This window comes from Nothobranchius furzeri, chromosome 2 (genome assembly GCF_043380555.1).
Source record: "Nothobranchius furzeri strain GRZ-AD chromosome 2, NfurGRZ-RIMD1, whole genome shotgun sequence".
Classification (NCBI taxonomy): Eukaryota; Metazoa; Chordata; class Actinopteri; order Cyprinodontiformes; family Nothobranchiidae; genus Nothobranchius; species Nothobranchius furzeri.
This window is the reverse complement of record NC_091742.1, coordinates 91,567,226-91,708,090: the sequence shown is the minus strand read 5'-3', so window position 1 is coordinate 91,708,090 and position 140,865 is coordinate 91,567,226. Positions and strand designations below refer to the sequence as shown.

At 43.2% G+C, this 140,865-nt stretch overlaps 5 protein-coding genes, 1 long non-coding RNA gene, 1 other non-coding gene and 1 pseudogene across 11 annotated transcripts in view; 5 read left to right on the top strand and 3 right to left on the bottom strand.

Annotated features, from left to right (window-relative positions):
* LOC107373436 (zinc finger protein 585A) overlaps positions 1 to 2,894 on the top strand; it is a 17,520-nt gene extending 14,626 nt beyond the window's left edge. Inside the window, exon 9 of the transcript XR_011515675.1 lies at positions 1 to 2,894. This exon is cut by the window's left edge and continues 836 nt beyond it. This is a non-coding gene — a transcript (zinc finger protein 585A).
* A 17,243-nt stretch (positions 2,895 to 20,137) lies between these two features.
* LOC107397303 (zinc finger protein 260) lies at positions 20,138 to 87,247 on the top strand. Of its 5 annotated transcripts, XM_070548221.1 has the most exons (8): positions 20,219 to 20,723; positions 21,474 to 21,812; positions 56,235 to 56,594; positions 64,361 to 71,668; positions 74,669 to 75,169; positions 77,542 to 77,801; positions 85,528 to 85,801; positions 85,991 to 87,247. In XM_070548221.1, exons 1-4 carry the CDS (start codon positions 20,552 to 20,554, stop codon positions 65,371 to 65,373), a joined length of 1,884 nt encoding a protein of 627 aa, XP_070404322.1. In that variant the 5' UTR covers positions 20,219 to 20,551; the 3' UTR covers positions 65,374 to 71,668; positions 74,669 to 75,169; positions 77,542 to 77,801; positions 85,528 to 85,801; positions 85,991 to 87,247. The 5 variants fall into 5 exon arrangements, with proteins under 5 accessions (XP_070404325.1, XP_070404324.1, XP_070404323.1 ...); XM_070548224.1 differs by lacking the exon at positions 64,361 to 71,668 and having other exon boundaries at positions 20,138 to 20,723; positions 85,991 to 87,233; XM_070548226.1 differs by lacking the exons at positions 56,235 to 56,594; positions 64,361 to 71,668; positions 74,669 to 75,169; ... (1 more) ...; positions 85,528 to 85,801; positions 85,991 to 87,247 and adding exons at positions 42,930 to 43,300; positions 48,169 to 48,336 and having other exon boundaries at positions 20,151 to 20,723.
* Positions 82,663 to 84,586, bottom strand: LOC129154837 (trace amine-associated receptor 13c-like; annotated as a pseudogene).
* Positions 87,248 to 97,892: 10,645 nt separating the features above from the next.
* LOC129154836 (trace amine-associated receptor 1) lies at positions 97,893 to 101,423 on the top strand. Its single transcript, XM_070542392.1, has 4 exons — positions 97,893 to 98,464; positions 98,648 to 99,443; positions 100,622 to 100,752; positions 101,321 to 101,423. Exons 1-4 carry the CDS (start codon positions 98,295 to 98,297, stop codon positions 101,421 to 101,423), a joined length of 1,200 nt encoding a protein of 399 aa, XP_070398493.1. The 5' UTR covers positions 97,893 to 98,294.
* Positions 101,424 to 103,133: 1,710 nt separating this feature from the next.
* On the top strand, positions 103,134 to 106,220 carry LOC139066211 (uncharacterized). The gene is made up of 3 exons (XR_011519159.1): positions 103,134 to 103,622; positions 103,774 to 103,841; positions 104,012 to 106,220. It is a non-coding gene; the product is annotated as an uncharacterized lncRNA (long non-coding RNA).
* Positions 106,221 to 109,154: 2,934 nt separating this feature from the next.
* On the top strand, positions 109,155 to 117,099 carry LOC107397300 (trace amine-associated receptor 4-like). Its single transcript, XM_070548384.1, has 3 exons — positions 109,155 to 109,363; positions 109,546 to 109,603; positions 117,006 to 117,099. Exons 1-3 carry the CDS (start codon positions 109,194 to 109,196, stop codon positions 117,027 to 117,029), a joined length of 252 nt encoding a protein of 83 aa, XP_070404485.1. The 5' UTR covers positions 109,155 to 109,193; the 3' UTR covers positions 117,030 to 117,099.
* On the bottom strand, positions 114,776 to 116,700 carry LOC129154868 (trace amine-associated receptor 13c-like). The gene is made up of 2 exons (XM_054735189.2): positions 116,494 to 116,700; positions 114,776 to 116,386 (listed from the first exon to the last, which is right to left on the bottom strand). The coding sequence occupies exons 1-2, from the start codon at positions 116,664 to 116,666 to the stop codon at positions 115,570 to 115,572; spliced, it is 990 nt and encodes a 329-aa protein (XP_054591164.2). The 5' UTR covers positions 116,667 to 116,700; the 3' UTR covers positions 114,776 to 115,569.
* Positions 117,100 to 139,997: 22,898 nt separating the features above from the next.
* Positions 139,998 to 140,865, bottom strand: part of LOC129154869 (trace amine-associated receptor 13c-like) — a 2,716-nt gene continuing 1,848 nt past the window's right edge. Inside the window, exon 2 of the mRNA XM_054735190.2 lies at positions 139,998 to 140,865. This exon is cut by the window's right edge and continues 1,559 nt beyond it. The gene's annotated coding sequence lies outside the window, so the exon portion shown is untranslated.

The following is a 140,865-nucleotide window of genomic DNA, read 5'->3' as shown; positions in this document are numbered from 1 at the left end:
AGAACTCACACAGGTGAGAAACCATATCCATGTGAAACTTGTGGTAAATGTTTTTCTAAAAGTATTAACTTGATCACACACATGAGAACTCACACAGGTGAGAAACCATGTACATGTGAAGCTTGTGGTAAATGTTTTTCTTACAGTAGTAACTTGACAAAACACATGAGAACGCACACAGGTGAGAAACCACATCCATGTGAAATTTGTGGGAAACGTTTCACTCAGAGAAGTTACTTGATTACACACACGAGAAAGCACACAGGTTAAAAGTCATTTACTTATGAAGCCTGTGGTAAAACATTTTCTGACAGTGGTTCCTTGACTAGCCACATGAGAACTCACACAGGTGAGAAACCATATCCATGTGAAATTCGTGGTAAAGGTTTCTCCCAAAGTGGTAGCTTGACTAAACACATGAAAGCTCACCACAGGTGAGAAGTCTTTTCCATGTTTGATCTGTAGAGCGAGATTCAGACAAATATTTTCTTTAAAGTGACTGTGTAGTTTTTACCATTGTTCTCTGGAAAAATAATGTAGTTAAAAAATAATGAAATGATGCCCAGTTGTTGAAAAATATTGGTTTGTAACTTATAGACCCCTTGAAAAATAACGTTGCGGGCCCACTCCCCCACCCCCAGCCCCAGAATCCGACACCTCTCCATTGACCACTGTTGTGTTTATCTGTTAGTTGACAATAAACAGAGCTAAATAGTGATTAAATAAAATCCATCAACATGGTTAACACACACTCCTTTAAGGATTCTGAGTACTACAAACTGTCTGAATTACTAGAGTGTCTGTCAGCTATCACCCGCTGGCTAGAAGATAACTTCCTTCAGTTAAACTCTGAAAAGACTGATCATTGCCCCTGAGAGCATGGTTCCCCTGATTAGTCTAAAACTTGGTCATTTATCCTCTACCGTCAAGACAAACTTAAAGAATTTGGGTGTTATTTTTGACCAATCAATGGCTCTTGAAGGTCACTCAAAAACGTTGGTCCGAAACTGTTTTTATCATTTAAAAAATATTTCCAAACTGCGAAGGTTGGTATCAAAACATGAACTTGAAATGGTTCTCCATGCCTTTATCTCCTCCCGTCTAGATTACTGTAACACACTTTCCACATGTTTTAACAAAAAATCCCTTCACCGCCTTCAGTTGGTCCAGAACTCTGCAGCGAGGCTCCTAACTGGAGCAAACAGAACAGCACACATCACTCCTATGCTAATGTCTCTGCACTGGTTACCCGTTAGCTTTAGAGTTCATTTTCGAATCCTGACTATAACTTTCAATGCTCTACATGGTCAAGTTCCTCCCTATATTACTGAACTGTTAAAGCCTTATGCTCCAACCCGAGCCCTCAGGTCCACCCACCAGAACCTTCTAGAAGTTCCAAAGACCAGATATAAAAAGTAAAAGTTCACAAGTTAAAAGCTGCTTTTACCTAAACCTTTTATCTTCTTATTTTTAACTCAAATTTTTACTCTTTCATATGTTTATGAAATTTTATAATTTTATGACTTTACTTTTTCTGATGTTAATCTGATCTAATTTCCCTCTGGGATTAATAAAGTATCTTTGATTTGATTGATTCTGTTTTGAGATCATTATGATTTTATGACTTTGTTTTATTTTGTTTTGATTTATGTGAAGCACTTTGTGATTCTATGTCTGTGATAAGTGCTATATAAATAAAATTTACTTACGTAGAGCTGTAGGCTGCTCAAGTAAACAAACAAAAGACAGGAAACATTACATTTTACAGGTTTCCATCTGATAAAATATGCCAAAGGCAGTGGTTAACAGTAGGGGTTGCATGACTTAATTTTTTTTAAAGTCGACAGTCAAGTAATGAAAATCGAGTCGACTTCGACTAGTCGTTGATGACGTCATAGACCTGAAGCGGAAACGGGGGGGGGGGGGCAATGCAGAAAAACAATGTGATTTTGTTCTAAACACACCTCACGCAAGTCACGCAGGTGGCGTATGGGAACGACAAATACGGACTGTGAGAAGTGTTCTCAACGCAACATTGGCTCTCACTCCAGGTCGGCTTACTGACTCTTTACTCAGGACTTTTCTCTATGAAGCAGCTGCAATAGTAAACAGCCGCCCTTTAACTACGGACAATCTTAACGATCCAAACAGTCTGGAGCCACTAACTCCAAACCTTCTCATCACAATGAAAACTTCAAGTTATCTGCCTTCACCCGGAACATTCATAAAAGAGGACTTGTATGCACGAAAGCGATGGCGCCAAGTTCAGTACCTTCTTGAGCAGTTCTGGAGCAGATTGAGAAAAAGAGTACCTTCAGAACCTTATAGTGAGACAAAAATGGCACACACCTAAAAGAAACATGCAAATTGGAGACATAGTGATGGAGAAAGATGACATGCTACCACACTCTCAATGGAAACTTGGTCGAATCTTGGACACTGTGCAGGACACTGATGGACTTGTCAGAAAGGTCAAAATAGCCTCTGCAGACAAAAATCTAAACAAAAAGGGCCAACGTGTCAGCAAAATGTCTGTGGTAGAACGCCCTGTTCATAAGTTGGTCTTGTTGATAGAAGACTGTAATATTTGAATCTACAATGCTTTAAAGTGTTGGAAAATGTTTTATTTATTTATTTTTTTGTTTTGAAAATGATGCAAAGTGTCTGTTAAGCTACTGTTATTGTTATGGAAAAATTATTTGTGTTTATATGTTCAATAGCAAATAATTTGGTGGGAGTGTAAAGGTGAATGTAAACTATTTCTTTATGTTTAACAACAGTGGCGGCTGGCCAGTAGAGGGCGATAGAGCGCCGCCCTCCCAGTTTTCCCCAGTGTTTTTAATTTTTATTTAAAAAAAATTAAATTAAATTAACAATAATCACATATTCTAAGTTAATTGTGTGTTATGTAACAAAAATAAATCACATATATATATGTATATATTGGTCAGAAGCTCTCTGCCGAGCTGTGGAGGCGACAGAAAGGCTGTGGGCTGTGTTTCAATCGCCCAAACAGGACGGGACCAGCCGTTCAATTGCTGACAAGAAAATCAAAGGGTAGGAATGGGAATGTATCCAATCAGCGTTGACGTTGTTTCAGAAGCATGATGGGCGATAGAGCTACCGCCAAAAGCTTTTGTTGGTGTTCGGTAGAACTCGGCAGAGTAGTTTTTGGTCGTGACGCAGATGTAACATGGACGCCGCCAGTGACTACAACCAGCATGGATACCGGATCTCAGCAGCCACTGAATTCAGTTCGGTGTCTTCTCCAGTATCCGTTCGAGAGGAGAACTATGGTGGAAAAACTTAATGTCAAAGAGCTTGGACCAGATCAGCCCGACGTAAAGATAAGCCAGCAGGACAAGGAGAGAGGTAAACTGTAGACACGAGGCTTCTCCCGAAATTGGTACACCAGGAAGGCTTGGCTAGCTGGATGCAATCACGCTAATGCGTTATTTTGCTTTCCGTGTTTGTTATTCTAAACGGCTGGGACATATAAGGCATGGATTGAGTCAGGAGTTACAGACATGAAACATTTTTCTGAGAAGGTAAAGAAACACGAGTCATCCCGGGCACACATGCACAACACGGTGAAGCTAGCCATGCTAGGCAGAGCTAACACTGCCATGCAGCTCGACGAGGGAAACGGAAGAAACGGAGGACGTTTGGCCAGGGAGAACAACAGCAGCTGGGTGCAGAGGTAAGCTGTACATTACATTTCTGTGAACCAGACAATCAGAATCAGAAATCCTTGGTTGTCCCACAAACCAGGACATTTGTTTAATAACATGTTTAATGTGCAATAACTGTAAAAACAAATTTCAACACATATACTTATTATACATATTTAATCACGTAAATGTGTATTTCATGTAAATTTGTACATACATCAATCTGATTCCATTTTACTTGTTACACTTCTGCTGCAGCAAACAAATTTCCCAGCTTTTGGGACAATAAAACATTTCTGATTCTCAATTAGATGTTTTTACCTCAAATGTAAAAACATCTGATTGAGAGTCAGAAATGTTTTATTGTCCCAAAAACTGGGAAATATGACATTTGTAAGAGGATACTGATGACATTATTTCCTATGAAAGTGTTTCCTATGTACTTATCTGTTGTTTTTTTATTTATCTACTTTAAAGAGGATTAAGACTTTCCTGAGGAACACCATGACACAGGATGGGATGAATGCTCTTGCCATGCTCTCCATGGAAAAAAAGCTTGTCACAAACATTCCTGACTTCAATAAAAAGCTAATCGAGAGCTTTGCCACTAAGAAGGACAGAAGGGCAAAAGTTCTGTACAAATGAGGTATCACACACACACAAATGCATCCACTTGATCTTTGTATAAAGTTGACCGTAGCACAACACTCCAGAAATATTAAACAGTGTAAATTTCTGGCATTTTGTCTAAGTAGTGTTTACTACCATTACTGTAACAGTGACCTGCTCATAATTTTTGGTGTTCACTCAAATGTTGAAATTAAACAAAATGTTTTTGTTACTTGCCTCTTGCATTGCCTATTTACCATTTATGGTCATGTTATTTTATGTGCAATTTAATGCAGTATTTTTCAACCTTGGTCCGCAAGGCAGCGTGCCAATAGTCACACACACCTGGATTAATCAGTTTGTCCAATGATGTAAGACAGGAAATAAAAGAGCTGTGCTTAATTCAGGAAATAGTGAAGTTGTGCACAAAGCTCAGAAAGCACAAGTTTGTTTAAAAATAAAAAATAGCACAGCCCCACCAAAAATATTTTTCACCAGCCGCCACTGTTTAACAATGGCAAAGGTATACGGGCTTTTATTTTGACAGCGTCATAGCAACTGTGGCCAAGTAGGGAGGCGCAACACAGAAGAAGCAAACGTAAATCTATTAGAAGTAAAGACGGAGCAAAGGATAGGCTATTAACGGTTCATGGACAAGAAGACAAAGAAAGTTTGAAGAATACTTCTGTCTAGCTTCAGTTGATAAGGGGAACAAGGTTTGTAACTATAATTCAGAATATTGTTATGAAAACGGAACGTGTATGGGTACCTATATGATTGTATTAGTTGTGAAAAAGGCTTCCAATGTAATCAGTTATGCATTATGGTTCATTTTATGATTTATTTATTTTTTGTTTATGCCTAGCTCTTACGTTGGTTGGTTGATGATACGGACGGCTCAATAAATCATCATTCACCATCAGTTCCGGCCTTCTCAATATTGACTGAATGCTACAATTTCCAGAAACACAGATGGATCAGTTTCCTCTATGTTCCTAAAACAAACTGCAACTGTGATTCCAGTTAAATCTTCCCTGTTGATCATTTCTCTCAGATCTTCAACAGTTTTTTTCTCCACTGTTTTAGTTTCATTCTGTCACCTTTGGAACTGAAGCTGTGGTCCACACCTTCATCTCTTATTGTTGCTGTTCGTGCTGTTCCGACTCCAGTCCAGCAGGTGGCGGTGGTGTACTTTTACGCTGGTCACCAGCTGACACATTACCTGGAAGTTGCTAGCAGCATTAGCTTGTTGCCCGTTAGCAACGTTAGCTTGTTGTTTGCATCGACATATATACTGGACAATTAATTTCCATAGGCTCCAATATCACTTTTTTGAGGCCAAATGGGAGGTGGTCACCACCGCCATTTTGACCGTGTCACAGGTTCCGTCAAGCCCAGACAATTCCAAAAAAGGGAAGAGAGGAGGAACTGAGGGTGGGGCTGTAAGGCTGGGATCGACTGACGACACCCGGTCGAACTAGCTACAAGCTAACCTGAAGCTAACCCAAAGCTAATGCGGAGGTGGGAGCTAAGCTAATGGAGGTAGCAACCTAGCTACAACCGGAGTTAACTGTGCACAACACCAGAGCTTCTGAGTCAGAGATACGCTGGGCTGATCGCTGGGTAAAACCGGGTGGAACACAGAGGTCTCCGAGACCAGGTCTCGGAGACCTCCACAAGCCGGCAGCCGCACAGCACACAGAAGCCGCGATCAGACAGATACGCCAAGCTGCTGAGAGAACCAGCCGTCAGCCCGCCGCAGCACACAGAAGCCGCGATCAGACAGCGATGCACCGAGCTGCTGGGAGAACCAGCCGTAAGCCCGCGAAGCACACAGAAGCCGCAATCAGACAGATGTGCTGAGCTGCTGGGAGAACCAGCCGTCAGCCCGCCGCAGCACACAGAAGCCGCGATCAGACAGCGATGCGCCGAGCTGCTGGGAGAATCAGCCATCAGCCCGCACAGCTATCAGGAGCCGCGATCAGACAAAGATGTACCGGGCTGCGGGGAGAAACAGCCGGCATTCCGGGTGGAAAACATCGGTCTCCTGAGAGCTCCACAAGCCGATAGTCGGAACCCAGCTCCACCAACATGTTAAATTTCAACCCATTTTCTAAAGTACAGCATTATGTTAAATGTACTGGGTTTTACCCTATTACATTTAAATTTCATGGTTAAACAGTACACGTTAACTGCCGAGCTGAGCTTAGATTTTATCTAAAATACATAAATATAATTTTACTTACCAAAAAAAATGAAGTGGAGACTCCTTGGATGCTCTATTAGTGCAATCAATACCACAGCAAGTCATTTTGTCCAACAATTGCACAAATAATATCCAAAAAAGAAAACACAAACACAGAGACTCAAAATCCCAGAGCAGTTTCCAGGCCAGACCGAGGCTCAGACTGAGGCCTTTCCACGGAGCTAGCTCTGTTGTCACGTGGGTCTGAGGCGGCGGTCACGTGGGTCTGATGCTCATTAATTATACAGAATTTTAGGCTTTTAATACACTTAAACAGAAGAGTGAGAAAAAAATTCACCCCCCTGAGAGTTGTCATGAGTGTAAACTAGATAATTTAAACAAAAAACATCTTCTGGTACCAGGCTGTAAACATGATTATTTCTGCTGTGAAATCGGCATTTTTAACATGGGAGTCAATGAGGATTTGCTCGCTTCTGACACCCGCCCCCAGCGGATGAGAGTGGAACTGCAATTTTTGGTAATTCCGGGTTTGACTCAATTTTAGAGCCGCATTGTCAATAATACCTAGCTGCAGACCCTCTCCAAACACGCCCCCGGCCAAACACGCCCCCTGTTGAGCTACCCCCGAGCTCAATACCGGCGGCCCTCCCAGCGAACAACACAATTGAAAGAATACGTTTATACAGAAATAGTAATAATGTAATTAACCAGACAGGACTCCAGGTTCAAATATGAATGTATGGATTTTTTTTTCTTGCATACACACTTTATGGCCATCCCCAGTGAGATTATAAAACACAGATACCACCAACAAATAATCAGTTGCCGGACAATAGGCACAACATACCTATGCTAGCAGGTGAGTAATGTATGTGCAAGTGTTTACTTTAAATGCAATAAAATTAAATATCAGAAAAAGTAATTAGTGGTAATCGTTTTAATTAACCCCTTAATCCCACTAGCCTCCATTTTTGGGAGCACGCCTCCTACAGCAACATTTAACTTTCAACCATTTATTACAGGCACTAACAGTAGGTCTAAGTTCATACGAGTGAGTAGTTAATATTTATGTTACTATTTATGATTTTTTATTGCTTCTTTACAGTGAAAAGCTGCTGATGTGTAATTTTTAGGCATATTTACATGTGTATATATGCATTTCATATTCTGTTAACAGGAATTGTTGGATAAAAATAGTGTTATTCTGTCAAACAGAGTTCATTAACCTTATCCACATTTATAATAGTAAATAATTGGATGCATAACATCTGGTGTTGTTTTGCTCCTGCTGGAGGGAAAAATCGACCTTGTAAGTCTGCTTATTCTGTTATCACAAAAAGCTCCCCAGTGAAGTCCAGACGGAGTGTTTCTCTGAACCTGGGAAAGTTTGCTGTCTGTGAAGGGATGGGTGTGGTCATCTTTAATGTGTACGTTTCATGTCATCTGATGAATAAAACCTTTTGACACGCTCCGTGTTGTCGAGAGACTAAACTAACCTCCCTGTTGTGTTTTCTTTGGTCTCTCCGGTTTTGCAAAATCTGATTATTGATTATTTGTGTTTATTGGTAAATGGTATTAATAACCATATTATCTCTAACCCCCCTTGTGTGTTTTGGACTTTCTTTGAGGTGCGCCTGGATTAAATAAATAAAAATACCCAACAGGAATAATTGCTGGCCCTTTGACACAAAATGTATTGATTTAGAAATTACTAAAATATTTTGCATTAAGTATACAATTCACAAGACTGGTAAACTGATATTGACCATACACTAATCTGTAAAGAACATAGGTGTCATTTTAACCGGGGACACTGGGGACATGTCCCCGGCAAAATTCGTGATTGGCAGCTGTGTCCCCCCCACTTTCAAAAAAGCCTGCTGATGAGGATTTTTGTTTTACCAGCTCAGATCTTTTACCAGGGGTCGGCAACCTGTTGCCATCAAAGAGCCATTATTACCCGTTTCCCACAGTAAAGAAAACACCGCAGCAGTCGCATCGTTGTGGGCGGGGCCTACCCTCAGACAGCAGAGCGCTGCTCACAACAGGTGACAGCAGCCGGTACCATGGGCGTCGCACCCGTGGGGGATTCAACACCCACACTTTTCCAGCTGTTTTGCTCACCTCCACACCAGTCTGGTTTCTTTACGTCACACTCACTCTGTTTGCCTCATCTCCTTCTTCACCTCCCACTTCTGACAACCGATGTCGGGTTTCCAGGAGAGCAGAAGAGGGAGGGACGGAAGAGCTGGACTGAATTCATAATTTTACATCTTGACATTAGCTGTACAAAGTCTGAGTTTGATAAAGTGAAGAACAACCATTTGCAGAGGTTTATAACAGGCGCGGCGCCAGGTTTTCATTTTTGGGTGGGCCACGGTAATTCTGGACGGACCTTAATAAGCAGTGACTTAGTGACGCAGGCAGGTCGCGCTAGAAAATTTAGTTTAAAAAGACGTCATAAATGTGTTCCCCCGTCATTTTTATTTCTAAAATATGAAGTAAAACTCCCAGTTTAATTTTCATTCATTTGTCATTAATATGTAGTCTACACCCGTGCGTTAAGTGGACCATCTTCCAGTAAAAGCAAAGCATCCTGCCCACCTCTCCAAATGCGTAAAATGTGCATCAGCCGCTAGTTAGGCGTGCCGCGCGCACCGTCAGCTACGTCAGCCCAGACAAGAGCAGAGCAACTAGAGAAAGAATAGAGGATAATTGTGTCTGGATGTGGATGGAGATTACATTTTACAGCACCCTGATCATCATTTAAATATGTAAACCATCACCTGTCTTCTAGTCCACGCTATCAGCATTATTTTAATTGGTGTGTGTGTGTGTGTGTGTGTGTGTGTGTTCCACTTCAAACACTGGTCTAACCAACCAGACCAGCGTGTCCAGTAACACATTAATGTTACAATTAAACAGTTTCACTTCATGTAGGCTAGGAACGTTTCACCTGCCGTGGCCCGACCGCTTCTGCTCCACATAAACTTTGTGTGTGATCAAATGTCTCTACAGGTGCTTTCTGAGCTGAAGAGGCTATTCTGCCTCAGACTGGATGCGTCATGCGTCTCCATATTGGAGACGGGAACAAGCGCTGTTCAGCCAAACTTTCATAATTTCATAAAAATAACATTTTTCCAAGTTTCACATCCCTCAGAGAGACCGGGTTTCCAGACCGCTTCAGTGGGAGGAAATCAACGAACATCCTTGAGTTTATCCGTCAAAATAAACAGTCAAATGGAAATATCTGTAACCTGTCATTTAACTGTTTTGCCCTCCTGTGAAGATTGTTGCAAACAGAAACAATTAAACTTGATTAACCCCAGAGCCATGCGCACTGCGCTGTACGTCGTGACTGTAAATGAGGGGAAACGATTTAATCAGATCCTTTTCTTTTCAACATGGTTTAATGTAAAGTTTCATTCAGCACAAACGTTAGTGGAGGCAGCAGACAGGTACCGGATAGCCAAGCGGGGGTGCAGCAGTGGCAGTTGCCGAGGCAAAATCTCGGGCGTGGGAGGAGTTTGGTGAGGCCATGGAGAAAGACTATCGATCGGCTCCAAAGAGGTTCTGGCAAACTGTCCGGCGCCTCAGGAGAGGAAGGCAGCAACTCGCTCACACTGTTTACAGTGGGGATGGGGAGCTGCTGGCGTCAACTGAGGCTATAGTCGGACGGTGGAAGGAATACTTTGAGGAGCTCCTCAATCCCACCAATGCGCATTCCGAGGAGGAACCAGAGCTGGGAGGCCTGGGGATGGACTGTCCGATCTCGGGGGCAGAAGTTGCTGAGGTAGTCAAACAACTACACAGCGGCGGAGCCCCGGGGGCGGATGAGGTTCGTCCTGGGTATCTCAAGGCTATGGATGTTGTAGGACTGTCATGGTTGACACGTCTCTACAACATTGCGTGGTCATCGGGGGCAGTTCCTAGGGAGTGGCAGACCGGGGTGGTGGTCCCCATCTTTAAGAAGGGTGACCTGAGGGTGTGTTCCAACTATAGGGGGATCACACTCCTCAGCCTCCCTGGAAAGGTCTACTCCAAGGTACTGGAGAAGAGGGTCCGATCGATAGTTGAATCTCAGATAGAGGAGGAGCAATGTGGTTTTCGTCCTGGCCGTGGAACTGTGGACCAGCTCTATACCCTTGCAAGGGTGATGGAGGGGGCATGGGAGTTTGCCCAACCAATCCACATGTGCTTTGTGGATTTGGAGAAGGCTTATGACCGTGTCCCCAGGGGCACCCTGTGGGGGACGCTCCAGGAGTATGGGGTGGGTGGCTTTCTGTTAAGGGCCATTCAGTCCCTTTACCAGAGGAGCGTGAGTTTGGTCCGCATAGCCGGTAGTAAGTCGGACCTGTTCCCAGTGAGGGTTGGACTCCGCCAGGGCTGCCCTTTGTCACCGTTTCTGTTCATCACTTTTATGGACAGAATTTCTAGACGCAGCCGTGGTGTGGAGTGTGTCGAGTTTGGTGGCAGGAGAATCTCATCTCTGCTTTTTGCGGATGATGTGGTCCTCCTAGCTTCATCCAGCTCTGACCTTCAGCTCTTGCTGGGTAGGTTCGCGGCCGAATGTGAAGCGGCTGGGATGAGGATCAGCACCTCCAAATCTGAGACCATGGTTCTCGACCGGAAAAGGGTGGCTTGCCACCTCCGGGTCGGGGGAGAGGTCCTACCTCAAGTGGAGGAGTTTAAGTATCTCGGGGTCTTGTTCACGAGTGAGGGTAGGAGGGATCGGGAGATCGACAGGCGGATTGGTTCGGCGTCTGCAGTGATGCGGACGCTGAGCCGATCTGTCGTGGGGAAGAGGGAGCTGAGCCAGAAAGCCAGGCTCTCGATTTACCGGTCGATCTACGTCCCAATCCTCACCTATGGTCATGAGCTTTGGGTAATGACCGAAAGAACGAGATCGCGGATACAAGCGGCCGAAATGAGTTTCCTCCGTAGGGTGGCCGGGCTCAGCCTTAGAGATAGGGTGAGGAGCTCGGACATTCGGGAGGGACTCGGAGTAGAACCGCTGCTCCTCCGGATCGAAAGGAGCCAGTTGAGGTGGTTTGGGCATCTGGTCAGGATGCCTCCTGGACGCCTCCCTGGGGAGGTGTTTCGGGCATGTCCTGCCGGCAGAAGGCCCCCGGGTCGACCCAGGACACGTTGGAGAAGTTACATCTCCAATCTGGTCCGGGAACGCCTTGGGGTCCTGCCGGAGGAGCTGGTGGACAAGGACGGGGAGAGGACGGCCTGGAGCTCCCTAGTTGGGATGCTGCCCCCGCGACCCGGACCCGGATAAGCGGAGGAAGACGAGACGAGACGAGAGACAAACGTTAGTTACACCAATCTAACGAGACAGAGCCTGGATTTGTATTCTGAACAGTTTAAACATGTTTAAAACGGAGACATGAGCGACGCGTCTAAAATTCGCACCTGCTCCGCTATTATGGAAATTAAACTAACAAGATGAATAACATGAACTTATTTTAGGCACAGACAACATCCCCCACACTTTTGAAAAGTTTGCAATGCGCCTGGTCGCTCGTGTACGTCAAAGTTACCTTTCGTAAGAAGATAACCAATAAAACGATTTATATAAAGTGGATCCAGAAGTTGTAGCCCCTCTCTGCCGACAATATTTTGATATTTTTCACCCTGTTGGTGGTTTTACTGAGCAGGTGCCACTTTTGTCACGCAATTCTTTTTAAAACATATTTAGACTGTTCAGAATACAAATCCGGGCTCTGTCACGTTTGATTGTTGTAATTAAACTATGTAGGTGGGGAAGGTCAGAAAGCAGCTCAGAAGCGCATATGATTACGCACAAGCATGACGCGTCGACCCGGTATCACAGTAAGACCGGGTTGGACCTGTTCAGGTTTACGCAGACAATCTTTACATTTAGAATTGGCATACAGATGTAAAATTAATGCAGTAAAATATAAAGCATTTTATTTAAATATCCATGCATTATTTTACAAGCACAGAGAGCCGCATCAGATGGATGGAGGAGCCGCATGCGGCTCCAGAGCCGCGGAGTGCCGACCCCTGTGCTAGCCTACTTTATTGTCCCCAGCAATTTTTAAACCCCACTCAAGTGTATGGTTATTGTCCCCAGCAATTCTGAAAACAAACTGACACCCTTGGTAAAGAATATACTGTAAACACAAAAGCAGAAAAGTTTGGCTTTAGAAAAAAAGTTCAGACAAATGAAACGCCCAGCAACAGCTTTTTATTGGCCTTAAAAAACCTTCCAAAAAAATGTCCACACAATGAGATGAGTCCAGAGCTTTTCTGAATTTCTCAGAGTATATGAGCAGTTCCATGGCATTAGGACATCAGCTGCCTCTCACTAATGAGACAAAGATAAATAGCAATTAGTAAAAATGACATTTACGCCTAGAGGCTGTCATAAACAATGTGAAAACAATACATAGAGGCATTAGCACTGTTCTTGTGTTTGTAGAATACCTCCGGGCTACCACATTGCCGTCGTGAGTTTGCTGCTTATTAGATGAGGAGTCATAAACGGTCAAATAAATAGCCTATTGTTACGTTTATTTTGGCCAAAAGGCTTGCATGTAGCCCATTAAAAATTATATTAAAAAATTTGCATCCATGACGTCTTCCCCCACTGCCAATAATGCTTAATTTTATATAAAACTGTTTCAGAAAAAAATTACGAATGCGCTATCTATCAAACTATGTCTTAAACTTTCAAATTTCTAGTACAAAATCTTCGCAAGTTGTAAAAATATAAATCTGTCTTTACCTGAACCGTCATTTCCATCTGTTGCAACCATAGACTGTACATATACTGGACAAACGGATTCCATTGGCTTCAATAACACGTTTGTTGTCTATAATGGGAGGTGGCCACCACCGCCATTTTGACCGTGTCACAGGTTCCGTCCAGCCCAGACAATTCCATAAAAGGGAAGAGAGGAGGCGCTGAGGGTGTGGCTGTAAGGCTGGGCTCGAGTGACGACACCCAGGCGAACTAGCTACGAGCTAACCTGAAGCTAACCCTGGCTAACCCAAAGCTAAAGCGGAGGTGGGAGCCGAGCTAACGGATGTAGCCACCTAGCTTCAACCCAACCGGAGCTAACTGGAACACCCATCGACCTGAACCTTACACGGAGTTTAGGTGGAGGTTTTCTGCGCCTGTTCGTGAGAAGTACCTGTATTAAAAAAGTTTTAAATCGGTAAGTTTATAATTTATTTCCGTAATGAAAACATTTTGCTTTGAGCAAGTTTTCAGTACAGTTTTTTTCGGCGCTATCACTCCTGAGTCGCACCAGCCATTAAATGTATCATGAATAAGAGAAAATATATTTAAGTCGTATTTTGGGGGGGACATTTTATTATCTTTCTTACAAAATCTGAGACCAAGCGTTTCACATTGCAACACAAGCACCGGTAACCATAACAGAATGAACAACAGCCAGCAGAGGAGAGGATGGCGGTGTTTCAAACCCTCCCGGCCGGCGAGGACAGCTCATTCCTGGGCTGGAGCCGGCCCTCAGCACCCCGCCACAGGCTCTAACAGATGCTGGCGGTGTTTGAAACCCTCCCAGCGGGACAGGGGGACTCATTCTTGTGTGGGTCGGAGTCGGCCCGCAGCAGCGCGGTGTAGCCTACATATTTTGTTATATAAGTCGCTCCGGAGTATAAGTAGCAGGACCAGCCAGAATATGTAAAAAAGTGCGAGTTATAGTCCGGAAAATATTGCAGTTATTAGTATTCGAGCTAAATTAGCAGCGTAAATACATTTCATATATTTCCAAAATGTTATACTTGTTTGTATCTTGTACAGCCAACTAGTCTTTATTCTGGACTCAGTACAATTTACCAAAAGTAAAGAGACATTCTACAGATGAAGTAAGCACAAGATAACTTACTGGAAGACACGGAATTATCATCAGAACCAGAACAAGAGAGCCTGATAACAGTCGTGAAAATAACAGTTAAAAAGTATGTATGTATAATAGAAATAAAAATATATTAGAATTAGTGTAACTCACTGTGATCCAAACAATAAATCAGCCATAGCTGATTAGTAAATATGACATGAGGTCTGGGAGTTTTTAATTTTAATTTTTTTTGTTAGATCTGTTTAAATGTCACCATGGCAGCCTGTGTGTCTCCAACATCAGCTACACAAAGCAGCAAGTGTTAAGTTCCACATACCTGTCTCACCACTTCATGTGTGGTTTTGTACTTTAAACAATTATGACAAACCTGTTATTTTTTCTCCATAGCCATTTGGATCATTGGAGACAGCTGAGTGAGGCGTGGTGCCCAGAGAGCTGCAGAGACAACCTTGGCCTCCCTGACGTCTGTGTCTCCTGGTTCGGTTGGGACGGACCATCGACATACATACATACATACATGTGCCGACACTTTGCGCCGTTTTATAAACTGTAGTGTTAAAAATAAATGTTTTTGCTCAATTACTGGAATTTCTTTGGTTAAGACAAAAGTGAGGAATAATCATTTACAAGTTATTTGTACAACAGGCCCATTTTAAATCCCAACAGTTTCTTAGCAGACAATAGAAATGTGTTCTTTACTAACTTTACTTGGTTTAAAAATCTTACTAAAATAGTGCCGTATTGCAAAACCCAATCATACTTGTTATGATACATTAGCTTTGAAGATATTTTTTACCGATATATATTTGTGTGCAACAAATCCAAACTTAAATAATTTGTCATTCTTTATTGAAAAACAACAAAATACAGTTATACAGAAGTGTGGGAAAATGATAATGTGAAAGTATTGCTATTTAAATGTAATCCTATTTATCTTTAAAAAGAAAAACTCTAAAAATGTCCTGTACAGCATCATGACAGAAGAATGGTGGTCTGTCTGTCAGAATGTGCTGAACAGATTTGCTCTTTGAGGAGGAGTGTCATGTTTGGAGGAAGGTACTTAACCCAAGACATGCAGAATACAACACTGACCAAAAACTGATGGAAAAAAATGATTTATTTATAAGGAGGAACTTAAGGTGCACAGATAAGTCTGTGGTTGGAACTGCAACAACAGCTCAGCGTCTGGAGGAGGGAGAACACAGGTGAGCTTAGGTTCTGGTTTCAAAATCCATTGTAGGCAGGCAGAGGTGTTCAGACTTACTGTGGTGGGTGTATGTGTTGGCTGGAGGAGAGAGAGGTAGAGAGCCGGGGGAAGCGCAGGAGAGGGAGCAGAGGTGGAGAGAAGCGGGGCGTCCTGGTGGATGGGGCACTGGGTGAGATGAGAGGTGGGTTATGGAGGCTGGTGATAAGGTCCGTGTGTTGAATATCCAAATCCTGGAGTAGAGGTCAGTATCCAATGAGGTCGACAGGAATCCTGAAGAATGGTAAATCCAATATAAGAGCAAAAACACTACGAAATAACATTAATCCTAGGAACACTAGAGGTAACACGAGTGGCTGGTTACTACCAAAACTGAGGCAATCTTCTGGCGTCAACTTGTGTCCTCCATCCACCTTAAATAGGAAAGCACCCCGCTGATCGCTGATCAGGAACGGCTGGGGTGGAGTCACCAGAACCATGAAGAACGTGTCTCCAGAGACAACTCGGGTCCTGGTACCGATCAGGAAAGCGGACCTTATCACCCAGAGCTGCCAGGTCATGCTCAAAGCCTTCATGTTCACGCTGCAGAGCCTGAACGCTGGCCAGGTGGTGGCCGTAGTTGTCTGTGTTCAGGGCCTGGTTCTTCTCCTCGATCCACTCTTTGGTCTCATCAGCGTCTCTGAGAAGACATCAGAACTCCGTCTGAGTGTGGGTCCAAACTCTACTGACCCGTAAGCGGCGCATAAGTGTGCGGGGTACCTGTGGAAGCGCTACACCTCATGGGCGCTGCCCAGCATGTTGCTCCGGTCTTCAGCCAGCTGTTGCAGCGAGCGCCAGCAGTTGTTCAGCTCCTGGAGAGAAACCAAACCCAGTGAGATGAAGGTGGACGCCAGCGGGCTGGACGCCGGACGAGGAAACCTGGAGACGGATCGCTCAGACAGGAAGGGAAGAGCTTCCTCTTACCTTGATGGAATTAAAGTTAGCCGTCGTCTGAACGCCCAACCGTACGGTCTGAGGTCAAAGGTCACAGGAAACACACACCAGTCAGCAGTCATACAGATGCATAAAGATAACTGTAGCCATGGCAACCAGCTGACATGTCCCCACTTTCACCAGCACCTGGTGCCTGCCGGGTCACCTGAATTCCTGTGTGATTTCAGCACGGTCGGCCGTGACTGCGGCCATCAGAGGTGACCTCTGATCAGCTGAATGAACTCACCTTCTAGGGTGACGCCGTGTTACCCCGGGTTTCCACGGGAGCCGTCAGCAGCACGTTACTGCAGCAGCACGTCTTGCTCGCGTAAGCTGCTGCTTGGCCCTTCCCACGAGACGCGAAGCAGCAGGGGAGCAGCTGTCACTGACCGAGCACGAAGTCACTCGAGTGACTTCGTCAGTAAACACAACAACAAGCAGGAGAAAATTACAACATGGTTTGTGTTTTATGTTCTGTCCGTTTTATAATCGCCAATACGGACCTGAAAAACAAAGGAGACCGCTAGCTAGGTGATAACTTCTCACGGGGACGCACAGTTAGTAACCTTTTTTAAAAGTAAAGCAACCGGAAGGCAGTACGTTCTTTATTCTGAAAATCTCGGTAGCTTCTCTCAATTTCCGCGTCCGATTTCCTGTCTTTCCTTCCCCAAAAATGTCGAACTTGACCCGTTTCAGAGGCGTCGCGCGTAGAAAATAGAACCGGCGCGTAAAGGCCGCGACATGCTGCTCCTGAGACGTGGCCGACTCGCGCTGCTGACGGCTCCAGTGGAAAAGGTTCTGTTGACCACAGCGGTTCCTATCAGCAGCTATGACGTGCTGCTGCAGTAACGTGCTGCTGACGACTCCTGTGGAAAGCCGGGGTTAGAGTCGGCTTCATCCTGTAAACAAACAAATGAGTGGTAACCAAAACACCACGTCTGGTTCTGGTGGAGGCGGAGGACAACACGCACCTTTCCAGGAGCAGAACCCAGATGTTCTTGTTGCTACAAACAGAGACGAGCAGAGTTAACAAACCAGGAAGTGAGAGGGACCAGCTGCTGCAGACAGGTGACGCTCACCTGAGCCTGAACCATAGGAGCCTCCTCAGCCATCAGACCTTCTGACTCCAGTTCACATGCCACCTTGTTGATGTCCCTCAGGCGGGACTCGTTGGCCTTCAGGTCCTGCAGGACAAAAGCACCTGCTGATTATCACCTGAGCTGATCTGACAGCTGCTGCTGGAAGACGGAGAGGAGGAAAAGTCCGACCTTCTGGAAGTCGTCAAACTTCTTCTGCAAGACCTCGACCTGCTCCAGGTCCGACCCGTCTCTCCATCCTCATTCAGCTAAAGACGCGAGTTCAAGTAAAACAACCTAAAGTCACACAAACACAAAGCAGGTGTGGAGATGTTCGCTCTGAGCTGGAGGTCGTTCCTCGGCTGTGAAGGGCACACGAACCTTGTTGGTGCTGTTGAGCAGCGTGAGGATGTCGCCCTTCTTCATGGTGACCTCTCCAGGACTCTTCTCCTGGTAGTCGTACAGAGCCAGAACCAGCTCCTTCCCGGTCTCATCGTCAGTTGGAGCCACTTGTTGCTGTTGGGTTAACAGGTCTGGTGTTAGAACGTGGTGGATAAGAATGTTCTGACGGGCCGAGGGTTCTGAACCAGCGAAGTGACCTGGACCCAAACAAAGTGAGCCAGAACCTGCAGACACCTCAGAAACATGTCAGGACCAGACCTGCTCTACCTTCCTCCATTATGGTCTCTCCTTTCTGGGTGACAGCCTTGATGCGAGGTTCATGACCTGTGATCTCAGCCTGCAGAGCCTCGTGCTTCTTCAGCAGGTTCTGGACACCAATCAGGTCCTTCCCTGAGGACACATGTTAGAGTTCAGCATTATGCAGTAGACAGACCAGTTTAACCTAGGGGTTTCTTTCTTCTACAATCTGCTCTTTAACTGTATTATTTCCTGCTATTTCAGCTGTTAACTTTATTTTTTCTGTAAGTGTTTTTCTCCCCAGAAGAAGCTACAATGATGTTCTGCTGAGCTGTGGTGGCCTCATGGAGGGGGCCCATCGTCTAGCACACTGCTGCTAACCACTTAATCATTCTCCCTCTCCTGATAATAACATTTTACTTTCTTTGATGTTGGATGTACTACTGCTAGTTTACCCGTTTAATTATAGATTCACTAGGATAAATACAATAAAGTTTATCTCTCGCCAAATAGAATATTTACTAAGAAATCACAATGTAACGTGTGTGTGTGTGTGTGTAAAAGCCATGTGTAGTGTTTATTTATAAAGCATATGTTGTTGGATTTTATCCAGAATCAAGACTTTGAAAATATATAGTTTAATTACAGTTTGATTTATTTGACATCTGTATAATGTTTATTATTTTGTTTTTTCCCCCTAAATACCTAACGTTTTAGTTAACATGAATATTAGTCATTCATCACAATACATGAAGTTACACATTTTAAATTTTAATAGGGGAAGACTGCAGGAGGGAGCAGTAAAATACAGGGGGTCCCCTGCAAAAACTAACTTTACGAGTCTGATGAAAGTTGCTGGTATTCCCGCTGCTTCTTCGGTAAACAGCGCCAACAAAAACAAAGAAACTTGGGATCTTGTCGGCGTGGCAGTGGGATTTAAGGGAAACGCTGTATGCCCTATAGACTTCTCAACGAGCTGCAGTATTTCTCCGGTCAGATCTGTCTCCGAGTTCCACGAGCGGTCAGCCCGCAGCAGCGAGGCGCCGCATCGATCAGCCTGCCCGGCCTGACCGCTGGGGATTACCGGATGAAAGAATAGAGCACAGAAGTGTCCCCCCAAGCGGCGCGCCCCGTCATATTTCAACCCATTTTTATCTTAAATGCACTGGGTTTTACCCTATTACCCATTTAAATATGCCCTATTAATTATTTTACCGTATTTTACATTTAAATTTCATGGTTAAACAGTACATGCTACATGTTAAACTGATAGTTAGCTAGCTACTTCGGTAAACTCAGCTAGTTTAAAGGCAGCAGTGACATAAAATACAAATATAGATTTTAACTTACCGAAAAAAATGAAGTGGAGACTCCTTGGACGCTCTATTAGTGCAATTAATACCACAGCAAGTCATTTTGTCCAACAATTGCACCAATATTATCCAAAACAGAATTCACAAGCACAGAGACTCAAAATCCCGACACAGTTTCCAGGAGAGACCGAGGCTGTACTGAGGCCTTTCCACGGAGCTAGCTCTGTGGTCACGTGGGTCTGAGGCGGCGGTCACGTGTGTCGGATGCTCATTAATTATACAGAATTTTAGGCTTTCAATACACTTAAACAGAAGAGTGAGAAAAAAATTCACCCCCCTCAGAGTTGTCATGAGTATAAACTAGATAATTTAGACAAAAAACCATTTTTTGAACCAGGCTGTAAACATGTTTATTTCTGCTGTGAAAATGGCATTTTTAACATGGGAGTCAATGAGGATTTGCTCGCTTCTGGTACCAGCCCCCAGCGGATGAGGGTGGAACTGCAATTTTTCTTACTTCCGGGTTGGGACCATTTTCTGAGCGGCATTGTGGGGGCTTGGTTGCAACACGCATGCGTGTTCTCGTCTTCGTACGTGCACGCGTGTTTTGTCCATAGGGGCGTGTTTGGCCGGGGCTGCGTCTGCAGCTAGACCTTCTTACTCCGCATTGTGGGGGGCTTGGTTGTTTGTTAGCAGCGTTAGCTTGTTGTTGCTTGTTAGCAGCTTTAGCTTGTTGTTTGTTAGCAGCGTTAGCTTGTTGTTGCTTGTTAGCAGCTTTAGCTTGTTGTTTGTTAGCAGCGTTAGCTTGTTGTTGCTTGTTAGCAGCTTTAGCTTGTTGTTTGTTAGCAGCGTTAGCTTGTTGTTGCTTGTTAGCAGCATTAGCTTGTTGTTTGTTAGCAGCGTTAGCTTGTTGCTGGTTAGCAGCGTTAGCTTGTTGTTTGTTAGCAGCGTTAGCTTGTTGTGTGGGTGTGTGAGGTGAACCTCTGAGGCTCTGCAGCAACAATGTCTTCAGCTCAGTCTCTGAGAGAGTTTATCAGAGAGCGGCTAACTGATGCTGCAGCAGAAATATTCTCCGAGTTTGAACAAACCATCGTCCGCTACGAGGAAGAGATCGATCGTCAGCGCAGACTGCTGGAGATCAGCTGGAAACCACAGATCAACTTACACAGAATAGGTATGAAACAGCAGCGGGACTCATGAGGTTTTACTGAGGACACAATCTCAGGACAGTCTGCTTGGGTCCGTTTGCTGTTCTGAAGCTTTTTGACACAACTGAGCTGAAATCAGTCGGTAAACTTTGTTCCACTTTAGAGAAATAAATCAATAACATTTCAGGGGTTTTAGGAAGTTTTTTCATTTTCAGTAACTCCACTAAATCCGTTTAAAAGAGACAAACTTTAAAGACTTGGTGAACGTTTCCAGCTGATGTTCTACAATCAGAGACTTGTTTAGAAGTTTCTGTTAGTCTGATCTGTTTGTGGACATTACCAAGTAAAGCTGTCAGCAGCTTCAAAGTGGAGATGATTCCATGAAAACACCTCAGTCCCGTTTTCATCAGAGACTGATGCATCTGAGGAACATCTGGATGTTTATGTCTCTATAAACTCACCTGTAGTACCTGTGTGTCCATCCCAGAAGTCAGTAAGAATCTAAATCAATGAATCTGATAGATACTGAGTCCAGTTCTGCTGTGGGTCAGTCACACACACACACACACACACACACACACACACACACACACACACACACACACACACACACACACCTGCTGTTCTCATGTCTGACTGTAGAACTGTGTGTGGTTGTTTGTCAGGTTAAGAGTTCATTATGTTCTAAAACATCTTCAGATGCATCAGATGATTAAAGTGAAGTGTGCTCTCTTATTGTCACATGATTCATCTTTTTGTTTGGTCTGTCTGTCCAGAACTCCCGCTGCATGATGTCAGCAAAGATGAGGAGGTTCTGACTGACCAGCAGCTCTGGAACCAGGAGAGGACCTCCAGTTTGGACCAGGAACAACCAGAACCTCCACAGATGAAAGTGGAGCAGGATGAGTCAGAACCTTTGCAGGTTCTAGAACAAGAGGAGCTCTGCATGAGTCAGGATGAAGAGCAGCTTGTACTGAAGCAGGAGACGGTTACCTCCCTTGTGACTCCTGCTGATGAGGACAGAGACCACCATGGACCAGAACCAGACAGACACCAGCTCCTTTTGTCACTGCTTCCTGAGGCCGAGACCAGAGCTGCTCCTCCAGGGTCCACAGGTGAGGAAGGGGGGTCCTATGTTATGTTAAAAAGGGACTTTTTGAAACAGCTTGTTTTAGTTACATAACTCCTGAAACGCAACACTGACAGAAAATGAATGAACAGTTTTTATTCATGTTTAAAATGTTTGTAGACCGATAAAGTAATTTGTGGGGATCACCATCTTGCTGCAGATTCTCGTCAATGATTCATTCATTATGCTGTCATTGTAAACTTACTGTCTGTGACAGCATGACGAATACATAGACTGATTATGTTACACAGTGGCCTCCAGTAACTGATGAAGGTATATGAAATTAATGCCAACATTAATTTATGAATTAGTCATGTGTTTGAGCGTTAAACGGGTAATATTAACAGGAAGATAACAGACTGTACGGTTTAACACTGCACATGTGTGCAGAAGTTAGCAAGCTAACATTTCATTCAATCCAAGTTTATTTATAAAGCGCCAAATAACAACAAGAGTCGTTTCAAGGCACTTCACATAATAAATATTCCAATACAGGTCAGTTCATTAAGCCAATCAGTAAAAAGTTTCCTATATAAGGAACCCAGCAGGCTGCATCAAGTCACTGACTAGTGTCAGAGTCTTTACAGCAATCCTCATACTAAGCAAGCATGCAGCGACAGTGGAGAGGAAAACTCCCTTTTAACAGGAAGAAACCTACAGAGGATCCTGGCTCAGTATAAGCAGCCATCCTCCACGACTCACTGGGGATCGAGAAGACAGAACACACACACACACACACACACACACACACACACACTTAAATGAGTGTCCATGCACACTTGAACTGTTTCTGTAACCATAAGTTTAATTGGATCACTTTTGGTCTCATTTTGATTGATTTTACTTCTTGATGATGCTGAATAAAGTTTGGAGTTGTGACAAACATGTCTAGAATCAGCAGCATAGGCGTCATTTTAACTGGGGACACTGGGGACATGTCCCCGGCAAAATTTGTGATTGGCAGCTGTGTCCCCCCCCACTTTCAAAAAATCCTGCTGATGAGGATTTTTGTTTTACCAGCTCAGATCTTTTACCAGGGGTCGGCAGCCTGTTCCCATCAAAGAGCCATTATTACCCATTTCCCACAGTAAAGAAAACACCGCAGCAGCCGCGGCGTTGTGGGCGGGGCCTACCCTCAGACAGCAGAGCGCTGCTCACAACAGGTGACAGCAGCCGGTACCGGTCGCTCGCATGGGCGTCGCACCCGTGGGGGATTCAACACCCACACTTTTCCTTCTGTTTTGCTCACCTCCACACCAGTCTGGTTTCTTTACGTCACACTCACTCTGTTTGCCTCCTCTCCTCTCCTGTGTCCCTAAACAAGCATTTAGCGACAGTGGAGAGGAAGACTCCCTTTTAACAGGAAGAAACCTCCAGAGAATCCTGGCTCAGTATAAGCAGCCATCCATCACGCGCGTGCACACACACACACACACACACACACACACACACACACACACACACACACACACACACACACACACACACACACACACACACTCACACCATTTATACCAAGTAGTATTTCTATGGTTACATTGTGATTTCTTAATAAATATTCTATTTTGTGAGAGATCAACTTCAGTGAATCTATAATTAAATGGGTAAACTAGTAGTAGCACATTCAATGTCAAGAGAGTAAAATATTATCAGGAGAGGGAGAATGTTTAAGTGATTAGCGGCAGTGTGCTAGACGATGGCCCCCTCCATGAGGCCACCACAGCTGAGCAGAACATCATTGTAGCTTCTTCTGGGGAGAAAAACACTTAGAGAAAAAATAAAGTTAACAGCTGAAATTGCAGGAAATAATGCAGTTGAAGAGCAAATTGTAGAAGAAAGTAGTTGAGTGTGGAAAGTGGTCAGTGTATCCTCCAGCAGTCTAAGCCTATAGCAGCATAACTACAGAGATAACTCTGGATAAGCTAGCCTTTTTAGATGGAGGCATGTTGGAGGCAGGGCAAGGGAGAGCCGTCTTTACCGACTGTACACTCCACCTCCCTCTACTCCCCCTCTTGTCCAGATCTGGGATGGGATGACCGATGACTGGTACAGAAAAATAGACCAAAGGAACATTGTTGGAGCAGTGATGTTAGACTTCTCTGCGGCTTTTGACATAATCAGTCAAAATTTACTTTTAGATAAACTAAAACGGTATGACTTTGAAGTGTCAGCAATACAGTGGTTGCGGAGTTATCTAACCAACAGAACTCAGTCAGTCTTTTTTAACGGGAGTTACTCGGTACCCAGTTCTGTGACATGTGGGGTGCCCCAGGGCAGTTGTCTTGGCCCTTTATTGTACAGCATTTTTACAAATGATCTGCCTTTTGTGCTGGATAAAGCAACAACAGTAATTTACGCAGATTATTCACATGTATTCACATGCTAAATCTGTTGAAGAACTAAATTCAGTGTTGATTAAAGAAAATATGTGTTAGACTGGGTAAAGCAAAATCAATAGGTATTGAATGTTGCTAAGACTAATTCCATTGTGATTGCTTCTAAACATTTATTAAGATGCAACCCGGTGTTAAAATTAACTATAGGAAATGAGTCAATTAAACAAGTACAGGAAATTAAACTTTTGGGTATTACTATAGACAATCAACTGTCTTGGAAACAGCATCTAAATAATGTTGCAAAGAAAATGGGTGGTGTAATTGCTTCCACCAAAAGATTTGCACCATTTTTGAATTAATCTGCTCTGAAACATCTTACACAAGCGTTGCTATTATCAAATTTGGACTATTGTTCTATAGTTTGGTCAAATGCAAATTCAGGAACAATTGAAAAACTACAGAAAATCCACAACAGAGCTGCACGATTAGTATTAAAAAAGGATTATAAAATAAATATAAGAGATATGCACACAGAACTAAACTGGCTATTTGTGTATGACCGACTTATATTCACTGCTTATTTTTATTTGGAAGCTTAGGGAGACAAAGATGCCATCTGTTTACTTATACTTTACTTCTATCTACTTTACTAATACTTTTCAAACAGAGAAGAAGGGATGATGATATGTATTTTTTTCTGTATGTGGTATTTTAAAAAAATTATGTATGTTTTCTTTGTTTGAAATAAACTAAACTAAACTATTTTATATACATCTCTTGAATTTAGTAAAGATAAGCACTTGTATGATACAAGACATGCCTTAGAAGATAAATTTACATTACGAAAAGTACGATCTGATGCTTTAAAACATACAGCAATGTATAGAGGGATGTACGAGTGGAATCGTCTCCCAATAGAAATCTCACATATTAGGGCTAATAACGTATTGAAAATTAGATTAAAAGAACATTTATGTTGTATTTAGAAAGAGAACTTATTATTTTGATATTATTTTATGTTATTATTATTTTGAAAGGGTTAAATATGTTATGATATAGTATGAAAAATAAGTATATAATATAATGGAAGCCTTGGGATGGTAAAATTATATCTGTTATGGTCATCAGTGTTGAGTTGGTTGGATGGAATTGTTTCTGTATTTTTAGTGTTTTTATATTTTATTTTTTTATTTTTTGTATTTTTATCTATTTGATGTAAAGAAAAAAAAGATAATCCGCACACTTTAATCTGCGATGTAGGAGTTTATGTGGCAACATCTGATTGGTGAGAGCAAGGGGGTTAACCCTAACCCTAACCCTAGCTCTGTTATTTCTTGTGTGAAGTACTTTTTTAAGTGACTAATCAAATTTAGCCAAATGTAGTGGAGTAAAAGTAGCGTTCCTTCTTCAAAATGTAAAGTAGTAGTAAAATTAAAAAGTATGATGCAGAAATAATACTTCTGGAGTAGATTATTTTTCAAAAACTTACTCAAGTAAATGTAACGGTGTAAATATAACTTGTTACTACTATAGAGAGGTAAATGTTGTTGCTTTTAAGCCTATTTTATTACCTTAACTTATGAGCCGGAAGATGTAATATTCTTTATAAATATAGAATATCAGCCCGCTTGGTCTTTGAATGTTTAATCAGAAGATTCTAGGATTCTTTGCTTTTTCGGGGATCAACACTTCGTTTTACTTCAACAAGAGAGTCAAGTTTATAAAAAGTAAGGAATTTATTTTCTAAACAATTAAAAACATGACAACTAGGAAACACTTATGTGAAGAATGAATCTAAAGAGGATGGAATGTGAGGTGTGATGATGTATGAATGTGATGTTACCAGAACCTTCGTATCTGGAGAAGCGAGTTCTGAGTGGGAGTGAATTTGGTTGGCTCTAAACTAATTGATGGTTTCTCAAACCACATCAGACACAATCTTGTGAGCCCACGTACCCGTTCTGGAGACCCCCGATTGGATCCGAGATGTCAGGGAGTCTGGTGACCCCTAGTGCCTCGAGGTTAGTAGGATAATCGCGAGGCGACCAAGTCAGGCCTGAGATGTCTCCGGGTCGCAGTTGTTTGGGTCTTAGGAATAACTCTTAAGGAGTTGAAGTTTTCTCACCTTGGTTCTGAAGGAACCGGTTGCGGTGTCAGCTGTAGATGCAATGGTTAGTTTCCCTCCGATGGCCAGTCGAAGATATGCTCATAACTTGAATGCTGAATTGGAAAGCTGGAGTGCTGAATTATTCAGCAAGTGATTCTGTTTTTAATATTCTCATATCATGATTCGTGTGGCCAATCGGAGCTTGACATGTTAAGAGGTGTTAACCACCAAACCTCAGACATCACGCCTTCTCAGATACGGGATGCTCTGATTTGTGGGTAAGAAAATCTCTGTCTGCAATTACATTAACCTAGCGTCATGAGGAGATATGCAGTGTAGATAATGATTCACTTGTTAAATCCAACATTCCTGATCGTCATATATAAATCTTTCAATGTAATAATATATTCATTTCACAGATTAATTAAAACATTTCATTTAGTATTCATATAACGTGTTCATCAACCAAATTATTATTTAATGATTATTTAACTTAAGAGTTGTAAAAGTTCTTCTGTCTTGTGCTGTGAATAAAAACCAGTCTTGGATAAGAGTGAGCCTGGAAGGACCTTGAAGCAACAGTCTCTTCTGTAGATTAAAGCTCCAGTTGGAGACTTATGTCTCCAAATGACCGATACTGATGAGGTGACCTGTAGATTGAAAAACAGACCATTTGCGGAGGCTACACTATCAACCTCTGCATTAGACTACCACTAGGTGTGTAGGGTGACCATATCCCATTTTGCCAAATGTGGGACAATGTGAAGTCCCCATGTAATGAGAAAAAAACAAACAAAACATATATTCTGCCTTTTACCCTAACATCACTGTTACATATACATAAGATGATTATTCTTATTATCATCATATATTTCTTGTCTTCGTCATCGTCTTCCTCTGCTTATCTGGGTCCGGGTCGCGGGGCAGCATCCCAACTAGGGAGCTCCAGACCGTCCTCTCCCCGGCCACCTCCACCAGCTCCTCCGGCAGGACCCCAAGGCATTCCAGACCAGATTGGAGATGTAACCTCTCCAACGTGTCCTGGGTCGACCCGGGGGCCTCCTGCCGGCAGGACATGCCCGAAACACGTCCCCAGGGAGGCGTCCAGGAGGCATCCTGACCAGATGCCCAAACCACCTCAACTGACTCCTCTCCTTTGATCAGGATTCGGGGAGCAGAGGAGGTTCTGGGGGGGGGGTTTCTCATATTTGTAAAATCAAATATTAACTGGGATCAGATTCATGAGGTTTGTCTGTCGTGCCACAAAGAGTCCCAAATCTGACCATAGCAGAAGGATTTCCTTTGAGATCAGTGCGCTCACGGAGAACGCGCTCCTTCCAGAGAGCTTATTTTGGTAAATCTTCCAATAACACAGATCAGCCATGGTATAATGTCAGATTCCCGTCGGTCACAGGTGTCTTTTATTGGTTTTAGCACCAATTATGCAAAAAAAGCCGTTTTTTCACCGACATAATTACATAGTGGATAAACGAATTTGTGGATGAGAAACACATTTGGATGACTGGGACCTTCGGTATTGCGCTTCCCCGTTGTGCCACTAAATGCTGTGCGTACGCACGGTCTGAGATCTTCTTACATTTTGTAACGTTTCTACGCACAAGTACACAGATCTGTGTGTATGTTTGAAAGATGAGGCCCCAGGTCTCGTCATACATGGCTGGAATCGTTTTATCAGTGGAATGTCTAAAAGATCGTGTCATGAATCAACAAAGGGAAACGCTCTAACATGCATGACTGATAATGGAGACAAAGGCAGTCAATAGGGATGGGTACCTTTGACATTTGAATCGATCCGGTACTAATTCCCGGTACCTACGAATCGATACCGGTACTTAACGGTACCAATTTTCGATACTTTTGAGTGTTTTTTATTTTAATTCTCTTTTATAATTAAATATATATTTTTCTCAATTTATAACAATATTTGATAAATATCACGATAAATAACATACAACTGTTTGTATTTTAACATTGTCCTTGTAGTTTTATAAGCTGATAATTAAACTGAAGCAAACATCTTTGCTGTGAACTAAATTTACTGTGTATCTTCATTCCTTTTGCCGTCCTTTTTTCATTTGATTTTTCCTACTGGGAAGTTAGAATTTCCGAGGAGAAAGCTAATGCACCATTAGCTGATAACAACGGTGGCAATGGAAGCTAACATACCAAGCTAACGTTATCTTAAACAGTTTATTCAGCTGCTGGAGCAGATTAAAACAATGATGCCTCACACTTAGATCGTTGTCACTGGTTTCGTCTTCACCCGTCACATTTAGTAAAGTGAAGCCAAACTTTAGAGTGCGTTCATGTTCTTCTAGTCGGGAATTCAGAGTTCCGAGGAGAAAGCTAACGCACCATTAGCGAAACGGAAGCTAACATATCAAGCTAATTATATTTACCTACCGGAGCAGATTAAGATGAGGATGTCTCACTTAGATCGTTGTCGCTGGTTTCATCATCACCCAGTTACCCATCACATTTAGTGAAGTGGGCCCAAGCTTTAGCCTGCGTTCTTTCTACCATGCTGCTCTGTTTACAACTGGTTCGCAGTGAGCGACGACAAAACGCTCTTGCGCATGCACAGCTGTCTTGGCAAGTTCTCGTTATGATGGACGGGTACCGACACGAGAAACCGTTTGAAATGACGTGAATCGGTGCTCTGTCAGTACTATGAAATTCGGTCGGTACCATAAAAAGTACCGAATTCAGTACCCATCCCTAGCAGTCAATGGGCTGAAAGTGGGGTTTTGGACTTGATTAGAATATGGAGTGACAATTTGGTTCAAGTGAAACTTGAGGGATCATACCATAATCAGGCCATGTTTGAGCCTATTGCCAAAGAAATGGCCGAACGAGGCCACAAACGAACCTGGCTACAGTGTCAGAGGAGAGCATCATATCCAAATTTAAGGACGCCAAAGGTCTAAACCAACGGCAGCGGTTGTGGTCGAGTCACTTGCCCAATTTAAGAGGAGCTTGACTGTGTTTTGGGGGACAAACCCAGCTGTCAGCTAATAGAGCTAATTGATAGCTCTATTGAAACAGCTGAAGAGGAGCCTTGAAGTCCCGGCGCCAAAGCTATTCCAGCTAGCAGCAGCATCAGTGAAAAGGTAAGCTAACTTGTGCTGTATCAATTATGGATAGTACTGTTGTGGTCCCAGTATCGTCCAACTGTTTATAAAGTTATTTTTATGCCTTGTCTGAGCTGATAATAAAACCAAAGTTCTGAGAACATTCTGCTCGTGTCAGGAAGTTAACTGTAAATGCAAATGAAGGCTGAGCCCAAGCAGCTGTAAACATGTACGTGATAAACTTTCGATGGGCTATTTTTTTATGTGTCACCACACCAGATGATGTGACACATGAGTGTGAATCTGCTTCTCAGTAAAGTACTTTTATCTGCAGCAAATGCAGATACCTCTGTGGAGAAAAATACTTCCACCAGAACTACTGGAAGTAAGCGACCCATATTTTTCATTTTTTAGCTGTTTTAAATAGGCTGTTGGTGATCTCTTCAGTATTCCTCATTAAAAAAAAATTCTACACCTTTATGTTAAAACTTAAAAATGCAGAGTGATGCATCCACGAGTTTAATGTTACCTAGGGCTGGTACGATAATCAATAAATCGTACGATAGATGAAAATTAATTCAGTGAATTAATTTTTGTAGCGTCAATATATCGAGTTTAAAAAATATACAACTCTATTATTATTATTTATTATCATTATTGATATTTTGGTTGTTGACATTGGATAGGCCAATTTATTGTTTTGAAGAGACCAGGTCTATTTTTTTGTTTTTGGTGCAATATTTTTTAACGGTGTGTAGCGTCCAGAAATGGTCAGTTTTTCATGTACACTTTGACCTCTTCAGTTTCTTGTCATATGGAGACAGGAGTCTACATTGCCTTTAATCTGCCAGATCCTGCCATTCCATTAGCTGGAGTCCGGGCCTCTGCAGCTCAGAACACATGATAACATATTGACAACAAACTGTTCCTGTTTCAAGGCCTTAAGCTTCCCTTATCGCTTCTACAGGATTCCTCCTGCCTCGGAATAAAAGTGAACATTTTCAGCTCATATGAGTTAATAAATCATGAAATGAAATGAACAATATGGTTAAATGAAATGTTTTGATTAATCTGTGCCTAAGTTAATAAGGTTGAAATGAATTTTAATATTACAATGAAACATTTTGATGTTATGTTCAGTAATGTTTGGTTTAACATGTGAATCAATATCTACACTCATACACAATGTTCATAAGATAAAGTTTAAGTAATTTCATGCACATAGAGATGTTCTTACCCATAAATCAGAGAACCTTCTGTCTGAAAGAAGGCGTGATGTTATGAGGTTTGTTTGCTAACACCTCTTAACATGACACGTCCCGATTGGCCAAGTAAATCATAATATGAGAATATTAAAACAGGATCACTTGCGAAGTGATTCAGCATTCTGTTAGTTTGAGCAGAACTCCTAACTAGCGACCGGGGGAAAACGCTCTAACCATTGCATCACTTGACAAGCTTTCGACAAGCTAAAAGCTGCCTGCAGTGACACAGCAACTTGTTCCTTCAGCTATTCAAAAACAGCTGTTCTAGATGCAAACTAGTTCCAACATGTTGTACCTGGTGACATCTCTGGACTGGAGCATTGGTGCTGCAGTTAATCTACTGAACCTCGGTGCCCAGAGGTCATCCGGCCTTCCTGACCTCCGGATCCGCGAAGAGGGTCTCCAAAAAGGGTGAGGAAGCCACAGCATGAATTGCGTCTTATGCCGTTTTGATAAGAACCAACTTCATAGTTTAATGCAGACCAAATTCTTTTCACAACCAGAACTCAGTTTCTTCTAAATACAAGGTTCTGATAAACACACACTATTCAACCACCATACATCAAACAAAGTACAAAGTCCTCCAACCCACAAAGCTGGAAAAGCACTTGACCTCATTTTCACCAGAAACTGTGCGATAGACACAGTCTGTCACACCGCTGCATCTTTCCGATCATTACTTCATCCATTTCAGCACGACTGTACAAGGGAGGTCCACTGCTTCCTCCCCAGTGGTCTCATTCCACCGCAACCTCCGCAATCTGGCACCCAACCACTTCTCCTCTCTTGTTGCCTCCACTCTTCCATCTCCCAGCACATTCTCTGCTTATGAAGTGAATGATGCCACAGAGTCACTCTGCTCCACACTCTGCTCTTGTCTTAACAACTTGTGCCCTTTAGCCACTAGACCTGCTAGATCCTCTCATTCGCACTCTTGGCTAAATGATACCCTCTGGTCTCTACGCACCAATCTTAGAACTGCAGAACGGAAATGGTGCAAAACAAAAGATCCTGGTGATCAATTGAAATTTCATGAATTACTGTCCTCATTCTCTGCCAGCATCACTGATGCAAAGAAAGCTTTCTACACTGACAAAATTCTCAGCTCTACTGACTCTCAGAAACTATTTTCGACATTCAAAACTCTGCTCAACCCTCCTTCTCCACCTCCTACCGACAATCTATCAGCTGACACCTTTGCCTCATTCTTCACTGACAAAGTGGCAGCTATAAGCAAACAGTTTACTCAACTGGCCACTCCTGAACATTCACTACCACAAACTCCTTCTAGCCCAACCATCTCAAGCCCTACTGCTTCATTTTCCTCTTTTTCTCCTCTCACTGAGAACTGTGTGTCCAAGCTTCTCACGTGCAGCCGCCCTACTACATGCCCACTTGACCCCATTCCGACTAAGCTGCTCCAAGCTATTGCTCCTACAGTAGCCGCAGCAGTCACACGTGATCAACGCTTCACTGACATCCGGTTCATTTCCCACCTCTCTCAAGCATGCTCAGGTTAAACCCAGTGGCGGCTGGCCACTAGAGGGCGATAGGGCGCCGCCCCCTAGTTTTCCCCAGTGTTTTTAATTTTTATTTAAAAAAATAAATTAATAAAATTAACAATAATCACATATTCTAAGTTAATTGTGTGTTTTGTAACAAAAACAAATCATATATATATATCTATATCATTGGTGAGAAGCTCTCTGCCGAGCGGTGGAGGCGACAGAAAGATCGCCCAAACAGCAGTGAAGCAGCCAGCCAATTGCTGACAAGAAAATCAAACGCATAGGAATGGGAATGCATCCAATCAGCGTCGTCGATTCGGAAGCCCGAAGGGTGCTAGAGCCAAGGCTGTTCGATGGTGTTCGGGTTGAGCGCGACTCTTTTTTTTTTAGCCATGCTAGGCAGAGCTAACATTGCCATGCAGCTCGACGAGGGAAACGGAAGAAACGGAGGACGTTTGGCCAGGGAGAACAACAGCAGCTGGGTGCAGAGGTAAGCTGTACATTACATTTCTGTGAACAAGACAATCAGAATCAGAAATCCTTGGTTGTCCCACAAACCGGGACATTTGTTTAATAACATGTACATTGTTTAATGTGCAATAACTGTAAAAACTCATTTCAACACACATACTTATTATACATATTTAATCATGTAAATGTGTATTTCATGTAAATTTGTACATACATCAATCTGATTCCATTTTACTTGTTACACTTCTGCTGCAGCAAACAAATTTCCTAGGTTTTGGGACAATAAAACATTTCTGATTCTCAATTAGATGTTTTTACTTCAAATGTAAAAACATCTGATTGAGAATCAGAAATGTTTTATTGTCCCAAAAACTGGGAAATATGACATTTGTAAGAGGATACTGATGACATTATTTCCTATGAAAGTGTTTCCTATGTGCTTATCTATTTTTTTTTATTTATCTACTTTAAAGAGGATTAAGACTTTCCTGAGGAACACCATGACACAGGATGGGCTGAATGCTCTTGCCATGCTCTCCATGGAAAAAAAGCTTGTCACAAACATTCCTGACTTCAATAAAAAGCTAATCGAGAGCTTTGCCACTCTGAAGGACAGAAGGGCAAAATTTCTGTACAAATGAGGTATCACACACACACACACATGCATCCACTTGATCTTTGTATAAAGTTGACCTTAGCACAACACTCCATAAATATTTAACAGTGTAAATTTCTGGCATTTTGTCTAAGTAGTGTTTACTACTGTAGCTCTCTTCACGACATCACAGACGCAGGTCGGTTCTTTGAAACAGGCGTTTATTACTTGGGCTCCTTGGCTTCACCGTTACACCAATACGCCGTGAGAACTGATCACGAGTGAACAATACAGACCAATTAGCAACTTTACAGTACACATATTAAGTCCAAACACGAATAAAACATTTCTCAAATGACAAATACCTCGTTGGCTGCTTGTCCTGAAAAGAGGTCCTTGAGTCCTTGTGTTGCCCTTTCCTTTAGTAAACCTTTGGCTTAAATCGCTTCATGAGAGACATCTGCTCCCTCACAGTCCATGAAAAGGTCTCGTGCACGTTCGTTAAGGGTATTCTCACGAGACACTAGCTCTTACACTTTACACATGTACATTTAAAATAAAAACATTTCAACACAAATATATATTCATGAAATTATGTAGCTTATTAAAATCAGTCACCTACATCATTAAATCTACACAGAACATTTTAACAGCATTTACAACTACCATTACTGTAACAGTGACGTGCTCATAATTTTTTGTGTTCACTCAAATGTTGAAATAAAAAAAAATGTTTTTGTTATTTGCCTCTTGCATTGCCTATTTACCATTTATGGTCTTGTTATTTTATGTGCAATTTAATGCAGTATTTTTCAACCTTGGTCCGCAAGGCAGCGTGCCAATAGTCAGACACCTGGATCAGTTTGTCCAATGATGTAAGAATGGAAATAAAAGAGCTGTGCTTAATTCAGGAAATAGTGGAGTTGTGCACAAAGCTCAGAAAGCACAAGTTTGTTTAAAAAAAATAGCACAGCCCCACCAAAAATATTTTTCACCAGCCGCCACTGGTTAAACCGCTGCTAAAGAAAACATCTCTTCCTCCAAAGCATGTGGAGAACTAATGACCTATCTCTCCTCCCTTTTCTGTCCAAAATCATTGAAAGGGTGGCTTTCAAGCAGACCACAGAATACCTCTCACAAAACTGTCTGCTTGACCCTTACCAGTCTGGGTTCAAAAAGGGCCACTCCACTGAAACTGCTCTGTTAGCAGTGACTGAATCCTTAAAAGAAGCTAGAGCGACTGCCAAATCTTCAGAGCGTATCCTGCTCGACTTATCGGCAGCATTTGACACTATCAACAATGGCTTCCTTTTGTCCACACCCTCTAGCATGGGCATCACGGAGAAAGCACATGCCTGGTTTGAATCGTACCTCACGGGATGATCATTGAGTGTATCTTGGCTTGGACTGTCCTCTACCATGCACCATCTCTCCATAGGAGTCCCCCAGGGCTCTGTACTAGGACCTCTTCTCTTTGCCATATACACCACCTCACTGGGTGAGATCATTCAATCACATGGCTTCTCCTACCACTGCTATGCAGAGGACTCCCAGCTCTATCTGTCATTTCCACCGGATGACCACACTGTCTCTGCACGAATATCAAACTGTCTCTCTGACATATCAAAATGGATGAAATCCCACCATCTCCAATTCAACCTCTCTAAAACTGAACTACTTGTCATCCCAGCTAAACCATCCATACAGCACAATATCTCAATCCAAAATGACTTCCTATCTCTGGCTCCTTCATGGACAGTTCGAAATCTGGGTGTTGTGATTGATGAACATCTAACCTTTAAAGATCATGTTGCCTCTGTTGCTTGTTCATGCCGCTTTGCGCTGTATAACATACGAAAGATCAGACCATACCTAACACAACATGCCACCCAGCTCCTGGTGCAATCTACTGTCATCTCCCGCCTCAATTACTGCAACGCCCTTCTCACTGGTCTTCCAGCCTGTACTGTGAGACGTCTTCAAATGGTCCAGAGAGCAGCAGCGGTCTTCAATCAGCCAAAAAGAGCACACGTCACCCCTCTGTTCATTGAGCTCCACTGGCTACCGCTAGCAGCATGCATCAAATTCAAATTGCTAACACTAGCATACAAAGTCAGAGATGGTACTGCTCCCATCTACCTGAATCCTCTTGCAAAGGCTTACATCTCGGCCCGGCCACTCCGGTCATCAGCGTCAGCCTGAAGAAGCCGGCAGCCGTCGGCGAAACTGTAGCTACAAAACAGGTAAACAAAACTGTTTCTGGGTTTAAAAAGAGCGAAAGCATGAATAATCCTAGAATCTTCTGATTAAACATTCAAAGACTAATAAGGTTGATATCCTATATTTATATAGAATATCACAGCTTATTGGTCATAAGTAGAGGTAATATATTAAGCTTGAAAGCAACTATATTAACTCCCAATTTCTTAAAGGGTTGAAAGTTCTTTTTTATTTATTTGTTTTTGTTTGTTTTATTTATGTAGATGTTCTGGTTCTGGACATTCTAATGTTAAATAAAGGTTTAATAGTTGCATTTTAAAGGGTGTACTTGCGTTATGATATATTAACATTGCATAAGTGGTTATTTTGGTCTCTGTAATGTCGACAATATTGTAATATACCAAAAGGTCAATTTTCAGCTACAAATTGACCAGGAGACATTCGCAGGCACAAACGCACCTTCTGTATGGCCTCCGAAATCTATAACAAGACTCTGCACCATTTCTTGCTCCTGCAAGAAGCCATACCATCTTGGTATCTGAAGGGAGGTGTGGCTTCTGAACAATGTTTGGTAGAGCCCTCAAACATGTCAAATTCTGATTTGCCAAATTTGCCAGGATTTATAAACGATGAGTTTAATAAAACAGGAATTACGTCCCGAGTAATTCAGTTTCCAGCTGACTCCCGATTTGGCCAAATCAGGGAAGAAACCTTTTTGAAACCATCTCCGTCAAAAGCCCCTCTACAGCGCTGCAAGTGATTACAGACGCCACATCTCTTGTCAGAGCTACGGCACACCTCAGACATCTACCTGCAGTCCCCGGGTTGCATCTCGTGGCTGGTGAAGCTGAACAGAGGAAGCTACTAATCTCTTATTTATTTAGTTATTTTCATTTTAGTGGTATTAGACATTTATGTTTTAGATCCGCGGCTGTGTTCCCAACATTTTTCTCCTGATGCGTTTGAGGCTAATAGTCAACCACAACTACTTGAATAGCTCACAGGAGCAGCTGGGTTTAAGAGAAGGCAGAAACTAAATGCTTTACCAACCATTTTCCCACGCAAGGAGCCTAAACCAGGAAAGCAGCAGGACCAGACGGCATCCCAGGTCGTATCCTCAGAGACTGCGCATACCAGCTAGCTCCTGTGTTCACTGAGATATTCAACATCTCTTTATCTCAGTCGGTGATCCCCACATGCTTCAAGGAGTCCCATCATTGTTCCTGTCCCGAAGAAACCCCACCCTGCTTCTCTCAATGACTATCACCCCGTAGCCCTCACCTCAGTAGTGATGAAGTGCTTCAAACGCCTGGTCAGAGACTTCATCATTTCTTCACTACCAGACACACTGGACCCACTACAGTTGGCTTACCGTCCAAATCGTTCTACAGACGATGCCATCTGTCATCTCCTCCACACATCACTCACTCACTTGGACACTAGAAGGGGGAATTATGTTAAAATGCTCTTCATCGACTACAGCTCTGCGTTAATACCATAATTCCCTCCACACTCACCACCAAACTGGAGCACCTAGGACTGAGCTCATCTGTGTGCCAGTGGATCTCCAACTTCTTAACTGGCAGACCACAGGCAGTAAGGATGGGCGGACATGTCTCAGCCCCCACCACTCTCAGCACTGGAGCCCCCCAGGGGTGTGTTCTAAGCCCCCTGCTGTACTCTTTGTACACATACGACTGTGTGGCCAGTACCAGCTCCACCACCATCATTAAGTTTGCTGACGATACCGTCGTGGTGGGCCTGATCTCTGACAACAACGAGGCGGCCTACTTAAAGGTGGTCAGGAATCTGGAGACCTGGTGCAAGAGGAACAACCTCCTTCTAAACGTCAGTAAAACGAAGGAGTTGATAGTGGACTTCAGTACAAAGCAGGAGAGGAACTACCAGATCCCCGTCATCAACGAGTGCCCAGTGGAGAGAGTGAGCAGCTTCAAATACCTCGGTGTTCACATCACGCAGGACCTGTCATGGTCCTGTCACATCAACACCGTGGTGAAAAAGGCCCGGCAGCATCTCTACTACCTCAGACGCTTGAGAGACTTCCGACTGCCCCCCAGGGTGCTCAGGAACTTCTACTCATGCACCATAGAGAGCATCCTGACGGGGAACATCATAACCTGGTTCGGGAACAGCACCATGCAGGACAGACAAGCTCTACAGAGGGTTATTCGATCAGCTGAGCGCACCATCCACTCCGAGCTCCCTGACCTGCACTCGACCTACAGCAGGCGGTGCTGGACCAAGGCCAGGAAGATCGTGAAGGACCTCAGCCATCCAAATAACAGACTGTTCTCTCTGTTGAGGTCAGGGAAGCAATTCTGCTCCCTGAAGGCCAACACAGAGAGGCTGAGGAGGAGTTTCTTCCCGCAGGCGATACGATCTTTAAACCACACCACCACACAGGGACGAAATTTTGATTTCAGAAGTGGGGGGGACACAGCAGGCTTGTGCGGATTTGGGGTGGGGGGTGTTATGTAAAGACCCCTTGACACGTCACGTGCCCATCTCAATAATTTTTCCATCCTCTATATCTATATCTATATATATATATACATATCAAAGTTAAAAAATGTACAACTCTATTATTATTTTTATTTATTATCATTATTGAAGTGCAGTTTTGGCTGTTGACAATGGATAGGCCATTGTATTTATTGTTTTGGGTCTTTTTTATTGTTTTTGGTGCAACATTTTCTAACAGGGAGTGAGATTCCTGTTTGTTATTTTTATTCATTTAGAAGTTCTGGTTCTGGACATTTCAATGTTAAATGAAGGTTTATTTGTTGCATTTTAAAGGGTGTACTTGCATTATTATGATATATTAACATTATATTAGTGGTTATTTTGGTCTAGATAATGTTGACAATATCATTTATCATCAACAATTTGTTGGACAAAATATCGTCCAGCAAAATTTGTTACATTCCCAGGCCTAGTCAAAAGTATAAAAATTATTTATACATAAATGGTCCCTCCTGAGATCTGGCCGTTTGTTCATTTGCTGTGTTAGAGGACATGCTGAACTAATGTTTTACACATGATCATCACCCCAACATTTGAGTGTATAAAAACATATTAAATATGTTTTTTCCCTTAAAAGTGTTTAAACAGTTGTTGCATTTCAACACACAAAAAATAAATGGAAAAAATAAGATAAATCTAATGAAAAGTGTACATCTTTGACATTAAGCTTAAAAAAATCTGTTGACGATGATGATACTGTTCATTTTTCAGAGCTTTTTAATGTGAACATATACATTGCAATAGATAAGTTTACAATAAAGTTAAATGATAAAGGTTTTGAAGTTACACTTCTACTACTACTAGTAATAATAATCATGATAATAGTAATAATAATAATAAATAATAATAATTATAATAATACGAATAAATTGTGTCTGAGGAGTCAGTTATGTGGAGGAGATGAGTTTGTAAAAGTTAGTTTTGAGTATGTGTGTGAAGGAGGAGGTGAGTCTGAGCTTAATGCAGGGGTGTCACATGTCCAACTTACGTTTTGACTTTGAAAGAAGTCTCTTATATCCACTTTTCGTTTTCTTGACATGCTGCCTCCTGGCTGTGCCTAACTACCAAAGACTCACAAATGAACACTTATTCAAATGTTATGTAATGGAAGCTGAGCTGAGCTCTGATATTACACAGCGTCTAGTTGACGATGTGACTCAGTACCGGTGTTCCCTAGCGGCTCCAAACTAGCAAAACAACGTGAGCACGTTCTGACTGTTTCCAACTTGAGTGACAGCAGCAACAGCCAATAATACGTTAGCAAGTATCAGCAGAGCCAATAGATTAGCTTTTGGGCGGGTCTAATAGGAAACCGGTTTCCGTTTCGGTCCTAGTGCACAACCAAATCCATTTAATGGAGCGTAACATTGTTTTTGGACGGAAAAAAGTGCAGGGGACCAAAACTGCCTTTTGAAAAAGTGGGGGGGGCATGTCCCACCCGTCCCCCCCCAAAATTACGTCCCAGCCACCACATAGTAAGTGCACACACATATGGTTCTCACACACACCGAACAGTCTGGACTTTGCTTAAGCACAGTTGCACTACAAAGTCACTAAAATGTGGTTTGCACAACTCTGGACATTATATATAAATATTTTTTTTTTCATTTCCATTTATTACTTGTTCAGCCACTGATTTGTATAGATATTTTTATTTCTTCATACATTCTTATACATTTACATACTGTGTATTTTGTTGTACAGTTACTTTATTCTCAACTTCAACTTATATATTTTTTATCTTATTCCTTCCCAGCTAAATTTACGTTTTATTCTAATTTGTATTGTTGAGGGTCTACCCTCATGAGGAAATTGCTACGCAGCATTTTATCAAAAGACTGTGCCATCTGCGTTCTGAAAAAGCAGATAATAAGTTCCAGCGCCAAGAGAGACTTCATTTCCCATGGGTCTTTGCGCCCGGAAGCAATGTGATGACGTCACGGCGGAACCCAGAACACGTCCTGCGCATGCGCCGAACCACACGGAGACAGCTGCTGAAGCTATGAAAGGAGGCGAAAAGAAACTTATCTTGTCTTTTGTCCAGAGTTCCACTGGCCGTAAAGACGCACTCGTTCTGCTATTGCTCCGGACAGCATGTGCACAGGGCTAACGGCTGAAGTCACGAGGCCTGGGTGGAAAGCAGCGGAAAAGCCATCAAATCAGCGCGGATGACAAGGGGACGCCTTTGCTTCGCTCAGCTGGTTTGCTCCTGCAAGTTTTATTATTCTCTTTATCTCCCGACTTCTCTTAGTCTGAACAAGCAATAAACCGCGCATTGCTTCAAAGTGATATCGTGTTTTCCTCTTATCTCCGGACCAAAAACGCCATCCGGATCACCGTGAAGTAAAGACGTTTCTTTTATTAATATCTAAGTTTTTAAGCTGTGGCCACAGCATAAAACAGATCATTAGATATTGCCTGGGAGTGACCTTTTGTGTGTCTCTTGATTTATTGTTTTTCTGAGTTTTGTGAAGGAAGTTGGTATTTTTAAGTCACTATGCATGAAACGTGCCACATTACTGAAATGCTAAGATCACTGTGAGAGCTAGATCTTTGTGTCTACAGAGAGAAAGTCTCCACACACACACACACACACACACACACACACACACACACACACACACACACACACACACACACACACACACACACACACACACACACTCCCCCGCATTCCACAAGTGGTTAGACAAAAGGGAGTCAGACATTTTGGACATCATCTCAACACACACACACACACACACACACACACACACACACACACACACACACACACACACACACACACACACACACACACACACCTTGAACACCATTTTTATTACCCATATCAGATTGTTACATCACATTATTATTATTCATTATTGTAGTTGTTTGTTTGATAAAATAGGTTGGTTAATAAATGTTGTAAAATTTCAGTTTTGTGTCAAGCGACTTTTTGTATTGGCTGAAAATCTTTGCTCCTAAATGGATTGTACGAACTTCAGACAGACTAACCAGAGGTTTTGGATTCATTAATATTTCCCTATTAAAGGGATGGTGCCCCATAGATATCTTTGATATCCAAATTAATTAATAAATCAATAAATATTTCCATATTTACGAATTTATTGAAGAATCCAAAAAGTAAGTAAAAGCTTACAAATTATTCGTTGACCTAATAACCCCAACAGTATTGTATTGTGTAATTTGTTGTAAAGCTATTCTATCATTCAACTTTAATTCAGATATATTTTACCTTACTCTTTCCCAGTTAAATTTACCCTTTATTTTAATTCGTGGTGTACAGTTTTTTTTTTATTTTCAACTCTTAGGTCACGAGCAGTTGTGTAAGGCATTTCACTGCATTTCGTACTGTGTATGAATGTGTATGTGATAAATAAAAATTGAATTTGAATTTTGATTTACACGTCCTCGGAGAGACGAGACACTGGACGCTCTCCTGAGCCTACAATCCACTCCCGCATCTGCCGCTTCTGTCACGTTCAGCGAACCATCGGACACACCACTCGTCACGGATGAAGCTGAACATTCACCTCTCCCGTTAGTAAAACAAGCAGTAACTGTAGCAATACAGTGTTCTCCAGATATATAATATCTGCAAAAATGACTTAAGCCGTTTCACTGAATATCCTAATCATCTATAAAGCACACAACAGCTCTGGATGCTAAAATTCTCCTAAATCATTCATCATTGAATAAGTTTGATCACACAATAGCTTACCGTTAATTTCTGCTGACAAAAATGTGAGCTCTTGACAACAAAAACTCTCCCTCTCAGTTACCAAGGAGACGTATTTGCCGCACACACACCACCAGTTTTCTCCTGCGCTAGCTTCATCCCGCCCTTGCTCTTTATTTTGATGCTCGTTTTGTGAAACGTTGTCAGTGATGTCCTCATTAATGTTTCACTCTGGTTCAAATTGAAAAGGCTGAACAGATAACATGTTGATGTTGCTGAACAGTCACTACAGGGTCCCAAAGCCGGCTGGTGCAACTGAGGTACAACCCTATGACGTCACTACCCAGGGTGCATTGCGACGCTAACAACAATGGCGACCTACGAGTTAAACTATTTTTACAAATTTTATAAAAATGAAGACATTACGAAGGTTTTTACACCACTTTAATATAACTGATACTAACATTTATCTTTAATAAACCACAAAGTTTTGTAACCTGGGTTCCTTTTAAGCCAGTCGACAGTATAGAATTGGCAATGCTCTGGGATTTTAATGACATTTTATTGGCAATTGATTGGGGCACTTTGTTATTTTAGTATTTTGGATCTATCGACTGTATTCCATACTGTGGATCATTCTCTCCTGATTTCAAGGATGGAACACTTTGTGGGTGTTAGAAGGGTCGCGCTGGATTGGTTTGTGTTGTACCTGGCTGACAGACCCTTCAGTGTCTCATTGGGGGATTTCTCTTCCTCTAATGCCTCATTCTCCTGGGGGGATCCTCAGGATTCCGTGTTGGGCCCATTGTTGTTTTCTCTGTATCTGCTACCTCTTGGTTTGTTTTTTTACGAAACATGGGTGTCATTTTCACTCCTATCCATATGGTTCCCAGGTATACGTGCCTTTTGAGAGGGGCCACAATCATGCTTTGCAGTCTCTTTTAGACTGTCTCGTTGAGGTTAGGCAATGGATGTTTTCTAACTTCCTTCTTATTGGGTTGATGTCATAGCAGTGGCGCTAGAATTTTAGGCGTGGAGCAGTGCCTATGTAGGGGAAAACTAAGTCTATTTCTACCTTTGATGAACAGTTATGTATCTTTGTCAAGAACATAACCATATCTCAGAGTAAAATGGTGTTCTCTTGGCCTGGAACTAATAAGTATACATTTTAAAATATTTGTTTATCTCAAGAAAAACTCATTTCAAAATGTATTTCATGTTTTCTGAGTCTAAATATATAGTGATAAGGTAATTAACTTCATGTGATTCTGTTTTTCCTACAGATGTTGAACAAGTGGTGCTGGTTACAGAGGCTTCTAAAGAACAAGATGATAGTGTGGACCAGCAGGACCCGGAACACCTTGACATAGAGGAGGAACAGGAGGAAATCTGGACCAGATTTGAGAGAGAGCATCTCCATTTGAAGGAGACTGATGCTGCCAGGTTTCCATTCACTGCTGTTTCTATAAAGAGTGAGGATGATGAAGAGAAACATCTGTTCTTGCAGCTTCATCAGCAGCAAATAGAAGACCGAGATGTTCCAACCAGCAGCTCAGCTGACCAGATGACAGCAGATACTGGTGGTGGAGCAGAAACTAGCAAGAACCCAGATTTGAACCCTCATGAAAAGACATCTGGTTCTTCAGAGACTAAAGTTAGTGAAGATGATAAAGAGGCTGATGATGTGAATAAATGCTGTGAGCTGTCAGACTGTGTTTTTGAAATTGGAGACATAGACAATGACTGGAATGAAAGCAGATCTTCTGAGTCAGATGTTAAGAATGTCAACAAGACCTTTAGCTGCCCTGGGTGTGGTGAACAGTTTTTCCACAAGCAGTCTCTCCAGAAACATGTGCAAGGGACAATTCATTCAGCAAACAGGTCTTCAGGCTGTTTGGTTAATAAAAAATGTTTTAGACTTGAGAAATATGTAGACTCACAAAGAAAAGTCCAGAAAGACCAAAAATTTAGTTGTGATCACTGTGGAAAATGTTATAGCAGAATATCACATTTAAAGGTTCACTTGAGTGTCCACACAGGACAGAAGCCTCTTTCCTGTGAGGTCTGTGGACAAAGAGTTAAGCACAAGAGAAATCTTGCCAGACACATGAGAGTCCACACAGGACAGAAGCCTTTTGCCTGTGAACTCTGTGGACAAAGATTTAGCCAAAAGACACATTTAAACTGTCACATGAGAGTCCACACAGGACATAAACCTTTTGCCTGTGAGCTCTGTGTACAAAGATTTAGCCAAAAATCAACTTTAAACACTCACATGAGGGTCCACACAGGACAGAAACCTTTTGCCTGTGAGCTCTGTGAACAAAGATTTAGCCATAAGTCCAATTTAAATAGTCACATGAGAGTCCACACAGGACAGCAATCTTTTGCCTGTGCGTTCTGTGGAAAAAAATTTACCAACAAAAAAAATCTAAACAAACATACAAGAGTCCACAAAGGACAGACAGCATTCCAAATGAATCCCTTGTAGCTTTACACCCCAAATTTCAGTTTTGCCCCCCTGGTTGCAGTTGTTTACTCTAAATCAGGGATGCATCTGGCCCATTAGACATAATTTCTAATCTGTGAGCCATATTTTGTTGTAGCATTTTGTAAGGTTACCAAAGATCCTCAGATGTCATCTCATTTCCAAGAAACTTAGGTTATTTAACTTATTGTGAATTAAAAATGTTAAACATTCTTTTGTTAATATATCAATATTCATGTGTGAATATACTGGTAATAAATCATGATTAAATTCATCAGGTAGACTCATTTGTTGTACTTAAGATCTGAAATAAGAATAAACAATTATGTTGATTTAATCATTACTTTAAAGCAGTCAAGACATTATTGAAGTCACCTTAGATAAACATTCATGGTAGATAAAACGGAATATAATTGTAAATGCCTTGTAAAGTTAGGAAATAATTTCTGAGACCAAATACCGTAAATCCTCTAATATTAGCCTGTATTTAATTAACTGTCGGGTATCATATTTTGGCCGGTGTCGGAGTCGGCGGAGGTGAATAATGGCCGGATTTTTATTGTGGCTGGGTGGAATGTGGTAACAAGCAAGTACGGGGGGCGGTTGTGTCATCCGTCTCACTTTTGATTTGCCAGTGATAGACCGCGAGGGTAACTTTAACCGTGCGGAGACGAAGAGGAGGTAAAAATTTGATAACAAGTTCAAAGAGAACGTGCTGATTATGCTGCAGAACACTCTGGGGAGCAGTAGCAGGGGTTGTAAGAACTAGTCACTAGTCGACTTCACCGCTCTATAGTGACTTTTTGTGCCTGTCATCGACTAGTCACTGTCACGTGATAATGACCAGCAAGATGCAGTCCACGGAAAAGACAGCAGCCTGCTGTCAGCAGGTGACAAGCTTCTGCACGTCGAGAGGCAACGCGCTGTGCCAGAGCATCGGTACTGACACCCGCCGTAAAATGGACATTTAACCAAATTGTGACCTTTACCCTCTTGCAATTTAACCTTCCCCTCACCCCCATCCTAACCTTAACCAGCTTGCGCATGCAAAGCTCTGATTGTTGACGCGCTCCAGACATCTGCGTCCTGAGCACGGCCACAGTAACATTATCAAATCAGGTGTCGCCACCTCAAAAACTAATTTAACACGCGATCGTTCATGTCGGCTCATTTCCTTTTATGTTTTCTGTCTTTTATTTTATTTGTGCCTGATGCGTTTCGCTGCTGTGGATCAGGGCGCATCACCTGTTTTGTTCTCGATGAAGCACCTAACTGATGTGGCCGATAAGCAGCGTGCACTCCGCTGTTTCTGCGGTCGGTAGATCTTTTAGAACTGCAGTTCAAAGGTAACTCATAAGGTGAATATATATGAAGGCAGGTAGCAGTTTTTCTTTAGGATTGAGAGGAGATGCAGGAAGATAATAAACAGGTAGGACAGAAAAATAGTCAAATAAAAACAAGTTAGTTTTTTTTACCTGGTGGTTGCAACAAGGTAATCAGAAGTGAGGAACAGAAAATGAAATAATTATTTTAATGTTTAGAGCAGCAGGAACACTGAGAGGCTGCAGGCGCATTAGTGAGTTTGCGGCCGCTGCGCAGGGGGAGGGAGAGAGGGCTGAAGCAGAAACTACCGTTGTTAAAAGAAATGTGATTAACTTTGAAAATGTGGGCGCAATTTTAATTGTCAAAAACTCCAACGAACCATTAGTTCATTTTGCTCAAATAGAAATTGAGGCCTGCCTCTAATTCTGGTCCTCCTTCCAATAAAGGCCTGGAGCTTGATGAGCTTGAGTCAAATACAGACCCGGGCCTGTATTAGAGGATTAACGGTATGAATAATTTTATCAAAGTTAGGAGTTGAAGAGTTTGGTATTGTGAGGAGACCTTGGGTTTGCAGCTACGTGTCAACATGAGAGGTTGTTCTGACATGTATCCAGATGGTGTGCTAAGAAGGTTATAAACAGGAGAATGTTTTGGTTTGGACAAGTACACCACAACCCAGGCAGATGGAACCTTTGTTAAACACTTCCATGTCTGGTGACACATGACCTTAAGGCCTGTCCTACGCTACATAACCCCTCCTTCCAAGTAATTGGGGTCACGGGCAAAAGGCCACAAGTCTTTGGCAAAAGTAGATCGGCCATGATGGCGTAGAAGATGGTGTTATATCCAAGGGAAACAAGAGATGCAGATGAAAGAGTGAGGTTATCCAAACACTTCACAATGAAATACGTTCCTTTCAGCCTATTGTAATCCAAACATAGCTATATTCACAGGCAAGAACACTGGACGAGAAGCATGCTGGAACCATCGCAAAGCAGGAAGGCAGGACACCAGAAAAGCACAACAGGAGAAAAGTAGATGGCAGTGAGGTCATCTGGGGGAGTTTATGACATCGTTGGAAACACTCACACAGGACAATAGACCCACACAATTGATGTCAGATGGTGTAAAAAAAATTAAATTAAAGGAACAATGTGTATGTGGATTAACTGAATGACATAGTTTATTGTGTAGCAAGTGATTGATTTAACTACACTTATTAAATGATCAATAAGATGTTATTTTCCATATAAATATGAATTATCAATCTGATTGGTCTTTGAATATTTGCGTAACGCTTCCTTTTACAGTCCCCTAAATACAAAGTACTTACTTGGTAATTGCATAATAAGTTAAAGTGTATTATTTCTGAGTTCTTAAACCGTTATTACCATGTAACTCAGGTTCAATTCTAGTTTTTATTTTAATAATCATTCCCAGTAAATACTGCTTTACACAATAATTACAGTTTATTACAAATGTGCACTTTAATTACCCAATAATACATGTTAACTTACTATGTAATTAATATGTAAGTACTTAGTAGTTAGGGGACTGTAAAAGGAAGCCTTACCACTTTTTGATTTAATAAAACTCCCGATGGGTTACCGGGGTCCCACCCTGGAGCCAGGCCTGGGGTTGGGGCCCATGAGCAAGCACCCGGTGGCCGAGCTTTCGCCCTTGGGGCCTGGCGGGGCCCAACCCGAACCGGATACATGGGCCCCACCACCTGCAGGAGGAACACAAAGGGTCCGGTGCAATGTGGATGGGGTCGCAGACCAAGGCGGGAGCTTTAGCGGTCGGATCCTCAGACACAAAAACTGTCTATTGGGACATGTAACATTACCTCTCTGGCAGGGAAGGAGCTAGAGCTTGTGGAAGAGGTTTAGAAATAGTCAGGCTCACCTCGACACATAGCATTGGCTCTGGAACCCAAGTCATTGAGAGAGGTATGCTGGAGTTGCTCAGGGTGAAAGGCGGAGGGCTGGGGTGGGGTTTCTCTTAGCTCCAAGACTCTCTGCCTGTTGGGGTTTTCTCTGGGAGACGAAAGCATAGCTTCCCTGTGCCTTCAGGTCAGGAAATGGGTCCTTACTGCTGTCTGTGTTTATGCACCAAACTACAGTTCAGACTACCCAACCTTTTTGGAGTCCCTGGAGGGTGTGCTGGAGAGTGCTTCATCTGGTGACTCCCTCATTCTTTTTGGGGACTTGAACGCTCACATGGGCAACAACAGTGAGACCTGGAAAGATGTGTTTAGGAGGAATTCCCCCCCAATCTGAATCCAAGCGGTATTTTCTTATTGGACTTCTGTGCCAGTCATGGATTGTCCATAATGAGCACCATGTTCAAGCACAAAAGTGTCCTGTTCAAGCTGTGTTTTGCGTGACCTTCATCAATATCCTATTCTTATTCAGTTCTTTCTACGAATACCACCTTTTCTGGGATTCATGATATTTTTTCATATTTAAAAAAATGATTTACTATTATTTCTGTTGTAAAGAACTTTGTGATTTTTATCTTGAGAGGCAAATTATAAAAGATTGTTTTCTTTCTTTCTTTTGTTTATATTCGTAAGTCTTTTTCTACCACCGCACATTTTCAGTAATCGTTGATTCCAAGAAAAGCTCATTTCAAAAGGTATTTCTTGTTTTATGAGTCTAAATATAAAGAGATTAGGTAATTCACTTCACATTTTTCTGTGTTTCCTACAGATGCTCAACAGGTGGTTCTGATTAAAGAAGAAACTCATGAAGAACAGGGTGCTGGTGTGGACCAGCAGGACCCAGAACATCTCCACATAAAGGAGGAACAAGAAGAACTCTGGACCAGTCTGGAGGAGACTGATGGTGACAGGTTTCCATTCACCGCTGTTTCTATAAAGAGTGAGGATGATACAGAGAAACCTCTGTTCACTCAGCTTCATCATCAGCAAATAGAAGACAGAAATGTCCCAACCAGTAGCTCAGCTGACCAGATGCCATCAGACTGTGGTGGAGGAGCAGAAACTAGCAGGAACCCAGATCTGAACCCTCATCAAAAGACATCCGATTCTTCAGAGACTGAAGTTAGTGGAGATGATGATGTGAATCTAGACTCTGAGCTGTCAGAATCTGGGTCTGAAACTGGAGATGGAGACAATGACTGGAATGAGAGCAGGTCTTCTGAGTCTCCTATCAACAAATCCTTTAGCTGCCCTGAATGTGGTGAAAATTTTTTCCACAAGCAGTCTCTCCAAAAACATGTGCAAGTGACAAGTCATTCAGCAACAAAATCTTCAAGCTGTTTGGTTAATAAGAAATGTGTTGAAGTGAAGAAAAATTTAGACTCATACAAGAAAGTCCAGAAAGAACAAAAATTTAATTGTGATGACTGTGGAAAACAGTTTAGCAGAATATCAAATTTAAACATTCACTTGAGAGTCCACACGGGACAGAAGCCGTTTTTCTGTGAGCTTTGTGAACAAAGATTTAGCAGCAAGACAAATCTTAACAGACACATGAGAGTCCACACAGGACAGAAGCCTTTGGCTTGTGTGCTCTGTGAACAAAGATTTAGGGATAAGTGTGCTTTAAAAAGTCACATGAATGTCCACACAGGACAGAAACCTTTTTTCTGTGAGCTTTGTGGACAAAGATTTAGCCGGAAAACAAATTTAAACAGTCATATTAAAGTCCACACAGGACAGAAACCTTTTGCTTGTGAGCTATGTGGGCGAAGATTTAGCCGAAAGACAAATTTAAACAATCACATGAATGTCCACACAGGACAGAAACCTTTTGCATGTGAGTTCTGTGGACAAAGATTTAGGGATAAGTGTGCTTTAAAAAGTCACATGAATGTCCATACAGGACAGACACCTTTTTTCTGTGAGCTTTGTGGACAAAGATTTAGCCGGAAAAGAAATTTAAACAGTCATATTAAAGTCCACACAGGACAGAAGCCTTTTGCTTGTGAGCTATGTGGGCAAAGATTTAGCCGAAAGACAAATTTAAACCATCACATGAATGTCCACACAGGATAGAAACCTTTTGCATGTGAGCTCTGTGGACAAAGATTTAGGGATAAGTGTGCTTTAAAAACTCACATGAAAGTCCACACAGGACAGAAACCTTTTGCATGTGAACTATGTGAACAAAGATTTAGCCAAAAATCAACTTTAAACACTCACATGAGGGTCCACACAGGACAGAAACCTTTTGCCTGTGAGCTCTGCGAACAAAGATTTAGCCAGAAGTCCAATTTAAATAGTCACATGAGAGTCCACACAGGACAGAAGCCTTTTGCCTGTGCGTTCTGTGGAAAACAATTTACTAACAAAAAAAATCTAAACATACATACAAGAGTCCACAAAGGACAGACAGCATTCCAAACGGATCCCTTGTAGCTTTACACCCCAAATTTCAGTTTTGTCCCCCTGGTTGCAGTTGTTTACATCAGGGATGCATCTGGCCCATTAGACACAATTTCTAATCTGTGAGCCATATTTTGTTGTAGCATTTTGTAAGTGGTTACTTTTAATAAATTGTTGATAAAACACGAAGGTATTCAGTAAGATTTTATATTCCATATCAATATGAATTATCAATATCATTGAACCTTTAATATTCAATCGATGATGGATAATAGATCTTTTGGGTATGCCAGGGAAACAGCACTTTATAATTATTTGACATGGAGATTAAATAAAGTTATGAAAATGAATTTAATACTATATTTCTGATGATACAGGGCAAATGATTATAAATGACAGTGTTTCCCCTAAGAATTTTTCCAGCTGTGGCGGTGGGGCCAGCCGGGGGGATGCTTGGGGAGAAATTATGACACGTCTCTAAATAAAGTAAAATTTTCTAGTGCAGAGTGGAAACAACCCACAGAAGCACTAATTTGATCTCATTTCAGAGAAAAATAGAACAGGTCAGATGCACCTAATAAATAAAATTACTAACAAAGTCAGGAATCTGCTTCACTTTTCTGGTGCTGAAAATATCACTTATGAGGATCAAAGGAGATACACAGATGAATGCACCTCTTATTTATTATTTGGAGACTACATTTACTGCAGCTGGAAGAGGCAGATATTTTTTCTATTGATACATGGAATTTACAGAATCATTTTAAATTTTAATAGGGGAAGACTGCAGGAGGAAGCGGTAAAATACAGGGGGTCCCCAGCAAAAACAAGAACCTTTACGAGTCTGATGAAACCCGCTGGTATTCCATCAGTCACGGGGCAGCTCCAACGACCCAGTGGCTGTGCTGGGTCAGTTATCGAGCTCAGTCCGGCTTGGCCGTGAATGAGCTGAGGCGACGTCGTGCTCTGCTTAAGAAGAAGTGTTATTTTCCCGCTTCAGAAGAAGCTTCCAACGTGTTTTTACGCTTTCTCCGAGACCTGTCACGTCGCTAAGTTGTTAGCGCTGCGCGCTAACACGTCAATAGTGCAGCATAGCCTGCTGGAGGTTTTAAGGGTTCAGATGAAAACACCCGACCTCTCAGGCTGCTCACACATCGATCTTAAGTTGTCGCTGTTGCGCTCACGCTGTAATACAGTATTAGATGCGGTTAAAGTCAGACATGAAAAAATAAATAAATTTTACATGAATAAGTGATGCTTAGCCTGGCGGGGGGAGGAAAACCTGTCAAGATCGTCAACACTCATTTATCTTAATGCTATTGTAAACCAAAAAGCATTATATCCACTCCTACCTTTCTAATTTTAAACTCAGTAACTTATGCTGTAACTTCACCTTGCTCTGCCTACTCCTCCTTGCTGCCTGCCGGCTGTGATCACAAGCGACAACATAGTAGTTCCCGCTGCTTCTTCGGGAAACAGCGCAAGAAAAAAAGAACAACTTGGGATCTTGTTGGTGTGGCGGTGGGATTTCAGCCGTGGCGGCCCGCCACGGCTATGTCTATGTAAGGGAAACCCTGAATGAAGATCATTTGACAATGAGTGAACTCCTGAAATATGAGCTTAGATGTTATGTTAAAAAGCCTAATTAAGTGTGTAAGAAAATGCGAAATCTAGGTATAGAAACTATTGTCGATGAATTGGATTTAGTTATTAATTATTAATATAAACCATCCAGCACCAGTGTGTAGAATCTAAGAACCGATGTGGTGAGAGTTTTCAGGAGATCCAGCTGGCACGAAGTCCTCTCGACAAGTATGGCCAGGGATTTGGACTCCCATAGTGTCCAAAGGCCGTAGGTTTTTTTGAACATGGGCTGGGCAGCTCAAAAAGATACTATCTGGGTGACTGCTTGAAGCTGGCGGAGATGTTTTGCATCTGATGGCAAGTTTAACAAAGAAAAATTGATCTTGGAAAAGGATGGTTCAAATGCCGCTACAATTACTCTACTGAAAGATTTGGATTTAATCCCCAAAGGATGGCAATTTAGCAAAAGCTGGAGCTTTAGCTGGAACTGAATTTTAGAGGAAATTAACAGAACTTTTAAAGATAATTTGATTATAAATATTAGACAAATCAGAATCCAGAAAATGCAATTTAATTGTGATGACTGTGGAAAACAGTTTAGCAGAATATCAAATTTAAACATTCACTTGAGAGTCCACACGGGACAGAAGCCTTTTTTCTGTGAGCTTTGTGGACAAAGATTTAGCCAAAAGACACATTTAAACAGTCACACTAGTATCCACACAGGACAGCAGCCATTTGCCTGTGAGCTCTGTGGACAAAGATTTAGCAACAAGACAAATCTTAACAAACACATGAGTCCACACAGGACAGAAGCCTTTTGCTTGTGGTCTCTGTGAACAAAGATTTAGCCAAAAGACACATTTAAACAGTCACTTGAGAGTACACACAGGACAGAAACATCTTGCCTGTGAGCAATGTGAACAAAGATTTAGCCAGAAATCAACTTTAAGCTGTCACATGAGAGTTCATACAGGTCAGAAGCCTTTTGTCTGTGACTTCTGTGGACATAGATTTAGTGATAAGAGAAATCTAAACAGACACACACGAGTCCACACAGGACAGAAACCTTTTGCCTGTAAATGATGTGAACAAAAATTTAGCCATAAATTAACTTTTAAGAGTCACACGAGAGTCCACACAGAACAGAAAGAACCACAAGAATTCCAGAAGAGTCAATTGTAGTTTTTACACCTCACACCAGTCTTGTCCCCCTGGTGACAGTTGTTTACACTACATCAGGGCTGCATCTGGCCCATGAGACACCATTTCTGGCCTGCAAGCCACATGTTGTTGCTCCCCAAGCTGCAAATGTTTCACTAAATTTTTTTCAATCGAGAGGTGGTGCTCATCATTATACAACCATGAGCTGCAGCCTGAGCTACTGTCCTAGTTTTCCTTTTCAACTGACAATTACGTAGTCCTTCTTTGCCATGGAAATTAACTTACTCCCAAACAAAACTTTCCACTGCATTTTATTTCTGTCATTAAAGGACCTGCTGAGATCAATTCAGCAATTGGACTTGTGATCACACGTGATTAAGCATAGCATTCTGGGATGTGCGCGGACACATTGGAAGCTTGTCGAGTATAAACAGTCCATGAATCAAACAGTACTGTCGCAGAGAAAAAGCGGATTTGAGTGAAAGAAAGTGTTAAATAACATTATAAAGTCCCAAAAAGGATGCGGAATATACAGGGATACGTTAAATAAAGACGTCGGGTACCGGTATGTGGACAAAATCTGAGTTATAAATGTTTTTTATCCACATGAAAGACCCCAAACCGGAGCACCGATGACATATTGTTGCCGCTGCAATTCTGCATAATGGACATTTTCGGCTTTCTTGTTTGTGGTGTGAGCGGATGTAAACATTCGGATAAGAGATAAATGTTTTGTTGGTTTTTCAAGTAAAACAATCACATTTGTCATCCCACAGAAGAAGTGTTGCAAGAGAAGTTGTGTGTCAGTGCACCCGCATGTGTCTGTGTGTGTGCGCATGCTTGTGGTTTGTGAGATCTATTTGTCAGGTTACACACTAGCATTATGAAACCAATAGGTTTATGAGACCATTTTTGGCAGTCTCATAATTCGTGACTTTTAAAGTGTTGTAATATTTGAAAAACATAAAAAGTAACCGTTAATAGATTAATACAAACTTTGTAACAGCCGTTATCATTTTATTTAGTTATTTCAGCAACTTAACCTTCCTTTTGTGTTTTATAGCCAATTTAAAAACTGATAAACTAGCCTTTTAGATGGAGGCATGTTGGAGGCAGGGCAAGGGAGAGCCGTCTTTACAGACTGTATTCTCCACTGTACACAACAAGCATCGCATGGAACCATTGCCAAATTGACACCTTCCCAAATTTTTATTTAACTAGTCATTTATTTGTTTTTAACTTCTCTACTGCTTCGATGAAAAACAGATTGAGGTCAAAAAGTCAAGAGAAAAAAAACCTTGGTCAGATTTAAATAAAGGAACATCATAATGAAATGCGCTTTTTTTTAACTTGTTTGTCACGGCTTATGAAGCAAATATAAAAATAACAAAAATTTAACAGAAACATCAACTGTCTTTGATTAAAATATTTGTCTGGGGAAATTATTACAACGTATGTGTGGTTTATTAGTCAAATGCAGAACACACGTCTGTAGAAATTACTCTAGTCCAGCAGGTGGCGCAAGTGCACCTTTACGCTGGTCACCGACCACCGGAAAAAGCAGAAACCGGAAGCTGCTAGCAAAGCTAGCTTGTTGTTCTGGTGTGTGAGGAGAATATTTGAGGCTCTGCAGTAAAAATGTCTTCACTTCAGTCTCTGGGAGAGTTGATCAGCTAAAGCGACTAATTGCTGCTGCTGCAGAAATTGTAAAGAAAACCTGCTACCACTTCAGGATCATCCATCAGCTGGGACTGATTCATCGTGTGTTCTTCACCATCTGGACCTGGACAGCATGGACACAGGTACTGGTGGATGAATGAATATATCATCACTGCATGGTGGGACATTAGAGTACCTCTCCCATGAGGTGTTATCATTAAAAAATGTTCGTGTTGTGTTTTAGTCTGCTGCAGCAGCTCGGTCCGAACCTCTCTGGTTCTTTCTTCACAGAGGAGAGAAGCTCCAGAGCTTTTGAACTATTGAACTAACTTTAATTTTAACACAGCAGGACTTCAAGACGAGGAGGCAGTGATTGAAATTTATCTTTGTTTACTAAAATGATTAAACAAATGGTAAAAGACAACTCAGTTGAAACTAGACTTAAAAACAGAAATATTAAAAATAAAATAGTAAGAAATGCAAAACAATAAAAAAACAACCTTGGTCAGTATGTCGTCCGGTTCTTGGTCAGTTTTTCCAGACAGGAGGAGGTTTAGAGAGAAGCTTATTTAAGACTAAATTAAAGTTATTAAAGCCCGTATTGTTTCATTCTGTCTGTTGATCAACTTTACGGAATGGACGATTAAAGCAGTATCGTTGCTTACTCTTGAAACTTTATTAACAAAAGTGCTTTTTCCAGGTACAAACACATAAGCCCAGACTGTTTTCGACTTTTGTGTTGCCTCTAAACAGTTCCCCCAAGAAACACATAAGAAGTATATAACATTCCACTGGTTACACGAATGAGCTCTGGGATGATGGGAGACATCAGTCCGATTCACCAGTGTTTTCTTCACAAATCTTCTGGGGAGATATTTATTCTTACTTAACAGAATGCCCTGGACCCTTCACTCATTGTAATTTTAAATGTCTGCAGGCCTACGATTATTTTGTTTCAAGGGATTTGAGGCCCTCTCCATTGCAAAATGACTTTATCATCGGGGTCATTTAGATTTACAACTTAGGCACAATTTAGATGCGCCTCCTTCCACAATGAAAGAGGCCTTCTGCAGACACATATCCTTTTTCTGGATGCAAAGTCGTCTATGTAGCGGTACACGTCAAAGCTAAACGCAGTACATGGATGCGCACGATGCGAGGTCTGGTGTACAATAGCTCCTCAGATTATAAACATAAAAAAATTACAACATTAACTATATAAATAAAATCATTATTTATATAACTGTGTAACTTGCATAAAGCACCAAGGATCTGTGTAGGACAACCTGCCAAGTACTTGTGTTGTCAGTTATGAACGTTATGGTGATTTACGTCTTAGGGGGCAGAAACTAACTGACAGTACTAACGGTAAAATCCTAGATGATTAACGTGAAGTGGGCTTTCTTATTCAGTGCTTTTACAAGTGCATCAGAAAACCAAAGTATTGTCCTGAAAGTCTCACATCATTTTTTTTAAATGCATGTAAACACTTTAGTCTGGCTGAAGGTGAATTGGTTCTAATTGAGCTGAAGCACCCAGATAATGAGGTAGCAATCCAAATACATTCTGCATGGAAACAGGTCAGCCAAACTTAACCAGCTGGACACGCGCGTTCTGGTCTTCTGAATATCACGCGTAACACCATCAAACAGGACCATGCATACCTGTTGAACTCTGCTGCGGCGTTGTTGTCCATACCTTCAGCCATTGTGCATATCCTGTTTCAATTCTGTCTGCTTGTCTCCCGCCAGCGGGTGTTTACTGCTTGTGTTGCCTATTGTATCGTAGCAGCTGGAAAAATGCACACAAGAAAGGGCGCACATTGCCACCTACTGTTCTGGAGTGGAACAAACTTTATTTGAAAGGCTGGTTTTCTAACGTGTTTGTAAACTAGGATAAGGACTGCCAGCTTATTACCATAAGATGGACCTGTATCGACTTAGATGTCGGTCAGAGCGCTTTTAACCGCAGTGACCGACACATGAATCAGCTTTTTGTTTGGTTTGTTTGTCTGTCCAGAACTCCCACTGCATGATGTCAGCAAAGATGTGGAGGTTCTGACTGACCAGCAGCTCTGGAACCAGGAGAGGACCTCCAGTTTGGACCAGGAACAACCAGAACTGTTACAGGAGGGACCAGAACCTCCACAGATAAAAGTGGAGCAGGATGAGTCAGAACCTTTGCAGGTTCTAGAACAAGAGGAGCTCTGCATCAGTCAGGATGAAGAGCAGCTTGTACTGAAGCAGGAGACGGTTACCTCCCTTGTGACTCCTGCTGATGAGGACAGAGACCACCATGGACCAGAACCAGACAGACACCAGCTCCTTTTGTCACTGCTTCCTGAGGCTGAGACCAGAGCTGCTGCTCCAGGGTCAACAGGTGAGGGCGGCTTTTGTAAAGTGTGGGTGTCGAGATTTCTCTCTCTCTCTCTCTCTCTCTCTCTCTCTCTCTCTCTCTCTCTCTCTCTCTCTCTCTCTCTCTATATATATATATATATATATATATATATATATATATATATATATATATATATGAAATCTTCGGTTCATCACGCAGGATCTTAGTGCGGCGTCGAGTAGGTGAAAGGATGGTTCCACAGTGTGTGGCATCAACTGTCAAACATGGAGGAGGAAGTGTCATGGTCTGGGGCTGTATTGGTGGCTCCAGGGTTGGTGACTTGTACAGAGTGAGAGGCACCCTGAACTAAAACTGCTACTACAGCATTCTCCAGCAGTACCTCCTGGTACGTCCCTAGTTGGTCAGGGGCAATGCCAGAACTACCTCAGGAAAAAAGAACAAGATGGTAAGCTTGAAAACATGAATTGGCCGGCACCGTCTCCAGACTTAAACCCCATCGAGCTGGTTTAGGATTAACTAGACAGAAGAGTGAAAGCAAAGCAACCTACCTAAGTGCCACACATTCATGGGAACTTCTGCAACAGATATGGGACGAACATTCTGACGAATATTTGATTGTAGAAAGAATGCCACGAGTGTGTTCAGCTGTTATAATAATAATAATAATAATAACAAACTTTATTTATATTGCACAATTCATACAGGAAATGCAACTCAAAGTGATTTACAAATTGGTATTCCCTCCCATTCCCAGGAATGTAAAATTATTTAAACAACAATTCCCCCTCATTACACCCATGTTCTGACACACAAACACACGACATAAGAAAGAAAATAAAACACCCTGGGCTGAGTTCAGATGAGCCAGAAAAGCTAAGTTAAGGAAACACCATTAGGGGATCCATCTGCCCCGACAGTGGCAGATCCACAGCAGCAGCCGAGGTACCGACACATGGCACCCAGGGGAGGTAGGGTGGATGCCCCCACCTCTACAGTCACAGTTGCCCTGGACTCAGTCGCTCCCCTTAAACTTAAACGAAAGAAAACCACCTCTGATCCTTGGCTGAACGAGGAAACACGCAGCCTCAGGCGGCGTTGTAGGGCGCTGGAAAGAAGGTGGAAAAAGGACAAGCTACTAATCTCACATCAGCTTCTGATGGATGCCCTTGACCTGTATCAGAGAAGTGTTAGATCTGCCAGGAACAAATACTTTGCATGCATAATCTCTCAGCATCAGGGTGATCAGCATAAACTGTATAGCACTGTCAACTCCATCTTGTCAATAACTGAACCTGGTAGTGTGGATCCCTCTGTGTCGTTGTGTGCTGAGCTCCAGACCTTCTTTCTAAACAAAGTCCGGGACATTAGGGATAGTCTTGTGCAACCAGGATCCGGCTGTCCTGATGTACCACCAGCACCTCCCTCATTCTGTGATTTCACTTCCATATCTCTTAGTGAATTGTCAGATCTGATTGGAAATATGAAATCAGCAGGTTCTCCCGAGGACCCTCTCCCCCCGAAGATGGTGGGTGAGATCATCCCTATTTTGGGCCCCACAATTCGAGACATTTTTAACTCTAGCTTGGCTTCTGGGGTGTTTCCTACTTCTTTTAAAAAGGCGGTTGTGCAACCAATTAAAAAAAACCTGGTTTAGACAGCTCAAACCTTGCAAACTTTCGGCCAATCTCCAAATTACCGTTTTTGTCTAAGGTCCTTGAAAAGATTGTCTATTCACAGATTACAGCACACATGAATAGCTTTTCTCTGGATGACGTGTTCCAGTCTGGGTTTAGGCCACTTCACAGTACCGAATCAGCCCTTCTTCGCGTGACCAATGACATCCTGGTGGCTTCTGACTCTGGGTCGCCTGTTTTGCTCCTACTATTAGATCTTTCTGCAGCATTTGATTCCGTTGACCACGATATTTTGCTGGGTAGACTTGAGTCATGGGTGGGGCTAAGGGGTACCTCACTTCAGTGGTTCTGCTCATATCTGTCAAACAGAGTTTTCAAGGTCCAGTTGGGTAATTGTTCCTCTGCATTCCTCCGACTTCCATGGGGAGTCCCGCAGGGATCTGTGCTTGGGCCTCTCCTGTTTTCAATTTACATCCTTCCCCTGGGTTTCATCCTGAGGAAATATGGCCTGGGCTATCATATTTATGCAGATGATTGCCAGATCTACCTGGCTTTGAAAAAACCAGACTCCATCTCTCTTCTGGACCAATGTTTGGCTGAAGTGAGGGTTTGGCTTGCTAATAATTTCCTTAAGCTAAATTATTCTAAGTCTGAGGCACTCCTGATGACCCCTAACCAAACAACTCAAATATCTTCTGATTTGGCCACTCTCCCTTTTGACCTCAAGCAGTGTGTTACCAACCTTGGGGTGAAATTTGATACACAGTTTTCCATGGGCCCTCAGATTAATGCAGTGGTCAGATCGTGTTTTTATCAGCTGCGCAGACTAGTCCGCTTAAAACCGATCCTGAAACGAGCACACCTGGAATCCGTAATCCATGCTTTTATCATCTCTCGACTGGATTATGCAAATTCCATTTTAATTGGTTTACCTGCCTCCGCTCTTAACAGGCTTCAGGTTGTACAAAACGCGGCAGCCAGGTTTTTAACAAACACTCCTAGGAGAGAACATATCACACCTGTACTGGCGCGGCTCCACTGGCTACCCGTAAACTTTAGGGTCAAATTTAAAATCCTGATTTTTGTTTTTAAGGCCCTGAACGGTCTGGCACCGGATTACCTGTCGGATCTTGTCACTAGATATGTGCCAAACCGGGCACTGAGGTCTGCTGATTGCCTGCTGCTTCGTGTTCCACTAATGAAATACAAAACGCGGGGGCAGCGTGCTTTTGTCTATGCTGCTCCGACACTATGGAATGCACTTCCTCTTTCGGTGAGGCTGGCGCAATCCCTCCTCCGGTTCAAATCGCTGCTGAAGGCTCACTTTTACGACCAGGCATTTTTAAATCCCTGACTTTTATTATTTTATTATGTGTCTTTTTATTGACTGTAATTATCTGCCTTGTTGTGCATTTTATTGTTGACCGTGTATTGTTTTATATTGTGTTTTTACTTTTTATTCTGTACAGCACTTTGGTCGGCTGCCATGCCGTTTTTAAATGTGCTTTATAAATAAAGATGGTATGGTATGGTACAGTTGACCACCGCCCTCGGGGCAGAGGGCTCCCACAGAGGAAGCACTGGAAAAGGATAAAATAAAGGATGGTAAAACTCTGATAGTGTACAGATAAAATAAATAATAATATGAATAAATGAGTAATTAAAATAATCAGTTAAAAGCTAAGCTAATAGGGTAAGTTTCTAAAAGATAGTAAAATGCTGATAGAATAAAACATGTAAGGATAAACTAAATAAAATAATAGATAAATGAATAATAAAAATCTGCTAAAAGCTAAGCTAAAAAGGTGAGTCTTGAGCCTGTTTTTAAAAACGTCAACGTTCTCTGCGGCCCTGGTGTCTTCTGGCAGCCCATTCCAGAGGCGAGGGCCGTAATAATGAAAAGAAGAATTATATCTGCCAAAGGTGGCTACTTTGATGAGTCAAAAGTATAGAATACATTTCTCGTCTCGTCTCGTCTCGTCTTCCTCCGCTTATCCGGGTCCGGGTCGCGGGGGCAGCATCCCAACTTGGGAGTTGGGATAGAATACATTTTGGTCTATAAATTAATTCCATTATTTCTTTTTTAACTCCAGTTGCTTATTTGTACTATGCCTTCATTTCAGAGAGCAATGTGACATTAAACTGCATAATTTACAATAAAAAACAGGAAAAATTAGTGTGCTCTAAAACTTTTGACTGGTTGTGCATATGTGTGTGTTTATATATATATATATATACACACACACACACACATATGTGGATATGTAGGTACACGTGCGTGTGTGCGCTTATATATACATACCCTTTATCTATTTATAATTGTATATACAGTACAGACCAAAAGTTTGGACACACCTCATTCAATGTGCTTTCTTTATTTTCATTACCATTTACTTTGGTAGAGTCTCACGGAAGGCATCAAAACTATGATTGAACACACATGGAGTTTTGTACTTAACCAATAAAGGTGAAATAACTGAAAACATATTTTATATTCTATGTAGAATTTACTGCACTGATTTCCGATTTGCTTCAACTGAGTCTTCCTCGGTCAGAAGGAACGGTCAACTCTATTGGTACAGTTCAAGCTGTTCATTAGCATTCTGTTCCAGTGTGTACAGATGACCTCAGAGATGTGTGGGTGTATACATGGGATGTGATGTGATGTGGTTATGTAGAAAACACTAATAAAGGGGAGAGATCGAGAGACAGCAATACATGATGGTCAATCTACAACTCTATACAATGATTGGCAACTCTAGTACTGTAATCTACACCATCATACTATGTCCACCAGATGGCACTATCAAGCAACAAACAGAGGCTGATAAATATCAGCTAACCTTAGCAGGCTCAACTGCCCAACAGTTCAAAGATTGGAGACACATCACTAATAGATTAAATGCAGTCAAGCGACTGGGATGAATAGCAAAGCAAACACGCCCCCCAATACACTGTAGGCCCCATTATGGCGTTGGTTTCTGTAAATCTGTACTATACAGACTAAACAGTCCACAAATAACAATAAACAACAATAGAGGACATCAGTCCATGTTTATACATGCACATAGATTCAACTCAGCTTCCATACTCACATAATAATTATGCATACAGGAGGTGTACACCCAAGAAACACCGGCAAACACCTCAACGCCTCTCAACTACTCAATCAACAAAACAGCAGGGCACACTCAGGATGCCATATTATATGCTGAGGTGCATCATGGGAAATGTAGTGTGATCAATGCACCGCAAACGGGGGACTTTTAACATTCTATTTTATTCAAAATAGTCACCCTTTGCCCTGATTACTGCTTTGCACACACTTGGCATTCTCTTGATGAGCTTCAAGAGCTAGCCATCTGAAACAGTGTTGAAGGAGGAGTATATACACACTGCTCACAAGAATTAAAGGAACACTTTTTTTTATTAGGCCTGGCATGAAATCAATTTAACCTGTCTGATAATTTCCTGGTTGATTAAGCAGCTGAGGGCATTGTTAATCACTTTCAGCTGTATTGGTGTTCATGGACTTAACGACAGGTGCACTAAAGTGGCAAAAATTACAAACCCCTCAAAACAGAACTGGTTTAACTTGTGGAGGTCATTTCAAGTTTCTCCCTCTTGATCTTTTTTGGCTGGTTTTCCATTCGTGCTAGTTTTGGCTCTCTACTGGCAGTATGGGGCGGCTCCTTAACCCTACAGAAGTTGCACAGGTTGTCCAACTTCTCCAGGATGGCACATCCACACGTGCTGCAGCAAGAAGGTTTAGGCCTAGTCCACACATAGCCGGGTTTTTAAAAAAACGAATATCTGCCCCTCCAAAAACTTGCATCCACACCACCTCGTTTTAAAACAAAACTCTGTTCACACGTACCTGGATAAATACGTTAAGGACATGCTAGACCTGTAGGCGGCAGTACTTCCCCGTTCTTTACCTCGTCCTTCATCTGTGGTCTTCCGCAAGGAGCAGTAATTCCGCTTGCAAAAACAAACAAGCAAAAAGCGCTTGGACAATTGATAAAGTGAGCGCAGCTCTGAGGGCATCCATGCTGTCGGCTAGTGTAAACACAGGTCACACACGTGATGTCAGCATTTTTTGTCGCGGAAAGTGACGTTGCGGACCTTAAAACTCCGGTTTTATCTGTCCACACGCAGACACCCAAAACGGAGAAAACGCAGATCTTCACTTTGGCCGGAGTTTTTAAAAAGATCCGTTTTCGTGTGAAAAAACTCCTTTTTCGTGTGGATGACAGGCCAAAACGTAGAAAAATATCTACGTTTTGGGAGATCCCCGGCTACGTGTGGACAGGGCCTTAATGTGTCGCCCAGCACAAAAGGACCAAAATAAAGGGGGCAGAAAGTCAAAAAAAGGGGGGCAGAAGAAGATGTTTTTCCAGACGCCAAGAAAAATTAAATGCCAAATCCCCCGTGCAAAGTGTGTCACTAGAGTTTAAAACAAAAATTATTCTGTGCAAATATTGGTGTATTCACCTTTAATACTAGTTATTAAAATGCAGCAGTTGCTGGATTGGTGCAGTTCAAAGTGGAGTGCATCAAATAAAACAATATTAACATAAAAAGTGAGACGTGTCATAATTTAAGCGATTCCTTAACCCTACAGAAGTTGCACAGGTTGTCCAATTTCTCCAGGATGGCACATCCACATGTGCTCCAGCAAGGTTTAATGTGTCTCCCAGCACAATCTCCGGAACATGGAGGAGCTTTCAGGAGTCTGGCGGTTATTCTCGGATAGCTGGACAGGGCCGTAGAAGGTCCACAACCCATCAGCAGGACCGATACCTGCTCCTTTGTGCAAGGCGGAACAGGCTGAGCACTGCTCGTGCCCTACAGAATGACCTCCAGAGGGCTACTGGTGTGAATGTCTCTACCCAAACAAGCAGGAACAGACTTCATGAAGATGGCCTGAGTGCCCGACATCCTGTAGTGGGCCCTGTGCTCACTGCCCAGCACCGTAGAGCTCGACTGGCATTTGCTCAAGAACACCAGAATTGGCAAGTCCGCCATTGGCGCCCTGTACTTTTTACAGACGAGAGCAGGTTCACCCTGAGCACCTGTGATAGACGTGAAAGAGTCTGGAGAAGACAAGAAGAACGTTATGCTACCTGCAACGTCATTCAACGTGACAGGTTTGGTGGTGGGTCAGTGATGGTCTGGGGGGCATATCCATGGAGGTACGCACAGACCTCTACAGCCTAGGAAATGGTGCTCTGACTGCCATAAGGTATCAAGATGAAATCCTTGAACCCTTTGTCAGACCCTACGCTGATGCAGCAGGTCCTGGTTTTCTCCTAATGCACAACAATGCCTGGCCTCTTGTGGCAAGAGTATGCAGGCAGTACCTGGAGAATGAAGGAATTGAAACAATTGAATGGCCGTCACGATCCCCTGACTTAAACCCAATAGAACATCTGTGGGACGTTATGTTTCGGTCCATTAGGCGGCGCCAAGTTGCTCCTCAGACTGTACAAGAGCTCAGGGATGCCCTCACACAGATCTGGGAGGAAATGCCACAAGACACCATCCGTTGTCTCATTAGGAGCATGCCCTGACATTGTCAAGCATGCTCACAAGCTTGTGGGGGCCACACAAGATACTGAAAAGCAATTTGAGTTGCAGAAATTAAGTTTTTGAAATAATGGACTAACCTGCCACATCTTCATTTCACTCCGATTTTAGGGTGTCTACACAATTGAGCCCTCAGTAGGCTGATACCTTTTATTTCCATTAAAAGACTTGGCATCCTTTTGTTCCTAAGACATTGCCCTGTCTTTATTTGTATAGATATCCAACTTCATATTGAGATCTGGTGTATCTAATGTGTTTCTTTAAAGTGTTTCTTTAATTTTTGTGAGCAGTCTATATGTATATAGAGAGAGAGATCGAGAGAAAGAGAGATTTTTATTAAAATGTTCAATGTTCTAACTTTAAATACGTTTTGATCATTAAATATTTTTTAAATGACGATCTATTTCAGAAGTATTTGTTCATTTATGACAAAATTGCTCAACACTATAAAAAACTGACACGCTTCCAATGTGAAGTAGGGGTAGCTGCCACGTGGAGGTGGGGGGCTATAATTGAGAAATATTGTGTTAATCAGTGTTTTCCTTTGCATTTTGTCATGTCCAGAACTTCCACAGCATCATGTCTGGGGAAAGGAGGGGGTTTTGACTGACCATCAGCTCTCTAACCAGGAGACCACCTCGGATTTGGACCAGAAGGAACCAACACCTCCACTGATCAAAGAGGAACAATATGAACTCAGTATCAATCAGCATGAAGGACAGTTCATTCTGAAGCAAGAAAATGTTACCTTTATGGTGACTTCTCCTTCTGCAGAAACATGTCAGCCAGAACCAAACAGGAACCAACTCTTGTGCCAGGGTTCTACTGGAGCTGAGAACCAAGATCAGGATGGATATAGTACTGAAAACTCAGAACCTAACAGCAATGGAGAACTTACACAAAATAAAAAATGTCAACAAACCAAAGATCACAAACACAGGATAGACAGCCAGAAACTAAAAAAGCACAAGAAGGCTCACAGAGACAAGAGAGCATTTACATGTAAAATGTGTGGAAAATTATTCAGTCGCAATTGGTTTTTAACTCTTCACATGAGAACCCATACAGGTGAGAAACCATATTCATGTAAAACTTGTGGTAAATGTTTTTCTAGGAGTGATAACTTGACTAGTCACATGAGAATTCACACAGGTGAGAAACCACACCTATGTAAATTTTGTTGTAAATGTTTTACTAACAGGAGTGACTTGACTAATCACATGAGAACTCACACAGGTGAGAAACCACACACCTGTAACATCTGTTGTAAATGTTTTACTATCAGGAGTGACTTGACTAGTCACATGAGAACTCACACAGGTGAGAAACCATTTCCATGTAAAACTTGTGGTAAATGTTTTTCTAGGAACGATAACTTGACTAGTCACATGAGAACTCACACAGGTGAGAAACCACACCCATGTAAAATTTGTTGTAAATGTTTTACTAACAGGAGTGACTTGACTAGTCACATGAGAACTCACACAGGTGAGAAACCATATTCATGTAAAACTTGTGGTAAATGTTTCTCTCAAAGTGGTCACTTGACTAGACACATGAAAACTCATCACATGTGAGAAGTATTTTCCATGATTGATCTGTAGGGCATGATTCAGACCAATATTTTCCTTGTTTTGGCCAAGGACAAAATGACAGCGACAAACTCAGTGGGGCCCAAACCTGCAACTGCAAATGTTGCAGTTCTATGGACATTGAAACTTGAACTATTGGATATTAGACAGAAATGGAGATCTTTTTTTTTTTGTGTGGATTAAGTAAATAAATGACCAGTGGCGGCTCATCTTTAGGGGGTGCTAGGGTGCCACCCTACCAGTCTCACGGGAAGAGGAGAAAGAAGAATATAGGAAGTTACCATTTTTACACTGACGATTATCAGATCTACCTGGGGACAAATGGACCAAACACAGACTCGCTACTGTTGGAATGTCTCTCGGAGGAGAAGGGATGTTAGCAGCCAAATTCCTTAGACTTAACAAGTTTAATACTGACTGAAGTATTTTTTTATCAAAAACTGTATCTCACACTTCATCTGCTATCAATCCTCTGAACTTTGACTTCAAACAGTGTGTGACCAATCTGGGGGTGAAATTGGATGGTGGGTTATCGATGGTCCCTCAGATAAATGCGGTGGTAAGGTCATGTATTTTTTTTCAACTACGCCTTCTAACTCGCGTTAAGATGATACTGAAATGATCACATCTGGAATCTGCTTTTCATGCCTTTCATCACCTACCGTCTGGACAATGCTAACGCACTTCTTATTGGTACTACGGTTTTGGCCTTGAACCGGCTGCATTTAGTACAGAATGCTGCAGTATGGTTCCTAACAAACACAAATAGACACAGTCACATCACCCCGGTTCTGTCGCATTTACATTAGCTTCCAGTAACATTCAGGGGGAGATATAAAATTCTGCTTTTTGTGTTAGAGGCCTTAAATGGTCTTGCTCTAACCTATTTATCAGAGCTGCTTACACAGTACGTACCGGCTCGCTCACTGAGATCGGCTGACTGCTGCTCTGTGCCCATGAAATATAAAACAAGGGGGGAGCGGCGGTGGTCGGCTGTGGTGGCCTGGGTGCTTTCCAGGTGTGCCTAGGTGGAGGTGGGGCCCTCTGCCCTCCCTGCCCTGGGCGCCTTGTGTCGGTGCCTTGGATGCTGCTGTGGATCTGCTGCTGCCGGGGTAGATGTCTCCCCTGACGGTGTTTCCTTATCCTTAGCTTAGCTGATCTGGCTCATCTGATCTCAGTCAATTGTTTTTTTTTTTTTTACCATGGGGAAGGGGGCATGTGTGTGTGGTGTGCGTGTGTGCCGGAGGATGAGTGTTGTGAAGGGGTTGTTAGTGTCAGACTTTTTAAAATTCTGGGGGTAGGAGGGAGTGTGGGTATGCGGGGCCTTTTTAATTTGTTAAATACTTTGAGTTGCCTTCGGGTCGGGGAACAGGTCCTGACTGTTGTTTGTGCTTATGGGCCAAATATCAGTTCAGAGGACCCACCCTTTTTGGAGTCCCTGGGATGAGTGCTAGATAGTGCTCCATCAGGGGACTCCATTGTCCTGCTGGGGGACTTCAATGCTCACGTGGGCAATGACAGCTTGACCTGGAGGGGTGTGATTGGGAGGAACGGCCCGCCTGATCTGAGCTCAAGTGGTGTTTCTTTATTGGACTTCTGTGCAAGCCGCAGTTTGGCCATAACGAACACCATGTTCGAACATAAGGATGCCCATCGGTACACTTGGTACCAGGGCAGCCTAGGTTAAAGGTCGATTAGATAGACTTTGTAGTCGTATCATCTGACCTGCGGCCGTATGTTTTGGACACCTGAGTGAAGAGAGGAGCGGAGCTGTCAACTGATCACCACCTGGTGGCGAGTTGGATCAGATGGCAGGGGAAGATGCCACGTAGACCTGGCAGACCCAAACGCATAGTGGGGGTCTGCTGGGAACGCCTGATAGAAGAACCTGTTAAGACGGTTGGGGATGGGGAGATGCTGACGTCAACTGGGGCTATAGTCGGACGGTGGAAGGAATACTTTGAGGAGCTCCTCAATCCCACCTATGAGCATTCCGAGTAGGAATCAGAGCCGGGAGACCTGGGGATGGACTGTCCAATCTCGGGGGCAGAAGTTGCTGAGGTAGTCATGCAACTACACAGCAGCGGAGCCCCGGGGACGGATGAGGTTCATCCTGGGTATCTCAAGGCTATGGATGTTGTAGGGCTATCATGGTTGACACGTCTCTGCAACATTGCATGGTCATCGGGGGCAGTTCCAGTGGAGTGGCAGACCAGGGTGGTGGTCCCCATCTTTAAGAAGGGTGACCTGAGGGTGTGTTCCAACTATAGGGGGATCACACTCCTCAGCCCCCCTGGAAAGGTCTACTCCAAGGTATTGGAGAGGAGGATCCGATTGACCAGCTCTATACCCTTGCAAGGGTGATGGAGGGGGCATGGGAGTTTGCCCAACCAATCCACATGTGTTTTGTGGATTTGGAGAAGGCTTATGACCGTGTCCCCAGGGGCACCCTGTGGGGGACGCTCCAGGAGTATGGGGTGGGTGGCTTTCTGTTAAGTGCCATTCAGTCCCTTTACCAGAGGAACATGAGTTTGGTCCGCATAGCCGGTAGTAAATCAGACCTGTTCCCAGTGAGGGATGGACTCCGCCAAGGCTGCCCTTTGTCACTGGTTCTGTTCATTACCTTTATGGATAGAATTTCTAGGCGCAGCCGTGGTGTGGAGTGTGTCGAGTTTGGTGGCAGGAGAATCTCGTCTCTGCTTTTTACGGATGATGTGGTCCTCCTAGCTTCATCCAGCTCTGACCTTCAGCTCTTGCTGGGTAGGTTCGCGGCCGAGTGTGAAGCGGCTGGGATGAGGATCAGCACCTCCAAATCTGAGACCATGGTTCTCGACTGGAAAAGGGTGGCTTGCCAACTCCGGGTCGGGGGAGAGCTCCTACCTCAAGTGGACGAGTTTAAGTATCTCGGGGTCTTGTTCACGAGTTAGGGTAGGAGGGATCAGGAGATCGACAGGCGGATTGGTTCAGCGTCTGCAGTGATGTGGACGCTGAGCCGATCTGTCGCGGTGAAGAGGGAGCTGAGCCAGAAAGCCAGGCTCTCGATTTACCGGTCGATCTATGTCCCAATCCTCACCTATGGTCATGAGCTTTGGGTAATGACCGAAAGAACGAGATCGCGGATACAAGCGGCCGAAATGAGTTTCCTCAGTAGGGTGGCCGGGCTCAGCCTTAGAGATAGGGTGAGGAGCTCGGACATTCGAGAGGCACTCGGAGTAGAACAGCTACTCCTCCGGATCAAAAGGAGCCAGTTGAGGTTGTTTGGGCATCTGGTCAGGAAGCCTCCTGGACGCCTCCCCGGGGAGAAGTTTTGAGCATGTCCCGCCGGCAGGAGGCCCCCGGGTCGACCCAAGACACGTTGGAGAGGTTACATCTCCAATCTGGTCCGGGAACGTCTTGGGGTCCTGCCGGAGGAGCTGGTGGAGAAGGCTGGGGAGAGGACGGTCTGGAGCTCCCTAGTTGGGATGCTGCCCCCGCGACCCGGACCGGATAAGTGGAGGAAGACGACAACTTTGAGTTGCATGTATTGTAGGATAAAGTGCTATATAAATAAAAGTTGATTGATTGATTGAGCAAGCTTTTGAGTGTGTCACCCCAGTGTTCTGGAACACACTACTCCTTTCTATTAGGCAGCCTTCATCCATTGCTGTGTTTAAATCTCAGCTGAATACTCACTTGTACAAATTGGCTTTTGAACAATGCCTCTTTTATTGTGTTTTTACTGATTGTTCTTATCTGTAATATGTTTTATGATTGTTAAAAAATAATTCACCAGCCGCAACAGTAAATGATGACCTTTTTTTTTTAACAAAAATACTTAAGAGCACCCCTCCTTTGGCAGCCACCCATCATGTGGTGGCGGGGTTTGAGTCTCCCAATGGTCCTAGGAGCGAAGTTGTCTGAGGCTTTATGCCTCTGGTAGAGTCATCCATTGCAAACAGGTCCTAGATGAGAGATCAGACAAAGAGCAGCCCAAAGTCCCCTTAAGAAGAAAAATATACTTGTAAACAGTATTCTCTCACTCGGACACGGGTCTCCGGGGCCCTCTTCTGGAGCCAGGCCTGGAGGTGGGGCACACTGGCGAGTGCCTGGTGGCCGGGCTTTCACCCATGGGGCCCAGCTGGGCTCAGCCTGATGAGTATGTGAGTATTGTGATTGGGCCTCAGAGAGGCCAAAGGAACAGCAGCAGATCCAGAGGGCAGGAAATCTAGAGAAAAGCTTTTCTAACCCACAACCTGATTCTGGAGCTCCGATTGTCACAAAGACCGCAGAATATCTTCTCCGGTTCTGGAAAGAACTCCACCAAGTTGAGGAGGAGAAGAAAGTTTCCACAGCCTGGTGAGAAGATTTCTGCAGCAGCAGCAGTTAGTCGCTTTAGCTGATCAACTCTCCCAGAGACTGAAGTGAAGACATTTTTACTGCAGAGCCTCGAATATTCTCCTCACACACCAGAACAACAAGCTAGCTCTGCCAGCAGCTTCCGGTTTCTGCTTTTTTCGGTAGTGTGACCAGCGTAAAGGTGCACTACCGCCACCTTTTGGACTTTCTGAGCTCTGATGAACAATATAATGAAAGAATAATGCTAATTAATTACATGTTCTATATATTATCAACTGAATACAATACTATAATAATATATACTATTAAATACTCTATATATGCTGTAAGGTAGAAAAACAAGGGCCCAGGTGCAATTTGACCCCCAGGTGAGTCATGCGCGCTAACCAGTCAGCCAAAGAGACATCCCCTTGGCCTAGTAGCCAGGGCGCATGATCAATCGGGACACTGTGGCAGGATGCTCACACTGCCACATATACATAAATTATAGATTATTATAACACACCGACCACTGCCCAGTTCTCTAACCCACCAGCACAATCAGCAGCAGACAGAGATGTGGACGTCCTAAAGACGAGACACTCAGACACAAGAGGACCAATGTGGTTTCTGCCATCCAGGCCGGTGAGGAGTGCTCTGAGCAGTACATTGGGGAGACTGAACAGCATCAACTAAAGAGGAGGAGCCAACACCTCAGGACCACAATCAGCTGTCAGGACACCTGAGGACAAAGATGTTTGTGTTTTAGACAGAGAACACAAGTGGTCTGAGAGAAGCTTCTGGAAGGTTTGCTTGTGTAAACAGACAAGCCCTCTGAAGATGCTGAACTCTTGCAACAGAATGATTTTATCTTCATGCTCATGTTAACAGGCTTAAAGTAGAAGTGATCCTGAGCCTGAAAGGTTTTGGTCAGAACAAGGAAATCATAACATAATTTTTGTCATCATTGGTTAAAATGCTCTTTTAAAGGTGATTCTAACACAACAACCATGGAAACTTCTAGTAAAAATGAGCTGAATGTTTGAAGTAGAAACTAGAAAAGAACACAAAGTCAGATCTACGTTCCAGAGGACACGAACACAGACTTAGCTAACAGCAAAGGGACACATTTGTGTCAATAATCTGAACCCAGACCAGTTTTAGTCCTGGCTTTAAACCTGGATCAGCCTGAAGTGGAGAATTGTTATCAGCAGAAAATGTGGACCTGAGCAGGTGTTACTGCCTTGAACTCCAGCTGTGCTGTCAATGAGAAGCGTGATGATGTCACTTGTTTTTGAGGCCTCCAGCTGATCTAAAATGCTGCTGCAGCCAGACTCGTGAGGAGACATCAGATTTCTCCCACCTGAACTTGTTTCTCACCCTAAGAAAACCAGGCATGAAATAAGTAGTTCCTCCAGACAATTTAGATGTTGAATTCTAAAAACTCAGATGGATCAGTTTCCTCTTTGTTCCTAAAAACCTGCAACTGTGTGATTCCGGTTAAATCTGCTCAGTTGATCATTTCTCTCTGATCTTCAACTGTTTCACTTTCCACTATTATTATTATTCTCAACCTGTCGCCTTTTGAACTGAAGCTGTAATCCACACATTCATCTCTTCCTTGTTGTTGCTGTTCATGCTGTTCCAACTCCAGCCCATCAGGTGGCGGTAAAGTACTTTTCTGCTGGTCACCAACGACACATAACCTGTTAGCAGCGTTAGCTTGTTGCTCGTTAGCAGCGTTAGCTTGTTGTGTGGGTGTGTGAGGTGAACCTCTGAGGTTCTGCAGCAACAATGTCTTCAGCTCAGTTTCTGAGAGAGTTTATCAGAGAGCGGCTAACTGCTGCTGCTGCAGAAATATTCTCCGAGTTTGAACAAACCATCGTCCGCTACGAGGAAGAGCTCGATCGTCAGCGCAGACTGCTGGAGATCAGCTGGAAACCACAGATCAACTTACACAGAATAGGTATGAAACAGCAGCGGGACTCGTGTGGTTTTACTGAGGACACAATCTCAGGACAGTCTGCTTGGGTCCGTTTGCTGTTCTGAAGCTTTTTGACACAACTGAGCTGAAATCAGCCGGTAAACTTTGTTCCACTTTAGATAAATAAATCAATAACATTTCAGGGGTTTTAGGAAGTTTTTCATTTTCAGTAACTCCACTAAATCAGTTTAAAAGAGACAAACTTTAAAGACTTAGTGAACGTTTCCAGCTGATGTTCTACAATCAGAGACTTGTTTAGAAGTTTCTGTTAGTCTGATCTGTTTGTGGACATTACCAAGTAAAGCTGTCAGCAGCTTCAAAGTGGAGATGATTCCATGAAAACATCTCAGTCCTGTTTTCATCAGAGACTGATGCATCTGAGGAACATCTGGATGTTTATGTCTCTATAAACTCACCTGTAGTACCTGTGTGTCCATCCCAGAAGTCAGTAAGAATCTAAATCAATGTATCTGATAGATACTGAGTCCAGTTCTGCTGTGGGTCAGACACACACACACACACACACACACACACACACACACACACACACACACACACACACACACACACACACACACATATTTACATGTTTATATATATATATATATATATATATATATATATATATATATATATATATATATTAGGGCTGGGACTTGATTACAAATTTTAATCTAATTAATTACTGGCGTTGTAATTAATTAATCTAAATTAATCACATTTTAATCATTTAGGAAAATGTGCTCTCAAAGCAAAACTTAATTAAAATTATGAGACAGAGAATCAAACATTAGACATGGTTATTACTGTAAACTAAAGCTTTTAATAAAAAAATGCATTTTAATTATTCAAATGTCACTGTGTGATATGAAACAAGACCCAAATCAACTAAAATTTATAATTACAAATAGAAAACACCTGCAAAGGGTTCCTGAGCCTTAAAAGTCTCTCTGTCTAGTTGAATTACTGAAATAAATTTGAGTTTGCACCAGATTCTAATTTTTCCAGTTTCACTTGTTTGTATAATTGGGATTTTTTATTAGCATTTCTACTCATAATGTAGTAAAAACACACATAAATAATAATACTTCAAAATGACAGTAGAACAGGCTCAAATATGATCTAGAACTTAAATGTACTAACTTTTAACACCAGAGCAGGCGTGGCATATTCTGAGAATGATCAGGAACACTAACTGGTTCCAGTTGGATGACTGGAGGTTGATGGGATGATAAAAGATCATGGCGAGGAAATAATGATCTGACGAACAGGTGAGCGGACCTTCCTTACATGGGAAGTCCTGATGTCACGTTAAGAAGGGGATGCTGCAGACCCGCAGATTCACACCTGCAGCAGCGAATCTGGTGTGATCTCCAGCCTGATCACAACTTTCTCGTTCCTCGCTGCCCCTGATACACTTAAGCATCCGCCCCTTAGCTGATGACAGCTTCAACACACCTCGCAGCTTAATGATAGTAATGCATGTGATGTTTAGACAGACTCGTCTCAGAAACACAGAATTCCCCGACAGAATTGTTTAGAAAATCATCAGAAAAGTTTCAGAGTGTTTCTGTTTTAACTTAAACTTCTGTTTTCAACTTAAAGAAACGTTGTTTGTGATTGTTTACATAGTAGTGAGAACACGGAGCATTCTCCCAGCGGCAGCCAGGTGCCCCTCGTTTGTTTGACTACTTTCATAAACTACTGTTAGGGCACAGAATTATTCTGTCTGGTGCTTTCAGCTCTGCACAGATGTTACGTAAATGTTAAAAATATAGCTTACCGCAACTTTTGTAAAGTTCCCGGTGCCACCGGGCAGCCGCAGCGGTATCGATCCCTGAAATATGTCCGCGACACGGACTCCGTTGTTGTCTGGAAGTATTTTTTTTTCAAGTTAAGAAAAGAGGCGGACGTGTTTCCTAAATCCTGCATCAGTCCAAGCAAGGCAACTTCTTTCTGTTTTTATTCAGTTTTAGTAGCCATTAGCACTCTGCATTGTGTGCGTCAGTGATATTCAGTCCAGGAGGAAGTCGTGCAATGACAAAGGTTCCGCCGTGCTCGAAATGCAAGCTGCGATTAAATGCGTGAATTTTTTTTAACACGTCATTTTTTTCTAATTAATTTATCATAATTAACGCGTTAAAGTCCCGGCCCTAATATATATATATATATATATATATATATATATATATATATATATATATATATATGGCTGCGTAGTGGCGCAGTGGTTAGAGCTGTTGCCTTGTAGCAAGAAGGTCCTGGGTTCGCTTCCCGGCCTGGGATCTTTCTGCATGGAGTTTGCATGTTCTCCCTGTGCATGTGTGGGTTCTCTCCGGGTACTCCGGCTTCCTCCCACAGTCCAAAGACGTGACTGTTAGGTTTACTGGTCTGTCCAAATTGTCCTTAGATGTGAATGTGTGCATGATTGTTTGTCCTGTGTGTCTCTGTGTTGCCCTGCGATGGACTGGCTCTCTGTCCAGGGTGTACCCCGCCTGACTGCCCGTTGACCACCGGAGATAGGCACCGGCACCCTACCCCCCACCCCCCCGCGACCCCACGTGGACACAGCCGGCTCAGAATATATATATATATATATATATATATATATATATACATACATACATGTGTGTGTGTATGTTTATATATATATGACATATGTATACATCCATCTATCCATATTTAAATATATTCAGCTTAGTTCATTTTATGGGATTTTTGTGTTGCATAATCATAACACAGCGTACCAGTTACTTGAAAAATTTAGTATTTTTAAAATAAGTTTTGATCATTAAATGTTCTTTGCAATCTATACTTTTTAGAAGTATTTGTTCGTTAATGACAAAAATGCATGTATTCAGTGTGTATTAGGTGGAACTGCCACATGGGGGTGGGGGGATTATATTTCCTGTGATTTTAGGAGGGGATAATTGAGAAACATTGCATTAATCAATGTTTTATTTCGCTTTTTATCATGTCCAGAACCTCCACAGCATCATGTCTGGGAAAGGGATAAGGTTCTGATAGACCAGTAGCTGTCTAACCGGGAGACCACCTCAATTTTGGACCAGATGGAACCAGAACCTCCACTGATGAAAGAGGAACAGCAGGAACTCTGTATCCGTCAGCATAAAGGGTCATTCATTCTGAAGCAGGAAAATGTTACCTTCATGGTGATTTCTCCTGAAGAAACAGACAGCTCTGAACCAGAACCAAACAGGAATCAACCCTTGTGTCAGAATTCTACTAAATCTGAGAACCAAGATCAGGATGGATACAGGAATGAAAACTCAGAACCAAGCAGCAAAGAAGAATTGACACAAAATAAAAATGTCAACAAACCAAAAATCACAAAGACAATGTAGACAGTCAGAAACCACAGAAGCACAAGAAGGCTCACAGAGATGCACCGTTTACATGTAAAATCTGGGAAATCTTGGAGTCGCAATTGGTTTTTAACTCTTCACGTGAGGACTCATACAGGTGAGAAACCATATTCATGTAACACTTGTGGTAAATGTTTCACTCAAAGGTATCACTTGACTGTACACAAGAAAACTCATCACATGTGAGAAGTCATTTCCGTGTTTGGTCTGTAGAACGAGTTTCAGACAAACATTTTCTTTAACTTCTCCTGAAAATTCACACTTGAGATGTAATTCATTAAATGTGTTTGTTAAAGATTGAATATGGAACATGGGCACCATAGTGACATCCAATAGGTAGAATTTGCAGCTCCAACAACAGAATATATTTTTTAGCAGTCTGGGTGTTTGCCGATACCTAAAGTGACCAACCAGTCCTCACGTGGCAGAAGATCCTGCTGGCCTGCTCCTTGTCTGAATATCTTCCTGAGGAACTTCTTCTGTGGGTCAGTGAACCCTCTGATCTCTGTCGCCATGCCAACACACTCAGGAGGCATCTGGCTGCTTCAGATCTTATGGTGATCCAGGTCTAGACCACACGTAGCCGGGTTTTTTTAAAGACGAATATCCGCCCCTCCAAAAACTTGCATCCACACCACCTCGTTTAAAAAAAAACTGTCCACACGTACCCGGATAAATACGTTGTTAAGGACATGCCAGACCTGTAGGTGGCAGTACTTCCCCCGAATTGTCCTGAGAGCATCCATGCTGTCGGCTAGTGTAAACACAGGTCGCACACGTGATGTCAGCATTTTTTTGTCGCGGAAAGTGACGTTGCGGACCTTAAAACTCCGGTTTTGTCTGTCCACACGCAGACACCCAAAACGGAGAAAACGCAGATCTTCACTTTGGCCAGAGTTTTTAGAAAGATCCGTTTTCGTGTGAAAAAACTCCCGTTTTCGTGTGGATGACAGGCCAAAACGTAGAAAAATATCTACGTTTTGGCAGATCCCCGGCTACGTGTGGACAGGGCCCCAGAGGAAAGCAGAGAGAAGCAGGTTCCCCCTGATGAGGTATATCAGCAGAACATCCATTGAGGGGGAACTCTGTAACATCAGCCAGGATTTTCTTGTTGTGGAAGTGCAAAGGAAGTTGACGCTCATCCAGACCATCTCAGATGAACACAGCCTGGAACTCTTCAAAGTTCCAGGTTTCTTTGGTGTCACTGAAGAAGTGAACAACAACAGGGATGAACCATTTTAGAAGAGTCAATCGTCGTAGTGGAAATTGTGATTTCAATTTGATTCATGGTTTCCTCTGAGTCAAGCTTCAGAACAATGTAATGTTTACAAACATTACAGGAAATGACATCACAACATTAAAGAGCAAGTCACCCCCAAATAAATTTTTTTTTGCTGATAAACTAAATAAGCGAGTGTCTAATCGTGCTGCAGACACGTGTCGTCAATAATTTGGCACTTCAGTGCATCTTAGTTCAAATTTAAATATTCTGCCTAAAACTGGCAGTGTTGTGCCGTTGTCAGGTAAAAACTCTGCACTGTATTTTAATTTAAATCTGCCACCGCTATTGGCTAAGAAGTATGCTATGATGTAAACTGGTACATTATGATGTCACAATGCTGTCGTGAGCCTGAGTGTGTGTGTATTTGTTAGCGGCTCCGCCCTCTCGGTCTGCCAGGCAACAGCATTTGTTTCATTTTTCAAACATGAAGTGGGAGTGGAGTTAGACTCTGGTAGGGATTGACTTGCTCTTTAAAAGCTGTGACTCTGATGATGCAAGGATAAAAACTACAAGTAAGAATCATTTTTATATGTTTATTAACGAGAAGCAGGCATACAGAGTTTTCCCTGCCGTGTTTCACTAAGGCGGGTTAAAAACACCAAACACACTTTACACACATTGTTGACATTTCTGTGTTTGCAGATTAAGAAAATGCTAAAAATAAAAAAACAGTCTGTATTTAGTAAAAGTTAAGAGTTACGGAGCAAAAAGGGACGTCTGTGATTAGATTAGTGTCACTAAAAATAAAATAAAAACAGCATTTTAACACACCACCTTGTCGTTCATGGCTTCAGTCTGCATGTTGAAGCATGAGACCCGTAGATTAAAGCAGATTACCGGCAGATTAAAGTTAACTTCTTAGAATGATTATTTTTAAACAAACAAGTCTCCAAAGGGCTCTGTTTTCTTGAAACGTCCACATCAGCATCACAAAAAGCAAAGTGAAACCGCAATGAAGTTAGCTCCAGGTTGTCAACATGAGTGAGTGGTTTCTTGAAACGTGTACATCTGTGGTTGAGGATTCAGGTGTGGGTGAAGATGATTAGCCATCACAGCTGCAGTAAGTTTATCTACAGTTCAAATATATTTCTAGCTTTAGCTCTGTATTTTTTATTTTTTACAGTTTTCATTTCTAGTTTTTACCACTTGAGTATGTTTTATAAAATCTGATGTATTTATAACTTTAGAGATTCTTCTGATGAAGAGCCATCCATCATCACCAGCAATAGACAATGTCAGAGACAGGATGCTGCTGGAGATGCTCCACATCTTCTGGACAACAAAGTCAGTCCCGGTGCCGCTGACCCACGACACCCAGATTTATCTCCAGAAGAACCCTGGCTATCGGCTCCCTCTCACCACCAGCTCCACAAACAAACCAACAAGTAGCAGACGGAGGCCATGAGACATCAACCATTTCAGGAGCAGCAGTGTGCACAGCTGCTTGGTGAGGATTATTCCAGTTATAACATACTGTTTTGGTTTAAAATCCCAATTCTAAACCACACACCAGCTTTAAATGTTAATAGCCCAAAAAAACCAGAATTATACTTAAAATAATTAAATCTCAGACCATCAGAAAGATTGTGATCTTGACCAATGTCTTGATACAGGAATCTTTAATCAATTATTGTCATATTATTATGGTATGTGTGATGTGAACACTCCTCCCAGGGCGGAGGTCTGCACTCTGACTGCTTTCTAGTTTTTATTAGTTAGTTATATTTCTTGAGTGAGTGTTTAATTTTAATACTGCACCATGTTTTGCTTGCAATTTGTGACAATTCATGGCGTGTTTATAGATCATCAATTGCAGTTTGTCAAAATAGGGGGGCCCAGAACATTATCTTGCATAGGGCCCCCACAATGCTAGAAACGGCCCTGGTTTCACGTAATGGGCCCGATACACAGGAGGCGACAAACGACCGCGATCAGCGAAATTCTTTGCTGTCGCTTTTATTACCTGACACACGGGAGGCGACCCGCGGAAGCAGCCAGCGGCAAAGCCGTCTACGCGTTCTGTTCCGTGGCGAAATCGAATCTTCCGTTGTTTTGACTGGCTGTGTCAGGTTGGAGGGAATTAAGGTTATTTAAGCGGTTCAGAGTTTAAAAAGCGGTAGATGTGATGTGAATATCTCTATATTCTTTGGCAGAAATATTGTACAGTTCTGGGAAATCCGTCACAGCAAGTATCCACTTCTCCTTCATGTTTGCTCGGAGGTGTGCGGAGCATCCTGCCCGCTCATTGGTCAGTGAATGAAACCTCCGTTGATTGGTCCTCGTCCGAGCGACAGTGATGAAAAGTTGAAAATATTTCAAATTTCTGGGATTGCGTCGCTGGTTCGCCTGTGCACGACACGTGCACAAGCGCAAAATTTTTCGCGTTTCGCTTAGTATGAGGGAGACCCGCGATTATCGCTTTGTCGCGCATGTCTCATTGAAAATGAATGGAGAGGTGATGTCGCCTCCCGTGGATCGAGCCCATAAGGCCTGATGAGGTCGCTAGATGGCGACGCTCTTATTTTCTCCACTCTGAGTCCTGAGAGGCAAAGAAAAAAGAACGATGCTCCACATGGAATATGTTCTAATAAATACCTGAATATAACAACATTATACATATAATACATTATTCTAACACAATGGCCACACCTTCATCTAAAAGACAGGACACTTGAGGAAAAAGACGTTTGTATTTTGGACAGAGAAGACAATTGGTCTGACAGAAGCTTCTGGGTGCTTTGCATGCAGTTCAAGGATGCTTCTGGGTCATGTGACCGCTGCTCTCCTTTGTTTACAAGCTAGTCTGGAGTTCAGACACATCGGGAATGTTTAGTGACTGGAATTCAGAGCTGCTGCGGAGCCGTCTCTCCTCTGGACTGGTTCTCATGGCTTTACTTCATTCTGTGGAGAAAATTCCACAAGAGTCTTCAGTCAAGTAGGAACATTGGAACCATCGTCTCTCTGATCAGTAGCTGTTCATTCACAAACCTCACCTCCTTCTAGAGGAGACAACAAGCTAAAAGCACATTTGCTCTTATGAACTGGACACATAACATCTGAAGCTACAAGTTGGACTGCAGGAGATTTGGACTCTTCCACCACTGCTCTCTCTCTGTTTCCATAGCAACTAAGTGTAGATTTCTTTTTCATTGGCTAAAATTAAACAGAACCTCATTGAGATGTGAAACTATAAATGAAGTGATTTGAATTATTGGTTCAGCAAATAATTTCCCTACATCTAAAGACAACAACGTTCAGCAAGAAAGGAGGCCGAATCTGGCACTAGGTCACTGAGCCCACCAGAGCCCACACAACAATAAGCCTTAAAGAGCAAGTCACCCCCAAATCAGCTTTTTTTTCCTGATAAACTATATACATGCGTGTCTAATCGTGCTGCAGACACGTGTAGTCAATAGTTTAGCACTTTAGTGCATTTTAGTTAAAATTTAATTTTTCTGCCTAAAACTGTCAATGTTGTCAGGTAAAAACTCTGCACTGCAGTTGAATTTAAATCTGCCACCGCTATTGGCTAAGAGGTATGCTATGATGTAAACTGGTACATTATGATGTCACAATGCCGTTGTGAGCCTGTGTGTGTGTATTTGTTAGTGGCTCCGCCCTCTCGGTCTGCTAGGCAACATCATTTGTTGCATTTGAAGAGGGAGTGAAGTAAGTTTCTTGTAGGGAGTGACTTGCCCTTTAAATGCTGTTGTAGGCCGCTTTCGTTGGAGCGGCTGTGGGCAGATATTTACTACAAGAAACCTTTTCGTTTCGGGATATATTCAGGCTTTGTGGTGTAGCGAGTTATATTTATCTTGTTTAATTGGAGCATAGAACATAGCAGTAACAATTGTAAACTAGTAGCAGCCGTAATTCATGTGGGTCAGGTTAGTTTGCAATAAAGTTAAAAAACAAAAACAGAAGCAGTCAGCGGGCTAGGCTGAGTTTGCGTGAATGGGCGGGGCTGACTGGTGCAGCTCCGCCTTTGTAGTTCTGCAACAGCACCCTCTCCCGGTTTGTTATACTTAGGTCAGCAGCGCCCTCTGCTGGACGACCATACAAATTACACACAAGCTACGACTCGGGTATCTGACTGAGACAAGTGGTGCAAAATAGGGCCGTGTAAAAAAACAATGTGTAGCTTGAAAAGCAGCACATCAGCAGTTTTGTACTGTTGCGTTCACTCATTTGTGTTTGTGGTGAGGAAAAAAATGACAAAACCATACGTTTGTGGGAAGATGTTAATACAAGTGTTTGAATAACTTATTCTCTAGATTTGCTGGACTAAGTGGAGCAAATTTATTAGAGCAGGAATTCCATATTCAGTAACTTGCAGTAACACATTTGTGTACCTGCAATGAATAATTTGTGAAGCGTAACAGTAGTTTGTGTTTGTAAGTATGTGGATGTGTTTTGCACCACATATTTTGGATCAACTGGGGCAAAATTGTAGCTGTAAGATTTTTTAAGGTGTGACTCAAAGAATGCATTTTGTGTACTCGTACCTAACATTTTGAATAGTTGTAGCTGTTGTTTTGTACCTGTGACAGATGGGATTTTTCTGAAATTTTCTCTGTGACTTCAAGTTCCCAGTGACAAAACACAAATCTTATTGCATCAAATATACCTCCATAATTAAGTGCCTGACTAATGTCGACTGTAGCACTATCCGTTTTCAGTCAGAGCTGTGGCATCACTTGTATAGTCGTCCGCTTTGAATTATTTGTATTTGTTTAGTATCTTTTTTTCTCCTTCTCTTATTTATTGCTATCGTTGTTATAGCGTATTTTGGATCCTGAGTCTGTTAATAAAGTTGATTGAATTGAATTGAATAAAAATCTGAACCAGTATTTTTAGACATTTTATAATTTTACAATATTTAATTATTTATGTCTTGATAAATTACATTTCATCAAAACAGTTTTCTTTTTTTACAAACGTTTTATCTGCTTGGTCAAAGAAATTAGGAGTTATGTTATTTTTGTTTATATATTTATTTTATATTAACCAACCAAAAGGTCTAATACAACAATTTGTCCAGTAACAATCCAGACAGACAGAGGTCAACTAGATTTCACATTTGTCACCTAACTAATTCCATAAATAATAAAAACAAAAAATACATGAAAGTCTGAACTAAAACATGAACAAGACCCACAGGACATCAAAAAGCATTCATATTCTTCAATTTCCTCATTGATCATTTTAATCTAACACACACAGGTGGTATGTCTGGTTACTACCACTTATGTGCATTTAACCATTTTTACTTGAGTTCTTAAAATTTTGAAGCGATGCTATCTTTAACACATTTTTGGCTACTCTATCCACCTCTGGTAGTTACAGGGTAATCATTACTTCCAAACACTGATATTGTGACAGGCTACTCCATTAAAATGCTTGTTATACATGCAGTCATTCTGAATCTTTGATAAATTGGGCAGAATTACGTTTGTTTTACTTTGCGTTTTGTGAATCAAGTCGCATCTAGCACCCTCTGCTGTCCGTACGGAAAATAGCACAGGCACATGACTAATCTAGGTGGATTAGTGCAGTGTTTCTCAACCCTGGTCCTCAGCGCCCTCCTGTCCTGCATGTTTTCCATGTCTCTGCTACAGCACACCCGGTTCACATATCTGCATTGCCTCATTAGTATGACAGCAAGCGCTGCAGAAGCCTGTTAATCACTCATTCAAGTCAGGAGTGTGGCAGCCGAGAAACAATGCTGTTGGAAATGGCAGGACAGGGGGGCGCTGAGGACCAGGGGATTAGTGTGTGGCTAGGACCGCCCCCGTCTCAGGGATTTCAAAAGATTTTTTCTTTACTTTTTCTCAATTCTACACAAAAGTGAAATAACAAAAATATAGGGGTACATGATTAGTGACTAGAATATTATAAAGTAAAGTTTCATAATGTATTTTGTTTATTTCATTCATTTGTCATGCATGAATTTAGTTAACAATTATTTTAAAATAAAAACAGAACATAAAGTCACATAAAATAACTGAATGAGTTTAACTCATTAAGCACATTATTAATTGTTCTATTTTGACAGATATGTCACATCAAAGACATTTTTCAATTAGGGATTTAATGCCCGATGTGACACATTTGTCTAAATTAGTATTTGTCAAATTGTTTCAGAAATACTGTCAGAGTTAAATGTGACATATGACATGTTATCTAACAGTTAGAGTTGCTGAATGAGGAAGAACCACCGTTGCAGAGATGAGGAAGTTTATGAAATTAGCTGCCCAGGTCAACCAAGACTTTAAAAATGGTCCCCATATGTTTTCTCCTAGTCTTGTTTTACAGTAATGTAGTTTTTTTTTAAATGTGGTCAATTCTACTGAACATTTAAAGGATTTCTCGCACATTTGTTTTTACATATGTAGTGTACATCCTTTTATTCTTTATTTATTTGGGAAATCAGTTGTGACACCAACATCTCTCCACTTAGGACAATAAAGAGATTTTATATGCTTCTCTAATCTATTTTATTCTTTTCTGTTAAAATAAATACTTCTTTAGGACACGAGAAGAATTCCTCAGTAAATCGAATAAGCACAGGTGGAAAGCTGTTTACCGAACAAATGCATTAAACAGATAAAATAAACATTTCCTGGTTATTTTTTCTGCAGAACACAGACTCATCCAGGGATCTCTACAGTAAGTTGGCTTCACACGAGCCAGGCTGCAGGATCTCTAAAGTGACAATAAGTTTTACAGATTTTCTGAACCAGGGGTAAAACAGGGCATAAATTAGAGGGTTTAAACAGGAGTTAAAGTAAAAAAGAAAAACAAAAAAGGAAGAAGGAGATTTGCTGGTGAAATGAACGTCAATAAGAGAATAACAATAAAAAGGGCAAAAGCATAACAGATATACAACAACGAGGACACCCAGAGTCCTGGCTGCTTTTAATTCTGACTTCTTTGTTTCTGGATTAACTGCCTGATGGCGTGCGACCGCTGTAATCTGAGAGCGCATGGCCCGAGCCTGAGAAACAGCCACCGCAAATACTCTCATGTACAGAAATACGATGACTGTCACTGGAGCTACGAAGTTCAAAATGAGATCCACAGTTCCTGCAACCACGTCCATGACAAAGGCACACTCTCCTACGCAGGAGCTGCTTCTGCCAGGTTGGATAAACTCATCCTTCAGAAAACAGACCCTGTAGACACCGGCGCATATCCAGCACGCACCCACACAGCTTTTGACTCTGGCCAGAGTGACTCTGGTCAGGTAGTAAAGCGGGTGACAAATAGACACATACCGGTCCACAGAAATGAGCACAATGTTTCCGATTGAAGCAGAAACAACGTGGGCGATAAGATAACCGTAGAATACACACATTATCTTCCCCCAACAGGTGATCTTTTTATATATTTCTAACGGCATCAGCAGGAGACCCACAAGAAAGTCTGAGACAGCCAGAGAGAGGAGGAGGACGTTAGTGGGTGTGTGGAGCTTCCTTCAGGGAGACGAGGAAAAAGCAAAACAACACATTACTTTACTTTTAGATTGTTTAAGAACCACATTTCTTAAGGTTTAGAGGTGTCATTGCCTGAAATGGGAGACCGAGATGATGATACAAAGGTTTAGAGCAGCAGTGATCAGAGAGACCAAGGACAGCACCGTGTTGAGGAGCACAGCTTCAGACCAGTGGAGTGTTGGCTTCATGCAGGAGGTGTTGAGAAGCTCTGGGAAACAGAGCTCTTGCTTTTTATCCACCTCCATCATCAGACAGGCTCAGGTGTGACCAGAACTCTAACAGCCGATTTTAATTTATCTCACATCAGCGTTTTCGTCAGCGATGACGATGATGAAATTATTTTGTTGACGCCCCTTTTTCTCGTAACGTAAACGAGATGCTGATGAGCTAAAAGTAGCTCTGTGGTGACTAAGACTAGGTTCACAACTCAAAGCTGAATTCTGATTTTTGTGTCTGTTTATACTTTACTTAAATAAAACATCAAACTCTCCAGTGTGAATGGTTCACGACCCCACACCGACGGCATCTTGAGTTTAAACAAACAGAACATTGCAGCGAAACAGAGTTGGCAGAAAGAAAGAGGACGACAACATGTTAAAATGCTGAAAAGAATGTGTAATATACACTGTAGCCCCGAATAAGTTCACTGAACTCAAAATTTATGAGGAAACTGATTACCTAATAATTTTTAAGTTAACTTGTCTAAAAACTATAAGTTTACCATAACTTAAAAAATATGACCTGAATAAAACCAAAGCATTTAACTACCTCCAACCTTTAACTTGGTACTTAAGCAACTTACAAAGTTCAATTTAACTAAACTTGCATGTTTTATTTTATTTGAACTTTATTACATGTTTTTACTAACTTAAATATTATAACTTATATGAACTCTAAATGGACCTATTAAACCCTAACCCAAATAAGTTGAATTTACTTAAAAATGACAATGTGGCAGACTGGTGAAGGCAGTAACTAGCATCAGATCGTGACTCACACACCCCTAGATGCTAACAGCCAATGAAAGTGGAACACTCAAAGTCATGTCAAGAGCATCTGGTGTGAACAACCACAGTATTATTAACAATGGGACGGCACAGCCGTACAGCATTACTTTGACCAACCTCCTCACTTATGGTGCCAACATGATACAAAACGTAACACCACATATGCAACACTGAATGAAATAATAACTGAGAACAACAATCATACACAATAAACATGCATAAGCACCACCCCAAAATAGAGCAAAATAACTGAAAACATGACCACCCACAATGCACCTCCCCCACCAGTTGTTTATTGTTCCTGAAATCCAACAACATTGCTAGTTTGTGGTTGTTTTTCTTGTAAATTCACAAATATTTAAAATAATATACAAGTCTGTTTATCAGACACACTTTAGGGTTGACGTAAAGATGAATGGAATAATATAGAAACAAAATAATAAATCAATCATTTTTATTACTCATTAAAGTTAACTTGTCTTTATTGATTAATTTAAGTTAAGCTTACTTAAAAAAGAAATAGTTCAGTTTAATTAAAACATTTGAGTTCTACTTAAAACAAGGAAAAGGTTGAACAAGCTCAACACATTTGAATTCTAAAAACATTTATTTAAATTATGAGTTTTATCTACTCAATATATTTGATTATTTTGAATGTTTGGGTTTACAGTGACGGGAGCACATTCAACGGGGAACCGCATTATGCCGACAAACGGTTTGGACCCATATGATCCAACAACGACTGGAGCACCAGCAACAACATGTTGCCGTGGCAGTTCTGCATAACTGATATTTTCGGATATCATGTTTGTGGTGTGAGCGCTCACTCTTCAGAACTGTCCTGGAGCTACAAGTCGTTGGGGTCTTGTGTGAAGTTTTCAAACGATTGGGTTCGGGAGCTGGAGATCATGAAACCTGCTAACAGAACAGCAGTCCAAACAAAGGTAAGCTCCAAGTGTCCAGATGTTATACACCACTGTTTTGTATATAAATGTGTATAAAGACAACTTTGAACTGTAGCACATGCATTTATCCTGACTAGCAATGATTTCCATGTTATTATTGCTGCTTTTTTCAGTTTTAAGAAAATGAACAGATGCTTAATGTACGTACGTTAATTCATGTCTCCTCAGGTCTTGCACTCCCAGTGCATCAGAGACTCCTCTGGAGCCATGGGTGATCATTGCTAACAGTGGCCAGGTGTGCTGTGCACACTGTACGTGCATGGCTGGCACTGCAGAGTCATGTTTTCATGGTTAGGGCTCTGATGTTTAGGACTGAGACAGCAGTCTGCATCTGCAGAATAAAGACAGTGATGTGTCTGCCTATTGTTAAATCCCATCTGAGACTAACAATGTCTATGGTAAGGTTGACCATAAGATGGACTTTAGTTATGCGAAAGCGCAGCAGGACGACTTGTTTCTGCTCCCTATTCTCCACAAATAAGTCTGTATGTCAACCATGAACACATACTATCACGACTCGGCTGACTCTCACCTGGCAGCTGTGATGCCAAAACCCCTGCAAGACCATCTGGTGCACCCCCAGGTTCTTAACAACAGTGACTGTGAAACCCAGGGGTTCCACCTTAACAATGTTGGACTTGATGCAACCACAGCAGCAGATCACTCCTGGTTCTGTGATGCTTTTTGTGGTCCTGCAGCTGTCCAAAAGAAACATCTACATTTTATAATGACAGAAGAAATTGTACTTCCTCCGTTTTTTTGTGTTTGTTCTTATGTTTATCTTTTCATATTATATTGTCTGAGGAAGATTTTGTACATTCTTTGTTGCATTTTGCCTTGAAGCGTCCCAACTGCTCTGTTCTGTGTTCTCGGGATGTTAATAAATGCTGAAAAAATCTGATTGTGACAGTTCTTACATTTGCACATCACACTATTATTGCTTTGACTCTCTAAAGCCCTTTTCAGATTGGCATTCTGGAATATGCGTAGACAATTCAGTCCGGTTTTTAACCAGAACTGTGTTTTCAGACACACCACTTTTGTACCTGAACTTGTCCTTTCGGCTGCCTTCACACAGCAGGGAAAAGTTCCAGTTCCATATTGCGTAAACATGGTGCGGCGGGCGTACATGCGTCATTTACCCAAACAAAGCCATTCAGTCAAACGTGGCCGACGAAGAAATAGAATTCCTCTCACTGATCGGACTTATGTTAAGCATAATTCTGCGCACACGAAGACGCATAAGAGACCTGGATGATGAAGCTCACTGGTTAAAAGGAATCACGGAAGCAGTGTGATGCGCTCCGTCACGCGTCTAGCAGACGGTATACCGTAGGAGGCGAGCTGCCGTGGTTCGCCGCATGCTACAGGAGCGAGCTATCTAGGTGCTCACAGTGTCCCCCGGTCCCCTCCTCCTCCCCCTCCTCCCTGTCCGGAATTCGGCCTCACCAGTCTGAAGCAGCCACCTTGTCTGTGACAAGTCCGGTCCTGTTACTAGGGGCTTCGTCCGGTTTAATTACAGAAAAGGTTATCCGGATGTTTGTATTCAGACACAAAGGTCTTAAGGACAGAGTCCTGAACATTTTCGTTTTTCATGGCCTGTCTGAAGGGGGCTTATGACACATTTACGCTTATCGTGAAGAATATAAATATGAATGCAAACACTTTTTTACTGTATTTAATAGACTTTAATTTCATCACAACACTCAAGCTCGTGTTTGTCAAAGGACAACACATGGATCTTATCAAGGAATGTCGTGTCTTCATCCTAACGTGGTAACACTACGTGTGTCCGTACTTTAGCTGACATAATATTGTGTACTTGTTGCAAACAGTTCTTTCCACATGAATTCAGAGGTTGACCACTTTCCTTGTGTATTCCACTTCTTGTCACTTACTGAGCTGTTTTCACTGGATATGTTTTATGTCAAAGTGAAATCGGTCATGTAGAAAGTTTCATGAAGTGTTTAGACACTGAGACGCTGGGGAAGCTAAAAAGGCTAAAGAATAAAACTAAATATTTCTGTAACTGATGTCATTAACACTTTTAATCCATAAAGTATACCTAACCTATGAATGGAAACCAAACTTTAGGTGTTAATGAAGCAACACTTGATTGAGATTGCCTCAGATGTTTGTGAATCATCAGCTAAATTAAGGTCTAACCACCTTTGTTTGCAGCAGCACTCCAGAGGCTACGCCATTGTGTGACTCTGATGCATGGAGGTGTGAAAAAACAATCGGTCTAAAGGGAACTGATTTTAGGAGCAACTGACAGTCAACAAAACAGAAAACACACCTTAAATCTCTCTGGACGTCTCTGAGCGCTCGTGTTTGATTTTAATGGGGTCACACGTTACACACACATTCATTTAGAGTTGAAACGAACTTTGTGACAAACTGACCCCTGGAGAACTTTTCATACCTAATTGAGACGATAACTTTAAATCTACAGAAACTAGTACACACCGAGTTCCCTTCAACAGTCTCAAATTAAAAATTAAACCAAAGTTTGTGGATGTCTTGTATAATATCGACCCTCCAAACATTAGATATTCATCTGTTTTCTAATGAAAATGTTGCACGAGTCAGTTATTTATAAAGATAAAAAACATAACCAGATGTTTTTCGTTTTACATGCTCATTTCCAGTCCCTAACCAACATTTAGCTATAGAATGTTTCCCATCTACTTACAGACGATAGAATGACTTCCCCACTAAAATAAAGAGTCCTCTTTTGCTCATGCTGGAGTTTCTCTGCTAATGAAGTTTCTAATATAAATTAAGTGAATTTGACTTGACACTCAAATCATGAAAGAGGCATTTCCACAAACATATTCAAGTTTGTAAAACTGTGCAAATGCATGATTCAAGCACATTTCCTTGGTTAGGGTTCGAGTCTGCTGAAAGGAATTTGAATAATTGGTTATACACCCTCTAAAAATTGAAGTAAATGTGAACAGGCCGTGCATTCTGCACAAATATCATTTCCATACACAAGGAGATAATCTGAGTTGGAAACAGGTAAATGAGTTAAAGGCATGCAAAAACACACTGTCCTCTCACCAGAGGCAGTGAGACAGCTGTGGTAGAGCAGTTAAGTGTCTGTCCCGTAACCAGATGGTTGTGGGATTGAGTCCTGCTCATCCGTTGCAGTCTTTGTGTCCTTGGGCAAGAGACTTAACCAGCCTCACCTGCAGGTGGTCAGAGGGACTGGTGGGACCAGTGTTTGGCAGCCTGGCTTCAGAGTCTCAGGGCAGCTGAGGCTACATTGTAGCTCATCACCACCAGTGTCTGAATGACTGACTGTGTTGTGAAGCGCCTTGGGGGAACCGGCTAGTCCAGGAAGTTAACTAGATTTTATTAACTAGTGTTTACAAATTTAGACAAAATCAGTCACATGTGCTAACCAGTCATTTAAAGCGACATCCCCTTGGCCAAGTAGCCAGGGCGCATGATCAATTGGGACACTGTGACAAGACGCTCACACCGTCACATCTGATGTGAATCCCGCCCGGGCTCTCATTTCTCCACCTTGCCAAATGCAGTTTAATGAGTACGGACACACATTTTATGAAAATAAAATGTGTTGTAATTTGCATTAAGACTGAACAACAAATCTTTGGTTTTCGTAGAACAGATTTAATGTCTCAAACAATAAACTTAGAGTCAAGGATAACAAGCAATATTACTTCACTATTAATTCTTTTATTTTTTATTAGAAGTTTTAAACATTTTAATACCATGCTTTATTTGCACAATCATACATTATTACAATCCTAATCTACAATAATAGATCCACCACCACTCTTAACCATGGTGTCCCACAAGGTTCTGTACTGGGGCCTCTGCTTTTCCTCCTCTATCTGCTTCCTCTTCAGCACATTTTGAGCTTCTTCAAAGGAATCTCCTACCATCTTTATGCAGATGACATCCAACTGTACATCTCGTTTAAGCCCCATGAGATGTCTAAGCTGCAGCTGTTACACACCTGCTTAGACTCTATTAAAACCTAAATAGCTGGGAGCTTTCTACAGCTGAATGAAGATAAGACTGAGATCCTCATCTGTGCCCCAGACAAGCTGGTTCCCAAAGTCAGAGACTCTCTTGGTCAGCTTGCTTCTCACACCAAACCCTCTGTCAGGAATCTTTGTGTGACCCTTGATCCAGCTCTCACCCTGGATTCTCATGTCAGTTCTCAAAGGTCAGCTGAGACTTTGACCGCGGTGGATCAGTGAAGCACGATAGCCTCCGTTATACTTGGCCAGCTTAGTAAGTAAGTGTAACGTCACGAAATGGCCTGATTTTAAGATCCCACAGGTCAAATGCACAGCCAGGTCAACTTACCCTGCAGTACCCTACAGTATCTTTTCCCCTCACAGGAGTCTTGAAGTCTGCATGTAGCCCTTTAATCAGAGCCTACCAGCTGGACTGCAGAGATATTAAATGATAAACAATAAACGTTTTCTCTTCCAAGGTCCCTCACAGAGAAATAAACTCCTTTATTCCCAGATGGAAGAAGAAAAGAAGATTTTATAATTTAAAATAATCATTGAATGAACTTTTGTTATTGCTAATTATAAATAATGAAATGTTTCATTGATTTGTGTTTAATGTGATTAGTATGTTTACTTGACGAGGTCATAACATTTGCACTCAGAGTAAAGTTAAGTTAATGCATGACACATAAGTAACCCTTTGTCTAGATTCAGAGTCTCTCCATCACAGAGGGTGTGTTCTGAGATGCTTGGTAACATCCTCAAAGTGCCAACTTCTGGTTGGCTATTCAAGATAACATCAATCCATTAAAACTAGTTTTACTCAGGTTTTTCCCAGAGTTCAACTTCAGACAAAACAGTTCGAACAGCTGACCAGTTCGAGAGCAAGCTTTAGTCCGGCCATCTTTATAGCAGACCTCTTTAACCAAGGATTTTGACACGTTGTCAAAACCTTAAACCTTATGCGCGCTTGCGAAGCTGAGAACAACAAGATAGTTTTCTTGCAGAACAAAGCTGACTCAAAACTCCTTCAGAGTTATTTTTAAGACGCTTGGTTTCATCTATCGTTGTGACCCTGTCAGCCATGCCCTGATGCGGGGGCTGGGGGGTGCGTCGACATGGTCAGGACATAGAAGGGGGTGCGCGGCTAAATAAGTTTGGGAACCGCTGATGTAGAGCAATGAAAGTTATAATCAGGATTCTAAAATGAACTCTAAAGTTAACGGGTAACCAGTGCAGAGACATTAGAATAGGAGTGATGTGTGCTCTTCTGTTTGCTCCAGTTAGGAGCCTCGCTGCAGAGTTCTGGACCAACTGAAGGCGGTCAAGGGCTTTTTTGTTAAAACATGTGAAGAGTGTGTTACAGTAATCTAGACGGGAGGAGATAAACAGTTCCAGAGATCCCCACCGAGTCACCAAGTCTGTTAATTAAGGTGCTGTGATCAACAGTGTCAAAAGCTGCAGAACGATCTAATAATACTAACACTGTCAACTCCCCGTTGTCTGCAGCCATCATGATGTAACTGGAAACTTTAAGCAAAGCTGTTTCTGTTGAACACTTTTTACGAAAACCAGACTGGAATTTATCAGAACTGTTGTGTAGTTCCAGAAAAGTAATCAGTTGATCTGCCACAACCTTTTCCAATATTTTAGAGATAAAAGGTCTGTAATTTTTAGGCTGAGATGAGTCCAAACTTGGTTTTACAAGGATAGGTTCAATAACTGCATGTTTGAAAACAGATGGTACAGAGCCAGATTGTAGGGATAAATTCATAAAATTGGCCGATTTGGTCAAACATCCTGATTAACAAGGTAGTAGGAATGAAATCATCAGGGCATGAGGTTGGTTTCATGTGTTTCTGAATGAGGCAAATGGAAGTAAAGACAGACCATGACTGAGAGGAAGGTGGTTGGATGGGGGTGAAAAACTTGCCCTGATATTTCTGATTTTATTCTGAAAGAATGCTAGAAAGTTGTTACAGTCAGACCTTGTGTAAACTGTCATAAGAGGGGCGTGAGGTGAAACAATCTGGTTTATGGTGTCAAACAGGACTTTAGAGTTATTTTTGTTTACAGCAATCAGCTGAGCAAGTGACCCTGGATGTTTTCACCATCTCATTCAGAGATGTCATCAGTTCTTTAAAGTACAGCCTGTGACTTTCTAATCTAGTTGACTTCCAAAGTCTCTCGGCTCTGTGGCATGTCCTTCTGAGACAGTAAATGTTTTGAAAATTCAGATGGCACAACGGTGGCACAGGAGTTACGTGCTCGCCCCGTAATCGGAAGGTTGCAGGTTTGAGCCCCGCTCAGTCTGTCACTGTCGTTGTGTCCTTGGGCAAGACACTTAACCCACGTTGCCTGCTGGTGGTGGTCGGAGGGACCGGTGGCGCCAGTGCTCGGCAGCCTCGCCTCTGTCAGTGTGCCCCAGGGCAGCTGTGGCTACATCGTAGCTCATCCCCACCAGCGTGTGAATGTGTGTGTGAATGGGTGAATGACTGATTGTGTTGTAAAGTGCCTTAGGGGTTTCCAGGACTCTAGAAGGCGCTATATCAAATACAGGCCATTTACCATTTGATTAATCCAGGGACTTTTTCTCTTGCTAGAAAAAGTTATCTGCTTAACAGGAGCTACTTTATCTAAGATACTGCAGCATTGTTTGTCCAATGACTGGATGAACAAGCTTGGATCATCACCCTGAACTGAGCTGCTGTAATATAATCTAGAATATCCATCCACTGCTGACTAGGGATGGGTACCTTTGACATTTGAATCGATCCGGTACTAATTGGGGCAGCAGTAGCTCAGGTGGTAGAGCGGGTTGCCTCATGATCATGGGTCATGGGTTCGATTCCAGCTCCCGCCAGGGGTATCCTGCTGTTGTGTCCTTGGGCAAGACACTTCACCCAACTTGCCTGTGTTAGTGGTGGTCAGAGGGGCCGATGGCGCCAAATGGCAGCCTCGCCTCTGTCAGACCTCCCCAGGGCGGCTGTGGCTACAAGTAGCTTACCATCACTAGCAGAGTGTGAATGTGAGAGTGTGTGAAAGCGTCTTTGGGTGTCTAGAAAAGCGCTATATAAGTTCGATGCATTATTATTATTATTAATTCCCGGTACCTACGAATCGATACGGTACTTAACGGTACCAATTTTCAATACTTTTGAGTGTTTATTATTTTAATTCTCTTTTATAATTAAATATATATTTTTCTCAATGTATAACAATATTTGATAAATATCACGATAAATAACATTAAACTGTTTGTATTTTAACATCATCCTTGTAGTTTTGTAAGCTGATAATTAAACTGAAGCAAACATCTTTACTGTGAACTAAATTTACTGTGTATCTTCATTCCTTTTGCCGTCTTTTTTCATTTGATTTTTCCTACTGGGAAGTTAGAATTTCCGAGGAGAAAGCGAACGCACCATTAGCTGATAACAACGGTGGATATGGAAGCTAACATATCAAGCTAACGTTATCTTTAACAGTTTATTTAACTGCTGGAGCAGATTAAAACGATGATGCCTCACACTTAGATCGTTGTCGCTGGTTTCATCTTCACCCAATCACCTGTCGCTTTTAGTAAAGTGAAGCCAAACTTTAGAGTGCGTTCATGTTCTAGTCGGAAATTCGGAGTTCCGAGGAGAAAGCGAACGCACCATTAGCGAAACGGAAGTTAACATACTGTATCAAGGTAACTTTATCTTAAACATTTTATTTACCTACCGGAGCAGATTAAGATGAGGATGTCTCACTTAGATTGTTGTCTGTCGCTGATTTCATCATCCCCCAGTTACCCATCACATTTAGTGAAGTGGACCCAAGCGTTAGCATGTGTTCTTTCTACTATGCTGCTCTGTTTACAACTCGCTCGCAGGGACCAACGACATAACGCTCTTGCGCATGCGCAGCTGTCTTGGCAAGTTCTCGTTATGAAGGACGGGTACCGAAACGAGGCACCGTTTGAAACGACGTGAATCGGTGCTCGGTCGGTACTATGGAATTCGGTCGGTACCTTAAAAAGTACCGAATTCTTTACCCATCCCTACAGTGCTGACTGATTAATGATTTGTCTCTCTGATTTTAGGTTGTGATGGACAGATTCAACGTTAGACAGGACATTAAAGAACATGCAGCTGTGGTTACTCACATGAACCTCTTCAACATGTAAATGATTCATTTTTAGTCCCAAAGAGAAAACAAGATCTAGAGTGTGGCCCATTTTGTGTGTGGGGCCTGAAACGTGCTGCTCTAAGTTAAAAGACTCCATAATAGACATGAACTCCACTGCTGTGCTACAATTGGGATCATTAATGTGTAAATTAAAGTCACCAAGGATTAACACTTATTCTAGTTTGATCATTGATGATAGAAAATCTGCAAATTCAGAGAGAAAAGGGCCAGCTGGACCCGGAGGTCGGTAGATTAAAATACAGTGAAATAGATTTTGTAACCCTGCTTTGATGACCTGACATTCAAAAGTTGTAAAAGGGCCATTTGTCACCAGATTACAGACACGTTTGTCCTTAAAGACCACAGCAAGACCTCCACCACGACGTGTCGGGCGTGGTGTGGTAAACACAGAGCAGTTTGGTAGACATATTTCATTGAATTGTACAAAATATGGATGGAGCCTGTCTTCTGGTCCGTACTGAGAAAGAACCGCCCCCGCGCCAACGTCCGAGGCATCAACCTCGACCACAAAGGGCATGGCAGTGTCTGGATTGCGGCGGACAGGAGCAGTCGTAAATTGGGTAAACAGGTGGTGGAAGGCGTGGACAGCTGCTGGGGTCAGGCGTAATGGTCGGCCTAGTGAAGGTGGTTGGGTGATGGAGGTGAGCAGGTCGACCACTGAGCTGAAACCCCTGATGAAGTGGCGATAGAAGATGCAAAATCCCAGAAAGCTCTGCAGTTGTTTCAGGCTTGTCGGAAGGGGCCAGTCCACGATCGCCTCCACCTTCTGGGGTTCCATGGTTACCCCCTGATTGGACATCACGAAGCCCAGGAAGGAGATGGACTGCTGGTTGAAGGAGCATTTCTCCAGTTTGCAGAAGGGATTGTTTTCTAGGAGCCGAGTGAGGACGGCACGGAAATGCTGGAGTTGTTCCGTTTCGGTCCTGGAGTAGACTAGGATATCATCCAGGTAAGCGAACACCCACCAGCCGATCATGTTGTGGAGGACGTTCTTGATGAGACTTTGAAAGACGACAGGGCTATTGCACAGTCCGAAGGGCACGACCTGGTACTCTCAGTGACCGGTGGGCGTGATGAAAGTGCTTTTCCACTGATACCCTGCTTTAATATAGACCAGGTTGTAGGTGCTCTTGAGATCCAGCTTGGTGAAGATCTGCGCCTGGGATAAGGAGTCCAGAGCAGTCGTGAGAAGTGGCAGGGGGTGATGGTCCCGGATGGGGATCTTGTTAAGTCCCCTTTAATCGATGCACGGACATAGGCCACCATCCTTCTTCCTCACAAAGAAGAACCCAGCAGCCCCCGGGCAGGAGGAGGGTCAGATGAAGCCTTGGAGGAGGGCCTTGCCGATTTAGTGTCTCCAAGGGGGAGAGAGATAAAAGACGCCCCCTGGGGAGGGTAGTCCCGGGTTGTAGTCTGATCTCCATGTCATAGGGGCAGTGCAGTGGCAGAGCAGAGGCACGTCCGTCATCGAAGACGGTGGAGAGGTCCTGATAAGGAAGCGGCAGGTTAGGTAGTGAGGGTCTTGGTCCCGCAGTACAGCCGGCCATGGGGACAGAGGACGGGGAGAGGTGAGCTTGACACTGGGTCCCCCAGCCTAATAGGCAGTTCTGGGACCAGGAAATCTGGGGATCGTGGAGGCAGAGCAAGGGGAACTCCAAGATTAAAAGAGAAGAGGGGGCTGAAATGACCAGGAAGTGAAGGGTCTCCTGGTGGCATCGGATGGTCATCTGAAGAGACTGGGTGTGGTGTCGGACTGGGTATGGCCGGAGGGGCCAGCTGTTCACCGAGGTCACAGGAATGGCACGTTCCAGATGGGCTAGAGGAATCTGTAAGCATTGGGCCAGATCCTTGTCAATAAAGTTGTTGGCTGCCCCAGAGTCGACCAAGGCGTCAACTTGGTAATAGTCTGTGCCACAAAGGAGGGTAACTGGAAGGAGGAATTGATGGGAGGACACAGGGGTAGAGGATGACCTGGACTGAGTTCCCCCAACTCCCAGTGGGTGCTGTCGTTTACTGGCCACAGTGGGCAGACCAGATGACAGTGATCGGGGGAGCCACAGTAGGCACAGCGCCCCTCACGCCCCCTTCTCTCTCTCTTCGGGTGGGAGGTGGCCCAGCTGCATCGGTTCTTCCACAGAGGAGGCAGAAGGGTGCCCCGGGGCTTAAACGGGTGAAGGAGGAGGGGGTGTTGGAGTCCTGACAGTGGGCAGGGATTCTGGGTCGAACTAGAACCCTCTGGTCAATGCCCAGAGCGAGGTCTGTCACGCCATCCAGGGTCTGGGGTAGATCCCTACCAGTTATCTCTTAAGGTGCCAGACCCTCCAAAAAGACAGCACGGAGGGCGGGGTCATCCCACTGCAATTTGGCAGTGATGGTGCAAAACTCTTACACATACACACACACAGGGTGCTCTCATTGAAGGAGTTTCAGAAGGCACGCTCTCTTTGACGGAGTTTCAGAAGGCAGGCCTGAGCTCCCATCTCGGTATTGGGTGGGACGAAGATCTTCCTGAGGGCGGCCATGAAGGCGGCGTAGTCATTGCAGGCCAGGGATTTTGAGTTGTAGAGGACGGCGGCCCACTCCTGGACACATCCAGTGAGGGGGCAGAGAGCTGCACAACTCAGGAAAGGACAGTGGGGTATCTTCCTGGTTGGCACTCGTACAGCATGCTCAGGGATGCTAACAGGCCATCGGGGCTCCCATCCAAGCCGTTTCACTTCTCCGGAAGGGTGAGTAGCGGCTCCTCCTTTGCTGGGGCATAGACCTGCTGTTGTAGCATGCTAAGGGTACCTTGGAGAGCAAGGTCAGACAAGGAGTTTCCCTTGGTGTTGAGCCGATCTACCAGGGCACAAAGCTGCACGACCTTGGCTTTCATCCACTCAAACTCTGCGGGGTTAATGGATTCAGTCATCCTGTCACAGCAGTTGGACTGGTAGGAGTTGAGCTGTGGCGTGAGTGACATCCCAGATGTAGAAATGCAATCACTGGGATTGAGCCGGCACGTGGATTGATCTAGATTGATGCCAACAATCTTAAGCCCCCCGAACCAGGGAGCAGCGAACACGCAGGCAGACCAAGGCTCCACACTCAGCAGTAAATGTGGCAGGAGGAGGGCAGGCAAAGATGTCTAGCAGCACAAGAAGACCCAAGTGAGGGGAGGAGACCAAAACCCCACCTGACATACACAGTCATACACTCCCTCCGTCATGCTCACACATACACATACAACCAGAGACTTACAAAAGTGAACGCTAGACACCCACTCGCGCTCCCTATACACACCCTATTAACTCTGGTCCTGGTACTGCTGCACAGAGGTTGCTGCACAACCATCCCAGGACCAGATTTAGCCCCGTACTGCTGGGGTGATGATGAGCAGACACCCCCGACGATGAGCAGACACCCCCATCCAACGCAGAGCAAAGTACGATGTAGGGCAGCAGTAGCTCAACAGGTTGAGCGGGTTGTCCAGTAATCGGAAGGTTGCAGGTTCGATCCCGGCTGTTGTGTCCTTGGGCAAGTCGGAGGGACCAGTGGCGCCTGTGTACGGCAGCCTCGTCTCTGTCTGTGCACCCCAGGGCAGCTGTGGCTACATCGCAGCTCATTACCATCAGTGTCTGATTGTGTGTGTGAATGGATGAATCATACACTGTAGTGTAAAGAGCTTTGGAGTCCATACTCTGAGAGGTGCTTTACAAGTGCGGGTCATTTATCATCATTCAAAATCCACACAACAATAAAGTTTTAAGTATCAGGCATGACATTAAAGCAGATGCTTTGATGCTCCACCTGAGAGTAAATCTGTAAGGTTCGTCACCAGCATTCAGACATCAATTCTGTTTGCTTCACAGCGAGACAGGACAGGGGGGGGGGGGGGGGGTGTTGGACTGCTTCCTATGTTGATTGACAGCTGCCATTTTCAACACACAATCAGTTCATGAAAGATTTGGACACAAAGCGGGAGACTGTCATTAATGTGGGGCACCGTCTCAATTTGCAGGACCTGACAAACAGTGGAAAAAAAGGAGATGAATAAATGTCAAATTTTAGAGGTGCTTCAGAACCCCCTAAAACTAGCTAGAAACATCTATGAAGTGTGACCAAGTACCAGTTAAGGAAACGAAAAACAAACAACTAAGTACTCAAGGGAAGCTGGAGAGATCATGTGACAATGACTTAGGTAGTGATGAAAAAGTGCACGTCAGTAACAGATTAAAAGGTACGTGTGTAGGATTTGAGGTCAGAACACTGCTGCCATTGCACCTCTCTCTGACCCTCTAATGGAGGTCCTTGACACAGATTTCTGCTTTCCACAACTCCCTAACACTTCCTGTAGGAAGCCTTCTCTTTCAAGTCTCACAACTGTGTTTCTGAGGTTTCTCCTGTCCTTCATCGGTGTGCTCACTGTGGTTCTCAACCTGCTTGTTATCATCTCAGTGTCCCACTTCAGGCAAGGAATTATCTTTATTCTAATGGTTATTAATCTGTGCTGATGTATTTTTAAACACTTTAAATACTATGCAAATAAATTTGAAGAAAGTACAGTCAAATGCTTTGAAAGTACCCTTAAAGTACTTAATAAAAACTACATCTGTTTATTTTATTTTTTAATTGTGCTTTTATTTCCTCTCAGGAAGCTCCACAAAACCACCAACTTCCTGCTCCTGTCCCTGGCCATCTCAGACTTCATGGTAGGCCTTGTGTTCCTACCAGGAGAAACTCTCAGAGTAACTGCCTGCTGGTTTCTTGGTGATCACTTGTGTTTGTTGTATACATACCTTTCGTCCCTTACTGTCACTGCTTCAATTGGAAATGTGGTGATGATATCAGCTGATCGCTTTGTGGCTATCTGTGACCCTCTGCATTATCACACCAGAGTCACTGTGAAAAGAGTCCAGGCCTGCATCTGTTTGAGTTGGCTCTACTCAATTTTGTACAACGTTACTTTTGTGAAAGACGGTCTAAAGGACATAAATAACTCTTGCAATGGGAATTGTGTATTGATCATCGACTATTTTGCAGGGTTTCTTGATCTTGTTCTAAATTTTTTGGTTCCAGTTACAATGATTGTAGTTCTGTACATGAGAGTATTTTGTAAAGCTGTTCTTCATGCCCGTGCTATCCGCTCTCATGTTACAGCTGTTACTGTCAAGCATTCTGTGACGCCATCAGCCAAAAAGTCTGAATTAAAAGCAGCGAGGACTCTTGGGGTTCTTGTGGTTGTCTTTCTAACTTGTTTCTGCCCTTTTTACTGTGCTGCGCTTTCAAGCGATAGCTTCTTTGATGTATCAGCCATTGCCTTCTGTTTTTTCAGCATAAGCTCCTGTCTGAACCCTTTGATATATGCCTTATTTTATCCGTGGTTTAGGAAATCTGTAAAACATATTCTCACTTTTAAAATACTACAGTCTGGCTCATGTGAGGCTAACGTAACATAGACAAAGAAGTTGTTTAGAAGTTTTAATTTGAGTGTGTTATTCATAATAAACCAGACTTACAAAACTAGACTTATGATAATGATAATAACCAGCATTTGTATAGCACCTTTCAGAGTAAGGATTCCAAAGCGCTTTACACTACAGTGTATCATTCATCCATTCACACTCACATTTACACACTGATGGTGATGAGCTTCGATGTAGCCACAGCCGCCCTGGGGCGCTCTGACAGAGGCGAGGCTGCCAAGCACTGGCGCCACCGGTCCCTCCGACCACCACCAGCAGGCAAGGTGGATTAAGTGTCTTGCCCAAGGACACAACAGCACACAGAAAGAATTTTTTTTTCCACAGAAGAGTGATTCTGTTGAATTAAATAAACAAAAAGGTTTTTAAAACCTGAAATACTGAACAAAGCCACATTTGTCTCATTAAGCACATTATGGGACACATTAGTTTATCCAGATTGATCTCTGCAGTTATGTTGCTATATAGGCTTAGACTGCTGGAGGATACACTGACCACTTTCCACACTCGACTACTTTCTTCTACAATTTGCTCTTTAAGTATAATATTTCCTGCTATTTCAGCTGTTAACTTTATTTTTCTCTTAAGTGTTTTTCTCCCCAGAAGAAGCTACAATGATGTTCTGCTGAGCTGTGGTGGCCTCATGGAGGGGGCCATCGTCTAGCACACTGCTGCTAACCACTTAAACATTCTTCCTCTCTGATATTATTTGACTCTCTTTGATACTGAATGTGCTACTACTAGTTTACTTTTTAATTATAGATTCATTAGGATAAATACAATAAAGTTTATCTCTCACCAAATGGAATATTTACTAAGAAATCACAATGTAACCGTAGAAACACTACTTGGTATAAATGTTGTGTGTGTGTGTGTGTGTGTGTGTGCGTGCGCGCGTGCGTGCGTGCGTGCGTGCGTGCGTGTGTGTGTGTGTGTGTGTGTGTGGGTGTGGGTGTGTGTGTGTGTGCTCTGTCTTCTCGATCCCCAGTGAGTCGTGGAGGATGGCTGCTTATACTGAGCCAGGATCCTCTGGAGGTTTCTTCCTGTTAAAAGGGAGTTTTCCTCTCCACTGTCGCTAAATGCTAGCTTAGTATGAGGCTTGCTGTAAATCACGGACTGGTGATGACAGCGTGCATGAAGAGTAGTTGGCTGGCCCGTCGGCCATTTTGGAGTACCGGCCTTTCTGTGATTCTCCAGAATCCACAGATGGCCAGTCCGCCCCTGCTGGGAACTTGAAGTCACGGAGAATAATTGAGAAAAATCCTATCCATCACAGGTACAACACAACATCTGCACCTATTCAAAATCTTTGGTACAAGTTCACAAATTGTATTAATTGAGTCACACATAAAAAAACTTGCTATTGCATGTTACAGAATATGTATATGTATATATATTAACATATTCCCACACACATATGGTTTTGTCATTTTTTTCTTACCAGAAACATAAATGAGTGAATGCAACTGTACAAAGCAGCTGATGTGAGTCACAAATGCTGCTTTTCAAGCTATACATTCTTTTTTTTAACAATGCCCTATTTCACACAACTCGTCTCAGGCAGAAAAGGAATTATAACCTGTGGGTAATTTGTATGCCCGAACAGCTGGGGGTGCTTTTAACCTTAGTGTTAAACAGACAGTATACCTCCAAGAATAGCAAATGTAAGGATGTGATCATCACATTGTGATGTATGTCTGCTGCTATGTATCCATTTAGCAACTCTGCATTAACTATTGAGCAACAAGTTTGAATGAATTCACATTTGTATGCTTTCCAACCTTATTTAGACTCATTTAACTTTTTCCCCTGAACAAAGTGATTTATGTTTATGTGCTTGGCAGACGATTTTGTCCAAAGCGACTTACAGGTGATAGTCAAGCCAGCAGGTTGCCCTTGAGGCTTAACACTGTAGAGGACGTTGAAAGATATAAAGAAAAGACTTAAATGTGGTTTTCATCACCATGTGCAGCTAATGCTAAACTGAGAGGCAAGCATGGATGAAAAAGCTGCTTCACCTCTAAACGTTTAGAGTTACTCTTGGTTCGTGGGGGCAAAAGCCTATTTGTAAAGTAAGAGAAAGAGTGAATAGCTTACTTAACCAGTGCGGAGCCGAGTTTGGTGAAGTAAATTTTTTATTGGAAAATTGCTGCTCTTTTCTCTACAAGTCAGGAACTGAGATGGACCTCCTCGTCGTTGTCGTCATCTTCCTCCGCTTATCCGGGTCCGGGTCACGGGGGAAGCATCCCAACTAAGGTGCTTCAGACCGTCCTCTCCCCGGCCACCTCCACCAGCTCCTCCGGCAGGACCCCAAGGCGTTCCCGGACCAGATTGGAGATGTAACCTCTCTAATGTGTCCTGGGTCGACCCGGGGGCCTCCTGCCGGGAGGACATGCCCGAAACACCTCCCCAGGGAGGCGTCCAGGAGGCAGACCTGACCAGATGCCCAAACCACCTCAACTGACTCCTCTCGATCTGGAGGAGCAGCGGTTCTACTCCGAGTCCCTCCCAAATGTCCGAGCTCCTCACCCCATCTCTAAGGCTGAGCCCGGCCACCCTACGCAGGAAACTAATTTCGGCCGCTTGTATTCGCGATCTTGTTCTTTCAGTCATTACCCAAAGCTCATGACCATAGGTGAGCAAGACCCCAAGATACTTAAACTCCTCCACTTGAGGTAGGACCTCTCTCCCGACCCGGAGTTGGAAAGCCACCCTTTTCCGGTCGAGAACCATGGTCTGAGATTTGGAGGTGCTGATCCTCGTCCCAGCTGCTTCACACTTGGCCGCGAACCTACCCAGCTAGAGCTGATGGTCAGAGCTGGATGAATTTAGGAGGACCACATCATCCGCGAAAAGCAGAGACGAGATTCTCCTGCCACCAAACTCGACACACTCCACACCAAGGTTGCGCCTAGAAATTCTGTCCATAAAGGTAATGAACAGAACCGGTGACAAAGGGCAGCCCTGGTGGAGTCCAACACCGGGAACAGGTCCGACTTACTGCCGGCAATGAGGACCAAACTCACGCTCCTCTGGTAAAGGGACTGAATGGCCCTTGACAGAAAGCCACCCACCCCATACTCCTGAAGCGTCCCCCACAGGGTGCCCCTGGGGACACGGTCATAAGCCTTCTCCAAATCCACAAAACACATGTGGATTGGTTGGGCAAACTCCCATGCCCCCTCCATCCCTTGCAAGGGTATAGAGCTGGTCCACAGTTCCACGGCCAGGACGAAAACCACATTGCTCCTCCTCTATCTGAGATTCAACTATCGATCTGACCCTCCTCTCCAGTACCTTGGAGTAGACCTTTGCAGGGAGGCTGAGGAGTGTGATCCCCCAATAGTTGGAACACACCCTCAGGTCACCCTTCTTTTTTTTTTTTCCTTTTTTTTTTTAACCGTGTCCTGTCTGGCTGTGAAGCAAGCAGAATTGATGTCTGAATGCTGGTAACAAGCCTTACAGATTTACTCTCAGGTGGAGCATCAAAGCTTCTGCTTTAAATGTCACACCTGATACTTCAAATTTTATTGTTAATGCTTTTGAATGCTTTGTAATTCCGACCAGACAGGGAGACAGAGGTGAAAGAGAAAGGAAAATACAAATGGTGGGAAGGGGGGGGGGGGGGGGTTTCCACAAAGATAAACAATAATGAACAAGAGTCGGCTTCTAGACCTGCAGAAAGAGAAGAGCAGAAAAAAATGGGACACACAACAATACATCAGGAGCAGGCCCGGAGTGGCTAATCGGGAGGGTCTGGAGAATTCCCGGTGGGCCGCGCGATGTTTGGGCCGCATGGGCCGGTGCTCTCGTTTTTGTTTTTTATCATTTTATTTTTATTTTTTGGTGCCGGTGTTCAGTCATGGCACTGAGGCCGCCGGGCTGATCTCATACGCTCCTCCCGGCTGTCTCTACCTGCAGGCTGCAGCTCGTTTTTTTTCTTTTTGCCCAATATGCGCCTGTGCGCAACACGTGACCTCGCAGTTGACGGAAAGATGGAAAGTAGAAAGAGCAAGGGTGGCGCGGAGAAGGCAAGAATTAAAAAGAGGAAAGCGCTGGAAACAGATGCAGCTAAATGTGCAAAAATGAGCACCTTTTTTTCTCAAACAAGCTTGCGGTCTTTAACTTCAAATGAAGATAAAACGGGTAAGGCAAGTCAAGATGTTAAACTTTACCGGCTGCAAATCACCATTCAAGTTAATTAAGCATCAATAATGAATTATATGGCGTCATGACATAACGTTATGTAATATAATTAACAGTATGATATGACTGATGCCACCAAACTGTCTTGTAGCCCACAAGATCCAGTAGGCCTAATAAGCACCAGGCAGAAACCCACCATTCCAGAGTGGACATGTACAGGTAGGATTACTTATTGAGTCAGTGAACTGAATATTATTAAAATTTATATGATGAAAACTATCCTGGCTCTATATGAAAGTGTCCTAAAATGCTAGATGATTCAGCATTGATCAGAAAGCGTGTAAAAAGGAAAATGAATGCTGAATTGTGACAATTTTCACACAATGTAGTGTCAGAAGAAGAGCCAGGAGCCAGCAGTGAGGGTATTGCTCCTGTTGGGATAGAAGGTGAGCCAACTCATGTGCAAACAAGCAAACATTAGTTTCATTATAATAATTTTAATGTCCAAATAATAGTAGTGACCTGTTGTATTTTTATTAGTAAATGCACAAAGCCCACAACAGATAGTTATTAGAATGAAAGTAAAATGAAATAAGCCTGCATATTTTGCCATAGAAAATATTTTAATTGGTTACAAAAAATGTGTTTTCCATATCAAATGTGCTGAAGCTTTACATATGATTATTTTAATTGTGTGCAGGTGAGTCTAGGGAAACTGGAAAAAGTGTGAAAGGGAGTGCTGAGTCATTTCATTTTAAAGGTTTGAAAATCTCAGAACAGCTGTTTGAACAGAATGTAGATTGTTATATTGTTAGAGAATGTGTTGTAAAGAACAATGTTGGAGATGTGCACTGATGTTCAAATAAACCTACATTGTAAAGCAACTCTTTCTTGCACTGAATTACAAGGCTTTACCGAGTAGTGTGCTTTTGTAGACTATACATATAAAGTTCTAACATGATTTTAATAATAATTCATTAAGTGGGCCGGTCTGGGGTCTGAAACTCCAGGGCTGAAAATGTGTCCCACTCCGGCCCTGATCAGGAGCAAGCTATCACTGCGTCAATGTAATGATGAAATATAAAATCAACATTGTTAAACTGAACAATCACACGATAATAAATCATAGTGCATTTAGTGGCAACGACAGCCTTGAGACAAGTGCTGAACGTGCCCAAGCCCATACTTTTGAGAGCAACATGTGAGCACCTGTGTGTGTACACGCGCTTATTTATGTAAGGTTTCCCAATAGGAGCGTCCAATAGAGATTGTGAGGGACCACATATCTCCCCCCCGTCTCTGTGTAGGTGACAGGGGGAGCTCCAAGTCCCAGAGATCCAGGCGCTGCCCCAGAACACAGGAACCCCAAGGGGACTGCAACCAGAAAGGCCCCCCACCCCCCTCGAGAGGAGCAGAGGATCGCCCCGGGGGGGGCACAACCAGCAGCCGGCAGAGTCCCGGGAGATATCAGCGGCAAGCCCACAGGCCCGCCCGCCGCCTCCCACCCCCTAGCCGGCCGAGCCCGGGACCCAGCGACCAGAGACCCAGGGGCGACCACCCCCGCCGGGGACCCAGCAGAGCCCAGGGACCCAGACCCCACCAGGCAGCCACCGGGAATGATCAAGCAGACGCCAAATCTTAAACCCCCTGACCCGGGAGCCACGAACACTCAGGCAGACCAAGGCACCACACCCCACACCAGATTTGGCAGGGGGAGGGGAGACGAAGATCTATATCATCAAAGGAGGTCCCAGGAGAGGGGAGGAGTCAAAGGCCCCACCTGACATATACAGTCATACACAAACACAGTCACACACTCCCTCCCTCATGCTCACACATACACATACAACCAAAGACTTACAAAAATGCACGCCGGACACCCACTCAAGCTCCCCATACACACCCTATTCACTCTGGTCCTGGTACTGCTGCACACTGGGTACAACTATCACCGGTTACCACAGTTTGACCCTTTCTGCTGGGGTGCTGATGAGCAGGCTCCCCCGCCCAACGTTGAGTACAGCAACCCACCACCCCAGACCCCAACCAGACGGCCAGATCTCCCTCCTAGTCTCCAGCCCCAGGAAGCCAAGCAACAACAGAGGTGTGCTAAGACCCCTAGTCTCCCTCCGCCTGCTCCATTATAGTGTTGTGTGTTGATGAGGTGTATTCCATGGCTGTGGTGAGCGGGCAGTGCAGGCATTGTCTGGCCTATGCCAGCGGATGCCACCGCACCACCCCACTTGCACCCACAGCCCTCGGTGTCTAAGTGCAGTTTAAAATTGGAAGTGGGCACCGGCATTCGGGAGGAGGCTGAGAAATCCCCCTGCCAAATGCCGTTGAATGTGCTCACTCCCAAGGCCCTAAGTGTGTGTTTGTGTGGAATGTTGTTGGTGGAAGTGTAAAAGGTGCAAATAAAATTGGGGGGCAGGTTGCCACAGGAATGCGGAATTGGAGTCCATACCCGCACTCCCTGACTTGTCCACCCCCCAAGGTACTATGTGTATGTTTGTGTGATGATGTGAGGGAGCAGGAGGAGAGAAATATGCGGGGATGGGGAGGAACGGCTGGTTGGGCTTAGCCCTCCAGGGAGCCAGCTGCCCCACTGGCCCCAATAGGCACCTCTGTTGTCAAATTGCCACTAAGGGCATGGAGACCCCAGCCCATCCTTCCAGGGCCCAAAGCAGCAGCATTACAGAGCCTCACGGAGTCCAAGGGCACCAACCCAGCCCCACCCCATTAGAAAATCTATGCCCATCCCTGCATTTACACAACTTCCAGAATATATAAGATATAGGACATCCAGGTAAGGTTGGATCCTCCCCCTCCCCTGTGATGGAACAGCAGAGGAGCCAAGGTCTACATGAGGCCCCTGAACCCGGGCCAGGCACTGCTGCATGTTCCTGCCTTCTTCCTGGCAGCATACATGTCAGGACCCGACCCCCAAGGCCCCGCCCAGATCCCCACACGGGGCCGGCCACCCCCACACCCCGGGCCCCCAGACCCCCACCCAGACCCGCTCAGGGGCAATGCAGCCGCCAGGCAGTGACCCATGGCCGCCTCCAAGACCTCCACGGGGCCCCACTCACGACCGCCAGTAGTCCACCCCCCGAGGCAACCCAAGCACCTCCCAGACACCCCCAGTGAACCCACCTCCAGGGAACATCCGGATACTCCAAACTCAGACCCTCCACCCCCCCACCCACATCATCCCGCAGGACAACATCAACGGTCCCCCATTATCGCTATGTGATGGAACCGATCAAAGGAGCCCAGAGAGATTGATTTGAAGTGGAAGCAGAGGCTAAATCAAGTGCAATATGATCTAACAAAATATTTCTATACTGGTTAATGCAGAGTTTCTCTATTTCTCCAATTCAAGAGGATAGTTTTCTTAGCGATGCATATGGCAGTCAGAACCATGTGAACCAAAGATGTTTCAATTGGGACATCGTCCAGGTTTCCCAGTAAACAAAGAGAGGGGGTGGTTGGGATATGGCATTTCAGACATTTTGACAGATCTTTACATACTCTACCCCAAAATTCCTGGACAGGTGGGCAGGACCACAGTGCATGAATGTGCAGTGTGTACAGGTGTCAAATGACACAAACCCCATCTGGAACATCCAATGACCTGTATAGTGTACTCTGTGTAGAATTTTGTACTGAATTAATTTTAAATTGGGGTGTCTGATCATTTTAAAAGTTTTTAAACAAGTTTGGGATCAGAAGTCCTGGTCAAAGCTAACTGATAGATCCACCTCCCATTTTTCTATAGGGATTGCAATTTTATTGTCTGTTTTGGACAGTGTCTTATATACTTTAGACAGTAGTTTGGGGGGTTTGAGATTATAAAAGTCAAATACCCTTGGTGGTGTTTGTAATTCTATTTTATTGATCTTAAATTTTTGTTTGACTACAGATTTAATTTGGTGACACTTTAAAAAGCTATTCTTATCCATTCCAAATTGGGAGACTATTCAATTAAATGGGATAAAGTCCAATCCTTCATATATGTGTTCCAGGTATAGGATTCCTTTATTTTTCCAGTCCGAAAGGTTCATCATTTGGTTATTTTGCAAAATAACCACAGAAGGCACAGAGCGCTCAAAGCCTGGGTGAGCGGGATCAAACCATTTTTGAGGCGGGGATGATTGCTTTATTTTTAATAATAAAATATAACATTTTAACCTACTGTAAGGTTTCAAAATTTTACTAGTGCGTTACAATTACCACAAACAGTAGAAAAAAGGAGATGAATGAATGTCAAATTTTAGGCCTAGTCCACACGTAGCCGGGGTTTTTTAAAAACGAATATCCGCCCCTCCAAAAACTTGCATCCACACCACCGCATTTTAAAAACAAACTCTGTCCACACGTACCCGGATAAATACGTTGTTGAGGACATGCCAGACCTGTAGGCGGCAGTACTTCCCCTGTTCTTAACCTCGTCCTTCGTCTGTGGTCTTCCGCAAGGAGCAGTAATTCCACTTGCAAAAACAAACAAGCAGAAAGCGCTTGGACAATTGATGGATCGGGTAGTGACAGAGCGCAGCTCTGAAGACTTCCATGATGCCGGCTAGTGTAAACACAGGTCGCACACGTGATGTCAGCATTTTTTGTCGCGGAAAGTGACGTTGCGGACCTTAAAACTCCGGTTTTGTCTGTCCACACGCAGACACCCAAAACGGAGAAAACGCAGATCTTCACTTTGGCCGGAGTTTTTTAAAAGATCCGTTTTCGTGTGAAAAAACTCGTTTTCGTGTGGATGACAGGCCAAAACGTAGAAAAATATCTATGTTTTGGCAGATCCCCGGCTACGTGTGGACAGGGCCTTAGAGGTGCTTCAGAGCCCCGCAAAAACTAGCCAGAAACATCTATGTGCCTAACTGGAAATGTGACCAAATGAATAGCTTCCTCTTTTTACTTACATCATTGGTCGGCCATGATCCTGGTACCTGGGCCTTCAGTGTGTGTTAATGACTTAATTCACAACTATAATGTTAGAATTACAAGTCACCAATAGTCTACAAAAAGAAATATGTTATTACAGAGGTCCTGTTTAGACCATATTGATCTGGACTTGCTGTGTTTATCATAATACAGGAACAGGATGTTTATGGAGGGCTGGGGGGTGACTGGGCGATGTGTAATCTGATTATTATGCATCGTTGCTTATTCATCAGTTGGTCAAAAATGGCATTTTGTGTATTGTGAGTTAATACCATTGGTATTAAAAACACTACATACAAATGAAACAATTCAGGGGCTGGAACTGTGAGAAGAGTTGTAACTGTTGTTTTATACCTTTGACAGATAAGAATTTTCTGGATTTTCCTCTCACGTTGAGTTCCCAGTTAGAAGGCACAAATTATTTTGCACCACTTGTACCTCCATACCAATTAAGTAAATGAAAAACAAACTACTAAGTACTCAAGGGAAGCTAGAGAGATCATGTGACAATGACTTAGGTAGTGATGAAAAAGTGCACGTCAGTAACAGATTAAAAGGTACGTGTGTAGGATTTGAGGTCAGAACACTGCTGCCGCTGCACCTCTCTCTGACCCTCTAATGGAGGTCCTTGACACAGATTTCTGCTTTCCACAACTCTCTAACACTTCCTGTAGGAAGCCTTCTCTTTCAAGTCTCACAACTGTGTTTCTGAGGTTTCTCCTGTCCTTCATCGGTGTGCTCACTGTCGTTCTCAACCTGCTTGTTATCATCTCAGTGTCTCACTTCAGGCAAAGAATTATCTTTATTCTAATGGTTATTAATCTGTGCTGATGTATTTTTAAACACTTTAAATACTATGCAAATAAATTTGAAGAAAGTACAGTCAAATGCTTTGAAAGTACCTTTAAAGTACTTGATAAAACTACATCTGTTTATTTTATTTTTTAATTGTGCTTTTATTTCCTCTCAGGAAGCTCCACAAAACCACCAACTTCCTGCTCCTGTCCCTGGCCATCTCAGACTTCATGGTAGGCCTTGTGTTCCTACCAGGGGAAACTCTCAGACTAACTGCCTGCTGGTTTCTTGGTGATCACTTGTGTTTGTTGTATATATACCTTGTGTCCCTTATTGTCACTGCTTCAATTGGAAATGTGGTGATGATATCAGCTGATCGCTTTGTGGCTATCTGTGACCCTCTGCATTATCACACCAGAGTCACTGTGAAAAGAGTCCAGGCCTGCATCTGTTTGTGTTGGCTCTACGCAATTTTGTACAACGTTACTTTTGTGAAAGACGGTCTAAAGGACATAAATAACTCTTGCAATGGGAATTGTGTATTGATCATGGACTATTTTGCAGGGTTTCTTGATCTTGTTCTAAATTTTTTGGTTCCAGTTACAATGATTGTAGTTCTGTACATGAGAGTATTTTGTAAAGCTGTTCTTCATGCCCGTGCTATCCGCTCTCATGTTACAGCTGTCACTGTCAAGCATTCTGTGACGCCATCAGCCAAAAAGTCTGAATTAAAAGCAGCGAGGACTCTTGGGGTTCTTGTGGTTGTCTTTCTAACTTGCTTCTGCCCTTATTACTGTGCTGCGCTTTCAAGCGATGGCTCCTTTAATGCATCAGCCATTGCCTTCTGTTTTTTCAGCATTAACTCCTGCCTGAACCCTTTGATATATGCCTTATTTTATCCGTGGTTTAGGAAATCTGTAAAACATATTCTCACTTTTAAAATACTACAGTCTGGCTCATGTGAGGCTAATGTAACATAGACAAACAAGCTGTTCAACACTACACTTTTTTCCACAGCGGAGCAATGCTGTTGAATTGAATAACGAAAAAGTTGATTAAAACCTGAATTATGCAGCAAATTTAACATGTTTTTAAATGTCTGCAATGACAAAAAAATGAACACATTTTCCCCCTGAATGCATCTGTAAACTTTCGTTTTACAAATTTGTTATTGTCCACGTGTACTTTCCAACTCTGTCATTGCCAAATTATTAATTTTCTCTGTTTAGTCCTAAATGAAATGTATTAGACCCCTTTGACACAGGGTGACAACTCTTAAACACTCGCCACAATCCATCACAGCATCTCCAGGTGGTTCAGAATGCCTGTGCTCGTCTTCTGGCCAAATCTAAAAAGTACACCCACATCACCCCGCTTCTCTTCCAGCTTCACTGGCTGCCAGTAAACTTCAGGGTTCATTTCAAGATCCTGATGCTAGTTTTTAGGGCCTTACATGGACAAGCACCATCACTCATTGGTGATCTTCTCAGTTCCTGCATCTGCAGGTCCCTGAGGTCCAGTGATCAAATGCCGCTTCCACATCTAGTCCGGTCCGGTTTAGGTTAGGTGGAGTTGGATCCGGGTCCCGTACCGGTAGTGTTTGTTCACACGCACTTCTCAGGAATGTAGAAATCTCTGAGCATGTGGGCGAAGCAGAAGATGCACGGAGCAGTCTGTGGCGTGTCCCTTGGTTGAACAACAAGCAGTATTGCAGGGCAGGGCTGCCAACTTTTGCACACTTCAAAGAGTGAGAGAGGGTCATGGGGTTGGGAACGGACAATTCGCCAACCGTTTGGGGGTGGGGGTTGGGGTGTGTGTGTGTGTTTGTGGGGGGTCTACACTGTACCGACGAGGATTAGAGCCACTGACAAGAAAATAAAATAGAAAAGAAAGAGAATTCTTACTTTTTTTCTCAGGGCAAGTTGAGCAAAATACACTATCAGTAGAGTGAATAAAAACAGGATTTTGTGTCAGTTTGAACCTATAAAACACTAGGTTTGTTTACTGAAAATGTACAGTTAACATTGTACATACGTATGCATACAGAAGAAGACGATCTTTTATATAGCGCCTCTCAAGATGAAAATCACAAGGGGCTTCACAAAAAAATAAAAAATTGATGTACAAAATTTTTAAAAAAAGGTTAAAAATACATTTAAAAGGACAAAAAAATGTAAGGAAATGGAGATGAAATTAACAGGAAAGAGGAAAATTAATGGATTCCGCGAAAGGTGAAATAAGAACAGAATAACGAGAGGGTGGTGACGAAGGTCACGCAAAAGCCAGCCTGAACAGGTGAGTTAGAACATTTACAACAAACACCATTGTGTCAGGCTAAATCCCAGTATGGTAACAAATGTAGCAAACATGCCGGTAGCGCATTGTAAACACTTGGTGATGATTAGGTTATTGATCCACAACAAAAGGCAACAGACGCCTTGCCGCTCCAAAGTTTCACCGTTTGTGTCTCGTTTGGTTTGAAGTTTAAAAAAAAATTCTCCCTCTGTTTAATCCTCATCCTCCACAGTTCCACGTTGCAACGCTGAGCTAAATTGCTAAAAACATTAGCACTCTACAAACTATTTATGGTGAGGACAGGGGCGGCGTTAGGCCCAGCTACTTGGGCTCAAACCCCGAATGTTTTATGAAAAGTCCTGGGTAATGGAATACAGGCCAATATTAGAGGATTTGTGGTGTGTATTGATAATTGTGGTATTCGTGCTGATGGAAAATTATATCCAGGAATTCAGACAGCCACTGAGGGCAGCCAGGGTCCTAAAATAGTGAGCTTTGTGACACGTTCACTGTTAAGCAACTGATGGCAGCCAGCCATGTGATGCAGTTCGGATTCTGTGTTACCAGTTGAAACTAATAATGAAGAAAGTGAAGTAACAGTGAGCTATTTCGCAGAGAACGTTAAAATCTATTAAACAGATATCAGAACCATCTGTAGTTGCTTCTTGAAAAGGAAATAGCAGCTAACAAGATGGCCCAGCGGAAAGGGTAAAATGCGATTTAGCAGAAAACTACTCACAGTTTCATATTATCAGCCAAGTTTTGCAAGAGGAAGTAAGAAAACTGTTTAAACAGATCAGCATGTGCCAGAAAACTGAAAATGTGACACTGGCCACAGCCATCAAGCTGCAAGAATTTGATATGTGATGTAGTTAGCAAATATGTTATTTCCTGCATTCTGGTAGCCTAGTGAACTAGACCAAATTTTTGATTTGCAAAGTTTGGCCTAGGAACGCTCCACAGGGAGCGTAAGTCTCTTCCCTTTCTGGTCGGCTCATGGGTTCCTAGAAGAATGAAAAAATAATGCAAGTCAATGGGGCTAACAGAGCTATTTTCTAATCTGCTTTGCCTTACGCCGTGTATCGCACATGTAATTCAATTTAAATGAAAACTAGTGATTTACGTTTTGACCACGCCAATCATGTACTTTGAGATTTATCAGCTTGTAAATGTTCGTATTTATCATGACCACAAATCAGACATTGGTACGTCGCATAAGTGACATCACCACATAATTTCCTCTCCCCTAACATAGCTGCTACTTACCACATGGCCAGATTTTTGGTGGTTCTTTCTTCCTGAAAGAACGGATTTGAAATTTACTGAACTTACAGCCATTTTCCTTCGGTAATAGCGTTTCCCCCCATTCGAAAATAAGTGAGTTCTTGGTATCAAAATTATTCTTTAAAATTCACTGACATCATCTGTGAAATCCATGGCACATAATAAGCAGAATTAGAAAATAGCGTTTTTAGCCACATTGACTTGCATTAATGTTTTAGTTCTACTGAGGACCCATGGTCTGGAAGTAGACTCCCAATTGGAATCTCCCCAGCCCTTAGCAGCATTCAGGCTGGCCAATCACAGCTCTTTATAGGGGATTGAGACAAAAAGAGTGCTGTGATTGATCCACAGTGGTGGGCCAATCACAGCACTCTATCCGCTCTGGTGGGCGGGATGATGAGTGGAACAAGATGGCGACAGCTCTTTTCAAATGGCTTTTACATCAATTTTGGACTTTTAGGACTTGGGCTTCATTAGAATAAGGAGCAGATAGATGTGTTTAAGTCCTTTATTTAGAAAAAGATGTTTTTTTGCCTTCTTCAACAGCAAACTGCTTCATTTACTGTCATCTGTTGTGGTGAGTCACGTTGTTCGATGTCCAGTAGCATGCAAAGATAGTTTGAAAGACAACGTTACAACCCGCCCCATGACTGACAGCCATCAATGGAGCATTGCCAGACTAAATAATATATTTGTTTAGTCTAATTTACCAGGCTAGAACTCTCCTCTTATAAGCTGCAAGTTATCTAACCCTTATCTACGGTCTCTCTAAGGCCGGGGACACATTGGCCGCCGAAGCGCCGGGAGGCGAAGCGCTCACGAAATTCGGCCGCTGCTCGCTGCTCTTCAGTTCAGACCAGACACTTGTTTCTCCGCTCCAGTCGAGGCGCGCCTCGGCTCAGCTGTAGTTTTTCTTTTAACCACTTGGTGTCCTCCATTTTCTCTCTGCCATTCCCTCTACACCCCCCTCCCCCTTGCTGTTTGTGTGTGTTTGTCCGGGTGTGTGTGAACCTATGGTGTGAACCAGTTGTTAATAGCTGGTCTATGACTTTCTGCTTCTCTGTCCTGTTTGCTCCGGTTGAAAGACACCCAAAACCACACCCCCTTCACTTGGTCATGCACACACACAAATTCGCTGTGTGTGTGTGTGTTCATGTGGTTTTTATGCAGTGTCTGTTTATGAACACATTTGACTATCATGGAAATTTTTTTTAAATGCTTTATTTTGTTAAATTTACCAGCCTGCCTCTTATATCTAGGTTTGACTTCCTGCCAGAATTGACACGGTTCACCCACGGTTCGATAAAAAAATAGAGCAAACGCCGAAACGATTGCTGCACGGCACGGGCTGCAGCGCCGGCGCTTCGGCGGCCCATGTGGCCTATAGAACAGAATAACAAGGGTGCCGAATGAAGGCGGTCCCCGTTTCGTGGAGCTTTGGCGGCCGGTGTGTCCCCGGCGTTAGTCAGAGCCCGTCTGTGGGCTCTCCGCTAAGAGTGCCGGTGACATTTGTCCCGTCATTTCTTTTATACCTACATTTTCTGGAAGCTTCCAAGTCATCTCCAAAAGCTTCAATCAACATACATTCCTCATACATTCATCTTTGCTAGTTCACTCCTGATGCTGTCCCTGCACTTATAAGTATTTCCTGTCCCTTGTGACCTCAGCTTCCTGAATATCATGCATGACCTTTAACACATTTAGGAACATCTCCTGTTGGTAAGACAATGTGGGTACAGGTTTATACATTTACAAAGGTTAAATACAAGTGAGTAACACATAACAATAACAACTCCACCCACATTTGTAGTTTCAGTTCTCATTTCTTAAGCAGCAGTTCATTAAATCATATTTTTTTCTATTCTTTTTACAACATCAACGTCCCAGCTGCTCTTGTGTGTGAGTGAGTGCCTGCTTTTGAGGAGAACAGAGGTCAGTGTCTCGTGAAGTCAACTGCAGTGTTCTGTTCATTCGAACCAGGCCCAAGGCTTCAGCTGCAGGCTCATTGTTCAACAGGTTTAATTAATAGATGTTAGGAAATAGTGACTTAAACAAAGAATGAATCACCTTTAGATGTTGCTTTTGTGTTTTCAACATATCGGTTGACCTCTAGATGTTATTGCTGTAGTTTAGTTATGATGTGATGAACACATGAATAAGGGTTTCAGGGACAGAGAAAGGAAGGGAAGGTCAAAGTGTAACAAAATGCAATCTAGTCACATGACTAAGTCACCCACAGTACCTTTACTACCAACATACACTTTTTCCTCTTCTATCACCACAATCTGCCCCTTTTACAATTCTGTCTGCCCCCTCACACATGCCAGCCTAGAACCGGCCCTGCTCTATACGTACATTTATGTTTACAATGTAGAGACTGAAGAAACTATTTTCTCCTTCACTGTGTGGCAAGGTGGAGAAACAAGGGCCCGGGCGGGATTTGATCCCAAAACTCCCGGGTGAGAGTCACACGCACTAACTAGTGAACCAAAAGGACAAGTAGCTAGGGCGCATGATCAATCAGGATACATTGACAGGACACTCATACAGTCACAACTGGACTTTAGATTTTGAAATTGTAAATTGTTCTGGAGGTTGTACGTCCCTCAGTCCACTGTGACTATAACATGTTGGCCTCACAGGAGCCGGGCTTCAGGATCTGTAAAGTTACAATATGTTTAACAGCTTTTCTGAACCAGGGATAAAACATGGCATAGATCAGAGGGTTTAGACAGGAGTTAAGATAACCAAGAAAGAACAAGAATGATACAAATGTTGTAGTTGTAAAACTATCTATAAAATAAAAGCAGCAGTAATATGGACAGAAACACATCAGATACACAACAACAAGAACACCCAGTGTTCTGGCTGCTTTTAGCTCTGATTTCTTTGTTTGTTGTTGCACTGAAAGCTGAAGGGTGACACTTCTATTGTGAGAGTACATGGCACGAGCCTGAGTCACAGCCACCACAAATACTCTCATATACAGAACTATGATGACTGTAACTGGAAATAAAAAGGATATAAACAGATCAAAAGTTCCTACAAATGAATCAACAGACACTGTACATTCTCCAATGCAGGAATTACTCCTGCCTGGCTCAATCAGCATATCTTTTAAGAAGAAACCTATATAGAAAGCAACACAGCTCCAACAGAGACAAACACAGAATTTCATTCTTGGTAAGGTTATTCTGGTGGGATAATGCAGAGGGTAACAAATAGCCACATAGCGATCAGCTGATATGAGAACAATGGTTCCAGTTGAAGCACTGAGAGAAATAGAGGAAACATAATAGTAAAATAAACATGTGATATTACCGAGTATCCAGCATTTTGTCTTTCTAAAGATTTCAAATGGAATGATTAAAAAGCCAACAAGGAAATCTGACACAGCCAGAGAGAGGATGAGGATGTTAGCAGGTTTCTGGAGCTTCCTACAAAGAAACAAAGTCAGTCAGTGAGGTTAAAATAACGTATGCAGCATAGAATCACATTCTGATCAGATAAGAAATTGATCAATTTGATGTTTTTTAATATCTGCCTGAAATAGGAGACTGAGATTATGATGAGGAGGTTTAGAACTGCTGTGATCAGAGAGAAGAAGGACAACACGATGTTCAGGAGGACAGCTTCAGACCAGTGAGGTGTTGGCGTCCTGCAGGACCTGTTGAGTTGTGGAAAACAGAACTCAGCTCCAATCTGTATCTCCATCATCAGATGGATACTGCTGTCTGAGCAGAACCCTGTCACACAGATCATTTATACTTTTCCTTCATTACACAATTCTTATTTGTTCTGAGCACTAACATTACTCTTCCCTTGCGGCCAAAAACATCAAGGGAGCCCAAACAGGCCAACAGATTATGTTAGACAGGAGTCACCATGGACCAGTAGCGGCTCATCCATAGGGGGCACTAAGATGCTGCCATCCCTGACTTGAAGGGAACAAAAACAACTAAAAAGTATAAAAACTGAAAATGTATAAAATGGCCACTTGGACTTTACACAGCTGAAACAACAAAGGTCTAACCAGATCTCTTCTACATTTTGCAGGTTAATGCTAAAGGATTGCCATGACATTGCTCATCTTTGCAGATGAAGTAAGTAGTAAGTAAGTAAATTTTATTTATATAGTACCTATCACAGACATAGAATCACAAAGTGCTTCACATTTCCATGGCAAAATCGAAACTTCCGTTGTTTTGTTTGGCTGTGTCAGGTTGGAGGGAATTAAGGTTATTTAAGCGGTTCAGAGTTAATAAAGTGGTAGATATGATGTTTCACAAGGTGCTGCTAGAGTTATGTGAACTCTTACTTCTGATTTTACTATATAAAATATAATAATAATCAACTTCTCCTTCATGTTTGCTCGGAGGGTGTACGGAGCATCCTGTCCGCTCATTGGTCAGTGAATGAAACCTCCGTTGATTGGTCCTCGTCCGAGCGACAGCGACGAAAAGTTGGAAATATTTCAACTTTCTGGGATCACGTCGCTGGGTCGCCTGTGCACGACACGTGCACGAGCGCATAATGTCACACACACGTTTTTCGCGTTTCGCTTGATAGGAGTGAGACCCGCGATTATCGCTTTGCCGCGCATGTCTCATTGAAAATGAATGGAGGAGAGGCGATGCTGCCTCCCGTGTGTCGAGCCCATAAGCTGCTGCTAGGCCCTTCCCAACAGACGCGTAGCAGCAGGGGAGCAGCTGTCACCGACCGAGCACAAAGTCACACGAGTGACTTCGTCAATAAACGCAACAACAAGCAGGAGAAAACTACAACATGGCTCCAAAAGGTTTGTGTTTATGTTCTGTCCGTTTTATAATCACGAATACGGACCTGAAAAACAAAGGAGACCGTTAGCTAGGTGATAACTTCTCACGGGGCCGCACAGTTAGTAACTATTTTTTAAAGTAAAGCAACCGGAAGGCAGTATGTTTCTTTATTCTGAAAATCACGGGAGCTTCGCTCCGTTTCCGTTTCCGCATCCGATTTCCTGTCTTTCCTTCCCCAAAAATGTCGAACTTGACCCGTTTCAGAGGCGTTGCGCGTAGAAAATAGAACTTGCGCGTTAAAGGGCCGCGACATGCTGCTCCTGAGCCGACTCGTGCTGCTGACGGCTCCGGTGGAAAAGGTTCTGTTGACCACAGCGGTTCCAATCAGCAGTTATGACGTGCTGCTGCAGTAACGTGCTGCTGACGGTGTCAGGACTCAGGTATCTCCCGGCTGACCTTCGGACCACAACTCCCAACATGCCCCTCGTGGGGAGCTCCCAGCGTGCTCCTCGCGGGGATTCCCTCCACGTCACAGCCAAGCAAGGCTATATATGGAAGACGCCGTGACCGGCTTCTCATCTCAGTCATCGTTTCTTCCTCACAGAGATACGACCAGAGAAATAATAAAACTGTTAAACGTCTCACCTTGTTCGTCTCCTTCATCCAGTCTGATCAGCCTGACAGGATGACTGAGAACCGAGTAGATTCGACGGAGATCGATCGTCTCCGCCACGAGAACGTGCAGCTGCGTTCCATGGTAGATCAGCTCAACACCAAGGTGAACTCCTTGTCCGACCACACCCTGCGTCTATCCACGGCTCTCACGGCTCTCCAACAACAGGCAAACGATCAGCAGCAACAGATCGCTGCACTCCAGCAGCCAACCCGCTCTGCTCCTAGGGAGGAGCTCCACTTCAGCCTGCCGGAGAGGTGGAACGGGGAGACGGGGAGCCCCGATGGTCTGCTCGCCACGCTGGACATGCAGTTCGAGTGCCAACCTGGACGCTACCCATCTGCACGCTCCCGAGTGGCGCATCTCACCTCCCTGCTCTCCGGACGCGCCGCGGAGTGGGCTGCTGCGCTTTACAATTCCAAATCCCCTGCCTGCAACGACTATGCTGCGTTTGTGTCCGCTCTCCGGAAGACCTTTGTTCCCCCCAGCAGCGAAGTGGGAGCAGAGACACGCCTTCTCAAACTCCGCCAGCGAGAACGCTCGGTGTGCGCTTATGTGTCGGAGTTTCGCACCATCTCTGCCAAGCTGCAGTGGAATGACTCTGCTCTGCGGGTCGCCTTCCTGGAGGGGCTGGCACCCTACATCCGTGATGAGTTGGCGGGAAGGGAGCTGCCTCAGACCCTGGATGAGGTGGTTGATCTGGCGCTGCGCATCGACCAGCGGGTTCTGGTTCGACCCAAGTTATCCACGCGTCCACCCAGGACGCCGGTACCTCGCCCTCGTTCACCCACGCCAGCTCCTGTACCCATGCTGGCGGAGGAGCCCATGCAGCTCGGCCACCTTCCCCCCGAGGAGAGACAACGACGGTGGCGCGAGGGCCTCTGTGCCTACTGTGGCTCTCCCGACCACCGACGCCTGGACTGCCCGCTACGATCGGGAAACGGGGGGCCCCACTGAGTATTGGGGTCGCTCAGTCTGGGTCTTCTTCTACCCCTGTCGCTACTAACCGTCTCCTTATTCCTGTCACCCTCCTCCATGGTGAGGCCTCACTCCACGTAAACGCATTTGTGGACTCGGGGGCCGCGGACAATTTCATGGACCTAGATCTGGCAAAACGCCTACGGATCCCCCTACAACCCCTGGAGAGAGTTATACCAGTGACCTCGGTGGACGGTAGGCCTCTCCAACCCTACCCAGTCCGAGACCGAACCCAGTCACTCCGTATGATCACCCAAGGCCACCAGGAGACCCTCCATTTCCTGGTCATTTCTGCTCCCTCTTCTCCTCTAATCCTGGGGTTCCCCTGGCTCAGTCTCCACAACCCTCATATTTCCTGGTCCCAGAACCGCCTGCTGGGCTGGGGGACCTCGTGCCAGACCCACCTCGTTCCTCCTCCATCCTCGGCGGGTCTTCCGGACGGGGGCTCCGGCTCCACACCGCCCCACCTGCCGCTGCCCTATCGGGACCTGGCCGCGGTGTTCGACAAGCGGCGCGCCACCTCCCTGCCACTTCACCGGCCATATGATATGGAGATCAAGCTACTACCCGGAACCAGTCCTCCCCGCGGGCGCCTTTTCTCTCTCGCGCCTCCCGAGACCAAAGCGATGGAAGAATACATCGCCAAGGCCCTCCAGCAGGGGTTCATCCGACCCTCCTCCTCTCCGGGTGCCGCTGGCTTCTTCTTCGTGAAGAAAAAGGAAGGCGATCTTCGCCCCTGCATAGACTATCGGGGTCTAAACAAGATCACGGTCAAGGACCGCCATCCTCTGCCGCTCCTCACTACCGCTCTGGATGCCATCTCCCAGGCACGGATCTTTACGAAACTGGATCTCCGGAGCGCCTACAATCTGGTCCGTATAAAGGCCGGGGATGAGTGGAAGACCGCGTTCATAACACCCACCGGCCACTGGGAGTACCTGGTTATGCCCTTCGGACTATGCAATAGCCCTGCTGTCTTCCAACGTCTCATTAATGATGTCCTCCGCGACATGCTGGGACGGTGGGTGTTCGCCTATCTGGACGATATACTGATCTACTCCAAATCCGAGGCCGAACACATCCATCATGTTCGCGCCGTCCTGACCAAGCTCCTGGACCACAACCTGTACTGTAAACCCGAGAAATGCTCCTTCCATCAGCAGTCCATATCCTTCCTGGGCTACATGATCTCGGACGAAGGGATAACCATGGACCCTCAGAAAATCCAGGCGGTGAAGGACTGGCCCTTGCCAACCAGCCTGAAACAACTGCAGAGTTTTCTGGGTTTCTGCAACTTTTACCGCCGTTTTATAAAGAACTATAGCACCCTCGTAGCCCCTCTCACCTCTCACTCGACCAGGCTCCCCTGGCCAGCTGTTTCGTCTAACTCCCGACGCCATTCGGGCCTTCCGCCACCTGGTCACCCGCTTTACCTCGGCCCCGATCCTCCGCCATCCAGATCCTGCAGTTCCCTTTGTGGTCGAGGTCGACGCCTCTGACGTCGGCGCCGGCGCCATCCTGTCTCAAGGCGGGCCCGACGACAGGCTCCATCCCTGCGCCTACTTCTCCAGGAAGTTTTCCACCACCCAGCAGAAGTACGGTGTGGGCGACCGTGAGTTACTGGCCATAAAATGGGCATTGGAGGAATGGAGGCAGTGGCTTCTGGGCACCACTCGGCCTTTCACGATCTGGACTGACCATCAGAACCTGACCCACATTAAATCTGCCAAGCAGCTTAACCCTCGCCAGGCTCGCTGGGCCCTCTTCTTTGAACCCTACGACTTCCATCTCGCCTACCGCCCGGGAGCCAAGAACCAGAAGGCGGACGCCCTCTCCCGCCAATTCACCCACTCCACGCCCTCGTCCGAGCCAGCGCCAATCCTCCCGGAACACCGCTTCCTGGGCCAACTGAGGTGGCCGTTGGAGGAAGCTATCCAGAACGCCCTCCGGGACGACCCCGCGCCTCCAGAGACCCCCGCAGGTCGCCTCTATGTCCCCATGGCCTGTCGCAGCGAGGCGTTGTCCTGGGCCCACTCATCACACCTGTCTGGCCACGCTGGTTTCTCCACAACTCTTAAATTCCTCCAGCGAGCCCTCTGGTGGCCAGGCATGGCGAGGGATGTGAAAGAATACACCAGCGCCTGTGACGTCTGTGCCCGCTCCAAGAACCCCAACCAGGCCTCGGCTGGTGCCCTCCGACCTCTTCCGGTGCCCAGCCGCCCCTGGTGCCACGTGGGGCTGGACTTCGTCACGGGTCTCCCGCCGGTCAATAACCTCAACACTGTCATGACGGTTACGGACCGCTTTTCCAAGTCTGTCCATTTTATCGCCCTTCCGGGTCTCCCCTCAGCCCAACGCACAGCGGAACTGTTCCTGGAGAACGTGGTGCGCCTCCACGGGTTCCCAGTCGACGTGGTCTCGGATCGGGGGCCCCAGTTCACGCCCCGGTTCTGGAAAGCTTTCTGTCGGCTGATGGGAGCATCGGTCAGTCTATCTTCAGGCTACCACCCGGAGACCAATGGCCAGACGGAGCGGGCTAACCAACAGCTGGGTCGGTACCTTCGTTGTTTTGTCTCGGCTCAACCCTCGCAGTGGCCTAAATACCTCCTCTGGGCGGAGCTGTCCCACAATCTTCACACCTCATCCGCCACTCGGCTGTCCCCTTTCGAGGTCTGCTATGGCTTCCAGCCCCCGGTCTTTGCCCACCAAGAACCCGAGGTCGCCGTTCCGGCAGCGGAAGCCATGGTGAGACGCTGCAAGAGCGCCTGGATCAAAGCACGAGCCTCCATAACCAGAGCTAACACCAGCTATGCTCACCAGCATCACCGTCGACACCGTCCTGGTCCCTCCTATGCTCCTGGGGACAAGGTCTGGGTGTCCACGGCTGACCTTCGGGTCCGTGCCGGGTCCAAGAAACTCGCCCCTCGGTTCCTCGGCCCATACCCCATCCAAAGGGTCATCAACCCGGTCACGTACCGGTTGCGGCTGCCGGCTACTCTCCGCATCCATCCCACCTTCCATACCTCCCGGCTCAAGCCCTACGTGGAGTCCTCCCTTCTCCCGCCTCCGGCTCCGGCACCGCCTCCTGCCCGCTTCCTCGACGGTGAGCCTATCTACACCGTCCGGCGCATCCTGGACGCTCACCGCAGGGGTCGGGGCTGGCAGTACCTGGTGGACTGGAAGGACTATGGCCCCGAGGAAAGCTCCTGGGAGCCGGCTCGGTCCATCCTGGACCCTTCCCTGATCTCTGACTTCTGGGTCCGCCGGGGTCGCGCTGGGACTTCTGGAGCCGTCCCTGGACCGGGGGGTCCTGTCAGGACTCAGGTATCTCCCGGCTGACCTTCGGACCACAACTCCCGACATGCCCCTCGTGGGGAGCTCCCAGCGTGCTCCTCGCGGGGATTCCCTCCACGTCACAGCCAAGCAAGGCTATATATGGAAGACGCCGTGACCGGCTTCTCATCTCAGTCATCGTTTCTTCCTCACAGAGATACGACCAGAGAAATAATAAAACTGTTAAACGTCTCAACTTGTTCGTCTCCTTCATCCAGTCTGATCAGCCTGACAGACGGCTCCGGTGGAAAGAAGGGGTAAGGATAAAGGAAGATCATTCCAGAGTTGGGGTGCAACAGTCTGGAAGGAGCGATCACCTCAACTTTTGTATCTGGTCTTTGGAACTTCCAGAAGGTTCTGGTGTGTGGACATGTGGGCTCCGGTTGGAGCATAATGGGCTCGACACACGGGAGGCGACAAACGACCGCGATCAGCGAAATTTGTCGCTGTCGCTTTTATTACCTGTCACACGGGAGGCGATACCCGGCAGCGGCCAGCGGCAAAGCCGTCTACGCGTTCTGTTCCATGGCGAAATTGAAACTTCCATTGTTTTTGTTTGGCTGTGTTACGTTGGAGGGAATTAAGGTTATTTAAGCGGTTCAGAGTTAATAAAGTGGTAGATATGATGTTTCACAAGGTGCTGCTAGATTTATGTGAAATCTTACTTCTGATTTTACTATATAAAACATAATAATAATCAACTTCTCCTCCATGTTTGCTCGGAGAAGTGCAGAGCATCCTGTCCGCTCATTGGTCAGTGAATGAAACCTCCGTTGATTGGTCCTCGTCCGAGCGACAGCGATGAAAAGTTGAAAATGTTTCAACTTTCTGGGATTGCGTCGCTGGGTCGTCCGTGCAAAATTTCACACGCACGTTTTTCGCGTTTCGCTTAGTAGGAGAGAGACCCGCGATTATCGCTTTGTCGCGCATGTCTCATTGAAAATGAATGGAGGAGAGGCGATGTCGCCTCCCGTGTGTCGAGCCCATAAGGCTTTAACAATTCAGTAATATAGGGAGGAGCTTGACGAGCATATGAAAGTTATAATCAGGATTCTAAAATGAACTCTAAAGTTAACGGGTATCCAGTGCATAGCCATTCGAATAAGAGTGATGTGTGCTCTTCTGTTTGCTCCAGTTAGGAGCCTCGCTGCAGAGTTCAGGACCAACTGAAGGCGGTCAAGTGCTTTTTTGTTAAAACATGTAAAAAGTGTTTTACAGTAATCTAGACGCGAGGAGATAAAGGCATGGAGAACCATTTCAAGTTCATGTTTTGACACCAATCTTCGCAGTTTGGAGATATTTCTTAACACTAGAACTCTCGGAGAGCCGCCAATTGGCAATGTTGTTTTCACCTAGCATTCTTAAACACTTGTGAAGTTCACCTTTGTTCTGTAAATGACTTCAGGAGATGCTGGTGCTCCCCTCACCTCCCCCTCTTGCCTGTTTTTTTCTAGCAGTTAGGTAAAGAGGCAGCTAGAGAAAATCGAGAGACACAAGACTACTCAACAAGAGTGTCATCAGTCAGAGGCTACATGCAGGATATAATGACAGAGCAAATAGGCATCTGTAAAATGTGATATTTTTTAAAAAATTATTATGTTTGTAGCCTTTATAGCTTATTCCATCTTTTAGTTCTTTTTAAAACACAGGTTTTATTTACCTGCAACGTTTCGTTTGCGGCTGCAAACTTCGTCAGGCTGACGTTGATGGTGGCGTCACTTCCTTCTCCATTTATCCACGGGCAGCAGAGGACATTGTCGCCCTCTGCTGCCTTCTCTTCCCTCTCCAACAATGCAGTCCCATGCGTGGTCCAACGTGTAAACTCCATTAGGGCTGCAACAACGAATCGATAAATTCGATGAAAATCGATTACTAAAAGCGTTGGCAACGAATTGCGTCATCGATTCTTTGTGTTGCACAACTCTTCCAAAAGCCCCCTCCCCTCCCGCCCGCCGTTGCGCGCAGACCGCAGAGCCGGCAGGTGTTTGGAAAGAGGAACATGCAGAAGCAGGGAGACCCCAAAAAAGTAAAAACTTCTAAAGTTTGGGAATATTTTCTGTTAAATCAGGCAAAGACATTCGTTCAACGTTTGTAGGTCAGACTTAGCATGGCACGGGAGTGCTGCAGTGATGATGCAGCGTCTTAAACGCAAGCATGTCAGAATCATCAGCGAGGAAGGAGAGAGCTCTGTGTCCGGGTAAGTTAAAAACTTTTCAAAAGTGATTCACCCAAGCCCCGGATTATTACACAGGCTAGACATGCCCTAAGCTCGTTAAAAAAAGTCTATAAAATCGTAAGCGCAAGGCTATTAGATGGGGGGGGGGGACTCGCGCCGCTACGAACCGGTTCCGCCAGACTACTAGCATGTGGTTTTACAACCACGATGTCCTCAGAAGCGAAAACGCTTTTAAAAGGGAGGGAGGAGTCCTAACTGTTGCTGCAGGCGTGTTGTGTGAGAGTGCAGTTATATACTGGTTAATATATTTTTGGGTTCAGTTGCTTTCATGTGGTCTAATGTGAGTCTATTTGGGATCATTGGAATGATCAGCAGCATTTCTTGATGTGACTTTATGGCAGTTGCCCAGGGCATCATCACAAGGAGGATGGCATTCATTTACTTTTGTTTTATTTGGTATTTTTTCAGTCATTTTTGGAAGTAGTGATTAATTTTGATTAATTCACAGCCTATGTTTAATAACATTTAAAAATTAGTTGTTTGACATCCCCAATTATAATAAATGTCTACAGATGAGATCAAACAAAACAGATGAGAATTGCCCTTAAAGAGCAAGTCACCCCCAAATAAACTTTTGTTTGCTGATAAGCTAAATAAACGAGTGTCTAATCGTGCTGCAGACACTTGTCGTCAATAATTTGGCACTTCAGTGCATCTTAGTTAAAATTTAAATATTCTGCCTAAAACTGGCAGTGTTGTGCCGTTGTCAGGTAAAAACTCTGCACTGTATTTTAATTTAAATCTGCCACCGCTATTGGCTAAGAAGTATGCTATGATGTAAACTGGTACATTATCATGTCACAATGCTGTCATGAGCCTGAGCGTGTGTTTGTTAGCAGCTCCGCCCTCTCGGTCTGCCAGGCAACAGCATGTGTTGCATTTTTCAAACATGAAGTGGGAGTGGAGTTAGACTCTGGTAGGGGTTGGCTTGCTCTTTAAGCTGTTTAACTTGGACCAAGCATTTTAGGTCACAGATAGGTGTAGCTTAGGGTCTCTGTCTATACACCTTATAAGACAATTTAGGTGATGGCATGTTGTTTTTCTGCTATTGAACTGTTTTCTAATAATGTTGTGTTTAATAAAGTGAAGGAAGGAGAAAAATAACGTTTCCCTAGCAGTTTTTAAAAATATCCCTATGTAATCCGATTAATCGATTAATCGTGTCGAGACCCCATTCGATTCATAGATTATCCAAATAATCGTTTGTTGCAGCCCTAAACTCCATCATCCCTGTTCATGGTCCTTCATCCACGTCTCCTTATCTCGATTGCTTCTTTTATCCATCTTTTGTATTTCTGTTGTTTGGTGTTTATGATCCTTGTGTTGCCCCAGTCCATTTTATGGGTTTCTCTTATGCAGTGATCTGTTACAGCTGACTTCTTTATTGTGCTTTCTGCTTCTTCTTTTGCTGCTCTTGTGTGTTTTCGACTTGTTTCTTTCTCACACTCCTTTCTATGTTCTATTGGTCGTGTGTTGAGTTGGCGTCCGGTTTCTCCTATGTATGTTTTGTTGCAGAGTTTGCATGGGATTTCATAAACAACTCCACATTTAAGTCCAGCTGACATTTTGTCTTTTGGGTGTACTAGTCTGTTTCTAACTGTTGTGTATGGTTTGGTTGGTGTGTTTATGTAGTTTTTTTTCATTGTTGCTCTTATTTTTTCTGTTTTTCTTTTGTGAAAGACGGTCTAAAGGACATAAATAACTCTTGCAATGGGAATTGTGTATTGATCATGGACTATTTTGCAGGGTTTCTTGATCTAGTTTTAAATTTTTTGGTTCCAGTTACAATGATTGTATTTCTGTACTTGAGAGTATTTTGTAAAGCTGTTCTTCATGCCCGTGCTATCCGCTCTCATGTTACAGCTGCTACTGTCAAGCATTCTGTGACGCCATCAGCCAAAAAGTCTGAATTAAAAGCAGCGAGGACTCTTCAGGTTCTTGTGGTTGTCTTTCTAACTTGTTTCTGCCCTTTTTACTGTGCTGCGCTTTCAAGCGATGGCTCCTTTAATGCATCAGCCATTGCCTTCTGTTTTTTCAGCATTAACTCCTGCCTGAACCCTTTGATTTATGCCCTATTTTATCCGTGGTTTAGTAAATCTGTAAAACATATTCTCACTTTTAAAATACTACAGTCTGGCTCATGTGAGGCTAATGTCACATAGAAAAGAAGCTGTTCAACACTACACTTTTTTCCACAGCGGAGCAATGCTGTTGAATTAAATAACGAAAAAGTTGATTAAAACCTGAATTATGCAGCAAATTTAACACGTTTTTAAATGTCTGCAATAACAAAAAAATGAACACATTTTCCCCCTGAATGCATCTGTAAACTTTTGTATTACAAATTTGTTATTGTCCACATGTACTTTCCAACTCTGTCATTGCCAAATTATTATTTTTCTCTGTTTAGTCCTAAATGAAATGTATTAGACCCCTTTGACACAGGGTGACAACTCTTAAACACTCGCCACAATCTATCACAGCATCTCCAGGTGGTTCAGAATGCCTGTGCTCGTCTTCTGGCCAAATCTAAAAAGTACACCCATATCACCCCGCTTCTCTTCCAGCTTCACTGGCTGCCAGTAAACTTCAGGGTTCATTTCAAGATCCTGATTCTAGTTTTTAGGGCCTTACATGGGCAAGCACCATCACTCATTGGTGATCTTCTCAGTTCCTGCATCTGCAGGTCCCTGAGGTCCAGTGATCAAATGCCGCTTCCACATCTAGTCCGGTCCGTTTCAGGTTAGGTGGAGTTGGATCCGGGTCCCGCAACGGTAGAGTTTGTTCACACGCACTTCTCAGGAATGTAGAAATCTCTGAGCATGTGGGCGGAGCAAAAGATGCACGGAGCAGTCTGTGGCGTGTCCCTTGGTTGAACAACAAGCAGTATTGCAGGGCAGGGCTGCCAACTTTTGCACATTTCAGAGAGTGAGACAGGGTCATGGGGTTGGGAACGGACAATTCGCCGACCGTTTGGGGGGGTGGGTGGTCTACACTGTACCGAAGAGGATTAAAGCCACCGACAAGAAAAAAAAAAGGAAAGAAAGAGAATTCTTACTTTTTTTCTCGGGGCAAGTTGAGCAAAATAAGCTATCAGTAGAGTGAATAAAAACAGGATTTTGTGTCAGTTTGAACCTATAAAACACTAGGTTTGTTTATTGAAAATGTACAGTTAACATTGTACGTACGTATGCATACAGAAGAAGACGATCTTTTATATAGCGCCTCTCAAGATGAAAATCACAAGGAGCTTCACAAAAAAATAAAAAATTGAAGTATAAAAAGATTTTAAAAAGGTTAAAAATACATTGAAAAGGACAAAAAAATGTAAGGAAATGGAGATAAAATTAATAGGAAAGAGGAAAACTAATGGATCCCGCGAAAAGTGAAATAAGAACAGAATAACGAGAGGGTGGTGACGAAGGTCACGCAAAAGCCAGCCTGAACAGGTGAGTTAGAACATTTACAACAAACACCATTGTGTCAGGCTAAATCCCAGTATGGTAACAAACGTAGCAAACATGCCGGTAGTGCATTGTAAACACTTGGTGATGATTAGGTTATTGATTCACAAAAAAAGGCAACAGACGCCTTGCCGCTCCAAAGTTTAACCGTTTGTGTCTCGTTTGGTTTGAAGTTTAAAAAAAAAAATTCCCCAACTGTTTAATCCTCATCCTCCGCAGTTCCACGTTGCAACGCTGAGCTAAATTGCTAAAAAGATTAGCACTCTACAAGCTATTTATGGTGAGGACAGGGGCGGCGTTAGGCCCGGCTACTTAGGCTCAAGCCCCGAATGTTTTATGAAAAGCCCCGGATCTAAAACGTGGAAGTAACATGCAGTACCAAAGTCCAACAGAGAGGGAGCAGCTGGCAGTAGTTTGTATACAGCCTGCCTGAGCCTCCACCACTGAAGAAGCCCTTCAGCAGCCAGCTTCTTCTACAGTCTCTGCCTGAAACGCATGAGTGAAGATGGACATAAGGACGTTTTTAGACAAAAAGTACAACGACAGAACCCCAGCTTTGATGAGACTGGTGCTGACTCAGGTTTGTGAGTCTTATTTGAAAATATTTGTTGTGCTGCTGGTTTGCCTAAAGTTAGCTTACTATCAGGTAAAGTTGTTGGAGAAAGAAAGGAAATATTTACTATCATCTCACACTAAACACTAACAGGAACAATACTCTGCCCTGAATATGCTTAATATGTACATAGCTTCAGATTAAAAATTATGTGGTACAAGACAAATATATATGATGTTAACTAGTGCGTGTCATGTGTGTGTGTGTGTGTGTGTGTGTGTGTGTGTGTGTGTGTGTGTGTGTTAACCCCCCGATCTTCTTCAGTCCTAAATCCACCCCTGGCCAAAAGCAGATTTAACTGTGTAGCAACTCCACTGTGTCCTCACCGTGAGGACACAGGAAAACAGTATCAAACTGTTTACCTGCTGCTTTTGTAGCTGCATTTCTAAGCTGTTCAATAAAACGCACTACTTTTTGGACACAAAAAAAATACTTTTTTTTTCTTCATTAGAATCAGGTGCAGATAGACATGTTTAATGCTTTTTTTGTGTCCAGAACACACGGAATTTGGGCATTTTTCCACCTAGTCAACAAAGTGGCTTAGCGCTTCGTGGAAAGTTGCACGATGGTCACATCATCACGTGGGGCTTGAGAACAGGAAGCCGGAAGCGTCTCTATTGTTTGTACGAGATCATTCTTCCTGAAAGACGGATTTGAAATTTACTGAACTTACAGCCATTTTCCTTCTGTAATAGTGTTTCCCCCCATTCGAAAATAAGTGAGTTCTTGGTATCAAAATTATTCTTTAAAACTGACTGACATCATCTGTGAAATCCATGGCACATAATAAGCAGAATTAGAAAATAGCGTTTTTAGCCACATTGACTTGCATTCATTTTTTAGTTCTACTGAGGACCCATGGTCTGAAAGTAGATCGGCGTGACTTAGACTCCCAATTGGAATCTCCGCAGCACTTAGCAGCATTCAGGCTGTCCAATCACAGCATAGGGGATTCAAACAAATAGAGTGCTGTGATTGATCCACAGTGGTGGGCCAATCACAGCACTCTATCCGCTCTGGTGGGCGGGATGATGAGTGGAACAAGATGGCGACAGCTCATTTCAAATGGCTTTTACATCAATTTTGGACTATTAGGACTTGGGCTTCATTAGAATCAGGAGCAGATAGATGTGTTTAAGTCCTTTATTTAGAAAAAGGATGTATTTTTGCCTTCTTCAACAGCAAACTGCTTCATTTACTGTCATCCGTTGTGGTGACTAAGTCAAGTTGTTCGTTGTCCAGTAGCATGCAAAGATTGTATGATAGACGTTAGAACCCGCCCCATGACTGACAGCCATCGATGGAGCATTGCCAGACTATATAATATATTTGTTTAGTATAATTTACCAGGCTAGAACTCTCCTCTTATAAGCTGCAAGTTATCTAACCCTTATCTACAGTCTCTCTAAGGGCGGGGACACATTGGCCGCCGAAGCGCCGGGAGGCGAAGCGCTCACGTAATTCGGCCGCTGCTCGCTGCTCTTCAGTTCAGACCAGACACTTGTTTCTCCGCTCCAGTCGAGGCGCGCCTCGGCTCAGCTGTAGTTTTTCTTTTAACCACTTGGTGTCCTCCATTTTCTCTCTGCCATTCCCTCTACACACACCCGTACCCCTTGCTGTTTGTGTGTGTTTGTCCGGGTGTGTGTGAACCTATGGTGTGAACCAGTTGTTAATAGCTGGCCTACGACTTTCTGCTTCTCTGTCCTGTTTGCTCCGGTTGAAAGACACCCAAAACCACACCCCCTTCACTTTGTCATGCACACACACAAATTCGCTGTGTGTGTGTGTGTTCATGTGGTTTTTATGCAGTGTCTGTTTATGAATGTTGGCGCCAAAAAGGTCAAGAGGTCATCTACAAAATGTATTGAGTTGAAGCTGAGTTCTTAGGTTGAAAGTGTTTTCTGGCTAGAGTTCGTGTGTTGTTCCAACATCAGCTCCGAAGGAATTTCCTGTTTTGGTCTCTGCCTGCTTCCAGTAAAAGCTAGACGCTTATCTGACTTGCTAAATACTTGATGTGATTCCAAAATGTTCCTGTGTCCCAGACAGGAGGTCTCCACTCACAGTTTCCACAGAGAGATGTGCTACCAAATATGGTCTGGTTCTCGCCTGTTTATTGTTGAATGTTCAAAGGCTGTGAGCTATAAAAAGGGGACCACTCGTGATGGTCTGGGTCTTTTTTCGACTGTCCTGAGATGTGAGCAGATAAATAAAAAGACCACGCTGTCTCGGCTGAAAACTCTCTCTCCGACTCTTTTCTTTAAGAATAACAGAAAATGCCCACACATTGGCACCCCAGATGGGTGAACAGCGAGGACTTTCCGTGGCGTCCCTTGGCTCCTGTCCAGTGGCTGAGGTCCGAACTAAGGGCCCAGGTGAGCATGTTTTTGTTCATTTTTGTGGCCTCTGTCACTGGGCAGGGGTGTCCTCCTGTTCTGATAATACTATAAATATCAGTTGGAGAGGGGATTCATGTCTGACAGTGGTGTAAAATATTCACACCGTGTGAACAGCTGTGTCATTTTGATGACGGACAAATTTTAAGTGTCAAATTAAAAGGTGGGACACCAAATTAGAATAGAATTTTAACAGCTGCTGGTTCTGAGGGGTCGACACTCTTTAATCCAGTCTGCTGACTCGGTAAGAGCAGAGACGGGGATCTTGAAGAAAAAGCGCTGAAGTTGTGAGAGATGAGCTTTGCCTGTATTTCGGTAATTCCCCGGGGATTGGTAAATTTAATAAGAGTTTGTGGCAAAGTAAAAAAGAAAAAAGAGGCCTGGATAAGAAGTTGAAGTCTTTGCTGAGTTTGGTTTGTCCTCGAGGAGTAACAAATTTGAGAGTGTTGGCAAAGCATGTGAGGCCTGATGACGACGTCGTAGAGTGCAGCACAAAGGCTGTAGAACAGTGTCCGTGAGCTCAGGATTCTGTCGTTGTGTGTGTATGAGGCGCAGCAAGAGGCTGCTTACGGCTCTGGAATGAAAGTGTGTGAATGCGTGAGCACTGGGAGAGTGCAGAATGCAGAGCCGAGGTTTGGGAGCTCCGTGTGTGGGTGGTCAGCGCTGGATGATGTGTGAGTGTGAGGGCCTGATGCGGTACCAGGAAAATAAATAAATAAGATAAATAAGAGCTCTAAAAGTTGCAACTCGCATATGTAAAGTTCACTGCAGTGCTAAATTTAATGTTTGAAGTTACGCAAAATTCGAATTCTGCAATCCTGTTCTGATCAGTCTGAACAGAGTACCATAAGTTAATAAATAAAAGGGTTTTAAAGTAATATATATATATATATATATATATATATATATATATATATATATATATATATATATATATATATATAGTGGCCTGGAGATTAAAAGGGAGAAAACAAGGAACACAAGGAAAGTTGTAAATGACAGCTTTATTTTAGAATATTTAGATATACATTTATTGAAAGTCAGACAGCTGCTAAACAGTTAGATCGAAACAGATCTGTAGAAAATAAATATATAAACTGCTTCTCAGAGCGCTCTCAAAAAATTGCAATTTGACTTGCTCTAATGGTTGAATAAGACCTGTTTAAAAGCATAGTAAGCATTAAGTTCTGAAAATTACCAGTGCGGTGTTATACAAATTCTGTGCTTAAAAAACAAATACACAAATAAAAGCCATTAAAGGAAGTCCTGTCAATTTGGTGTAAAGTAGGAAAAGTAAGTGCCAATTTGGGTCAGTTAAATTTAAATTAGGAGAAAACATAATAATAATAGTTCAGCTTACACAAAGATATTAAGAAAAGATAAGGTAAAACAAACGTTTATATATATATAAAGGGAATAAATAAGTGACGGACTGACTTACTTTTGTTTAAAAGACTGTGACAAACAGAAAAAATGTTGTCTGTGCTTTTGTGAGTGAGTGGATGTGAGTGTTTCTTGCATGAGAAGTAAATGCTGCTTCTGGCTGGATACTCTGTTGAATGACGCAGTTTTTAATAGAGGGAGCTGCTGGAAAAAACAGGGTGTGGTCCAGCTTTGCCCGACTGAAAAACAATAGAAACAGAACTTATAGTTAGTGCGATGACAAGGAAATCGTTTAAAATATAAAAGTTGCATGGTGGTGTTTATACAAAGGAAGTATTTTATCAGCTTTTGGGCCGTGTTGTAACTGGAGCCTCTCTCTCTCTCTCTCTCTCTCTCTCTCTCTCTCTCTCTCTCTCTCTCTCTCTCTCTCTCTCTCTCTCTCTCTCTCTCTCTCTCTTTTTCTCCTGCCTGCACACACACACATGGTGGAACCAAGGCTTGCTTGCGTTCTGTAACATGCAGTTTTAAGCAATTTGTGACTTTAGAAAAGATATTTTCTGGTGTTTTGGGCATACCTTCTTAGTCCACGGGTGGCTTCCGTGTGAGTGGGTCTTTTCTCCTGAACGGTCGAGGGAGGAATGAGACTGAAAGTTCAGCCTGAGGGCCTGACTCCATCCACATTTACACACAAGACCTCTGCAGTCTAAAAATAGCACAGGGAGCTGAAGCTCTGGACTGCTCAGGATCGTCTTTATGAAAACCATAAAATTAACAAATAATCGGTCAGGAAATAAAATATTTGTTAAATCTTGCTATAAAATAAAAATCCAATAATTGCTTTGCCTCAACTTTAAGAACCATTAACGTTAATGCCTGGATTTTGAGACGTTGAATAATGGAAAAACAGATAAACTAACTATTATTTCCTGTAACCTGGCTAGAAACTGTACCAGGCTGTTTTGAATTAAAAAACTGGTAGTTATTCTCCCAAAATAAGATGGATAAAAATAAAAATGAAAAGAGGGATCTTGCATTTTGGGTTAGGTTGTACCTAATGATTAAAACCTGTGTAGAACTGATTTGATGATTAAGGAACAATTGTGCCCAGGAAGTAGTCTAGATTTACCTTTGAGCCAGTAAAGTCGACTAATTATTAGAAGTCATCGTTGATGTGTAAAAGAGAAAGTTCTGTCATTTCAACCCAATCAACATATTTAAGGAAGACTTTTGCTGATAACTGTGGTGGCATGAGATTTACTGGGTCGGCCCGTCACAGAGGCGGACGCAAATGAAAGTTTTCTGGATCTGGCTCTACACAAACGGAGCAGGAAGTCCCCACCACAAGCTGTGAATTATAACATCTAGATGGGGCAGCACTACGGGATGGACACTGTGGGACAGGTGCTTGTTTGCCCGGCTGCAGGTGGAACAAAGACAAAGGGGAGGAGCACGTGTGCCAACATGTGAACTTTAATCAATGACTGGGGTCACACTGGACTTACAAACAGATGCTCAAAGAGACTGTTTCCCCTAGGGTCCACCCAGTGAAGGAGTGCTTGTTGCAGTTAGGTAATGGACAAGGCTTTTTGGCAACAATCAGTTGACTTGGTGAAATGTCAGAATTGTGAAAAATTTACTAAACTACTGCAGAACATAGTTAACTGAGGAAGTTATCCTTAAAAAATAGGATTAGTAACCTGGTCCAACTCACCATTGGATGTCAATATAATCTTTATTGTAAGTATGATTTGAGATTTGGAAAACCGCAAGTGTCAAGTTTCTCTATGTTTGTTCTATAGCCTATCCTAGCTTTTTATCATAGCTTATATGATTAACAAAATTTAATTGAAATAGTGGTAAAGTAGATAACTCAGTGCACAACAGCTTCTCGGTATTCATCAGGTTTCTTAGTTGACTGAATGACTTTCCTATTTCTGCAAGTCTTAGGATACTCAGCTACAGCGGACATGCAGTAAAGCCTCATTTTCTTTTCAAAAAAAAAAAAGCGATTCATCAGCATTATCGCTTATTTTCAATGGTTAAGGAAACAGTGTCTATAAGTCTTGGAGAACGCTTTAGGCTTCAACAGTTTTTTCTCCTTAACCACCAGTTTTGAAGTACCTTTGAGAGTACATCATCAAAAAATTGAATAAAAACAACAATTAAATTAATAATTAGGCATTTAGCGGACTAAATGATTCATGGTACATCTCATCCGAGACAACAGTGTTGGTTTAGCTCCCTTGAGTTTCCCAACAGATCTAGCCAAACCTGATCCTATATTTTTCTATCAGCTGTAAGTTCTAACGTAGAAAATAATGTTACAAAATATTGAATAATTGTACCTCTCATTCGATAATAATTATGTTCACATTTTCTCATCTTGTGAAATCTTTAACATAACATTTTTAATTGGCCTTTTGCGGGAATGCCGTTGCGAGAACATTTGGATTTGGCTACAGCCGAAATAGGCTAAACTGAAATTTTGGTTTGACTTAAATTAGGTGTCACTGAAGGCAAACAAAGCTATATTCATGCTGCATGGGAATTGGAGGAAAATAGATGTGGATGTGTCGGTGAGAAGAAAACAAAAATACAAAATAAAAATAAAACAATATCACAGTAAAAAGAGTGTAGGGAAAAATTATCAAAATAAATTAAACTGGGAAAATAAGCCTTTTTAGGGACTAATGCATGGCCATGAGCTCTGCTGGCAACCCCACATGAAATATGTAAAGACATAGATAAAGTAAAATTGTAGAAGGGAGGAGAAAGGCATGAGGCATTTTGAGTCTGAAAGCATTATATACATTATACTGTTCACAAATACTGTTGTTACTGTTTATTGTGTGAAAGTGTAGGGCAGCACCCATAAAATCACTCTACATTCATCAGGTACATTACAAAAGAGCCTCAACAATGGTTAGTCATGCTGGATACTGAGAACATAACAATAATCTGTCTCCTTAGTTTGGTTGGGTGAAAAGGAAAGAGGTGTTTAGGTGTCTGATCTTTTATAGGAACCAGTGCATCACAAGAGGTAAGACGACAATTGGCTAAAAAAGTCTTTAAATTTATCATCACAGGATGGCATGATAAATAAATAAATAAATAAATAAAAGAAAAGAGAAAAAGGAAAATTAATTAAGTGAAACGTAATAGCAATAAAATGTTAAATTGATCTAAATCTGTCATGAAATCACTGCCACTGGAAAAAGGAGTAGGTAAAAAGAGGATAGGGGAGTATTTCTTAGCACAAATCACGTTATTGATTTAACAATGCAGCTTAATTTCAGATGCTTTAAGGATGATACTAACTTGTGTTATAGATGGAGAAGTAGCACAGAAATACACTTCTAAGTGAGGAAATAAGGAAAACTGCTGATGACCAATGCCATATACAAACAAACCTGTAACTGCAGTTTCGTTATTTATGAATTAACCTTAAGTAGTGAATTAATTCTTAGGATTTCTTGTGCTAGTGAGGTTCTTAAAGGAAAAAGGAATGAAAATAAGAAAGAAGGTAAGAAAGAAAGGTAGTTTTGGCTCCTAGAGATTGTGAATTCAAACCTGGTTAGGGAATAATATTTGCTCGTCACGTTTTCTGCCTTGAGGTGCATAATTGGGGTGAATAGTACGGGACATTGGAAAACCTGAAATTATTTTGTTTAATTGATAGTAAAGTGGTTGTCCTAATTTCTAATTGGAGAGATCACACCGTAACATGAGTTCAGAACAGTAGTGATGGGAAGGTTTGTTGGATTAATCTGATCACACGCATTAGGTCTTATTTTTTCTTTCCACTGATTTAGTGTTCGGTTAAGTGGCTCATTTAAACCAAGCGGAGACACAGACTGGAGAGAATAAGTAGTTTAGTTGTGCGCGTCTCGCTCTTGCAGTTTGAGCACTTTCCAGAAATAATCTAGGTGTTTAAGAAGTGGAAGGAAGCTCTCGATGTAATTACTAGCATGCATGCCTACTTAGGTGAGGAATTTCACACTTTTGCTTCAGTCTGACATTTGCTTGGTGTGTGAGGGCACAGAGACGTGTATGGACCGTGTGCTTGACTGTGTTTGTTTTGTTTGCTTGTTTATTTATTTATATGGGCGTGGCCGAGCCTTGAGAAACATCAACGAAGCCATTGGACTATTCTGAGTAAATTAACCAATTCAAATTCAAATTCAGGATCCTGAAACAATTCGGTTATAATCTCTAATCGATGAAGACCATCTTAACAATTCATTGTACAAGGCATCATCTCCAGTGTTACTGGAACTGTTTTAAAAACCCATGCATGGTTGTATATTTTAGTTGAGTCATTTATACTCATTGAATTATTGTTGTTTGCTTTATGTTTTAATTTCTTTGCAATTTTTTCTCTGTGACACAGGTGGAGATGCTGGTGGCAAAGTGGATCCCACTCATTTTTTCTCCCACACACATTCTTGCTCTCTCTCTCTATCTCTCTGTGTGTGTATGTGCATGTGTATGTGTTTGTGTGTCCGTGTGTGTCCATGTCATGATGCCACTGTACCTTTAATTGTGCTTGCTGTTTGTAACTGTATGTGTCTGATGTTGAAGGTATCAGAGGCTAGGGTCAGTAAGAGTTAGGACATTTTTGTGCATAACCATTAATCCCTAGGCGATCGGTTCGGGGGACGTCTGGTCCGGCCAGAGTGCGAGTCTTCCTGGTGTTGCACGGTGACCAAGGGTGAGGATGGAAAAAGATGAAGATTGGACTCTCATGGACTCACGTCGATACCTGAGATGAAGGCTAAAGGACAGTGTTGCTTCTCACCTTACTGGGACTAGATTAACTAACTTAAGAAGACGTTTGCTGAGTTTTGTGACGGTTCTTGTCTTGAATGCTGCTAGGAACCATCCCTGATTAATTACAATGGGGTTTCTGCTGACGGAGGTGAAGAGGATAACCAATGGACAAGCATAACAAGAGGAAAAAGACATCACCACAATGTATCATCGTTTTATAGGCCATCTGACGACCGCGACACCAATAGAGGAATTGTTCACAATGAAAGATGAGTAAAATGCAACTACTCTACACCCTACACTGGTTTCCATAACTGCATTCACGTCATTATAGTCACATCTGTAGATGCAAGGACTTGACTAGTCTCACTAACTTTACAATGACGGTGTCACTTAGCTGATGTTTAATTACTTTTGTTCCAGTTTTACAACTTTGATTGTTTTATTTGTCCGAGGAGAGGTTATAGGTTTAAGGTGTACGTAAAGCTTTTGCATGGGCCGGAGGGGCCAGGCAGATCTGAGGTAATAAAGAGATAAATCCTAACAGAATATAGCATGTGTGTATTCCTGGTAAACTACCAATAATGAGCCCAGAACTGACATGTTTCTGGATAAGTGCTTAGAGCACATTAATGACAATGTTATAGGCGACTCAACATGTGAGTTTACCGTATATTCTTAGGTTTCACATCGTTTTTGTTCCCGTTTGTGTCTAAGTTCTTTAACTTAATGTGATAACATAACCATGTCTGTTAGTACTCCATTTCAGGTGCGACAGATCTTCTGGTGGGTGCTGGATGTCTTGTTTTGACTAGTGTTTTCTTATAGTGATGGGCTAGCATGTGTTCATTTTTGAGGGTATGTGGATGTTGCATGAAGGGTTTGACGGTGGTTTCGAAGGTTGAGGAACAGAATAGGTGATTCTGGTTGAGTTTAGGTCAAATTTGCTGGATGACTTTTAAATTTGGTTTTAAAGACTTATTTCTGGTCGTTTTACCGAGCGGCCATTTACATTACTCCTAGTTATCAAGACAATCAGGTGAGTTTTGCTTTTACCATTAGCCCGTAAATGTTTGAATGAATCATTGCATGCCGTGCTGGCAAACTAGCTCTTTAATTTAGGATAGTGAATAGTATAGAAAGGGGGTGTGAATGTGGGGATGGATGCTTTGTCTATGGGTCTAATATTTAGGAAGTGTTTGTGGTAATAGGTTTATAGGCAATTGGCGTGCTAATTCAAGTTTTTCTTGTTGACATGTTGTGTTTTGCTCGCTGTGGGGAGGATGGAGTCGGCACCACCACGCTGCATGCGGATGGACAAAGGGAGGACTGAGCCAAGGGATTATGCCTTTGCTTTGCTGACAAATAAAGGACACTTGTCCACATAAAGCCCTCCTACAGCAGAAGGCCTCCAACGCCGACATGGATGCTGAACTTGTATTTTCCGTTTTATTCTTTTAAATTAAGTTTTCAACCGGACTTATTACTGTTTCATTATGTAAAGCTAATTGTTCATTATTCATCATATTTGTCACCTGTTTATCTTCATGTGCTTTTGTTGATTTGTGTGTTTTTTCTTTTGATCACTGACGAGAATATGTGTCACCAATGTCCTCGCATGCCCGCTCTGTGCTGCGGAGTTCGTCCCTGGGGTCGGGGAGGACATGGAGGAATTTTCCCTGTTAAAGTACAGCGGACAGGGTTTTTTGCCTCCATATGGAGTGCGCATGCAATACATTCGTGAAGTAATGGGTTCAGTTAATGCTAAAGTCATGTTTCATGTATTGTTTCATAGTTTTTCATTGTCTCAGCTGTGAACTCATCGGTTGTTTTTCAGTTTCTTAATCATTGTTCATTACATATACATGTTAACGTTGCTGTGTTAGTCTGGAACATCATCTCGTGTTTTGGCATGGGTTCTCCTTTATGCATTTTTGATTCAAGGTCATATGTTATGCCCTTTTGTCTCTATCTTCGGTCATATTGTTACATTATCATTATTTGTTGCTCATTTGTTCTGTTACTTAGTTAAGCATTCATTTACTGGTATACCCTACCTTGCTAATTTGTTTACGATAGTAATGTGTGGTGGACAAGTCCACCAAAGGGAGGACTGTTGGCGCCAAAAAGGTCAAGAGGTCATCTACAAAATGTATTGAGTTGAAGCTGAGTTCTTAGGTTGAAAGTGTTTTCTGGCTAGAGTTCGTGTGTTGCTCCAACATCAGCTCCGAAGGAATTTCCTGTTTTGGTCTCTGCCTGCTTCCAGTAAAAGCTGGACGCTTATCTGACTTGCTAAATACTTGATGTGATTCCAAAATGTTCCTGTGTCCCAGACAGGAGGTCTCCACTCACAGTTTCCACAGAGAGATGTGCTACCAAATATGGTCTGGTTCTCGCCTGTTTACTGTTGAATGTTGAAAGGCTGTGAGCTATAAAAAGGGGACCACTCGTGATGGTCTGGGTCTTTTTTCGGCTGTCCTGAGATGTGAGCAGATAAATAAAAAGACCACGCTGTCTCGGCTGAAAACTCTCTCTCCGACTCTTTTCTTTAAGAATAACAGAAAATGCCCACATGAACATATTTGACTATCGCGGAATTTTTTTTTTAAATGCTTTATTTTGTTACATTTACCAGCCTGCCTCTTATATCTAGGTTTGATTTCCTGCCAGAATTGACACGGTTCACCCGCGGCTCGCGAAAAAAATAGAGCAAATGCCGAAACGATTGCTGCACGGCACGGGCTGCAGCGCCGGCGCTTCGGCGGCCCATGTGGCCGATAGAACAGAATAACAAGGGCGCCGACTGAAGGCGGTCCCCGTTTCGCGGAGCTTCGGCGGCCGGTGTGTCCCCGGCGTTAGTCAGAGCCCGTCTGTGGGCTCTCCGCTAAGAGTGCCGGTGATATTTGTCCCGTCATTTCTTTCATACCTACATTTTCTGGAAGCTTCCAAGTCATCTCCAAAAGCTTCAATCAACATACATTCCTCATACATTCATCGTTCCTAGTTCACTCCTGATGCTGCCCCTGCACTTATAAGTATTTCCTGTCCCTTGTCACCTCAGCTTCCTGAATATCATGCATGACCTTTAACACATTTAGGAACATGTCCTGTTGGTAAGACAATGTGGGTACAGGTTTATACATTTACAAAGGTTAAATACAAGTGAGTAACACATAACAATAACAACTCCACCCACATTTGTAGTTTCATTTCTCATTTCTTAAGCAGCAGTTCATTAAATCATATATTTTTTCTATTCTTTTTACAACATCAACGTCCCAGCTGCTCATGTGTG

What these genes read in the sequence shown, in the direction of transcription:
- LOC107397300 (XM_070548384.1), top strand. Translation starts at nt 109,194, where the DNA reads ATGGAGGTCCTTGACACAGATTTCTGCTTTCCACAACTCTCTAACACT. An exon ending in ATCTCAGTGTCTCACTTCAG is followed by an intron (nt 109,364 to 109,545) that starts GCAAAGAATTAT and finishes ATTTCCTCTCAG; the next exon opens with GAAGCTCCACAAAACCACCA. An exon ending in TGGCCATCTCAGACTTCATG is followed by an intron (nt 109,604 to 117,005) that starts GTAGGCCTTGTG and finishes TACATTTTGCAG; the next exon opens with GTTAATGCTAAAGGATTGCC.
- LOC129154868 (XM_054735189.2), bottom strand. Translation starts at nt 116,666, where the DNA reads ATGATGGAGATACAGATTGGAGCTGAGTTCTGTTTTCCACAACTCAAC. An exon ending in ATCTCAGTCTCCTATTTCAG is followed by an intron (nt 116,387 to 116,493) that starts GCAGATATTAAA and finishes GTTTCTTTGTAG; the next exon opens with GAAGCTCCAGAAACCTGCTA.
- LOC107397303 (XM_070548221.1), top strand. Translation starts at nt 20,552, where the DNA reads ATGTCTTCAGCTCAGTCTCTGAGAGAGTTTATCAGAGAGCGGCTAACT. An exon ending in GATCAACTTACACAGAATAG is followed by an intron (nt 20,724 to 21,473) that starts GTATGAAACAGC and finishes CTGTCTGTCCAG; the next exon opens with AACTCCCGCTGCATGATGTC. An exon ending in TGCTCCTCCAGGGTCCACAG is followed by an intron (nt 21,813 to 56,234) that starts GTGAGGAAGGGG and finishes TTGTCTGTCCAG; the next exon opens with AACTCCCACTGCATGATGTC.
- LOC129154836 (XM_070542392.1), top strand. Translation starts at nt 98,295, where the DNA reads ATGGAGGTCCTTGACACAGATTTCTGCTTTCCACAACTCCCTAACACT. An exon ending in ATCTCAGTGTCCCACTTCAG is followed by an intron (nt 98,465 to 98,647) that starts GCAAGGAATTAT and finishes ATTTCCTCTCAG; the next exon opens with GAAGCTCCACAAAACCACCA. An exon ending in AAAAATCCTATCCATCACAG is followed by an intron (nt 100,753 to 101,320) that starts GTACAACACAAC and finishes TGTGCTTGGCAG; the next exon opens with ACGATTTTGTCCAAAGCGAC.